The 144,179-nt window shown below is 34.9% G+C and overlaps 10 protein-coding genes and 3 long non-coding RNA genes across 13 annotated transcripts; 8 read left to right on the top strand and 5 right to left on the bottom strand.

The window, feature by feature from the left end:
* Nucleotides 1–24,782: 24,782 nt before the first annotated feature.
* Nucleotides 24,783–28,189, top strand: LOC141664538 (uncharacterized). Its single transcript, XM_074470495.1, has 6 exons — nucleotides 24,783–24,793; nucleotides 24,908–25,186; nucleotides 25,277–26,860; nucleotides 26,990–27,274; nucleotides 27,359–27,464; nucleotides 27,554–28,189. Exons 1-6 carry the CDS (start codon nucleotides 24,783–24,785, stop codon nucleotides 28,187–28,189), a joined length of 2,901 nt encoding a protein of 966 aa, XP_074326596.1.
* Nucleotides 28,190–37,897: 9,708 nt separating this feature from the next.
* Nucleotides 37,898–38,616, bottom strand: LOC141666461 (uncharacterized). Its single transcript, XR_012552209.1, has 3 exons — nucleotides 38,481–38,616; nucleotides 38,047–38,183; nucleotides 37,898–37,943 (listed from the first exon to the last, which is right to left on the bottom strand). It is a non-coding gene; the product is annotated as an uncharacterized LOC141666461 (long non-coding RNA).
* Nucleotides 38,617–42,915: 4,299 nt separating this feature from the next.
* On the top strand, nucleotides 42,916–46,322 carry LOC141664537 (uncharacterized). Its single transcript, XM_074470494.1, has 6 exons — nucleotides 42,916–42,926; nucleotides 43,041–43,319; nucleotides 43,410–44,993; nucleotides 45,123–45,407; nucleotides 45,492–45,597; nucleotides 45,687–46,322. Exons 1-6 carry the CDS (start codon nucleotides 42,916–42,918, stop codon nucleotides 46,320–46,322), a joined length of 2,901 nt encoding a protein of 966 aa, XP_074326595.1.
* An 8,081-nt stretch (nucleotides 46,323–54,403) lies between these two features.
* LOC141664536 (uncharacterized) lies at nucleotides 54,404–57,072 on the top strand. The gene is made up of 5 exons (XM_074470493.1): nucleotides 54,404–54,754; nucleotides 55,273–56,105; nucleotides 56,194–56,280; nucleotides 56,377–56,430; nucleotides 56,634–57,072. The coding sequence occupies exons 1-5, from the start codon at nucleotides 54,404–54,406 to the stop codon at nucleotides 57,070–57,072; spliced, it is 1,764 nt and encodes a 587-aa protein (XP_074326594.1).
* A 2,595-nt stretch (nucleotides 57,073–59,667) lies between these two features.
* On the top strand, nucleotides 59,668–61,958 carry LOC141664535 (uncharacterized). Its single transcript, XM_074470492.1, has 4 exons — nucleotides 59,668–60,310; nucleotides 60,711–61,024; nucleotides 61,126–61,233; nucleotides 61,323–61,958. Exons 1-4 carry the CDS (start codon nucleotides 59,668–59,670, stop codon nucleotides 61,956–61,958), a joined length of 1,701 nt encoding a protein of 566 aa, XP_074326593.1.
* A 27,326-nt stretch (nucleotides 61,959–89,284) lies between these two features.
* LOC141664534 (uncharacterized) lies at nucleotides 89,285–90,007 on the top strand. Its single transcript, XM_074470491.1, has one exon. The coding sequence runs from the start codon at nucleotides 89,285–89,287 to the stop codon at nucleotides 90,005–90,007; it is 723 nt and encodes a 240-aa protein (XP_074326592.1).
* Nucleotides 90,008–96,196: 6,189 nt separating this feature from the next.
* Nucleotides 96,197–96,860, bottom strand: LOC141666607 (uncharacterized). Its single transcript, XR_012552299.1, has 3 exons — nucleotides 96,780–96,860; nucleotides 96,346–96,482; nucleotides 96,197–96,242 (listed from the first exon to the last, which is right to left on the bottom strand). It is a non-coding gene; the product is annotated as an uncharacterized LOC141666607 (long non-coding RNA).
* Nucleotides 96,861–101,665: 4,805 nt separating this feature from the next.
* Nucleotides 101,666–103,282, top strand: LOC141664533 (uncharacterized). The gene has a single exon (XM_074470490.1). It carries the CDS (start codon nucleotides 101,666–101,668, stop codon nucleotides 103,280–103,282), a length of 1,617 nt encoding a protein of 538 aa, XP_074326591.1.
* A 10,975-nt stretch (nucleotides 103,283–114,257) lies between these two features.
* LOC141663644 (histidine-containing phosphotransfer protein 1-like) lies at nucleotides 114,258–120,529 on the bottom strand. Its single transcript, XM_074469435.1, has 7 exons — nucleotides 119,663–120,529; nucleotides 116,623–116,755; nucleotides 116,397–116,524; nucleotides 116,245–116,313; nucleotides 115,225–115,296; nucleotides 114,744–114,816; nucleotides 114,258–114,653 (listed from the first exon to the last, which is right to left on the bottom strand). Exons 2-7 carry the CDS (start codon nucleotides 116,683–116,685, stop codon nucleotides 114,603–114,605), a joined length of 456 nt encoding a protein of 151 aa, XP_074325536.1. The 5' UTR covers nucleotides 116,686–116,755; nucleotides 119,663–120,529; the 3' UTR covers nucleotides 114,258–114,602.
* Nucleotides 119,721–120,293, bottom strand: LOC141664532 (sufE-like protein 2, chloroplastic). Its single transcript, XM_074470489.1, has one exon. The coding sequence runs from the start codon at nucleotides 120,291–120,293 to the stop codon at nucleotides 119,721–119,723; it is 573 nt and encodes a 190-aa protein (XP_074326590.1).
* Nucleotides 120,530–122,468: 1,939 nt separating the features above from the next.
* On the bottom strand, nucleotides 122,469–123,132 carry LOC141666609 (uncharacterized). The gene is made up of 3 exons (XR_012552300.1): nucleotides 123,052–123,132; nucleotides 122,618–122,754; nucleotides 122,469–122,514 (listed from the first exon to the last, which is right to left on the bottom strand). It is a non-coding gene; the product is annotated as an uncharacterized LOC141666609 (long non-coding RNA).
* Nucleotides 123,133–127,484: 4,352 nt separating this feature from the next.
* On the top strand, nucleotides 127,485–130,892 carry LOC141664531 (uncharacterized). The gene is made up of 6 exons (XM_074470488.1): nucleotides 127,485–127,495; nucleotides 127,610–127,888; nucleotides 127,979–129,562; nucleotides 129,693–129,977; nucleotides 130,062–130,167; nucleotides 130,257–130,892. The coding sequence occupies exons 1-6, from the start codon at nucleotides 127,485–127,487 to the stop codon at nucleotides 130,890–130,892; spliced, it is 2,901 nt and encodes a 966-aa protein (XP_074326589.1).
* Nucleotides 130,893–138,956: 8,064 nt separating this feature from the next.
* On the top strand, nucleotides 138,957–141,626 carry LOC141664530 (uncharacterized). The gene is made up of 5 exons (XM_074470486.1): nucleotides 138,957–139,307; nucleotides 139,826–140,658; nucleotides 140,747–140,833; nucleotides 140,931–140,984; nucleotides 141,188–141,626. Exons 1-5 carry the CDS (start codon nucleotides 138,957–138,959, stop codon nucleotides 141,624–141,626), a joined length of 1,764 nt encoding a protein of 587 aa, XP_074326587.1.
* Nucleotides 141,627–144,179: the final 2,553 nt, after the last annotated feature.

The following is a 144,179-nucleotide window of genomic DNA, read 5'->3' as shown; positions in this document are numbered from 1 at the left end:
CGTAGCAGATAGCAGCCAAAAAATTACATAAAACTTTGTAATAAACAATGCTACCAGGAATATTTAAGCAGCAATGCAATTACATGACTAAAAGCACCCTTACATTCAAAATTAATACTGTATTATGTTGATTACAATTCTATGCTATTTACACAACATCGTTAAATGGCTTTCCAAACATGGAGTTCTCCTGTGAATAAACTGTGAATAAACCGCAAATAAAAGAAACTCCAAAGTAAAAAAGACTTTGCGTGTCACAACCAATATATAGACTCCTACATGAGTTCAAAGAAAGCATTAAAACCAATAAAAAAGCACAGCTATATAGAAAGCATAATCTAAAATCATTATTTCCCACTTAGAAGTATCTCCAAACTCCTTAACTGTAAGAAAGAAAATCTATAAAATATACTCTGTGCAAGCCCTTTCAAACCTTTACTTGGTAATTCATATGTCTTATCAAACAATATCTAGCGAAATATAGAGCTAGCAAACAATCAAAAAAACATAAATTTCTAAACTGAATCGACTGTTGTCTCAGCTGTTTTATCTAGTCCACACCAACAAAAGTATTACGAGATAAAATTAACCTGTTGCTGCAGCCAGAAGTAGCTATTGCAGTCCTATTTATACACAAAAGATATGTACCTCTCTTTTTCAATGGACACACACCGACACAACACGTAAACTGAAGAACGGACAAACTTACCAAATCAAACTAGCAAAACAGTTTGCTAATGCTAAGTTCGGTTTTGTATATATTTGCCTTACTGAAGAAACCGAACTAAATTGGTCGTGTTCGGGGCTCATGCCAGCACAGCAGCACCGACCGAATAACCCGAACCGAAATTAATCCTATTAACCTAATAATTTATTATATCATGCACAACACACACAGAACGAAATAAAGGATAATAAAAAACCAAAATCAACCTCTAATACTAGCCCTCTCTCACTCTCCTATCTCTTGCACAGCCTCTTTATCAAGTCATAATTTGCCTTTGCCTTCATTCTCTCAGTAAGATTCTACTAGTAAGGGCATCGGCCGTGGTCTGCATGGAAGTTGAGAGGCGTTGGGGAATCGTGATTTTGGTGGTGAGTGAAATGAAAATAGGAACAACTTTGTTCAATGTTTTCAAGTTTTTGCTGTCACCAATACACAGCGATTAAATTTATATGTTGAAAGACTATTAATTATTTTGGCTTTTGTTACTTTAGTGTTAATGTGATGCTCGCTAGCTAATCTTCAATAAGGGCCGTCCTTAAGATAAGATGGATACTTTTTGTGATGTTCAGTCAGTCTTTGATTATCCGGAGCTAAGAGTAAGGTCAAAACCAAAAACCGAGCATTCCTGCAGTTATTGAGTGGTTAAATTGTTTCTTACACCAACATTATTGCCGTCTGTTTAGTTCTAATGTCCTGAATAACGATCAATTTAGCTTACTTCCTATGCACTATGTTGACGGAGGCGAGGGTCTTTCTCTAATACCTCGACCCTCGACCGGTTCCTTTACATGGTATCAAAGGCGGCCGGAGGAGCAAATGTACATATTTCAATCAGACTACATCCTAATTATGTTTACCCCTAAGATAAATCACCAAAATCTTATTAAGCTATTGCAAATTTGAAACTTGACCGGTATTGGAATATTATCTAAATATATGTTTTAAGTCTCAATATAAAACTTCTGATTAAGTTGAACAATATAGAAATTTACCTCTCAGAGGACTCTCTGAAGGAGACAACGTTTTCTTCAAGTTTCCCATAATCAACCTCCTGTTCCTTGCTGTTAAACACAATTCGAGCCACAAATAAAATTCAGATTATTTAACACATTTCAAACAAGTCCAAAATAAAAGACTACAGACACAAGAAGATAGAACGCAGACAGTAAAATGTCCACTTCATTTAGTCGCGTCTCCACATCTCGAAAGAACACGTCAACAATTTCAAATTACTAGTAACAATTTCAAATTACTAGTAACAATTTCGAAAGAACACCCCACATTAAAATTTACCATAAATCAGTGTTTTAGCCTGCTTCAAGTATGATAAAAAAGCAAATTACTAGTAACAGGGATCCGGTCTAGACAAGTAATTGTTACACCATACCAAACAATGATTGTATACAAGATTTTCAATAACAATTATTTGGCCTAGATTATCTTGAATAATAAAATAAAAAATAGTTGAAGCACTGACCTCGCGATAAAAAAAGGTACAAAGATCTGCATGTTGCTGCAACAACTGAGTCAGTGTGGTCACGGTCTCCATTAGGAAATTTTGCCTGGATATATCCGCTAGATTAGTTGCCCCTTTTTATGTCCGTTGTCATAAAATTCTCTTATATCTACTATACCTTTTTAAGACAAATATTTTGAATGGTAATAATATCTTTGGGCCCGCTAAGCATTAACTCTTATTATTTTTTATTTTCCTTCTTTTCTTCATTGGTGGAATGGGGAAGGGATATACAGTTAAATCTCTATAAATTAATAACCTCGTTAAATTAATAATTTCTTTTAACCCCGAGCCGGGCCCTTTATATTAAATTAATAATTGGCTAAATTTATAAGATTATATTTTTTTTATTAATACATATAAGTCCCATATAATATATAAATTAATAATTACATATTACATCAAAATTATAGATTTCTAGGATGCACTTTTATAATAAGTCTCAATTGTAGCCTGCTTCTTTTTAAAACTGATGTCGTCTTGTACTTCATCTTGAATCTTTCTTAATGTATTATGGAGCTCTGGCGTGTACTATGTTCATGTTACAAGAGGGAATTACGTAATGTAATTACTACTTTAAGGACATCTTTTCGTGGGACTGACTTAGTTAAATAAGGTACCTTTTATTGTTGTGGTAAATAGGACCAAGGCTGGTGTAGAAAAGATAGGGCCCTGACTTGAACCATTTTGACAACTTGAGAACATTACGTAATCTAATTAAATATGTGAATCCTTTTAATTTACTTAAATTCATAAATATTTCTTGATGTTATTTTAAGTATTCAATAGATAAAAATAAATTGTTATTCTGACAATTGTATGCGTAATAAAATTTAAATAATATATTTCGATAAATTAATAAATTATTAATTTATCGATATATTAATATTTCGATTAATTAATATTTTTTCATGGTCCCAAAAGTATTAATTTATCGAGGTTTTATTGTATCAACATTTAAAAGTTATAGACCAATTAAAATTTGTCACATAATTTTTATTACGCAGCTATAAGTGTAAAAGAGAAAAATCGTTCTTTTAAATACTTAATTATTCTTTCGGTTTTGAATTTTTTTAATACAATTCCCATATGTTTCAATTTCTAGAAACGGGTGCATATTAAAAAACTAGGAATACAATAAAAACTAGAATCTAACATGAGCCTTTATATCAATATAATATAATGGTTTCTATAGGCATCACTTAACAAAAATATACATCTACAGCGAATCTCAGTTAGGCCCATCTGATAACAATTGTATATACGATTGTATATAAATTTTCGATAAAAATTATTTGGCCTAGACCATAATAAAATAAAAGAAATAGTTGAAGCACTCATCTCCCGGTACAAAGGTATGCATGTTGCTGCACCAACTGAGTCAGGAGGTGCTGGGGTGCTGCGTGCCCACTTTTAATTTTTCTGGATCCCACTTCGTGCCACGTAATAAAAAACTGGGCTCTTAGAAAAAGTAGCAACTTCTATTAATGGTGTGTTTGGTATTGCTGTTATATAAAATTTAATTTATTTTTTCTTTCACGATACTTCTTATAAAATTATAATATATACTTATAAATATCTTATTATAATATCTTTATAATTAATTTAAATAAATATAAAATTTTATAATTATATTTATAATTAAATATTTTTTATGATTCAATTTTAGTTTAATTAAATAAAATTAAAATACTGTAATTGAAAAATAAAGCAAAGAAATGGAAGAAAACTTGTAAAGTATGATTAAATAATATGAAAGTTATAAAGAAAAGTAATTAGGCTTGCCCCAACTGCGGTGGCCATGGCCACTTTTTTCAAAATCATCCAACGCTAAATTTTGATATTTTCACTTGCCTAGATTATTTCGAGTGTCCCACCGCAGCAAACGGGCACACACACTATAGACACCACACTGAATAAAAATACACATCCACGCCGAATCTCAGTTAATCCCATCTAATAACAATTGTATATAACAATTGTATATAAGATTTTCGATAACAACTATTTAGCCTAAACCATCTCCAATAATAATATAAAAGAAATAGTTGAAGCACTGACCTACCTGTAAAAAAGATACAAAGATCTGTATATTGCTATAGCAACTGAGTCAGTGGCGTCAGAGCGTCTCCAGTGATGTGTACTTGTTAGGTCACACAACACTATAGAAGGGGGTTGAATACAGTGGTATTACAATCAAATCGATTTCGAACACAAGTAACAGTAAATAAATATATATAATAAACTCTGTTACAATGGAACTGTTCTCTCTCAGTGATGAACAAATATCACTAAGAGCTGCTAGGTTACAATGTATGATCTTCTCGATAATGATAACACATATAGTGTAAACCTATGTATGTGTTTATATAGTACACAGTTACAAGATAACTTCTAATTGATATGGAATATAATTCTGTCTCCTAAAATATATCAATCAGATATCTTATACAAGTCTTCGTATCTTCTAACTCTTTTCATGCATAACTTCTTTTATTCTAGTCTCGATCTTCTATCCTGTAAATCAGCTTCCTTCTTTAACTATAAGTCATCCCGTACTTCAGTTCTGATATGACCTTAAGTTCTGAAATCTATCTTTTGACTTCCAGTAAGTACTGATTCCAATAAGTCCTGATATTTCCTCTTTGTTAAGATCTGAAAACTAAACATGAAACATATTAGACATGACTTCTCAAATATATCTAACAATCTCCCCCAACTTGTAAATTATGCAAAAATATACAAGTTAATAGATTTGATGATGTCAAAAACATTTAAATTCAAATGCAATAAGAGTTTAATAAGACTATTAACTACAACTTACAGTCCTTGTAGCTTTACCAACATCACTGGATCAATCTGAATCCATAATGATTCTTAACAAAATCTTTTACCAGCTTATCTTCAGCTTTTCTCAGAACTTCAACTAACTGTGCTTTGACCTGCATCAGTTCTTCATCTTTACTGTCACCAATTTGATAAATGGCTGTTCTGAGAGCTTGAATTGATGTTCTTTCAAGTCCATCACCAAGTCTGATAGCTCTAGGATGTGAAGAGTCTTCATTATAACATAAGCATTTTCCTTTCAAAATAACTTCCACCTTAGCAGAGTTCTTCAGCATAGAAATTTCTCTTCCATCATCTTCAGTAATCATTTGAATGTGTAGAGAAGCCTTTGTACAAGAGATTCTGAGTAGATCTCTTATAACCTTCAAAATTTATTCTGACCATCTTCTTATAATATCATATTTTACTTCCAGAAGATAGTGAATATGCACTACTAGAAATAGTGCCTACGACATCACCCCTTTAACATCGGTTAGAAATGTCACCGATGTTAAAAGCAGTTTTAACATCGGTTGCTTTCAAACCGATGTTAAAGGTGTTGTAAGACATCAATATCTAAACCAACCGAAGTCTATAATCATTTTTAAAAAAAATAAAAAAATGCCCGCTTCTTTCATTCCCCCGTTAATACACCAAAAAATTCCCACTTAACCAAATTTGTTTATTTTCGGTTTCCCCCCATTAAACAAAACTGTTTCCCCCCTTCTCTACTCTCTCTCTCAGCTCTCTCATTCTCTCTTCTCTCTCTCTCTCTCTCTCATTTTCTCTTCTCTCTCAATGTCTTGTCTCTCTTCTCTCTTCTCTTTTATCTCTCATCTTTCACTGTCTCTTTAACCTAAAATTTACTTTTCACTCTCTTTAACCTAAAACCCCTAAATTTTTATGAATTAAACTTGATTAATTCATAAATCGAGGTCGATTGGTGTTGAAAAACCTTGAAGGAAGTGTGGACTACTCGATTAGTGTGTGAAAAGTAAGTTTTTTCGAATTTAATTTCAAATTTTATGTTTTGATTTTAATCTAGTTTGTTTGTACAGGTCGGTCTCTGGAGCTGGGTTTGGAGCTGGGTTTGGTTAAACTTGAAGGGGGTTTGCTCGATTAGGTAAGATTTCACATGCATGTGTATTTTTTGTTACTTTAATAGATGCATGTGTTTAATGCATGTTCTTTTTTTATGTGTTTAATGCATGTTCTTTTTTTATGTGTTTAATGCATGTTCTTGTTTCATGTGTTAGTTTTATATTTTGTTAATATTTAATGCATGTTCTTGTTTAATTTTAATAGATGCATGTGTATGGATCCTGTTTAGTGTATGTTCTTGTTTATATTCTTGTTTAGTTTAGGTGAGGAATTGTATATGTGTAAACATATGTAGTTGTAATAATTAATTTATATGTTTAATTATGCATGTTATAAGCATTCGTATTACAAGCATTCATATTACAAGCATTTGTATGTTTAATATATATGCATAATTAATTTATATGTTTAATTATGTTTAATCCTAAATAAGTAAACAACTAAGCTTTACTTCTTAATGTTTGAAATGACAAACAGGTAAGTTGCTAGGTTGTTGTTTGTCTTATAAATAAATGGACAAGTCTTGGATTTTCAAAGATAGGGATTCTTTAGAATATGAGATATGTGTTGAAAGTTTCTTAATATTTGCAGAGAGAACTCAAAGGATCCTAAGGACATCCTTTGTCCTTGTGGACGTTGCGGTAATTTTAGAAAATATAACATAAAAGTAATACGGGGTCATTTATATGAAAAAGGTTTTAGTTTAGGGTATACTGATTGGATTTGGCATGGAGAAACTAGTTCTAAAAGTGTTAGGTCATCTGCCGGTAGTACATTTCTACCTAAGGAGCAAAATGCTCAATCCGAAACTGTTGACGTTTGTGAAGCTGCTTATAATTCGGACGATCATGATTCGTATGACTTCAATAGGTTGGTAGCTGATGCAGAACAACCTTTGTATAAGGGCAGTGAATGTACAAAGTTAGAGTAAATGTTAAAGCTACATAATTGGAAATCTGGGTTTGGTATTAGCAATAGCGCCTTCACTGATCTTCTCACTTCTGTTGGTTCTTTTCTTCCTCAAGATCATGTGTTACTGGTTAATGCGTATGAGGCAAAGAAAACCTTATCTGACTTGGGCCTCAAGTACATTAAATTTCATGCATGTCCAAACAATTGTATACTCTACAGGGGTATAAATCTTAATGCATCTGAGTGTCCTAAATGTCGTTTATCTCACTGGAAGGTTGCGAAAGATGGTAAACTTAGGGTAAATAGTCCATCCAAGGTTATGTGGTATTTTCCTATCATTCCTAGGTTTAAAAGAATGTTTAAATCTCCTGATACCGCTGAACAGTTGATTTGGGATTCAAAACAACTGTCAAATGATGGTCAGATGCGGCATCCGGACGACTCTCCTTCATGGAGGAATATTGATTATCGGTGGCCTTCGTTTGCTAGTGATCCAAGAAACCTTCGATTAGCTTTAGGAGCAGATGGTATAAACCCGTTTAATAATGTCCTAAGTAATAGGTATAGCTGCTGGCCGGTAGTATTGGTAGCTTATAATCTTCCTCCATGGTTATGCATGAAGAGGAAGTTTATAATGTTATCAATATTAATTCCTGGTCCGCACGAGCCGGGAAATGATATTGACATATACTTAGAGTCGTTGATCGATGATTTGAAGAAGCTTTGGGTAGAAGGTGAACCAAATGTCTATGACGCTTATAGTAAATCCTATTTTACTTTAAAAGCGGTTTTGATGTGGACCATAAATGACTTTCCTGGATATACAAATTTGTCCGGTTGTGTTAATAAGGGTTACAAGAGCTATCCCATATGTGGTGACGACACCGTTGCCAAATATTTATGTCATAGTAAAAATATGTGTTATCAAGGCCATCATCGTTATTTGGATGACCATCACCCCTATAGCAGACAAAAGTTGGCTTTTAACGGCGAACAAGAGCTTCGGCGACCACGTCCACCCCTTTTTGTTAAAGAAGTGTTAGCACAACAGGAACAGATTAAATTTTCTTATGGCAAGGAAGTAAAGAAGTCCAAAAAGGTTGATTGTCCGTGGAAGAAAAAGTCTATTTTTTTCGAGTTAGAATATTGGAAGTTTCACCACGTTCGTCACTGTCTCGATGTTATTCACATCGAGAAGAATGTGTATAATAATATGATGGGGACATTGTTAAATATGCGGCACAAGTCAAAAGATAGCGAGGCATCTCATCATGATATGCTTGACATGGGTGTTAGGGTTGATTTAGCTCCATAAGTAGGAGAAAAGAAAACCTACGTGCCTCCTTCTGCTTTTACTTTATCAAAGGCTGAAAAAAGAACAATGTTATCATCATTCTTGAATATGAAACTTCCGTATGGACATGCATCGAACATTAAAAGCTTCATGTCCATGGCTGATTTAAAGATTTATGGGCTAAAGTCCCATGACTGCCACATCCTCCTCCAACAGTTGCTCCTGGTTGCAATTCGATCCGTTCTTCCGAAACATGTTAGGGTCACAATAATACGATTGTGTTTCTTTTTCAACTCCTTGTGCAGCAAAGTAGTCGATATTTCGAAACTAGATAAACTGCAGTCAGATTTGATATTGGCCTTGTGTGAGCTTGAAAAAAAAATTCATGCCTCATTTTTTGATGTTATGATACATCTCATAGTCCACTTGGTTTGGGAATTGCGTTTATATGGACCAGTGTGCTATAGGTGGATGTATGCGTTTGAACGGTTTAATAAAGTGATGAAGAGTTATATTAGAAACCGTTATCATCCGGAAGGTTGTATCGCCGAAAGTTATCTTGGTGAGGAATCGGTAGAATTCTGCACCGAGTTTCTTAAAGAGAGTTGCAAAATAGCTGGTGTTCCCAAAGATCAAGTCAGGCTTTCTGGTCCCTTATCCTTTATGAAGATGAAGGAAGTCGAAGAGAAAGAGCGAGATGAGGCACATTTAACTGTCCTGTTAAACAATTCTGAAGTATTTCCTTATATAATGTAAGTTCAGTTTTTGTTCTTGTAAAACCATATCTTTTCGGTAAGTATTCTTGTGAGTGAATATAATAGATGTTTTTTTATCAGAAAGCATATGGAGTATCTTGAAGAAATTCATCGAGGAAAGAAAAAGAGTGTTCATTGGCTCATGGGAGAACATAATCGGCTGTTTGCTGATTGGTTCGAAAGAAAAGTTGGTTTCTCTTATTCTGACTTTTATTGTGAGTTTTATTTAATATAATTAATAAGTGGCTTATATGTAATTAATGACAATGTGTGCAGGTTAGGAGTGAACTTAAGGAAAACTGCGCCGCTGTTTCAGAAATGATAAGATGGTTGGCTGCCAAACCATCTTATTCTGTTTTGACTTATGAAGGATATCTAGTTGACGGAGTTATGTACTTCATAAAAGATCGTGATAAATCAAGGGTTATTCAGAACAGCGGTGTTTATTTAGTTGCTAAGATGATTCAAGTTTGTAGTGCTAGGGATTTAAATCCGATCGAGAGTGATATGACGTTCTATGGCATCATTCTAGAAATATGGGAGTTGGACTACCACGATTTCAAAGCCCCTTTATTCTTGTGTAAATGGGCATCGAATGACAGAGGTATCAAAGTGGATGATCTTGGCTTCACGCTTGTGGACTTTAGTCGACAGGTCCAGAAGAAGGATAAATATGTTTTCGTTGATCAAGTGAAGCAAGTGTTTTATGTCGAAGATCCGGTTGATGCTACCTGGTCCATTGTATTAAAATCCACGACTCGAGACTATCACGATATCAACAATGAATATGACCTAGGAGACACGACAATGGAGCATCAGCCATTTTGCTCTAATATCCCGACATGTGATGTTGCTGATGATATGGAGCAAAGGGTTAGAGAAAATATTGAGGGAATTTGGGTTAAAAACTGAACAATATATTTATATATTATAAAACTATGTACTATGTTGTGTGTATTCTCTTTCTAGAGTTAATACGTTTCACTTAATGTACTATGTTACTATTTTATATGAATGCACTTATACTTTACACGTTTCGCTTAATGCACATATTTATATCAGTTGATTATTTAATTATTCATGTTCTATCTGCATATTTAATTATCTGCATATTTAATTATCTGCATATTTAATAATCTGCATATCTAATTATCTGCATATTTAATTATCTGCATATTTAATAACCATTGTGTAAACCAGATTCATACAACGGTTTTATGAACCGTTGTGAAAAAAATCACCAAAAAAAGGAGTTTGCACAACAGTTTTAAAGAACTATTGTCTTCATATATTTCATACAACCGAAAAAGTAACCGTTGTAAAACATGAGACAATGGTTTTAGAAAATTATTGTTGGTAGACATTTCACACAATAGTTCAGAAAACTGTTGTTAAACAATGCACAACAGTTTGTAAAACCTATTGTTTTAATATGGTTCATACAACGGAAATATAAAACCATTATAAAATATGAGACAATGGTTTTATATTTCCGTTGTTGTATTCCGTTTCACACAATTGGTTGTGTTTGCATTGTGTGTTTAACATATCACACAACAGTCCCGGAAGTGTTGTCTTCAATCACACAACTGTTTCTGCCTTGTTGTCTATGAAATATTAAGACAAGATTTTGTATATAAAACTCTTGTCTATACCACTGTATTTTTTTAAAAAAAAATTGATAGAAAGAGTGCATCCCTTTCATTGCCAAACAACTAATGGACAGGAAAACAAACATATTATCCATTTGGAGCAAACATAACAACTACCATGAACAACAAACATCACCAAACCAAAATTTTAAAGTAATACATAGCAATAATGAAATATAAAAAAGAAAATCAATCTAGTTGAATTTGTTCATCTACATCCCTGATGTAACTAGCATCATTTTCAAAATCATCATCTGGTAAGTTGGGCATAAAAAACTCAGACTCAAGCTCTACTTCCACGGATCCCTCATTTTCATCTTCACTATCATCATAGTGTTTTCTTTCGGGAAATTTCAACACCACGGACCATAATTTTTTAAGAGGATCGTCGATATAACAGACCTGCTTAACATGTGTTGCCAACACAAATGGATCATTAAAAAAAACCAGTCCTATTTAAATTAACTAATGTATATCCTAATTCATCGACCTTGATTCCTCTATTCATATCCACCCACTTACAGAGAAAAAGAGGGATCCTAAAGATGTTATAGTCCAACTCCCATATAAAATTTATAACACCGTAGTATGTATGTGATGTATGCTGAATATTTTTGTCCGTACCCTGCACAACCATTGTATCAGCATCTACAGACACTCCACTACACTGAACTTGACGCGTATCATCACGAGACTTGGTGCTAAATGTAACCCCATGCACCTTGTAGCCACTGAATGTAGGCACATCGTTATTAGGCCCGTCTGCGACCCACCTTATATGTTGCGGTACCTCCTCTCCATCTAGTAAATTTGATGCAATCTGTGAAAAATTAAATTACACATAATTTGCAAGGTTTCCAATAATAACAATGGAGGTAAATGACTGAATATTAACAATTAAGCAAACGTAAAACCTTTTCTTTAAACCATTTTGGGAAAGTTTCATTTTGCTTATTCTTTAGCCAGATTTCGTCATTTCCACGTTCCGGAAATTGGTCCATCAAAAATGAAAAGTGTTCCCTACAATTAAAATGGCAGATATAAAGAATTATGATATAGGTATGGTTATAACTAAACTGCGCACGAAGGATAATAAAAATACTTACTCAAAATATGGCACAACATCCGTACTATTTTGTAGGACACACAAATGTGCAAGGTGCAAATCTTTGGTGCTCGGGGTGATCATTATTGCACCAGATAGTGGTCTGCATATTGCATCCTTTGTACGTCTGCCATTTTCTGGAACTCTGACAGTCGATTCCTCAAAGTTAACCAAACACTCAACTGCCTCCTCAGCAATATATGCCTCAGCAATACAACCCTCCGCGCGAGCCCTGTTCCTTACATATCCTTTATATATTTTCATGTACCTTTCGAACGGATACATCCACCTAAGGAAAATTGGTCGGCATAGCTCAACCTCTCGCACAAGATGAATCGAAAGGTGAATCATTATGTCAAACAAGGAAGGGGGAAATATTTTCAAGTTGGCATATTGTTATAATTAGTTGAGACTGCATTTTTTCCAATTTATCGGCTTCAATAACTTTGCTACAAATAGCCTTAAAGAACAGACAAAATCTAATAACGGTGTCCCTGACCTTTTTATGCAGTGACGATCGAATTGTAATTGGGAGTAGGTGATGCAAAATCATATGGCAGTCATGGGATTTCATTCTGGTAAGTCGGAGAGTTTCCATCGATACCAAGCTCCTAATATTAGAACAAAATCCATCAGGCAACTTCATTCCCAAAAATGATGAGCAAATAGTTTTTTTAGAATGTGTCGAATTCCAAGATGCCAATATTTGTTTTTACTCTGTGTGGAAGGCCTATCACTCTCTCTTAAATCAGCTTCAGAAAATGGCTCAATATCTGGATGTCGCATAAATCGTTCAGCCCCGGCAATCACCCATCTTCTTTTTGCTGATGATAGCTTCCTTTTCTTCAAAGCTACAACTCTAGAAACAAAGGCAATTCAAGAGATTCTGAGCTCGTATAAAAGATTCTCGGGTCAAGCTGTCAATTTTCAGAAATCAGCCATTTTCTTCAATGCAAATGTCCATAGAGACAAACAAATGGAGATCAAACAAACCTTGGGAGTATTCAATGATATTGGGAACAGCAAGTATCTCGGCTTACCATCGCTGATAGGTAGGTCCAAGAAGACAGTCTTCAGATATCTGAAAGACAGAGTGTTTCAAAAAATCCAAAGTTGGAGCTCAAAATTACTATCTCGGGCGGGGAAAGCAATCATGATCAGGAATGTGGCCCAGATGATTCCTACATACACAATGTCATGCTTTATGGTTCCAAAGACTCTTTGCCAAGAAATCGAAAGGTTAATGAACGCGTTCTGGTGGAAGTCAAATGTTTCGACTGGCAAGGGAATACGATGGTGTGCCTGGGACAAAATAAGCATGTCAAAAAAAAGTGGCGGCCTTGGAATCAAAAAACCCCCAAAACGTTTTCTAAGTGCTTCAAGGAATCCCACCTCGAACTGATGTCAAATGACTAGCCAAGCCAACCCCGGAGTCACATCCCCATTTGACCCCGGGGTTAGGGGCAGCAAATCAAATAACCCCCAAAAAAATTCAAAGACGTCGCGGCACAATGGTAATTACTCTACTCCCCCATCCGGGTAAACCCGCATAAGGGAGTGGGGGCAAATGATAGCCTATAATAATTCAGGCCCAATAACAAAGGCCCAGGGCCCAATTACAAGAGCCCAGGGAGTACTCAGCATTGACCTTGGGAAGCCCAGGACATGTGGCAACATCACCACCGTCCAGGTACCCGGGATCTAGAACGTTCCTACGGTCCGGATCAGATAGTACCCTGACGCATTCAGCTTTGACCTTGAGGAGAATAGGACACGTGGCGACATCCCCACCGTCCAGGTACCCGGGATCCAGAATACTCCTACGGTCCGGATCTGACAGTACTCTGACGCATCCCAGACGTCCAGATGCCCTATAGTCCAAAAGGCCAACCTACGGTCCAGATTAAAGGAGATAAACCCCTAAACCCTAGTAGGAGGCCTATAAAAGGTAGAACAGAAGGAAGGTTACATGGGACAATCTTACATACTCTCTCTCTCACCTATACTTACATGCACACACGTACACCCCATAAATATATTCGCATAATCCCCACTTTGCCCTTCTTCTCCTTAAAAAACCTTTTTCATTCTCATGCCGGAGGTACCGCAGGGACGCCACCCCCCTCCGGTTCTGTTTTGTAGGTTCCCACCCTACAGCTACACAGCACGCCGCCGTCGCCGTCCAAAAGGAGTTTGAGTCCGGGCTCGGCATGGAGAAGGCCCCGGGGTGATTTAGGATTATCAATAAACACTGATTTCCATTCAAAAAATTACACATCAGGACTTTGATTTTCTGTAATTAAGACAAGATATGTAGCCATTTGCATGAAAAGATACACCGTTGCTTAGCATCAATATAAGCATACATCAACAACAAACATCGATTTGCAGACAGCAATGGAAGTGCAGTTCAAATCTCTGTCAGCCCCGAAAGACTATGCCACATTTGAGGAATCGTAATCCTGACATTATCTGGAGTTCTGCTTCTGATGATTACCGGAGTTCTAATGCTGACGAACTCCAACCTTTTAATTTTTTCCCCAGACTTCTGACATCAACAAAAGAAGTGTAGTAATACCTAAACCGTACATTTTATCCCAGGATATATGTCAAAGTTTTAAAATCACAAGACCTGTCTAAAAAGTTTTAAAATCAAAACACCTGTTCAAAAGAAGTGCTTCAAGAAGATTTAAACCTGATTGAAAATTTAAATTTCAAAAGAATTATAACTAGAAATCACTAATCATAATAACTGATATCAAAATATAGATTATTAAAACTAAATGCCCCATGTCCATATTGGTGAATTCAGAATAAGAACCCGGACTCAGAAAATGCCGTTAATAAGAAAATACAACAAGTAAATAGTAGGTCACTGTTAGCCTTAAGGTTCAATAATTCCTTTCCTTTAGATGTCTACAATGTACCACTGCAGTACTGCCAAGATGAAAACATTGCATATAGTTTGGCGGAGGCTCCTGGATTAATTCGGGCCATCTAATCTTCTTTCCATTCTAAAATATGAGCATCAAAGCATGGAGCTACCTTCATAGCCAGAGCCCAGAGACAAGCATCACTCATCAGTGTTATTTGATCTTTGCTTTTGCACCTGCCTTTCCTGTCACTGATGGCATGCCGCTTATTCTGTCCATGCTAACTTGAATACCAATGGTTCAAGAAGTTCTCAGTCCTAGAAGGCCACTTTTGAGATATGTGTCTTTTGTTTCAAGAAGTTCATGATACTCGGTTTGTCAAATAGGAGTGCTATCTGTGATATAAAAACCATACTTATAAAGCCAAGGGTACACATTACAACATTATCATACTGAAACTGGGGCATGATTGGTTACAAACTGATATACCTATTAATAACACCAGATGACCAGATACGCTACTGCCAATAGATCTATCTAATCCAGAATCACAACAAAGTAGGGAATCAAAGTGGTCAATGTACAAAACCTTAATATCATGATGCTAAGCAAGCAGCCTCTAGATCTTGTAGCATAGTGAAATATCTGCAGAAGGAACCAAAAGACTCCTATCACCTAGTTAAATTTCATCTTTTACTTCCTTATTAGATGTCATAAGTAGGAGCGAGCCTCGTTTGGTTTTGGCGCTTTAGAGGGTCCAAACCGAAATTCTCTGTATTTCTAAATTTCAATCCGAAACCAACCGCTATATCAGAAGATCTCAATGTAATCAAAGTAGAGATACATTATATCAGAAGATTGGATTAAGGAAAAATACATTATATCAGATGATATCAATTTTAACTAAGATAAGATTTCATATTGGAGAACCATTTGGATGATCACATCATGCACACAAACCTATGCAAAGGGTGTCAAAATTTGGCCAACCCAAATGACAGAATGGACCAGTCTTAGAAAATTTTCATATATTAGAATGGACGCATTGGTAAATTAGAAAATTGAACTGAAAAAACATTCAACACCATCTATACCATCACAATTAAATGCCCCATTTCTAATGCTGCTGAGATGGTATTTTGGTCCCATACATTAAACTACCATATGCTTGTATCAAAGAAGATAATGTCAATTAAGCAAAAAGAAAAGAAAAAGATCTTGTCTAGCCTGGTAATAATTTAAGAACCAAAGTTTCTTTGCCTAATATTATCTTAATCAGGTGGGATAACCACATCCTGTTGGGGGAATTAATCTGGTCCTAGTCTTCTTAACCAACAACTTCCTCAGGTGTAGCTCCATCTAAGAACCAAATCAAACAAGACGCAAACCCTTTAGTAAATTCAGAATCACTGTCAACTCAAAACCTCATAAACCCTTCAAATTCCATTTTCACTTCTAACCATACTTGAGCTGTGCACCCCGGAACTTTATTTTCCTCGGACCTTATAGACTCGTCTATGAAAGGTAACAAAGTTGTGTAATGTAACAATGCCTTGACTCTATCAATAGGCTCTTTTAATGACTTGAACTCCGCGATTAAACACTAATCGCACTGAACTTTACGTGCAACATTATCCGAAGAATTAATAGTTCATAGGCTTACAACTAACTGAATCAACTCAGGAAAACATCTCAAAATTGTGGTGACTTGCGAAAGGCGACTTGCAGAGAGGTCTTGCCTTGACAGTTAATAGTTTAAAGGCGATAATAACATTATTGTCACCGCAAAAGTTGAAACAATCCTCAAGCTAAATAAGAAAAGGGTTCAGCACAATAGTCTGAAAGTACACCACCAAATAAACAACTCCCCTAGCTAGAATATTCAAGAATTCTAAATTTCACTGCTCAGCTCTGAAGATCTACATGGGGCTTCTCAACCAAATCCCTGAACACTAACAGACGATAGAAGTCAATCCCCGTAAACTCTCTGACGTTTAGGAATTAAAGTCCTCTTCGTTTTTTCACGGGGATACTCGATGATTGGATATGTTCCCCCAGCAGCTAGAATTTGATCCTCCAGCTGCATATAACACACAAGGTTTTTTTTAGAAAGAGAAGTAGATAATGAAAAGTGAGAGGCAAATATTAAATACAGACAATACTAGAAATGTTGCAATCCCAAATACATATGATTTAGTAAAAGCATATTGGTTCATAAGAAATTCACATAGTTGTAATACTGCCTAGCTTTTAATGTTCTGATTTAGAGGATCCAATAGACCTTTGAAAGACGAATAAAGATACTTACGCAATTAAGATTCACATGATGCCGTGAGAACTTTAGTCACAAAACTATCACTGGTGCTAAATATTGAATAGGAATTTAACTTAATTAGCAAAAAAAAAGAATTTAACTTGATTCAAAACTAGTCAAATTACAAATTTAAATGTCTCAAAGTGATGAGCTGTATACAAGTACAATAGTTGATCTTAGAATCTGAAAAGGATGTAGATGTTGGCTCAAATTGCTAATGGTTAAAGAATGAAAACTATGCGTAAAGGAATGGAGTGTACTCACCTGAAGCAATGTTCCAAGCTTCCTTTTAATGACATAATAGTCATCTTTTAGATGTCTCAGGCATCGCACACACCTGCACCAGACACCTTTTGAGTGTCATCTTTATAATCAAAGTAGGTTGCAACCGCTAATGGAAACACCAAAACTAATGGATGACTCCAGGGAAACACTGTGTTTTGAACAATAACATGTGTACGAACTTTTTTTAAGAAAATTTCCTCATGTTAATATTAGAAACGCAATCTCGTCTATCAGAAATACACTAATAAAAGTTGATGGTTTGGAATTTTTGGAAACCTAATATGAGTTTACAGAAGTCATCTGCAGTACAAGCGATTTTTAAATAGCGACTCAGAAAAAAACTGATATTGGTGTAAGTGGAAAGATATACTAACCCTTCAAAGTTAGCAGCATGGTAGCAGGTTATGAATGCATCACAAGTGATGACCAAGGTACGAAGACCAATGCTGTTACTCAAGAATAAGAAAAATTAGTCAAAATCTTACTAAATAACCAATAAACAAGATAATCTCTAAAGTTTCTGTCCATTTTCTTGTATTAGTCAATTCAAATGCACAAGGGGTTTTATCGATAAAGCACACACAAAGTTGGATAGAAGACAGGCATGTTCGCAGCAAACGTAGCAGATAGCAGCCAAAAAATTACATAAAACTTTGTAATAAACAATGCTACCAGGAATATTTAAGCAGCAATGCAATTACATGACTAAAAGCACCCTTACATTCAAAATTAATACTGTATTATGTTGATTACAATTCTATGCTATTTACACAACATCGTTAAATGGCTTTCCAAACATGGAGTTCTCCTGTGAATAAACTGTGAATAAACCGCAAATAAAAGAAACTCCAAAGTAAAAAAGACTTTGCGTGTCACAACCAATATATAGACTCCTACATGAGTTCAAAGAAAGCATTAAAACCAATAAAAAAGCACAGCTATATAGAAAGCATAATCTAAAATCATTATTTCCCACTTAGAAGTATCTCCAAACTCCTTAACTGTAAGAAAGAAAATCTATAAAATATACTCTGTGCAAGCCCTTTCAAACCTTTACTTGGTAATTCATATGTCTTATCAAACAATATCTAGCGAAATATAGAGCTAGCAAACAATCAAAAAAACATAAATTTCTAAACTGAATCGACTGTTGTCTCAGCTGTTTTATCTAGTCCACACCAACAAAAGTATTACGAGATAAAATTAACCTGTTGCTGCAGCCAGAAGTAGCTATTGCAGTCCTATTTATACACAAAAGATATGTACCTCTCTTTTTCAATGGACACACACCGACACAACACGTAAACTGAAGAACGGACAAACTTACCAAATCAAACTAGCAAAACAGTTTGCTAATGCTAAGTTCGGTTTTGTATATATTTGCCTTACTGAAGAAACCGAACTAAATTGGTCGTGTTCGGGGCTCATGCCAGCACAGCAGCACCGACCGAATAACCCGAACCGAAATTAATCCTATTAACCTAATAATTTATTATATCATGCACGTTAACGTAGCACTTAATACTCCCTCTCTCTCTCTCTCACAAACACACACAGAACGAAATAAAGGATAATAAAAAACCAAAATCAACCTCTAATACTAGCCCTCTCTCACTCTCCTATCTCTTGCACAGCCTCTTTATCAAGTCATAATTTGCCTTTGCCTTCATTCTCTCAATAAGATTCTACTAGTAAGGGCATCGGCCGTGGTCTGCATGGAAGTTGAGAGGCGTTGGGGAATCGTGATTTTGGTGGTGAGTGAAATGAAAATAGGAACAACTTTGTTCAATGTTTTCAAGTTTTTGCTGTCACCAATACACAGCGATTAAATTTATATGTTGAAAGTCTATTAATTATTTTGGCTTTTGTTACTTTAGTGTTAATGTGATGCTCGCTAGCTAATCTTCAATAAGGGCCGTCCTTAAGATAAGATGGATACTTTTTGTGATGTTCAGTCAGTCTTTGATTATCCGGAGCTAAGAGTAAGGTCAAAACCAAAAACCGAGCATTCCTGCAGTTATTTAGTGGTTAAATTGTTTCTTACACCAACATTATTGCCGTCTGTTTAGTTCTAATGTCCTGAATAACGATCAATTTAGTTTACTTCCTATGCACTATGTTGACGGAGGCGAGGGTCTTTCTCTAATACCTCGACCCTCGACCGGTTCCTTGACATGGTATCAAAGGCGGCCGGAGGAGCAAATGTACATATTTCAATCAGACTACATCCTAATTATGTTTACCCCTAAGATAAATCACCAAAATCTTATTAAGCTATTGCAAATTTGAAACTTGACCGGTATTGGAATATTATCTAAATATATGTTTTAAGTCTCAATATAAAACTTCTGATTAAGTTGAACAATATAGAAATTTACCTCTCAGAGGACTCTCTGAAGGAGACAACGTTTTCTTCAAGTTTCCCATAATCAACCTCCTGTTCCTTGCTGTTAAACACAATTCGAGCCACAAATAAAATTCAGATTATTTAACACATTTCAAACAAGTCCAAAATAAAAGACTACAGACACAAGAAGATAGAACGCAGACAGTAAAATGTCCACTTCATTTAGTCGCGTCTCCACATCTCGAAAGAACACGTCAACAATTTCTTTTAAATATTCAGGATCAGGATCGTCCGGATCTTGCATCCTGTGCAAGTCTATAAAGTCCTCGGTGAAAATCCCCTATTTTAAAATCAAGAAAGTAACAACTCATTATAAAAAAATTCAAAAGGGAACATTAAAATTACATTAAAACAAATCAAGTGAAATTACTAACACCCCACATTAAAATTTACCATAAATCAGTGTTTTAGCCTGCTTTAAGTATGATAAAAAAGCAAATTACTAGTAACAGGGATCCGGTCTAGACAAGTAATTGTTACACCATACCAAACAATGATTGTATACAAGATTTTCAATAACAATTATTTGGCCTAGATTATCTTGAATAATAAAATAAAAAATAGTTGAAGCACTGACCTCGCGATAAAAAAAGGTACAAAGATCTGCATGTTGCTGCAACAACTGAGTCAGTGTGGTCACGGTCTCCATTAGGAAATTTTGCCTGGATATATCCGCTAGATTAGTTGCCCCTTTTTATGTCAGCTGTCATAAAATTCTCTTATATCTACTATACCTTTTTAAGACAAATATTTTGAATGGTAATAATATCTCTGGGCCCGCTAAGCATTAACTCTTATTATTTTTTATTTTCCTTCTTTTCTTCATTGGTGGAATGGGGAAGGGATATACAGTTAAATCTCTATAAATTAATAACCTCGTTAAATTAATAATTTCTTTTAACCCCGAGTCGGACCCTTTATATTAAATTAATAATTGGCTAAATTTATAAGATTATATTTTTTTATTAATACATATAAGTCCCATATAATATATAAACTAATAATTACATATTACATCAAAATTATAGATTTCTAGGATGCACTTTTATAATAAGTCTCAATTGTAGCCTGCTTCTTTTTAAAACTGATGTCGTCTTGTACTTTATCTTGAATCTTTCTTAATGTATTATGGAGCTCTGGCGTGTACTATGTTCATGTTACAAGAGGGAATTACGTAATGTAATTACTGCTTTAAGGACATCTTTTCGTGGGACTGACTTAGTTAAATAAGGTACCTTTTATTGTTGTGGTAAATAGGACCAAGGCTGGTGTAGAAAAGATAGGGCCCTGACTTGAACCATTTTGACAACTTGAGAACATTACGTAATCTAATTAAATATGTGAATCCTTTTAATTTACTTAAATTCATAAATATTTCTTGATGTTATTTTAAGTATTCAATAGATAAAAATAAATTGTTATTCTGACAATTGTATGCGTAATAAAATTTAAATAATATATTTCGATAAATTAATAAATTATTAATATATCGATAAATTAATAAATTATTAATTTATCGATATATTAATATTTCGATTAATTAATATTTTTTCATGGTCCCAAAAGTATTAATTTATCGAGGTTTTATTGTATCAACATTTAAAAGTTATAGACCAATTAAAATTTGTCACATAATTTTTATTACGCAGCTATAAGTGTAAAAGAGAAAAATCGTTCTTTTAAATACTTAATTATTCTTTCGGTTTTGAATCTTTTTAATACAATTCCCATATATTTCAATTTCTAGAAACGGGTGCATATTAAAAAACTAGGAATACAATAAAAACTAGAATCTAACATGAGCCTTTATATCAATATAATATAATGGTTTCTATAGGCATCACTTAACAAAAATATACATCTACAGCGAATCTCAGTTAGGCCCATCTGATAACAATTGTATATACGATTGTATATAAATTTTCGATAAAAATTATTTGGCCTAGACCATAATAAAATAAAAGAAATAGTTGAAGCACTCATCTCCGGGTACAAAGGTATGCATGTTGCTGCACCAACTGAGTCAGTGGCGTCTGAGCACCGGAGGTGCTGCGTGCCCACTTTTAATTTTTCTGGATCCCACTTCGTGCCACGTAAAAAAAATTGGGCTCTTAGAAGAAGTAGCAACTTCTATTAATGGTGTGTCTGGTATTGCTGTTATATAAAATTTAATTTATTTTTTCTTTCACGATACTTCTTATAAAATTATAATATATACTTATAAATATCTTATTATAATATCTTTATAATTAATTTAAATAAATATAAAATTTTATAATTATATTTATAATTAAATATTTTTTATGATTCAATTTTAGTTTAATTAAATAAAATTAAAATACTGTAATTGAAAAATAAAGCAAAGAAATGGAAGAAAACTTGTAAAGTATGATTAAATAATATGAAAGTTATAAAGAAAAGTAATTAGGCTTGCCCCAACTGCGGTGGCCATGGCCACTTTTTTCAAAATCATCCAACGCTAAATTTTGATATTTTCACTTGCCTAGATTATTTCGAGTGTCCCACCGCAGCAAACGGGCACACACACTATAGACACCGCACTGAATAAAAATACACATCCACGCCGAATCTCAGTTAATCCCATCTGATAACAATTGTATATAACGATTGTATATAAGATTTTCGATAACAACTATTTAGCCTAAACCATCTCCAATAATAATATAAAAGAAATAGTTGAAGCACTGACCTACCTGTAAAAAAGATACAAAGATCTGTATATTGCTATATCAACTGAGTCAGTGGCGTCAGAACGTCTCCAGTGATGTGTACTTGTTAGGTCACACAACACTATAGAAGGGGGTTGAATACAGTGGTATTACAATCAAATCGATTTCGAACACAAGTAACAGTAAACAAATATATATAATAAACTCTGTTACAATGGAACTGTTCTCTCTCAGTGATGAACAAATATCACTAAGAGCTGCTAGGTTACAATGTATGATCTACTCGATAATGATAACACATATAGTGTAAACCTATGTATGTGTTTATATAGTACACAGTTACAAGATAACTTCTAATTGATATGGAATATAATTCTGTCTCCTAAAATATATCAATCAGATATCTTATACAAGTCTTCGTATCTTCTAACTCTTTTCATGCATATCTTCTTTTGTTCTAGTCTCGATCTTTTATCCTGTAAATCAGCTTCCTTCTTTAACTATAAGTCATCCCGTACTTCAGTTCTGATATGACCTTAAGTTCTGATATCTATCTTTTGACTTCCAGTAAGTACTGATTCCAATAAGTCCTGATATTTCCTGTTTGTTAAGATCTGAAAACTAAACATGAAACATATTAGACATGACATCTCAAATATATCTAACAATCTCCCCCAACTTGTAAATTATGCAAAAATATACAAGTTAATAGATTTGATGATGTCAAAAACATTTAAATTCAAATGCAATAAGAGTTTAATAAGACTATTAACTACAACTTACAGTCCTTGTAGCTTTACCAACATCACTGGATCAATCTGAATCCATAATGACTCTTAACAAAATCTTTTACCAGCTTATCTTCATCTTTTCTCAGAACTTCAACTAACTGTGCTTTGACCTGCATCAGTTCTTCATCTTTACTGTCACCAATTTGATAAATGGCTGTTCTGAGAGCTTGAATTGATGTTCTTTCAAGTCCATCACCAAGTCTGATAGCTCTAGGATGTGAAGAGTCTTCATTATAACATAAGCACTTTCCTTTCAAAATAACTTCCACCTTAGCAGAGTTCTTCAGCATAGAAATTTCTCTTCCATCATCTTCAGTAATCATTTGAATGTGTAGAGAAGCCTTTGTACAAGAGATTCTGAGTAGATCTCTTATAATCTTCAAAATTTATTCTGACCATCTTCTTATAATATCAGATTTTACTTCCAGAAGATAGTGAATATGCACTACTAGAAATAGTGCCTACGACATCACTCCTTTAACATCGGTTAGAAATGTCACCGATGTTAAAAGCAGTTTTAACATCGGTTGCTTTCAAACCGATGTTAAAGGTGTTGTAAGACATCAATATCTAAACCAACCGATGTCTATAATCATTTTTAAAAAAAATAAAAAATGCCCGCTTCTTTCTTTCCCCCGTTAATACACCAAAAAATTCCCACTTAACCAAATTTGTTTATTTTCGGTTTCCCCCCATTAAACAAAACCGTTTCCCCCCTTCTCTACTCTCTCTCTCTCAGCTCTCTCATTCTCTCTTCTCTCTCTCTCTCTCTCATTTTCTCTTCTCTCTCAATGTCTTGTCTCTCTTCTCTCTTCTCTTTTCTCTCTCATCTTTCACTGTCTCTTTAACCTAAAACTTACTTTTCACTCTCTTTAACCTAAAACCCCTAAATTTTTATGAATTAAACTTGATTAATTCATAAATCGAGGTCGATTGGTGTTGAAAAACCTTGAAGGAAGTGTGGACTACTCGATTAGTGTGTGAAAAGTAAGTTTTTTCGAATTTAATTTCAAATTTTATGTTTTGATTTTAATCGAGTTTGTTTGTACAGGTCGGTCTCTGGAGCTGGGTTTGTAGCTGGGTTTGGTTAAACTTGAAGGGGGTTTGCTCGATTAGGTAAGATTTCACATGCATGTGTATTTTTTGTTACTTTAATAGATGCATGTGTTTAATTCATGTTCTTTTTTTATGTGTTTAATGCATGTTCTTGTTTCATGTGTTAATTTTATATTTTGTTAATATTTAATGCATGTTCTTGTTTAATTTTAATAGATGCATGTGTATGGATCCTGTTTAGTGTATGTTCTTGTTTATATTCTTGTTTAGTTTAGGTGTGGAATTGTATATGTGTAAACATATGTAGTTGTAATAATTAATTTATATGTTTAATTATGCATGTTATAAGCATTCGTATTACAAGCATTCATATTACAAGCATTTGTATGTTTAATATATATGCATAATTAATTTATATGTTTAATTATGTTTAATCCTAAATAAGTAAACAACTAAGCTTTACTTCTTAATGTTTGAAATGACAAACAGGTAAGTTGCTAGGTTGTTGTTTGTCTTATAAATAAATGGACAAGTCTTGGATTTTCAAAGATAGGGATTCTTTAGAATATGAGATATGTGTTGAAAGTTTCTTAATATTTACAGAGAGAACTCAAAGGATCCTAAGGACATCCTTTGTCCTTGTGGGCGTTGCGGTAATTTTAGAAAATATAACGTAAAAGTAATACGGGGTCATTTATATGAAAAAGGTTTTAGTTTAGGGTATACTGATTGGATTTGGCATGGAGAAACTAGTTCTAAAAGTGTTAGGTCATCTGCCGGTAGTACATTTCTACCTAAGGAGCAAAATGCTCAATCCGAAACTGTTGACGTTTGTGAAGCTGCTTATAATTCGGACGATCATGATTCGTATGACTTCAATAGGTTGGTAGCTGATGCAGAACAACCTTTGTATAAGGGCAGTAAATGTACAAAGTTAGAGTAAATGTTAAAGCTACATAATTGGAAATCTAGGTTTGGTATTAGCAATAGCGCCTTCACTGATCTTCTCACTTCTGTTGGTTCTTTTCTTCCTCAAGATCATGTGTTACCGGTTAATGCGTATGAGGCAAAGAAAACCTTATCTGACTTGGGCCTCAAGTACATTAAATTTCATGCATGTCCAAATAATTGTATACTCTACAGGGGTATAAATCTTAATGCATCTGAGTGTCCTAAATGTCGTTTATCTCGCTGGAAGGTTGCGAAAGATGGTAAACTTAGGGTAAATAGTCCAGCCAAGGTTATGTGGTATTTTCCTATCATTCCTAGGTTTAAAAGAATGTTTAAATCTCCTGATACCGCTGAACAGTTGATTTGGGATTCAAAACAACTGTCAAATGATGGTCAGATGCGGCATCCGGACGACTCTCCTTCATGGAGGAATATTGATTATCGGTGGCCTTCGTTTGCTAGTGATCCAAGAAACCTTCGATTAGCTTTAGGAGCAGATGGTATAAACCCGTTTAATAATGTCCTAAGTAATAGGTATAGCTGCTGGCCGGTAGTATTGGTAGCTTATAATCTTCCTCCATGGTTATGCATGAAGAGGAAGTTTATAATGTTATCAATATTAATTCCAGGTCCGCACGAGCCGGGAAATGATATTGACGTATACTTAGAGCCGTTGATCGATGATTTGAAGAAGCTTTGGGTAGAAGGTGAACCAAATGTCTATGACGCTTATAGTAAATCCTATTTTACTTTAAAAGCGGTTTTGATGTGGACCATAAATGACTTTCCTGGATATACAAATTTGTCCGGTTGTGTTAATAAGGGTTACAAGAGCTATCCCATATGTGGTGACGACACCGTTGCCAAATATTTAAGTCATAGTAAAAATATGTGTTATCAAGGCCATCGTCGTTATTTGGCTGACCATCACCCCTATAGCAGACAAAAGTTGGCTTTTAACGGCGAACAAGAGCTTCGGCGACCACGTCCACCCCTTTTTGTTAAAGAAGTGTTAGCACAACAGGAACAGATTAAATTTTCTTATGGCAAGGAAGTAAAGAAGTCCAAAAAGGTTGATTGTCCGTGGAAGAAAAAGTCTATTTTTTTCGAGTTAGAATATTGGAAGTTTCACCACGTTCGTCACTGTCTCGATGTTATGCACATCGAGAAGAATGTGTATAATAATATGATGGGGACATTGTTAAATATGCGGCACAAGTCAAAAGATAGCGAGGCATCTCATCATGATATGCTTGACATGGGTGTTAGGGTTGATTTAGCTCCACAAGTAGGAGAAAAGAAAACCTACGTGCCTCCTTCTGCTTTTACTTTATCAAAGGCTGAAAAAAGAACAATGTTGTCATCATTCTTGAATATGAAACTTCCGTATGGACATGCATCGAACATTAAAAGCTTCATGTCCATGGCTGATTTAAAGATTTATGGGCTAAAGTCCCATGACTGCCACATCCTCCTCCAACAGTTGCTCCTGGTTGCAATTCGATCCGTTCTTCCGAAACATGTTAGGGTCACAATAATACGATTGTGTTTCTTTTTCAACTCCTTGTGCAGCAAAGTAGTTGATATTTCGAAACTAGATAAACTGTAGTCAGATTTGATATTGGCCTTGTGTGAGCTTGAAAAAAAAATTCATGCCTCATTTTTTGATGTTATGATACATCTCGTAGCCCACTTGGTTTGAGAATTGCGTTTGTATGGACCAGTGTGCTATAGGTGGATGTATGCGTTTGAATGGTTTAATAAAGTGATGAAGAGTTATATTAGAAACCATTATCATCCGGAAGGTTGTATCGCCGAAAGTTATCTTGGTGAGGAATCGGTAGAATTTTGCACCGAGTTTCTTAAAGAGAGTTGCAAAACAGCTGGTGTTCCCAAAGATCAAGTCAGGCTTTCTGGTCCCTTATCCTTTATGAAGATGAAGGAAGTCGAAGAGAAAGAGCGAGATGAGGCACATTTAACTGTCCTGTTAAACAATTCTGAAGTATTTCCTTATATAATGTAAGTTCAGTTTTTGTTCTTGTAAAACCATATCTTTTCGGTAAGTATTCTTGTGAGTGAATATAATAGATGTTTTTTTATCAGAAAGCATATGGAGTATCTTGAAGAAATTCATCAAGGAAAGAAAAAGAGTGTTCATTGGCTCATGGGAGAACATAATCGGCTGTTTGCTGATTGGTTCGAAAGAAAAGTTGGTTTCTCTTATTCTGACTTTTATTGTGAGTTTTATTTAATATAATTAATAAGTGGCTTATATGTAATTAATGACAATGTGTGCAGGTTAGGAGTGAACTTAAGGAAAACTGCGCCGCTGTTTCAGAAATGATAAGATGGTTGGCTGCCAAACCATCTTATTCTGTTTTGACTTATGAAGGATATCTAGTTAACGGAGTTATGTACTTCATAAAAGATCGTGATAAATCAAGGGTTGTTCAGAACAGCGGTGTTTATTTAGTTGCTAAGACGGTTCAAGTTTGTAGTGCTAGGGATTTAAATCCGATAGAGAGTGATATGACGTTCTATGGCATCATTCTAGAAATATGGGAGTTGGACTACCATGATTTCAAAGCCCCTTTATTCTTGTATAAATGGGCATCGAATGACAGAGGTATCAAAGTGGATGATCTTGGCTTCACGCTTGTGGACTTTAGTCGACAGGTCCGGAAGAAGGATAAATATGTTTTCATTGATGAAGTGAAGCAAGTGTTTTATGTCGAAGATCCGGTTGATGATACCTGGTCCATTATATTAAAATCCACGACTCGAGACTATCACGATATCAACAATGAAGATAACCTAGGAGACACGACAATGGAGCATCAGCCATTTTGCTCTAATATCCCGGCATGTGATGTTGCTGATGATATGGAGCATAGGGTTAGAGAAAATGTTGAGGGAATTTGGGTTAAAAACTGAACAATATATTTATATATTATAAAACTATGTACTATGTTGTGTGTATTCTCTTTCTAGAGTTAATACGTTTCGCTTAATGTACTATGTTACTATTTTATATGAATGCACTTATACTTTACATGTTTCGCTTAATGCACATATTTATATCAGTTGATTATTTAATTATTCATGTTCTATCTGCATATTTAATTATCTGCATATTTAATTATCTGCATATTTAATTATCTGTATATCTAATTATCTGCATATTTAATTATCTGCATATTTAATAACCATTGTGTAAACCAGATTCATACAACGGTTTTATGAACCGTTGTGAAAAAAATCACCAAAAAAAGGAGTTTGCACAACAGTTTTAAAGAACTATTGTCTTCATATGTTTCATACAACCGAAAAAGTAACCGTTGTAAAACATGAGACAATGGTTTTAGAAAATTATTGTTGGTAGACATTTCACACAATAGTTCAGAAAACTGTTGTTAAACAATGCACAACAGTTTGTAAAACCTATTGTTTTAATATGGTTCATATAACGGAAATATAAAACCATTGTAAAATATGAGACAATGGTTTTATATTTTCGTTGTTGTATTCCGTTTCGCACAATTGGTTGTGTTTGCATTGTGTGTTTAACATATCACACAACAGTCCCGGAAGTGTTGTCTTTAATCACACAACTGTTTCTGCCTTGTTGTCTATGAAATATTAAGACAAGATTTTGTATATAAAACTCTTGTCTATACCACTGTATTTTTTAAAAAAAAATTGATAGAAAGAGTGCATCTCTTTCATTGCCAAACAACTAATGGACAGGAAAACAAACATATTATCCATTTGGAGCAAACATAACAACCACCATGAACAACAAACATCACCAAACCAAAATTTTAAAGTTATACATAGCAATAATGAAATATAAAAAAAAAATCAATCTAGTTGAATTTGTTCATCTACATCCCTGATATAACTAGCATCATTTTCAAAATCATCATCTGGTAAGTTGGGCATAAAAAACTCAGACTCAAGCTCTACTTCCACGGATCCCTCATTTTCATCTTCGCTATCATCATAGTGTTTTCTTTCGGGAAATTTCAACACCACGGACCATAATTTTTTAAGAGGATCGTCGATATAACAGACCTGCTTAACATGTGTTGCCAACACAAATGGATCATTAAAAAAACCAGGCCTATTCAAATTAACTAATGTATATCCTAATTCATCAACCTTAATTCCTCTGTTCATATCCACCCACTTAAAGAGAAAAAGAGGGATCCTAAAGATGTTATAGTCCAACTCCCATATAAAATTTATAACACCGTAGTATGTATGTGATGTATGCTGAATATTTTTGTCCGTACCCTGCACAACCATTGTATCAGCATCTACACACACTCCACTACACTGAACTTGACGCGTATCATCACGAGACTTGGTGCTAAATGTAACCCCATGCACCTTGTAGCCACTGAATGTAGGCACATCATTATTAGGCCCGTCTGCGACCCACCTTATATGTTGCGGTACCTCCTCTCCATCTAGTAAATTTGATGCAATCTGTGAAAAATTAAATTACACATAATTTGCAAGGTTTCCAATAATAACAATGGAGGTAAATGACTGAATATTAACAATTAAGCAAACGTAAAACCTTTTCTTTAAACCATTTTGGGAAAGTTTCATTTTGCTTATTCTTTAGCCAGATTTCGTCATTTCCACGTTCCGGAAATTGGTCCATCAAAAATGACAAGTGTTCCCTACAATTAAAATGGCAGATATAAAGAATTTTGATATAGGTATGGTTATAACTAAACTGCGCACGAAGGATAATAAAAATACTTACTCAAAATATGGCACAACATCCGTACTATTTTGTAGGACACACAAATGTGCAAGGTGCAAATCTTTGGTGCTCGGGGTGATCATTGTTGCACCAGATAGTGGTCTGCATATTGCATCCTTTGTACGTCTGCCATTTTCTGGAACTCTGACAGTTGATTCCTCAAAGTTAACCAAACACTCAACTGCCTCCACAGCAATATATGCCTCAGCAATACAACCCTCCGCGCGAGCCCTGTTCCTTACATATCCTTTAAATATTTTCATGTACCTTTCGAACGGATACATCCACCTAAGGAAAATTGGTCGGCATAGCTCAACCTCTCGCACAAGATGAATCGAAAGGTGAATCATTATGTCAAACAAGGAAGGGGGGAAATATTTTCAAGTTGGCATATTGTTATAATTAGTTGAGACTGCATTTTTTCCAATTTATCGGCTTCAATAACTTTGCTACAAATAGCCTTAAAGAACAGACAAAATCTAATAACGGTGTCCCTGACCTTTTTATGCAGTGACGATCGAATTGTAATTGGGAGTAGGTGATGCAAAATCATATGGCAGTCATGGGATTTCATTCTGGTAACTCGGAGAGTTTCCATCGATACCAAGCTCCTAATATTAGAACAAAATCCATCAGGCAACTTCATTCCCAAAAATGATGAGCAAATAGTTTTTTTCAGAATGTGTCGAATTCCAAGATGCCAATATTTGTTTTTACTCTGTGTGGAAGGCCTATCACTCTCTCTTAAATCAGCTTCAGAAAATGGCTCAATATCTGGATGTCGCATAAATCGTTCAGCCCCGGCAATCACCCATCTTCTTTTTGCTGATGATAGCTTCCTTTTCTTCAAAGCTACAACTCTAGAAACAAAGGCAATTCAAGAGATTCTGAGCTCGTATAAAAGATTCTCGGGTCAAGCTGTCAATTTTCAGAAATCAGCCATTTTCTTCAATGCAAATGTCCATAGAGACAAACAAATGGAGATCAAACAAACCTTGGGAGTATTCAATGATATTGGGAACAGCAAGTATCTCGGCTTACCATCGCTGATAGGTAGGTCCAAGAAGACAGTCTTCAGATATCTGAAAGACAGAGTGTTTCAAAAAATCCAAAGTTGGAGCTCAAAATTACTATCTCGGGCGGGGAAAGCAATCATGATCAGGAATGTGGCCCAGATGATTCCTACATACACAATGTCATGCTTTATGGTTCCAAAGACTCTTTGCCAAGAAATCGAAAGGTTAATGAACGCGTTCTGGTGGAAGTCAAATGTTTCGACTGGCAAGGGAATACGATGGTGTGCCTGGGACAAAATAAGCATGTCAAAAAAAAGTGGCGGCCTTGGAATCAAAAAACCCCCAAAACTTTTTCTAAGTGCTTCAAGGAATCCCACCTCGAACTGATGTCAAATGACTAGCCAAGCCAACCCCGGAGTCACATCCCCATTTGACCCCGGGGTTAGGGGCAGCAAATCAAATAACCCCCAAAAAATTTCAAAGACGTCGCGGCACAATGGTAATTACTCTACTCCCCCATCCGGGTAAACCCGCATAAGGGAGTGGGGGCAAATGATAGCCTATAATAATTCAGGCCCAATAACAAAGGCCCAGGGCCCAATTACAAGAGCCCAGGGAGTACTCAGCATTGACCTTGGGAAGCCCAGGACATGTGGCAACATCACCACCGTCCAGGTACCCGGGATCTAGAACGTTCCTACGGTCCGGATCAGATAGTACCCTGACGCATTCAGCTTTGACCTTGAGGAGAATAGGACACGTGGCGACATCCCCACCGTCCAGGTAACCGGGATCCAGAATACTCCTACGGTCCGGATCTGACAGTACTCTGACGCATCCCAGACGTCCAGATGCCCTATAGTCCAAAAGGCCAACCTACGGTCCAGATTAAAGGAGATAAACCCCTAAACCCTAGTAGGAGGCCTATAAAAGGTAGAACAGAAGGAAGGTTACATGGGACAATCTTACATACTCTCTCTCTCACCTATACTTACATGCACACACGTACACCCCATAAATATATTCGCATAATCCCCACTTTGCCCTTCTTCTCCTTAAAAAACCTTTTTCATTCTCATGCCGGAGGTACCGCAGGGACGCCACCCCCCTCCGGTTCTGTTTTGTAGGTTCCCACCCTACAGCTACACAGCACGCCGCCGTCGCCGTCCAAAAGGAGTTTGAGTCCGGGCTCGGCATGGAGAAGGCCCCGGGGTGATTTAGGATTATCAATAAACACTGATTTCCATTCAAAAAATTACACATCAGGACTTTGATTTTCTGTAATTAAGACAAGATATGTAGCCATTTGCATGAAAAGATACACCGTTGCTTAGCATCAATATAAGCATACATCAACAACAAACATCGATTTGCAGACAGCAATGGAAGTGCAGTTCAAATCTCTGTCAGCCCCGAAAGACTATGCCACATTTGAGGAATCGTAATCCTGACATTATCTGGAGTTCTGCTTCTGATGATTACCGGAGTTCTAATGCTGACGAACTCCAGCCTTTTAATTTTTTCCCCAGACTTCTGACATCAACAAAAGAAGTGTAGTAATACCTAAACCGTACATTTTATCCCAGGATATATGTCAAAGTTTTAAAATCACAAGACCTGTCTAAAAAGTTTTAAAATCAAAACACCTGTTCAAAAGAAGTGCTTCAAGAAGATTTAAACCTGATTGAAAATTTAAATTTCAAAAGAATTATAACTAGAAATCACTAATCATAATAACTGATATCAAAATATAGATTATTAAAACTAAATGCCCCATGTCCATATTGGTGAATTCAGAATAAGAACCCGGACTCAGAAAATGCCGTTAATAAGAAAATACAACAAGTAAATAGTAGGTCACTGTTAGCCTTAAGGTTCAATAATTCCTTTCCTTTAGATGTCTACAATGTACCACTGCAGTACTGCCAAGATGAAAACATTGCATATAGTTTGGCGGAGGCTCCTGGATTAATTCGGGCCATCTAATCTTCTTTCCATTCTAAAATATGAGCATCAAAGCATGGAGCTACCTTCATAGCCAGAGCCCAGAGACAAGCATCACTCATCAGTGTTATTTGATCTTTGCTTTTGCACCTGCCTTTCCTGTCACTGATGGCATGCCGCTTATTCTGTCCATGCTAACTTGAATACCAATGGTTCAAGAAGTTCTCAGTCCTAGAAGGCCACTTTTGAGATATGTGTCTTTTGTTTCAAGAAGTTCATGATACTCGGTTTGTCAAATAGGAGTGCTATCTGTGATATAAAAACCATACTTATAAAGCCAAGGGTACACATTACAACATTATCATACTGAAACTGGGGCATGATTGGTTACAAACTGATATACCTATTAATAACACCAGATGACCAGATACGCTACTGCCAATAGATCTATCTAATCCAGAATCACAACAAAGTAGGGAATCAAAGTGGTCAATGTACAAAACCTTAATATCATGATGCTAAGCAAGCAGCCTCTAGATCTTGTAGCATAGTGAAATATCTGCAGAAGGAACCAAAAGACTCCTATCACCTAGTTAAATTTCATCTTTTACTTCCTTATTAGATGTCATAAGTAGGAGCGAGCCTCGTTTGGTTTTGGCGCTTTAGAGGGTCCAAACCGAAATTCTCTGTATTTCTAAATTTCAATCCGAAACCAACCGCTATATCAGAAGATCTCAATGTAATCAAAGTAGAGATACATTATATCAGAAGATTGGATTAAGGAAAAATACATTATATCAGATGATATCAATTTTAACTAAGATAAGATTTCATATTGGAGAACCATTTGGATGATCACATCATGCACACAAACCTATGCAAAGGGTGTCAAAATTTGGCCAACCCAAATGACAGAATGGACCAGTCTTAGAAAATTTTCATATATTAGAATGGACGCATTGGTAAATTAGAAAATTGAACTGAAAAAACATTCAACACCATCTATACCATCACAATTAAATGCCCCATTTCTAATGCTGCTGAGATGGTATTTTGGTCCCATACATTAAACTACCATATGCTTGTATCAAAGAAGATAATGTCAATTAAGCAAAAAGAAAAGAAAAAGATCTTGTCTAGCCTGGTAATAATTTAAGAACCAAAGTTTCTTTGCCTAATATTATCTTAATCAGGTGGGATAACCACATCCTGTTGGGGGAATTAATCTGGTCCTAGTCTTCTTAACCAACAACTTCCTCAGGTGTAGCTCCATCTAAGAACCAAATCAAACAAGACGCAAACCCTTTAGTAAATTCAGAATCACTGTCAACTCAAAACCTCATAAACCCTTCAAATTCCATTTTCACTTCTAACCATACTTGAGCTGTGCACCCCGGAACTTTATTTTCCTCGGACCTTATAGACTCGTCTATGAAAGGTAACAAAGTTGTGTAATGTAACAATGCCTTGACTCTATCAATAGGCTCTTTTAATGACTTGAACTCCGCGATTAAACACTAATCGCACTGAACTTTACGTGCAACATTATCCGAAGAATTAATAGTTCATAGGCTTACAACTAACTGAATCAACTCAGGAAAACATCTCAAAATTGTGGTGACTTGCGAAAGGCGACTTGCAGAGAGGTCTTGCCTTGACAGTTAATAGTTTAAAGGCGATAATAACATTATTGTCACCGCAAAAGTTGAAACAATCCTCAAGCTAAATAAGAAAAGGGTTCAGCACAATAGTCTGAAAGTACACCACCAAATAAACAACTCCCCTAGCTAGAATATTCAAGAATTCTAAATTTCACTGCTCAGCTCTGAAGATCTACATGGGGCTTCTCAACCAAATCCCTGAACACTAACAGACGATAGAAGTCAATCCCCGTAAACTCTCTGACGTTTAGGAATTAAAGTCCTCTTCGTTTTTTCACGGGGATACTCGATGATTGGATATGTTCCCCCAGCAGCTAGAATTTGATCCTCCAGCTGCATATAACACACAAGGTTTTTTTTAGAAAGAGAAGTAGATAATGAAAAGTGAGAGGCAAATATTAAATACAGACAATACTAGAAATGTTGCAATCCCAAATACATATGATTTAGTAAAAGCATATTGGTTCATAAGAAATTCACATAGTTGTAATACTGCCTAGCTTTTAATGTTCTGATTTAGAGGATCCAATAGACCTTTGAAAGACGAATAAAGATACTTACGCAATTAAGATTCACATGATGTCGTGAGAACTTTAGTCACAAAACTATCAGTACTGGTGCTAAATATTGAATAGGAATTTAACTTAATTAGCAAAAAAAAGAATTTAACTTGATTCAAAACTAGTCAAATTACAAATTTAAATGTCTCAAAGTGATGAGCTGTATACAAGTACAATAGTTGATCTTAGAATCTGAAAAGGATGTAGATGTTGGCTCAAATTGCTAATGGTTAAAGAATGAAAACTATGCGTAAAGGAATGGAGTGTACTCACCTGAAGCAATGTTCCAAGCTTCCTTTTAATGACATAATAGTCATCTTTTAGATGTCTCAGGCATCGCACACACCTGCACCAGACACCTTTTGAGTGTCATCTTTATAATCAAAGTAGGTTGCAACCGCTAATGGAAACACCAAAACTAATGGATGACTCCAGGGAAACACTGTGTTTTGAACAATAACATGTGTACGAACTTTTTTTAAGAAAATTTCCTCATGTTAATATTAGAAACGCAATCTCGTCTATCAGCAATACACTAATAAAAGTTGATGGTTTGGAATTTTTGGAAACCTAATATGAGTTTACAGAAGTCATCTGCAGTACAAGCGATTTTTAAATAGCGACTCAGAAAAAAACTGATATTGGTGTAAGTGGAAAGATATACTAACCCTTCAAAGTTAGCAGCATGGTAGCAGGTTATGAATGCATCACAAGTGATGACCAAGGTACGAAGACCAATGCTGTTACTCAAGAATAAGAAAAATTAGTCAAAATCTTACTAAATAACCAATAAACAAGATAATCTCTAAAGTTTCTGTCCATTTTCTTGTATTAGTCAATTCAAATGCATAAGGGGTTTTATCGATAAAGCACACACAAAGTTGGATAGAAGACAGGCATGTTCGCAGCAAACGTAGCAGATAGCAGCCAAAAAATTACATAAAACTTTGTAATAAACAATGCTACCAGGAATATTTAAGCAGCAATGCAATTACATGACTAAAAGCACCCTTACATTCAAAATTAATACTGTATTATGTTGATTACAATTCTATGCTATTTACACAACATCGTTAAATGGCTTTCCAAACATGGAGTTCTCCTGTGAATAAACCGCAAATAAAAGAAACTCCAAAGTAAAAAAGACTTTGCGTGTCACAACCAATATATAGACTCCTACATGAGTTCAAAGAAAGCATTAAAACCAATAAAAAAGCACAGCTATATAGAAAGCATAATCTAAAATCATTATTTCCCACTTAGAAGTATCTCCAAACTCCTTAACTGTAAGAAAGAAAATCTATAAAATATACTCTGTGCAAGCCCTTTCAAACCTTTACTTGGTAATTCATATGTCTTATCAAACAATATCTAGCGAAATATAGAGCTAGCAAACAATCAAAAAAACATAAATTTCTAAACTGAATCGACTGTTGTCTCAGCTGTTTTATCTAGTCCACACCAACAAAAGTATTACGAGATAAAATTAACCTGTTGCTGCAGCCAGAAGTAGCTATTGCAGTCCTATTTATACACAAAAGATATGTACCTCTCTTTTTCAATGGACACACACCGACACAACACGTAAACTGAAGAACGGACAAACTTACCAAATCAAACTAGCAAAACAGTTTGCTAATGCTAAGTTCGGTTTTGTATATATTTGCCTTACTGAAGAAACCGAACTAAATTGGTCGTGTTCGGGGCTCATGCCAGCACAGCAGCACCGACCGAATAACCCGAACCGAAATTAATCCTATTAACCTAATAATTTATTATATCATGCACGTTAACGTAGCACTTAATACTCCCTCTCTCTCTCTCTCACAAACACACACAGAACGATATAAAGGATAATAAAAAACCAAAATCAACCTCTAATACTAGCCCTCTCTCACTCTCCTATCTCTTGCACAGCCTCTTTATCAAGTCATAATTTGCCTTTGCCTTCATTCTCTCAGTAAGATTCTACTAGTAAGGGCATCGGCCGTGGTCTGCATGGAAGTTGAGAGGCGTTGGGGAATCGTGATTTTGGTGGTGAGTGAAATGAAAATAGGAACAACTTTGTTCAATGTTTTCAAGTTTTTGCTGTCACCAATACACAGCGATTAAATTTATATGTTGAAAGTCTATTAACTATTTTGGCTTTTGTTACTTTAGTGTTAATGTGATGCTCGCTAGCTAATCTTCAATAAGGGCCGTCCTTAAGATAAGATGGATACTTTTTGTGATGTTCAGTCAGTCTTTGATTATCCGGAGCTAAGAGTAAGGTCAAAACCAAAAACCGAGCATTCCTGCAGTTATTTAGTGGTTAAATTGTTTCTTACACCAACATTATTGCCGTCTGTTTAGTTCTAATGTCCTGAATAACGATCAATTTAGTTTACTTCCTATGCACTATGTTGACGGAGGCGAGGGTCTTTCTCTAATACCTCGACCCTCGACCGGTTCCTTGACATGGTATCAAAGGCGGCCGGAGGAGCAAATGTACATATTTCAATCAGACTACATCCTAATTATGTTTACCCCTAAGATAAATCACCAAAATCTTATTAAGCTATTGCAAATTTGAAACTTGACCGGTATTGGAATATTATCTAAATATATGTTTTAAGTCTCAATATAAAACTTCTGATTAAGTTGAACAATATAGAAATTTACCTCTCAGAGGACTCTCTGAAGGAGACAACGTTTTCTTCAAGTTTCCCATAATCAACCTCCTGTTCCTTGCTGTTAAACACAATTCGAGCCACAAATAAAATTCAGATTATTTAACACATTTCAAACAAGTCCAAAATAAAAGACTACAGACACAAGAAGATAGAACGCAGACAGTAAAATGTCCACTTCATTTAGTCGCGTCTCCACATCTCGAAAGAACACGTCAACAATTTCTTTTAAATATTCAGGATCAGGATCGTCCGGATCTTGCATCCTGTGCAAGTCTATAAAGTCCTTGGTGAAAATCCCCTATTTTAAAATCAAGAAAGTAACAACTCATTATAAAAAAATTCAAAAGGGAACATTAAAATTACATTAAAACAAATCAAGTGAAATTACTAACACCCCACATTAAAATTTACCATAAATCAGTGTTTTAGCCTGCTTCAAGTATGATAAAAAAGCAAATTACTAGTAACAGGGATCCGGTCTAGACAAGTAATTGTTACACCATACCAAACAATGATTGTATACAAGATTTTCAATAACAATTATTTGGCCTAGATTATCTTGAATAATAAAATAAAAAATAGTTGAAGCACTGACCTCGCGATAAAAAAAGGTACAAAGATCTGCATGTTGCTGCAACAACTGAGTCAGTGTGGTCACGGTCTCCATTAGGAAATTTTGCCTGGATATATCCGCTAGATTAGTTGCCCCTTTTTATGTCAGCTGTCATAAAATTCTCTTATATCTACTATACCTTTTTAAGACAAATATTTTGAATGGTAATAATATCTCTGGGCCCGCTAAGCATTAACTCTTATTATTTTTTATTTTCCTTCTTTTCTTCATTGGTGGAATGGGGAAGGGATATACAGTTAAATCTCTATAAATTAATAACCTCGTTAAATTAATAATTTCTTTTAACCCCAAGTCGGACCCTTTATATTAAATTAATAATTGGCTAAATTTATAAGATTATATTTTTTTATTAATACATATAAGTCCCATATAATATATAAACTAATAATTACATATTACATCAAAATTATAGATTTCTAGGATGCACTTTTATAATAAGTCTCAATTGTAGCCTGCTTCTTTTTAAAACTGATGTCGTCTTGTACTTCATCTTGAATCTTTCTTAATGTATTATGGAGCTCTGGCGTGTACTATGTTCATGTTACAAGAGGGAATTACGTAATGTAATTACTGCTTTAAGGACATCTTTTCGTGGGACTGACTTAGTTAAATAAGGTACCTTTTATTGTTGTGGTAAATAGGACCAAGGCTGGTGTAGAAAAGATAGGGCCCTGACTTGAACCATTTTGACAACTTGAGAACATTACGTAATCTAATTAAATATGTTAATCCTTTTAATTTACTTAAATTCATAAATATTTCTTGATGTTATTTTAAGTATTCAATAGATAAAATAAATTGTTATTCTGACAATTGTATGCGTAATAAAATTTAAATAATATATTTCGATAAATTAATAAATTATTAATATATCGATAAATTAATAAATTATTAATTTATCGATATATTAATATTTCGATTAATTAATATTTTTTCATGGTCCCAAAAGTATTAATTTATCGAGGTTTTATTGTATCAACATTTAAAAGTTATAGACCAATTAAAATTTGTCACATAATTTTTATTACGCAGCTATAAGTGTAAAAGAGAAAAATCGTTCTTTTAAATACTTAATTATTCTTTCGGTTTTGAATTTTTTTAATACAATTCCCATATATTTCAATTTCTAGAAACGGGTGCATATTAAAAAACTAGGAATACAATAAAAACTAGAATCTAACATGAGCCTTTATATCAATATAATATAATGGTTTCTATAGGCATCACTTAACAAAAATATACATCTACAGCGAATCTCAGTTAGGCCCATCTGATAACAATTGTATATACGATTGTATATAAATTTTCGATAAAAATTATTTGGCCTAGACCATAATAAAATAAAAGAAATAGTTGAAGCACTCATCTCCCGGTACAAAGGTATGCATGTTGCTGCACCAACTGAGTCAGTGGCGTCTGAGCACCGGAGGTGCTGCGTGCCCACTTTTAATTTTTCTGGATCCCACTTCGTGCCACGTAATAAAAAATTGGGCTCTTAGAAGAAGTAGCAACTTCTATTAATGGTGTGTCTGGTATTGCTGTTATATAAAATTTAATTTATTTTTTCTTTCACGATACTTCTTATAAAATTATAATATATACTTATAAATATCTTATTATAATATCTTTATAATTAATTTAAATAAATATAAAATTTTATAATTATATTTATAATTAAATATTTTTTATGATTCAATTTTAGTTTAATTAAATAAAATTAAAATACTGTAATTGAAAAATAAAGCAAAGAAATGGAAGAAAACTTGTAAAGTATGATTAAATAATATGAAAGTTATAAAGAAAAGTAATTAGGCTTGCCCCAACTGCGGTGGCCATGGCCACTTTTTTCAAAATCATCCAACGCTAAATTTTGATATTTTCACTTGCCTAGATTATTTCGAGTGTCCCACCGCAGCAAACGGGCACACACACTATAGACACCGCACTGAATAAAAATACACATCCACGCCGAATCTCAGTTAATCCCATCTGATAACAATTGTATATAACGATTGTATATAAGATTTTCGATAACAACTATTTAGCCTAAACCATCTCCAATAATAATATAAAAGAAATAGTTGAAGCACTGACCTACCTGTAAAAAAGATACAAAGATCTGTATATTGCTATATCAACTGAGTCAGTGGCGTCAGAGCGTCTCCAGTGATGTGTACTTGTTAGGTCACACAACACTATAGAAGGGGGTTGAATACAGTGGTATTACAATCAAATCGATTTCGAACACAAGTAACAGTAAACAAATATATATAATAAACTCTGTTACAATGGAACTGTTCTCTCTCAGTGATGAACAAATATCACTAAGAGCTGCTAGGTTACAATGTATGATCTACTCGATAATGATAACACATATAGTGTAAACCTATGTATGTGTTTATATAGTACACAGTTACAAGATAACTTCTAATTGATATGGAATATAATTCTATCTCCTAAAATATATCAATCAGATATCTTATACAAGTCTTCGTATCTTCTAACTCTTTTCATGCATATCTTCTTTTGTTCTAGTCTCGATCTTTTATCCTGTAAATCAGCTTCCTTCTTTAACTATAAGTCATCCCGTACTTCAGTTCTGATATGACCTTAAGTTCTGATATCTATCTTTTGACTTCCAGTAAGTACTGATTCCAATAAGTCCTGATATTTCCAGTTTGTTAAGATCTGAAAACTAAACATGAAACATATTAGACATGACATCTCAAATATATCTAACAATCTCCCCCAACTTGTAAATTATGCAAAAATATACAAGTTAATAGATTTGATGATGTCAAAAACATTTAAATTCAAATGCAATAAGAGTTTAATAAGACTATTAACTACAACTTACAGTCCTTGTAGCTTTACCAACATCACTGGATCAATCTGAATCCATAATGACTCTTAACAAAATCTTTTACCAGCTTATCTTCATCTTTTCTCAGAACTTCAACTAACTGTGCTTTGACCTGCATCAGTTCTTCATCTTTACTGTCACCAATTTGATAAATGGCTGTTCTGAGAGCTTGAATTGATGTTCTTTCAAGTCCATCACCAAGTCTGATAGCTCTAGGATGTGAAGAGTCTTCATTATAACATAAGCATTTTCCTTTCAAAATAACTTCCACCCTAGCAGAGTTCTTCAGCATAGAAATTTCTCTTCCATCATCTTCAGTAATCATTTGAATGTGTAGAGAAGCCTTTGTACAAGAGATTCTGAGTAGATCTCTTATAATCTTCAAAATTTATTCTGACCATCTTCTTATAATATCAGATTTTACTTCCAGAAGATAGTGAATATGCACTACTAGAAATAGTGCCTACGATATCACCCCTTTAACATCGGTTAGAAATGTCACCGATGTTAAAAGCAGTTTTAACATCGGTTGCTTTCAAACCGATGTTAAAGGTGTTGTAAGACATCAATATCTAAACCAACCGATGTCTATAATCATTTTTAAAAAAAATAAAAAATGCCCGCTTCTTTCTTTCCCCCGTTAATACACCAAAAAATTCCCACTTAACCAAATTTGTTTATTTTCGGTTTCCCCCCATTAAACAAAACCGTTTCCCCCCTTCTCTACTCTCTCTCTCAGCTCTCTCATTCTCTCTTCTCTCTCTCTCTCTCATTTTCTCTTCTCTCTCAATGTCTTGTCTCTCTTCTCTCTTCTCTTTTCTCTCTCATCTTTCACTGTCTCTTTAACCTAAAACTTACTTTTCACTCTCTTTAACCTAAAACCCCTAAATTTTTATGAATTAAACTTGATTAATTCATAAATCGAGGTCGATTGGTGTTGAAAAACCTTGAAGGAAGTGTGGACTACTCGATTAGTGTGTGAAAAGTAAGTTTTTTCGAATTTAATTTCAAATTTTAATATTTTGATTTTAATCGAGTTTGTTTGTACAGGTCGGTCTCTGGAGCTGGGTTTGTAGCTGGGTTTGGTTAAACTTGAAGGGGGTTTGCTCGATTAGGTAAGATTTCACATGCATGTGTATTTTTTGTTACTTTAATAGATGCTTGTGTTTAATGCATGTTCTTTTTTTATGTGTTTAATGCATGTTCTTGTTTCATGTGTTAATTTTATATTTTGTTAATATTTAATGCATGTTCTTGTTTAATTTTAATAGATGCATGTGTATGGATCCTGTTTAGTGTATGTTCTTGTTTATATTCTTGTTTAGTTTAGGTGTGGAATTGTATATGTGTAAACATATGTAGTTGTAATAATTAATTTATATGTTTAATTATGCATGTTATAAGCATTCATATTACAAGCATTCATATTACAAGCATTTGTATGTTTAATATATATGCATAATTAATTTATATGTTTAATTATATTTAATCCTAAATAAGTAAACAACTAAGCTTTACTTCTTAATGTTTGAAATGACAAACAGGTAAGTTGCTAGGTTGTTGTTTGTCTTATAAATAAATGGACAAGTCTTGGATTTTCAAAGATAGGGATTCTTTAGAATATGAGATATGTGTTGAAAGTTTCTTAATATTTGCAGAGAGAACTCAAAGGATCCTAAGGACATCCTTTGTCCTTGTGGGCGTTGCGGTAATTTTAGAAAATATAACGTAAAAGTAATACGGGGTCATTTATATGAAAAAGGTTTTAGTTTAGGGTATACTGATTGGATTTGGCATGGAGAAACTAGTTCTAAAAGTGTTAGGTCATCTGCCGGTAGTACATTTCTACCTAAGGAGCAAAATGCTCAATCCGAAACTGTTGACGTTTGTGAAGCTGCTTATAATTCGGACGATCATGATTCGTATGACTTCAATAGGTTGGTAGCTGATGCAGAACAACCTTTGTATAAGGGCAGTGAATGTACAAAGTTAGAGTAAATGTTAAAGCTACATAATTGGAAATCTAGGTTTGGTATTAGCAATAGCGCCGTCACTGATCTTCTCACTTCTGTTGGTTCTTTTCTTCCTCAAGATCATGTGTTACCGGTTAATGCGTATGAGGCAAAGAAAACCTTATCTGACTTGGGCCTCAAGTACATTAAATTTCATGCATGTCCAAACAATTGTATACTCTACAGGGGTATAAATCTTAATGCATCTGAGTGTCCTAAATGTCGTTTATCTCGCTGGAAGGTTGCGAAAGATGGTAAACTTAGGGTAAATAGTCCAGCCAAGGTTATGTGGTATTTTCCTATCATTCCTAGGTTTAAAAGAATGTTTAAATCTCCTGATACCGCTGAACAGTTGATTTGGGATTCAAAACAACTGTCAAATGATGGTCAGATGCGGCATCCGGACGACTCTCCTTCATGGAGGAATATTGATTATCGGTGGCCTTCGTTTGCTAGTGATCCAAGAAACCTTCGATTAGCTTTAGGAGCAGATGGTATAAACCCGTTTAATAATGTCCTAAGTAATAGGTATAGCTGCTGGCCGGTAGTATTGGTAGCTTATAATCTTCCTCCATGGTTATGCATGAAGAGGAAGTTTATAATGTTATCAATATTAATTCCTGGTCCGCACGAGCCGGGAAATGATATTGACGTATACTTAGAGCCGTTGATCGATGATTTGAAGAAGCTTTGGGTAGAAGGTGAACCAAATGTCTATGACGCTTATAGTAAATCCTATTTTACTTTAAAAGTGGTTTTGATGTGGACCATAAATGACTTTCCTGGATATACAAATTTGTCCGGTTGTGTTAATAAGGGTTACAAGAGCTATCCCATATGTGGTGACGACACCGTTGCCAAATATTTAAGTCATAGTAAAAATATGTGTTATCAAGGCCATCGTCGTTATTTGGCTGACCATCACCCCTATAGCAGACAAAAGTTGGCTTTTAACGGCGAACAAGAGCTTCGGCGACCACGTCCACCCCTTTTTGTTAAAGAAGTGTTAGCACAACAGGAACAGATTAAATTTTCTTATGGCAAGGAAGTAAAGAAGTCCAAAAAGGTTGATTGTCCGTGGAAGAAAAAGTCTATTTTTTTCGAGTTAGAATATTGGAAGTTTCACCACGTTCGTCACTGTCTCGATGTTATGCACATCGAGAAGAATGTGTATAATAATATGATGGGGACATTGTTAAATATGCGGCACAAGTCAAAAGATAGCGAGGCATCTCATCATGATATGCTTGACATGGGTGTTAGGGTTGATTTAGCTCCACAAGTAGGAGAAAAGAAAACCTACGTGCCTCCTTCTGCTTTTACTTTATCAAAGGCTGAAAAAAGAACAATGTTGTCATCATTCTTGAATATGAAACTTCCGTATGGACATGCATCGAACATTAAAAGCTTCATGTCCATGGCTGATTTAAAGATTTATGGGCTAAAGTCCCATGACTGCCACATCCTCCTCCAACAGTTGCTCCTGGTTGCAATTCGATCCGTTCTTCCGAAACATGTTAGGGTCACAATAATACGATTGTGTTTCTTTTTCAACTCCTTGTGCAGCAAAGTAGTTGATATTTCGAAACTAGATAAACTGTAGTCAGATTTGATATTGGCCTTGTGTGAGCTTGAAAAAAAAATTCATGCCTCATTTTTTGATGTTATGATACATCTCGTAGCCCACTTGGTTTGAGAATTGCGTTTGTATGGACCAGTGTGCTATAGGTGGATGTATGCGTTTGAATGGTTTAATAAAGTGATGAAGAGTTATATTAGAAACCATTATCATCCGGAAGGTTGTATCGCCGAAAGTTATCTTGGTGAGGAATCGGTAGAATTTTGCACCGAGTTTCTTAAAGAGAGTTGCAAAACAGCTGGTGTTCCCAAAGATCAAGTCAGGCTTTCTGGTCCCTTATCCTTTATGAAGATGAAGGAAGTCGAAGAGAAAGAGCGAGATGAGGCACATTTAACTGTCCTGTTAAACAATTCTGAAGTATTTCCTTATATAATGTAAGTTCAGTTTTTGTTCTTGTAAAACCATATCTTTTCGGTAAGTATTCTTGTGAGTGAATATAATAGATGTTTTTTTATCAGAAAGCATATGGAGTATCTTGAAGAAATTCATCAAGGAAAGAAAAAGAGTGTTCATTGGCTCATGGGAGAACATAATCGGCTGTTTGCTGATTGGTTCGAAAGAAAAGTTGGTTTCTCTTATTCTGACTTTTATTGTGAGTTTTATTTAATATAATTAATAAGTGGCTTATATGTAATTAATGACAATGTGTGCAGGTTAGGAGTGAACTTAAGGAAAACTGCGCCGCTGTTTCAGAAATGATAAGATGGTTGGCTGCCAAACCATCTTATTCTGTTTTGACTTATGAAGGATATCTAGTTAACGGAGTTATGTACTTCATAAAAGATCGTGATAAATCAAGGGTTGTTCAGAACAGCGGTGTTTATTTAGTTGCTAAGACGGTTCAAGTTTGTAGTGCTAGGGATTTAAATCCGATAGAGAGTGATATGACGTTCTATGGCATCATTCTAGAAATATGGGAGTTGGACTACCATGATTTCAAAGCCCCTTTATTCTTGTATAAATGGGCATCGAATGACAGAGGTATCAAAGTGGATGATCTTGGCTTCACGCTTGTGGACTTTAGTCGACAGGTCCAGAAGAAGGATAAATATGTTTTCATTGATGAAGTGAAACAAGTGTTTTATGTCGAAGATCCGGTTGATGCTACCTGGTCCATTATATTAAAATCCATGACTCGAGACTATCACGATATCAACAATGAAGATAACCTAGGAGACACGACAATGGAGCATCAGCCATTTTGCTCTAATATCCCGGCATGTGATGTTGCTGATGATATGGAGCATAGGGTTAGAGAAAATGTTGAGGGAATTTGGGTTAAAAACTGAACAATATATTTATATATTATAAAACTATGTACTATGTTGTGTGTATTCTCTTTCTAGAGTTAATACGTTTCGCTTAATGTACTATGTTACTATTTTATATGAATGCACTTATACTTTACACGTTTCGCTTAATGCACATATTTATATCAGTTGATTATTTAATTATTCATGTTCTATCTGCATATTTAATTATCTGCATATTTAATTATCTGCATATTTAATTATCTGTATATCTAATTATCTGCATATTTAATTATCTGCATATTTAATAACCATTGTGTAAACCAGATTCATACAACGGTTTTATGAACCGTTGTGAAAAAAATCACCAAAAAAAGGAGTTTGCACAACAGTTTTAAAGAACTATTGTCTTCATATGTTTCATACAACCGAAAAAGTAACCGTTGTAAAACATGAGACAATGGTTTTAGAAAATTATTGTTGGTAGACATTTCACACAATAGTTCAGAAAACTGTTGTTAAACAATGCACAACAGTTTGTAAAACCTATTGTTTTAATATGGTTCATATAACGGAAATATAAAACCATTGTAAAATATGAGACAATGGTTTTATATTTTCGTTGTTGTATTCCGTTTCGCACAATTGGTTGTGTTTGCATTGTGTGTTTAACATATCACACAACAGTCCCGGAAGTGTTGTCTTTAATCACACAACTGTTTCTGCCTTGTTGTCTATGAAATATTAAGACAAGATTTTGTATATAAAACTCTTGTCTATACCACTGTATTTTTTAAAAAAAAATTGATAGAAAGAGTGCATCTCTTTCATTGCCAAACAACTAATGGACAGGAAAACAAACATATTATCCATTTGGAGCAAACATAACAACCACCATGAACAACAAACATCACCAAACCAAAATTTTAAAGTTATACATAGCAATAATGAAATATAAAAAAAAATCAATCTAGTTGAATTTGTTCATCTACATCCCTGATGTAACTAGCATCATTTTCAAAATCATCATCTGGTAAGTTGGGCATAAAAAACTCAGACTCAAGCTCTACTTCCACGGATCCCTCATTTTCATCTTCGCTATCATCATAGTGTTTTCTTTCGGGAAATTTCAACACCACGGACCATAATTTTTTAAGAGGATCGTCGATATAACAGACCTGCTTAACATGTGTTGCCAACACAAATGGATCATTAAAAAAACCAGGCCTATTCAAATTAACTAATGTATATCCTAATTCATCAACCTTAATTCCTCTGTTCATATCCACCCACTTACAGAGAAAAAGAGGGATCCTAAAGATGTTATAGTCCAACTCCCATATAAAATTTATAACACCGTAGTATGTATGTGATGTATGCTGAATATTTTTGTCCGTACCCTGCACAACCATTGTATCAGCATCTACACACACTCCACTACACTGAACTTGACGCGTATCATCACGAGACTTGGTGCTAAATGTAACCCCATGCACCTTGTAGCCACTGAATGTAGGTACATCATTATTAGGCCCGTCTGCGACCCACCTTATATGTTGCGGTACCTCCTCTCCATCTAGTAAATTTGATGTAATCTGTGAAAAATTAAATTACACATAATTTGCAATGTTTCCAATAATAACAATGGAGGTAAATGACTGAATATTAACAATTAAGCAAACGTAAAACCTTTTCTTTAAACCATTTTGGGAAAGTTTCATTTTGCTTATTCTTTAGCCAGATTTCGTCATTTCCACGTTCCGGAAATTGGTCCATCAAAAATGACAAGTGTTCCCTACAATTAAAATGGCAGATATAAAGAATTTTGATATAGGTATGGTTATAACTAAACTGCGCACGAAGGATAATAAAAATACTTACTCAAAATATGGCACAACATCCGTACTATTTTGTAGGACACACAAATGTGCAAGGTGCAAATCTTTGGTGCTCGGGGTGATCATTGTTGCACCAGATAGTGGTCTGCATATTGCATCCTTTGTACGTCTGCCATTTTCTGGAACTCTGACAGTTGATTCCTCAAAGTTAACCAAACACTCAACTGCCTCCACAGCAATATATGCCTCAGCAATACAACCCTCCGCGCGAGCCCTGTTCCTTACATATCCTTTAAATATTTTCATGTACCTTTCGAACGGATACATCCACCTAAGGAAAATTGGTCGGCATAGCTCAACCTCTCGCACAAGATGAATCGAAAGGTGAATCATTATGTCAAACAAGGAAGGGGGGAAATATTTTCAAGTTGGCATATTGTTATAATTAGTTGAGACTGCATTTTTTCCAATTTATCGGCTTCAATAACTTTGCTACAAATAGCCTTAAAGAACAGACAAAATCTAATAACGGTGTCCCTGACCTTTTTATGCAGTGACGATCGAATTGTAATTGGGAGTAGGTGATGCAAAATCATATGGCAGTCATGGGATTTCATTCTGGTAACTCGGAGAGTTTCCATCGATACCAAGCTCCTAATATTAGAATAAAATCCATCAGGCAACTTCATTCCCAAAAATGATGAGCAAATAGTTTTTTTCAGAATGTGTCGAATTCCAAGATGCCAATATTTGTTTTTACTCTGTGTGGAAGGCCTATCACTCTCTCTTAAATCAGCTTCAGAAAATGGCTCAATATCTGGATGTCGCATAAATCGTTCAGCCCCGGCAATCACCCATCTTCTTTTTGCTGATGATAGCTTCCTTTTCTTCAAAGCTACAACTCTAGAAACAAAGGCAATTCAAGAGATTCTGAGCTCGTATAAAAGATTCTCGGGTCAAGCTGTCAATTTTCAGAAATCAGCCATTTTCTTCAATGCAAATGTCCATAGAGACAAACAAATGGAGATCAAACAAACCTTGGGAGTATTCAATGATATTGGGAACAGCAAGTATCTCGGCTTACCATCGCTGATAGGTAGGTCCAAGAAGACAGTCTTCAGATATCTGAAAGACAGAGTGTTTCAAAAAATCCAAAGTTGGAGCTCAAAATTACTATCTCGGGCGGGGAAAGCAATCATGATCAGGAATGTGGCCCAGATGATTCCTACATACACAATGTCATGCTTTATGGTTCCAAAGACTCTTTGCCAAGAAATTGAAAGGTTAATGAACGCGTTCTGGTGGAAGTCAAATGCTTCGACTGGCAAGGGGATACGATGGTGTGCCTGGGACAAAATAAGCATGTCAAAAAAAAGTGGCGGCCTTGGATTTAGAGACCTCCATGGTTTTAACTTGGCACTCTTAGGGAAAAAATGTTGGAATCTTATCAACAAGCCTGATTCTCTGGTAGCTAGAGTTCTAAAAGCTCGATATTATCCTAACTGCCATTTTCTTCAAGCTAGTCGTGTAGGGGGATCGAGTTATACTTGGTCTGGTCTGTGGGAAGCTAAAGAAAACATGAAAAATGGAATGAGATGGATTTTAGGGGATGGTAAATCAATTAATATAAAGTCTGACAGATGGTTAAGGAATAAGGCTGATCTTCGAGTCAATTTGGAGCAAACAGATGATGTTAACAACTTAAAGGTCAGTAATTTTTTTCAGATTAACACAAAGATATGGGACGAGGAAAAAGTGAGATCACAGTTCAACAATGAAGATGCAAATGCCATTCTTAATACCCGAATACCAAATATGTGTATCAAAGACAGACTGGCCTGGTCCCATTCTCCCAATGGGCAATACACGGTGAAGTCGGGGTATCATCAGTGGAATAAGAATCACACTGTGGTAACTGGGATACATCAGTCTAGAGGTTGGTGTAAAATTTGGGTGTTGCAAATCCCTCACAAAGTAAGAATCTTTCTGTGGAGGTTCTGCAGAAATACCATTCCAGTCAGGTACTTAATTATAGGCAAAGGAATCATAGTTCCAATCTATTGCCCGATGTGCACTGGAGATATTGAGCACCTCATGCATTTGTTTTTGGACTGTAGTTTCGCCAAAGAGTGTTGGTGGAATGTGGGCTTGAGTTACGATATGTGGTCAGTAGAAAATGCAGCTGACTGGTTGCTTGAGAAGCTGAGTACTGAATCCAGTGAGGTTTTGACAAAGATTGCAACAGTCCTGTGGGGAGTCTGGTTTGTGAGAAACAAGAAAATATTTGAAGAAAGAACCATGACACCAGTTGTGGTCATGGAATGGAGCAAAAAGCAGGTTCAAGAGTGGAAAAAAGTAAACAAGAAATACCTTGAAACTTCAGGACATAACTCATTTGTTTCACAGCAGGAAAATAAGTGGACACCTCCTAGCCTGGTTTCATTCAAGGTAAATGTGGATGCTGCAGTGAAGGAAGGTCAGGACTCATTTGTAGTTGGTATGGCTCTCAGGAATAATCATGGCCAGTTCTTAGCAGGAAGAGTAATGAGATTTGCAGGCAGCACGCATGTAGTGGAGGCAGAAATGGTAGGGATCGTAGAGGCTCTCTCTTGGATAAACCAACTTCCAGTGACAATAGTGACCATTGAGAGTGATTCTCAACTCTGCGTCAACGCGATAAAAGGGAACAACACAAATCTGCTCGAGTTTGGTAATCTGGTGCATCAATGTAAATTCATGATTTAGAGCAGAGGTGGGGTGTTGGTAGATTTTGTTAGAAAGCAAGCTAACAGGGTGGCACATAAGATTGCCAAAATCCCTTGTGCGCTAAATTGCTTCTTGGATTTTATGTCTCCTCCAGCTTTTTTGTTAGAGACGATTATGTCGGATTGTTTGATGAATTAATGAAGTACTTCTTTTGCTCAAAAAAACCAAAGACCCTAGCAACCAAATTTTCAATGATCCATCCATAAAATAGTATAAATTTAATTTTAGCCCATGTAGCTAATAGAACTAATTATATTTAACTTTTTTTAATTCTGATCAATAATATAACTTTGTTTAAGCCGGAATAAATAACTTGTATTATTATTAATTTCGTTTACACCTGTATGAAGCACTAAAAACTTGTATAAGCCCGTAAGGGTTGGCTTAGTTGGTTAAAAAGAAGAAAACTATCCTCTTGGTCATAGGTTCGAATCCCACGGGAAGAGGATTTATAGGATTATGCAGTCAGAGTCTGTCGCTTAAATGTGGTTTACCAGTGATTTACCTTGGTAGGGAAAAAAATGAAAATACCGATAATTATAGGCAAATACGCCAACGATCATCGCAACTCATGACTTCCGTATGATCACAAAAATATATATATATATATATATATATATATTAGTTAAATAAATTTAATTATAGGGTAGTTAAATAAAGGGATCCCTCGGTGAATGCCACTTTAACTTCTGCATGTCAAGTCTAACGCCCAGTCCTGTACATCGTTAAGTTAAATAACTCATCTTTGGGCCTTTAATCTTTTAAGCGATAACTTGTCTTAAGTTATTTGGGCAGAAGTTTATTATTGTTGATTTAATATTTTTTATTATAAAAATATATAATAAAGTAAGGGTAATTATGGAAATTCAACGAGTACCAAAACATAAGTATTGTACCAAAACTTTTAATATTTCATCATTTATATAATAGTAATAGATAGTATAGATAGATAGATTGTGAATACTAATCTACTTATTTTATTTTAAATATTACCATAATTACAGACTACCGACCAAACTTTTATTATCCCGTCTTTAATACAAATGCGTGACATCTTTGCATAACGGTTTCTATTATTATCATTATTGTTATAGAGTTTACATGTGAAGAACTCGTATAAGTTGTCGATTCTGGAAGACACACCGAGAAGCAGAAGCTGATGTTGAGATAGTAAAACATGAGTTGGATCTAGTGACAGTTAATTGTACTATATATAGAGAGCAAAATCAATACATAGAGCCATGCATGCATGTGCAATATTAAGCCAGGTACACCAATGTAATTTGTAAAGCACCCCCATAAAATATAAAGGAGATTACATATATAAAGTACAAATTTCATCTTAGGTTAGTCTTTTAATTGCCTAACTTAATTCAAGAGTTGTTCGAGCTTCTCTCTGGTAATGGGCCTGCTAAGGAGATGATTCAAACCAGCCTCCATAAACATTCTCTTCTGATACTCATCCTCCAAAGCCGTGGCTCCAATTATGACACACTCAGCCGCTCACATGCTCCTTATAACCCTTGTAGCATCTATGCCATCCATTATCGGCATCTCCATGTCCATAATAACCAGGTCAAACCTTTGGCCAGACCGGTAAAGCTCCACTGCTTCTTGTCCATTGGTTGCGCCTGACGTCTTGAAACCAAGTTTACTTGCAAGCATCATCGCAATTTTTCTCGTAACTGAGTTATCATCAACTACCAATGTTGTTTTGTCCATTGAGCTTCTTGTTATAGTGACTGCAGGTTAGAAAGGTTAGAAACAACATGAAAGAATGATAAGCATACTAGAAAAAGACAAGAAAGTGAGTTACCTAGATATCTTAATACAATTACGAGCAATGAAGATTGAGAAGCGGATTGTGTGTATAAATTTTGAATTATATTCGGCCTTCTTATATCACTACAAGAAAATAGGGTAAAACCGACCAAACAAAACTGACCGACGTCGATTTGGTCACCTTAAAACCGACCGACGTCAGTGGTCGGTTATATGTCAACTAAACGACACTGTATTGATGACATGGCACACATAAAACTGACCATCCACCGGTGGTCGGTTTTACTGGGAAAATAACGACACCGTTTTGCTGATATGTCACTTTTAAAACCGACCACCTATATTTGGTCAGTTATATGCACAAATTCTGCAGGTTAAAACCGACCATATCGGGTGGTCGATTTTGTAGAATAATAAAAAATTAATTTAAAGTACAAAAAAAAGTACCCGTTACAGAGAAAATGGTGTCGTTTTATTCTTTTGCCTAAAACCGGCCGCTGACGGTCAGTTTTAACCTATTTTTCTTAATTTTTTTTGTTATATCCCTCATTTCTTGATTTTGGGCAAAAAATTAAAAAGACACAAGTGATTGAGGATTGAAGTGGAGGAGTTTTAGAAAATTATAAGTTTTTTCCATATTTTGTAATTAGTGTGTGTTTATGTTGGTGTATGTATTAAATGTTGTTGTATGTATTTAATGTTTTTATTTTTTATATATAATGTTTGTTGTGAGAATTGAAGTTTGGTAGTAGATAATTTGTAAGTTAGTTTCATTTATTGTAATTATAGTGTGTGTGTGTGTGTGTGTGTTTTATGAAATACATGAATAATTATGAGATTAATGATAAATTATTTGTTAAATATGTTTTTTTTAATTTTAAAAAATATTATTGTAGATGAAAACCATTGATCGAAGTTAGATTGGTAATCAATTACAAAGCGATAAAATTTCATTGACTCCGGAATATAGAATTGGTGTAGAAATTTTTTTAAAATTTGCTAGCGAAAATGGAATGGAAGATGGTACAATGAAGTGTCTATGTAAACGTTGTAAAAATTTGAATTGGTTAAAGATTGATGATGTTAGATTTCATTTGCTCGCTAAAGGGATGCTTGAGGGTTATACTGTGTGGACGTCGCACGGTGAAAAAATAGGAAGAAAACGTAGTCGAACATCACATCATCGTTATTGTGTTCGGGAACCTTCGAGAGTGGAAGAACCGGTAGATTTGAATACGATGTTACATGATTTAGCCGGTGAAAATTATCAATTTTATGAAACTACGGATACGGGAACTATGAATGTAGAAGAAGCTCCAAATGATAGTGCTAAAAAATTGTACGAGGTTATTGTTGAAAATGGAGCACCTATTTATCCCGGCAATACAAAGTACATAAGATTAAGCTTTACCACCAAATTATTGGAATTCAAAAATAACTCGCATTGTAGTAATAAAGCTTTAGATAGTTTGCTTAAACTCCTTACGGATGTGTTACCAAAAAAATATACATTACCCGAAAGTTATTATGCAATGAAAAAAATTATGAAGGATTTGAGGGTTGAATATGAAAAAATTGATTTATGTAAGAATGATTGTATGTTATTTTATGGAGATGAAAAGAATAAAGTTGTGTGTGATATATATGGTGAAGATCGTTATCGGGATGTTTCTAGGAAAGATGGTAAAAAAATAGCAAAAAAAATAGTAAGACACTTTCCTTTGATCCGATCACATGAGATGGTACAAAAATAGAGATGTGAAAGATGAAGAAATAAGTCATCCCGTGGATGGAGAAGAGTGGAAAAATTTTGACCGTCGGTATCCTTCATTTGCTCAAGAGATTCGTAACATAAGGCTCGCTCTTGCGACCGATGGTTTCAACCCTTTTGGCCCTAATGGGAAAAAAACATATAGTGTGTGGCCCATGGTGATAGTTGTCTACAATCTTCCACCATCGATGTGTATGAAAAAGCCTTATATGTTCATGACTGATATAGTTCCGGGTTTAAATAGTATTGGAAAAGATATTAACATTTGTCTAAGGCCTCTCATCGATAAATTGAAGATATTATGGAATAACGGGGTGAAGACATACGACCAATCTTTGAAATAAAATTTTACAATGCGAGCGGCTATTATGTGGATAATTAGTGACTATCCCGCTATGAGTATGATAAGTGGGTGGTCGGGCAAAGGAAAGATGGGATGTCAAGTGTGTCTTGGAAGCGTGCAAGGGTTCCAATTAAAATATTGTGGAAAATGTAGTTTCTATGGCACGAACCGAATATTCCTTGAATCAAATGATCCACTCCATCAAAAAAGTAATTTATTTGATAACGAAGAAAGAAGATTGTTTCGTGGTCGTTTTTCCGGTGAGGGTGTTAAGGAATTGCTTGATGGTTTAGTTTTTCCACCACCCGGAAAGACTAATTCGAAGGCAAGAAGTGTCGGATACGGGGAAGAGCATCATTGGACTCATGTCCCAATCTTTTACGAACTCCCTTATTGGTCATCACATAGTTTACGATATTCAATTGACATCATGCATACGGAAAAAAATGTTTTTGAAAACATTTTTTTACTATTGTCAATGCGGCAAAGTCAAAAGATCATAAAAAAGCAAGAGCGGATTGCAAGCATTTTGGGGTGTTACCACATTTGTGGATCGATGAGAAAGGAAATTCATCTAGAGCACCTTATTCCCTTACTAGAAAACAACGTAAACTTTTGTGTGAATGGATTAATTCACTAAAACTTCCGGATGGTTATTCCTCAAATATATCACGTTGTTGCAATGTTGAGGAGTGTACATTTTATGGATTCAAATCGCACAATTGTCACCTTTTTCTTCAAAAATTATTGCCTCTCGCAATTCGTGAACTTCTACCGGCGCCTATTGTCGATGCAATCACGATAATTTCTAACTTTTTTCGAGATTTATGTTCATCCGTGGTTACAAAAACCAACTTGGAAATAATGGAAAAATCGGTTATCAAAGTGTTGTGTTTGTTGGAAACAATTTTTCCTCAAAGTTGGTTTGATTCGATGCAACACTTGGTTGTATATTTAGCCGAAGAAATTAGACTTGCTGGACCTGCTTATTGGCATTGGATGTATCCGATTGAACGTCTGTTGGGCAAATTAAAACAAAAAGTCGGTAATAAAGTAAGGGTTGAGGGGTCAATTTCCGAACGATATATGGAAGAGGAGATTCTTAATATTTGTTCTTTTTATTTTGCCTCTAACACGATCCATTATAAGGTACGTCGTAACGAGGTTTTGTTTGATGTGCAAAATTCTGAGAATTTAGAAGTGTTCAAATATCCAATTCAATCTCTTGGAAAGGAAGGAACTCGATACATGAGTGATGATGAACGAGAGTTAGCGGAAGAATATGTTCTTTTAAACTCTTTTGAAGTTCAACCTTATCTAAGGTACCAAAATCTTACTTTAAAAAATATGCGTAATAATTTTTGTTAATGACACATGCATGATTTTTGTTAATTTTTGTTTATATTTTAGGAAGTACCAAGATCGTGTTATGCAACAACGCCCGGAAACAACACCTCAAGATTTATATCGTATTGTCAAAAGTCGATTTAAAACTTGGTTTAAATAAAAGGTATTTATCTATTTTTAATTTGCATGATTTGTTTTTTTAATTTCTTATAATTACAACGTCTCATCGATTTGAATTATTTTTAGGTTGATAAAGATGAGGTGGAAGGACCTCGTTTTAGGGACTTACTTGAAGGGCCGGTATTAAAAGTTATGACTTTTGAGACTTGTCAAGTTAATGGATATAAATTTTTAATAAAATCTGCATCCTGTTCTGGTATTGTTGTTAAAGGAAATTTGCACGGAAATAATCTTGATTATTATGGTCAACTACAAGAAATTATTAGACTTATTTATCAAGGATGCAATCATGTATATTTGTTCAAATGAATATGGTTTGATAGTGTTGGTAATGGTGTGAGGATTGATAAGAATCATGTGATTACAATTAATATGACTTCAAGATTGAAGTCAAATGAGATTTTTATTTTAGCTAGTCAAGCCTCACAAGTATATTATGTTCCTAGTGTATTGGATCCAAAAGCGAAAATATATATGGTGGTCAAATCTAAAAGTCGCCCAATTGATGAATCTATCGTTGCGCAAAATGATATAGAGGACGCTTTTCACGAAGATAGATGTAATGCATCGATCTCGTTTTTGCTCTTTGTCGATTTTGCGCAATATGGACAAATATCATTTATTCGACGTGAAGAAGACGAAGAAGACGATTTGAAGGATGACGAAGATGAAAATGAAGCAGAGGAAGAAATAAGTGAAGGTGACAATGAGAATGATGATGATGACGAAGATGATGATGATGGTTTTGACGATTTTGAATAACGTCATTTGTATTTTAAAGATGATTTTTAGTAAATTTTGTAATGATTAGGATACTTTATTTATAAGTTATTGTAAATTTTTAATGGGTTTGTGAATTTTTTGTTTTAATGCTAAATTTTTATGCGTTTACGTCCGGTTAGGGCCAAAAAATCATAATATTTGACCATAATATTTCCCAGAAAATCGACCGTCTCCTTGCCTAAAACCGACCACCTTCTTGATAAAACCGACCACCTTCTTGATAAAACTCCACCTTAGCAGAGTTTTTCAGCATAGAAATTTCTCTTCCATCATCTTCAGTAATCATTTGAATGTGTAGAGAAGCCTTTGTACAAGAGATTCTGAGTAGATCTCTTATAACCTTTAAAATTTATTCTGACCATCTTCTTATAATATCAGATTTTACTTCCAGAAGATAGTGAATATGCACTACTAGAAATAGTGCCTACGACATCACCCCTTTAACATCGGTTAGAAATGTCACCGATGTTAAAAGCAGTTTTAACATCGGTTGCTTTCAAACCGATGTTAAAGGTGTTGTAAGACATCAATATCTAAACCAATCGATGTCTATAATCATTTTTAAAAAAAAATAAAAAATGCCCGCTTCTTTCTTTCCCCCGTTAATACACCAAAAAATTCCCACTTAACCAAATTTGTTTATTTTCGGTTTCCCCCCATTAAACAAAACCGTTTCCCCCCTTCTCTACTCTCTCTCTCAGCTCTCTCATTCTCTCTTCTCTCTCTCTCTCTCATTTTCTCTTCTCTCTCAATGTCTTGTCTCTCTTCTCTCTTCTCTTTTCTCTCTCATCTTTCACTGTCTCTTTAACCTAAAACTTACTTTTCACTCTCTTTAACCTAAAACCCCTAAATTTTTATGAATTAAACTTGATTAATTCATAAATCGAGGTCGATTGGTGTTGAAAAACCTTGAAGGAAGTGTGGACTACTCGATTAGTGTGTGAAAAGTAAGTTTTTTCGAATTTAATTTCAAATTTTATGTTTTGATTTTAATCGAGTTTGTTTGTACAGGTTGGTCTCTGGAGCTGGGTTTGTAGCTGGGTTTGGTTAAACTTGAAGGGGGTTTGCTCGATTAGGTAAGATTTCACATGCATGTGTATTTTTTGTTACTTTAATAGATGCATGTGTTTAATGCATGTTCTTTTTTTATGTGTTTAATGCATGTTCTTGTTTCATGTGTTAATTTTATATTTTGTTAATATTTAATGTATGTTCTTGTTTAATTTTAATAGATGCATGTGTATGGATCCTGTTTAGTGTATGTTCTTGTTTATATTCTTGTTTAGTTTAGGTGTGGAATTGTATATGTGTAAACATATGTAGTTGTAATAATTAATTTATATGTTTAATTATGCATGTTATAAGCATTCGTATTACAAGCATTCATATTACAAGCATTTGTATGTTTAATATATATGCATAATTAATTTATATATTTAATTATGTTTAATCCTAAATAAGTAAACAACTAAGCTTTACTTCTTAATGTTTGAAATGACAAACAGGTAAGTTGCTAGGTTGTTGTTTGTCTTATAAATAAATGGACAAGTCTTGGATTTTCAAAGATAGGGATTCTTTAGAATATGAGATATGTGTTGAAAGTTTCTTAATATTTGCAGAGAGAACTCAAAGGATCCTAAGGACATCCTTTGTCCTTGTGGGCGTTGCGGTAATTTTAGAAAATATAACGTAAAAGTAATACGGGGTCATTTATATGAAAAAGGTTTTAGTTTAGGGTATACTGATTGGATTTGGCATGGAGAAACTAGTTCTAAAAGTGTTAGGTCATCTGCCGGTAGTACATTTCTACCTAAGGAGCAAAATGCTCAATCCGAAACTGTTGACGTTTGTGAAGCTGCTTATAATTCGGACGATCATGATTCGTATGACTTCAATAGGTTGGTAGCTGATGCAGAACAACCTTTGTATAAGGGCAGTGAATGTACAAAGTTAGAGTAAATGTTAAAGCTACATAATTGGAAATCTAGGTTTGGTATTAGCAATAGCGCCTTCACTGATCTTCTCACTTCTGTTGGTTCTTTTCTTCCTCAAGATCATGTGTTACCGGTTAATGCGTATGAGGCAAAGAAAACCTTATCTGACTTGGGCCTCAAGTACATTAAATTTCATGCATGTCCAAACAATTGTATACTCTACAGGGGTATAAATCTTAATGCATCTGAGTGTCCTAAATGTCGTTTATCTCGCTGGAAGGTTGCGAAAGATGGTAAACTTAGGGTAAATAGTCCAGCCAAGGTTATGTGGTATTTTCCTATCATTCCTAGGTTTAAAAGAATGTTTAAATCTCCTGATACCGCTGAACAGTTGATTTGGGATTCAAAACAACTGTCAAATGATGGTCATATGCGGCATCCGGACGACTCTCCTTCATGGAGGAATATTGATTATCGGTGGCCTTCGTTTGCTAGTGATCCAAGAAACCTTCGATAAGCTTTAGGAGCAGATGGTATAAACCCGTTTAATAATGTCCTAAGTAATAGGTATAGCTGCTGGCCGGTAGTATTGGTAGCTTATAATCTTCCTCCATGGTTATGCATGAAGAGGAAGTTTATAATGTTATCAATATTAATTCCTGGTCCGCACGAGCCGGGAAATGATATTGACGTATACTTAGAGCCGTTGATCGATGATTTGAAGAAGCTTTGGGTAGAAGGTGAACCAAATATCTATGACGCTTATAGTAAATCCTATTTTACTTTAAAAGCGGTTTTGATGTGGACCTTAAATGACTTTCCTGGATATACAAATTTATCCGGTTGTGTTAATAAGGGTTACAAGAGCTATCCCATATGTGGTGACGACACCGTTGCCAAATATTTAAGTCATAGTAAAAATATGTGTTATCAAGGCCATCATCGTTATTTGGCTGACCATCACCCCTATAGCAGACAAAAGTTGGCTTTTAACGGCGAACAAGAGCTTCGGCGACCACGTCCACCCCTTTTTGTTAAAGAAGTGTTAGCACAACAGGAACAGATTAAATTTTCTTATGGCAAGGAAGTAAAGAAGTCCAAAAAGGTTGATTGTCCGTGGAAGAAAAAGTCTATTTTTTTCGAGTTAGAATATTTGAAGTTTCACCACGTTCGTCACTGTCTCGATGTTATGCACATCGAGAAGAATGTGTATAATAATATGATGGGGACATTGTTAAATATGCGGCACAAGTCAAAAGATATGCTTGATATGCTTGACATGGGTGTTAGAAAAGAAAACCTACGTGCCTCCTTCTGCTTTTACTTTATCAAAGGCTGAAAAAAGAACAATGTTGTCATCATTCTTGAATATGAAACTTCCGTATGGACATGCATTGAACATTAAAAGCTTCATGTCCATGGCTGATTTAAAGATTTATGGGCTAAAGTCCCATGACTGCCACATCCTCCTCCAACAGTTGCTCCTGGTTGCAATTCGATCCGTTCTTCCGAAACATGTTAGGGTCACAATAATACGATTGTGTTTCTTTTTCAACTCCTTGTGCAGCAAAGTAGTTGATATTTCGAAACTAGATAAACTGTAGTCAGATTTGATATTGGCCTTGTGTGAGCTTGAAAAAAAAATTCATGCCTCATTTTTTGATGTTATGATACATCTCGTAGCCCACTTGGTTTGGGAATTGCATTTGTATGGACCAGTGTGCTATAGGTGGATGTATGCGTTTGAATGGTTTAATAAAGTGATGAAGAGTTATATTAGAAACCATTATCATCCGGAAGGTTGTATCGCCGAAAGTTATCTTGGTGAGGAATCGGTAGAATTTTGCACCGAGTTTCTTAAAGAGAGTTGCAAAACAGCTGGTGTTCCCAAAGATCAAGTCAGGCTTTCTGGTCCCTTATCCTTTATGAAGATGAAGGAAGTCGAAGAGAAAGAGCGAGATGAGGCACATTTAATTGTCCTGTTAAACAATTCTGAAGTATTTCCTTATATAATGTAAGTTCAGTTTTTGTTCTTGTAAAACCATATCTTTTCGGTAAGTATTCTTGTGAGTGAATATAATAGATGTTTTTTTATCAGAAAGCATATATGGAGTATCTTGAAGAAATTCATCAAGGAAAGAAAAAGAGTGTTCATTGGCTCATGGGAGAACATAATCGGCTGTTTGCTGATTGGTTCGAAAGAAAAGTTGGTTTCTCTTATTCTGACTTTTATTGTGAGTTTTATTTAATATAATTAATAAGTGGCTTATATGTAATTAATGACAATGTGTGCAGGTTAGGAGTGAACTTAAGGAAAACTGCGCCGCTGTTTCAGAAATGATAAGATGGTTGCCTGCCAAACCATCTTATTATGTTTTGACTTATGAAGGATATCTAGTTGACGGAGTTATGTACTTCATAAAAGATCATGATAAATCAAGGGTTGTTCAGAACAGCGGTATTTATTTAGTTGCTAAGACGGTTCAAGTTTGTAGTGCTAGGGATTTAAATCCGATCGAGAGTGATATGACGTTCTATGGCATCATTCTAGAAATATGGGAGTTGGACTACCATGATTTCAAAGCCCCTTTATTCTTGTGTAAATGGGCATCGAATGACAGAGGTATCAAAGTGGATGATCTTGGCTTCACGCTTGTGGACTTTAGTCGACAGGTCCAGAAGAAGGATAAATATGTTTTCATTGATCAAGTGAAGCAAGTGTTTTATGTCGAAGATCCGGTTGATGCTACCTGGTCCATTGTATTAAAATCCACGACTCGAGACTATCACGATATCAACAATGAAGATAACCTAGGAGACACGACAATGGAGCATCAGCCATTTTGCTCTAATATCCCGGCATGTGATGTTGCTGATGATATGGAGCATAGGGTTAGAGAAAATGTTGAGGGAATTTGGGTTAAAAACTGAACAATATATTTATATATTGTAAAACTATGTACTATGTTGTGTGTATTCTCTTTCTAGAGTTAATACGTTTCGCTTAATGTACTATGTTACTATTTTATATGAATGCACTTATACTTTACACGTTTCGCTTAATGCACATATTTATATCAGTTGATTATTTAATTATTCATGTTCTATCTGCATATTTAATTATCTGCATATTTAATTATCTGCATATTTAATTATCTGTATATCTAATTATCTGCATATTTAATTATCTGCATATTTAATAACCATTGTGTAAACCAGATTCATACAACGGTTTTATGAACCGTTGTGAAAAAAATCACCAAAAAAAGGAGTTTGCACAACAGTTTTAAAGAACTATTGTCTTCATATGTTTCATACAACCGAAAAAGTAACCGTTGTAAAACATGAGATAATGGTTTTAGAAAATTATTGTTGGTAGACATTTCACACAATAGTTCAGAAAACTATTGTTAAACAATGCACAACAGTTTGTAAAACCTATTGTTTTAATATGGTTCATATAACGGAAATATAAAACCATTGTAAAATATGAGACAATGGTTTTATATTTTCGTTGTTGTATTCCGTTTCGCACAATTGGTTGTGTTTGCATTGTGTGTTTAACATATCACACAACAGTCCCTGAAGTGTTGTCTTTAATCACACAACTGTTTCTGCCTTGTTGTCTATGAAATATTAAGACAAGATTTTGTATATAAAACTCTTGTCTATACCACTGTATTTTTTAAAAAAAAATTGATAGAAAGAGTGCATCTCTTTCATTGCCAAACAACTAATGGACAGCAAAACAAACATATTATCCATTTGGAGTAAACATAACAACCACCATGAACAACAAACATCACCAAACTAAAATTTTAAAGTTATACATAGCAATAATGAAATATAAAAAAAAATCAATCTAGTTGAATTTGTTCATCTACATCCCTGATGTAACTAGCATCATTTTCAAAATCATCATCTGGTAAGTTGGGCATAAAAAACTCAGACTCAAGCTCTACTTCCACGGATCCCTCATTTTCATCTTCGCTATCATCATAGTGTTTTCTTTCGGGAAATTTCAACACCACGGACCATAATTTTTTAAGAGGATCGTCGATATAACAGACCTGCTTAACATGTGTTGCCAACACAAATGGATCATTAAAAAAACCAGGCCTATTCAAATTAACTAATGTATATCCTAATTCATCGACCTTAATTCCTCTGTTCATATCCACCCACTTACAGAGAAAAAGAGGGATCCTAAAGATGTTATAGTCCAACTCCCATATAAAATTTATAACACCGTAGTATGTATGTGATGTATGCTGAATATTTTTGTCTGTACCCTGCACAACCATTGTATCAGCATCTACACACACTCCACTACACTGAACTTGACGCGTATCATCACGAGACTTGGTGCTAAATGTAACCCCATGCACCTTGTAGCCACTGAATGTAGGCACATCATTATTAGGCCCATCTGCGACCCACCTTATATGTTGCGGTACCTCCTCTCCATCTAGTAAATTTGATGCAATCTGTGAAAAATTAAATTACACATAATTTGCAAGGTTTCCAATAATAACAATGGAGGTAAATGACTGAATATTAACAATTAAGAAAACGTAAAACCTTTTCTTTAAACCATTTTGGGAAAGTTTCATTTTGCTTATTCTTTAGCCAGATTTCGTCATTTCCACGTTCCGGAAATTGGTCCATCAAAAATGACAAGTGTTCCCTACAATTAAAATGGCAGATATAAAGAATTTTGATATAGGTATGGTTATAACTAAACTGCGCACGAAGGATAATAAAAATACTTACTCAAAATATGGCACAACATCCGTACTATTTTGTAGGACACACAAATGTGCAAGGTGCAAATCTTTGGTGCTCGGGGTGATCATTGTTGCACCAGATAGTGGTCTGCATATTGCATCCTTTGTACGTCTGCCATTTTCTGGAACTCTGACAGTTGATTCCTCAAAATTAACCAAACACTCAACTGCCTCCTCAGCAATATATGCCCCAGCAATACAACCCTCCGCGCGAGCCCTGTTCCTTACATATCCTTTAAATATTTTCATGTACCTTTCGAACGGATACATCCACCTAAGGAAAATTGGTCGGCATAGCTCAACCTCTCGCACAAGATGAATCGAAAGGTGAATCATTATGTCAAACAAGGAAGGGGGGAAATATTTTCAAGTTGGCATATTGTTATAATTAGTTGAGACTGCATTTTTTCCAATTTATCGGCTTCAATAACTTTGCTACAAATAGCCTTAAAGAACAGACAAAATCTAATAACGGTGTCCCTGACCTTTTTATGCAGTGACGATCGAATTGTAATTGGGAGTAGGTGATGCAAAATCATATGGCAGTCATGGGATTTCATTCTGGTAAGTCAGAGAGTTTCCATCGATACCAAGCTCCTAATATTAGAACAAAATCCATCAGGCAACTTCATTCCCAAAAATGATGAGCAAATAGTTTTTTTCAGAATGTGTCGAATTCCAAGATGCCAATATTTGTTTTTACTCTGTGTGGAAGGCCTATCACTCTCTCTTAAATCAGCTTCAGAAAATGGCTCAATATCTGGATGTCGCATAAATCGTTCAGCCCCGGCAATCACCCATCTTCTTTTTACTGATTATAGCTTCCTTTTCTTCAAAGCTACAACTCTAGAAACAAAGGCAATTCAAGAGATTCTGAGCTCGTATAAAAGATTCTCGGGTCAAGCTGTCAATTTTCAGAAATCAGCCATTTTCTTCAATGCAAATGTCCATAAAGACAAACAAATGGAGATCAAACAAACCTTGAGAGTATTCAATGATATTGGGAACAGCAAGTATCTCGGCTTACCATCGCTGATAGGTAGGTCCAAGAAGACAGTCTTCAGATATCTGAAAGATAGAGTGTTTCAAAAAATCCAAAGTTGGAGCTCAAAATTACTATCTCGGGCGGGGAAAGCAATCATGATCAGGAATGTGGCCCAGATGATTCCTACATACACAATGTCATGCTTTATGGTTCCAAAGACTCTTTGCCAAGAAATTGAAAGGTTAATGAATGCGTTCTGGTGGAAGTCAAATGCTTCGACTGGCAAGGGGATACGATGGTGTGCCTGGGACAAAATAAGCATGTCAAAAAAAAGTGGCGGCCTTGGATTTAGAGACCTCCATGGTTTTAACTTGGCACTCTTAGGGAAAAAATGTTGGAATCTTATCAACAAGCCTGATTCTCTGGTAGCTAGAGTTCTAAAAGCTCGATATTATCCTAACTGCCATTTTCTTCAAGCTAGTCGTGTAGGGGGATCGAGTTATACTTGGTCTGGTCTGTGGGAAGCTAAAGAAAACATGAAAAATGGAATGAGATGGATTTTAGGGGATGGTAAATCAATTAATATAAAGTCTGACAGATGGTTAAGGAATAAGGCTGATCTTCGAGTCAATTTGGAGCAAACAGATGATGTTAACAACTTAAAGGTCAGTAATTTTTTTCAGATTAACACAAAGATATGGGACGAGGAAAAAGTGAGATCACAGTTCAACAATGAAGATGCAAATGTCATTCTTAATACCCGAATACTAAATATGTGTATCAAAGATAGACTGGCCTGGTCCCATTCTCCTAATGGGCAATACACGGTGAAGTCGGGGTATCATCAGTGGAATAAGAGTCACACTGTGGTAACTGGGATACATCAGTCTAGAGGTTGGTGTAAAATTTGGGTGTTGCAAATCCCTCACAAAGTAAGAATCTTTCTGTGGAGGTTCTGCAGAAATACCATTCCAGTCAGGTACTTAATTAGAGGCAAAGGAATCATAGTTCCAATCTATTGCCCGATGTGCACTGGAGATATTGAGCACCTCATGCATTTGTTTTTGGACTGTAGTTTCGCCAAAGAGTGTTGGTGGAATGTGGGCTTGAGTTACGATATGTGGTCAGTAGAAAATGCAGCTGACTGGTTGCTTGAGAAGCTGAGTACTGAATCCAGTGAGGTTTTGACAAAGATTGCAACAGTCCTGTGGGGAGTCTGGTTTGTGAGAAACAAGAAAATATTTGAAGAAAGAACCATGACACCAGTTGTGGTCATGGAATGGAGCAAAAAGCAGGTTCAAGAGTGGAAAAAAGTAAACAAGAAATACCTTGAAACTTCAGGACATAACTCATTTGTTTCACAGCAGGAAAATAAGTGGACACCTCCTAGCCTGGTTTTATTCAAGGTAAATGTGGATGCTGCAGTGAAGGAAGGTCAGGACTCATTTGTAGTTGGTATGGCTCTCAGGAATAATCATGGCCAGTTCTTAGCAGGAAGAGTAATGAGATTTGCAGGCAGCACGCATGTAGTGGAGGCAGAAATGGTAGGGATCGTAGAGGCTCTCTCATGGATAAACCAACTTCCAGTGACAATAGTGACCATTGAGAGTGATTCTCAACTCTGCGTCAACGCGATAAAAGGGAACAACACAAATCTGCTCGAGTTTGGTAATCTGGTGCATCAATGTAAATTCATGATTTAGAGCAGAGGTGGGGTGTTGGTAGATTTTGTTAGAAAGCAAGCTAACAGGGTGGCACATAAGATTGCCAAAATCCCTTGTGCGCTAAATTGCTTCTTGGATTTTATGTCTCCTCCAGCTTTTTTGTTAGAGACGATTATGTCGGATTGTTTGATGAATTAATGAAGTACTTCTTTTGCTCAAAAAAACCAAAGACCCTAGCAACCAAATTTTCAATGATCCATCCATAAAATAGTATAAATTTAATTTTAGCCCATGTAGCTAATAGAACTAATTATATTTAACTTTTTTTAATTCTGGTCAATAATATAACTTTGTTTAAGCCGGAATAAATAACTTGTATTATTATTAATTTCGTTTACACCTGTATGAAGCACTAAAAACTTGTATAAGCCCGTAAGGGTTGGCTCAGTTGGTTAAAAAGAAGAAAACTATCCTCTTGGTCATAGGTTCGAATCCCACGGGAAGAGGATTTATATGATTATGCAGTCAGAGTCTGTCGCTTAAATGTGGTTTACCAGTGATTTACCTTGGTAGGGAAAAAAATGAAAATACCGATAATTATAGGCAAATACGCCAACGATCATCGCAACTCATGACTTCCGTATGATCACAAATATATATATATATATATATTAGTTAAATAAATTTAATTATAGGGTAGTTAAATAAAGGGATCCCTTGGTGAATGCCACTTTAACTTCTGCATGTCAAGTCTAACGCCCAGTCCTGTACATCGTTAAGTTAAATAACTCATCTTTGGGTCTTTAATCTTTTAAGCGATAACTTGTCTTAAGTTATTTGGGCAGAAGTTTATTATTGTTGATTTAATATTTTTTATTATAAAAATATATAATAAAGTAAGGGTAATTATGGAAATTCAACGAGTACCAAAAAATAAGTATTGTACCAAAACTTTTAATATTTCATCATTTATATAATAGTAATAGATAGTATAGATAGATAGATTGTGAATACTAATCTACTTATTTTATTTTAAATATTACCATAATTACAGACTACCGACCAAACTTTTATTATCCCGTCTTTAATACAAATACGTGACATCTTGGCATAACGGTTTCTATTATTATCATTATTGTTATAGAGTTTATATAATAACCCCAATTTTTGGGAAATTTTTGAAACCCTTATGAATAGTGTTTTTGCTGAATGAGAAAACTTTTCATGCCACACTATGTAGGGGTTCTGATATGGATATTCTGAGATTTTATTAGTACTTTATATGGGATATAAGTGTATGTAAAGATCGTCAGAATCCAAATCCGAACACTTTGATTTTTCCCGGAAATACACTAGATACGGAAAGATTTAAGAAAAAGGTAACAGGATAAAAAGGATTTAAATTAAAGGATTATAGGAGAGGATCATAAAAGGAATATAATATATTGAGAAAGGTTAAGGGAACCTAAGTAATAAGATCCCGGGTATGATCCTTCAAACGATAAACGAAAACGAAAGTTAAGCGAACCGTATAACAGATCAGTGGTCATTAGGCAAACAATTAGGAAGTTAATCAAAGGGATTAGAGAGGATGATGTCACCCAACCAATGAGAAGAGGACAAGGAGGGGAGGATGACATCATGGGGATGACACAAGCATGACATGGGAAGGAAGGAGATGTGGTGGCTTTTTAACCACACAAAATCAAGGGCAACTAGGTAATTTACTAAAACAAACACAAAAATCAAACCAACCAAGCCAAGCAAATCATTTTTTATCAAAATCAAAAAGAAACCAAGGCATTGTTCTTCATGCTCTCGGCCAAAACAGAACCAGAACACTAAAACTGCTGTATCTCCTTCATTTCTCACTCAAATATTGTGTTCTATAGCTCATTGGAAAGGTATTGAGATGGCCTACAACTCTTGTTCACAAGTCTCGTCCAAATAATCATGGTAAGACCCTCATTTTTACAGTTCTTTAAATCGGACTTTTAGAAACTTCAAAGCCTAACTTTGTGTTCTTGATTTCTTTGGAAAGATCAAGCTTGTAGGAGGCTCCCTAAGGCTTCCTAGCAACTTAACACCTCCCAAGGAAGGTATAAACTTCAAACCATAGCCTTTACTTTATTTGTTAGTAAGTTTAATGGTTGGTGTTGTGAAATGAGAAGCATGGATTGTGATTATTAGTAGTTTGGTTTGATTTGGAAGTGTTTTTGGTAATTGAAGCTTGATTATAGTTCATAGGTCGTGATTGTGGTTGTTTGAGTTGAAAACCTTGGAGATTATGGACTGATGTGGTATGGTTTAGGTGAAGTTTTGTTGTATTGATGGTTATGAGTTGGTTGGTGGTTAATTGGAGTAGTTTAAACATTGGTAATCGCGTAAACATAGCCGTCGTAACGTCCGATTTTCTTTGGACTGTTTTTGTGCATAACATTAGGACCCGAGAACCCCCTGCTAGATTATGACCACTGCCATGTTTAGATAGCTCATGTTACGAGCTTCGTTTTGATATGTAGTTCGTTCGATTCCGATGCACGGTTTAGGAGAAACGACCGTTTCAAGTAACGGCGTTTCGCGAACGAAACTTTTCCCCTCGCCTTACTTTGAAACATAGGTTAAAGACCAAAAAGGGTTAATTAATGTATGAAACATTTATGGTAAGTGTGTTGGGCAGTTGGTAAGACACTCGCAAAGGAATCGCCTTAAAACTCGTAAAGGTTAAATTATTAAAAATGGTGGAGCCGAGGGTACTCGAGTGACTTAAGAGAATCAGTAAGCGCAAAACGAGCGTTAGAGTCTGAGTTGGTTAGAGTATAGATTTACAAGTGACTTGGTTTAATTCCAACTTACTTATTGTTTATAGGTTACCAGACTCGTCCCGAGCCATTCGTAATCCCCAGTCGCTCAGGCAAGTTTTCTACCCGATATACTGTTGTTGTGATATAAATATATGTATATGCATTATCTTGTGATAGTGCATGATTGTTATTAGCAAATTTTGCGATATATTGGAGCATGCTGATATGGTATATATGCATGTCTGTTTCGTAATCTGGTTATCTATCTGTTGATTTCAATGCTTATAGTTGCATAATACCTATGCTAGAAATAAGCAAGTAGTTGCGTATACCCTTAGTATAGGGGATAAAAGGTGAACATATTTCTAAACCGGGAGTCGATGTTCCCGAGTATATTATATATATATATATATATATATATTTATATATATGGATATAGTTTTTAAAACTATGGATCGAATAAGGTTTATTCGATACCTTTATTTTACTTAATTGAATATTAATTTGAGTATTCATTCGAGGGCTTATGACTCAGTTTATTTTATTATTTGAATATTATTTGAATATTCATTCGAGGGCTTATGACTCAGTTTATATTATTATTGAATATTACTTGGATATTCATTTGAGGATGTATGACTCCTTTATTTTATGAATATTATTTATAGTATTCATTCGAGGTATTATGACTCCGCTTATTACTTAATAATATTCTTTATTGTATTAAAGAATAAGGTGTCGATAATCAAACTTACTTTTGATTATTCAAATAAAGATATTACTTTCGTATAAGTATATCTTTGATTATTTGCTATTCATTTCAAGTATAAGTTTTAATACTTCTACTTCAATTATTTTATAAAGATTATTCTTTATGGGAATATTATTTAAATAATAATATTCAGACATTTTCTAAATATTCTGGGGACTGATTTACTTCATTAAATCAGCTTCACTCCAAACATTCTTAAAAATGTTTTGCGAGTCTTCAAAATGATTTTTTTAAAAGTTAGAGCAGATCCCAAAACTCTTTTTTTTTAAGATCCTCCTTTCGAAGGGGATTTAAATACTCGCTCAAAACCTGAGGGATCCGGCTCTGTGGTGTGTTTTATATTCGCAACAAGGTTGCTGTTTTGATAAATGAATTGATTACTTACCCAACACTCGGGAAGTAAAATTCTTGGAACAAGTTAATCCATTAACAGGCATCGCCTGGGAAATATCGGTGAGTTCTCCTTTCCAAATAGATACGACTTCTTGGTGGAGCCGTATCAACAAGTTTCTACTTGGGGAAAGTGGGGACAAGCTTTACGTTTCAGAGTTATGGATTTCATCTGAACTAGGAGTGGCGTAAGTGGCCGAGTAGCGCCAGCCCAGCCTTATTATATTGGCCCAAATGGCCTGGAAGTTCCGCTAAGGCGGTCCATTCCTTAGGAGTTCAGTGTTCGGTTGACAAGTAAATCCGACAGGTTCTCCTCTACATGTAGAAAATGGTGGGGTTGTACTACTACGACTGATCATCGTAAGTGGTCTTCCTGGCGCGGCAAACTCCCGTAATGAGTTCATCATCCAATTGGATAATTTCTGCAACACTACCCAGAGCACTTCGATAGAAAGGCTACGGTTGGGCGATTGTTGAGTGTTGGCAGGGTCAAGTTTTCAAAATGATGTTTACATCAAATGAAGTATCTCGTAACTTCATTTTATTTTGATAATATTTTAAAGATTTAATCTATTCAAATCTTGCCTTATAGTCTCATCTATGTGATGAACTTTTGAAGCTAATTATAACTTGAACGGTGGTAGTTCAAGTAGTATTTGGGAAAGATATAAGTATATTGGGGTATCTTGTAACTTCATCTTTTAAACTTATATCTAATTAATAATTATCTTATGAATGACAAAGATTTTCAGAAAAACGTTGAGACAAGGTTAGATATATGAGATCACCTTGCAACGATATTTTTTTTTCATACAGTTATACACTGGGACTTTGTGTATATTGTGCATGGAAGAGGACTTCCAATATTTTGAAAAGTATATATGTATATATATATACTGAATATTTTGCGACTTCATCGCATTAAGATATCAACTTGGTTCATTTCTTTTGACCAAGACTTTCATGAGTACTATGAGAAGGCTCATATATTGTTAATTATTATACATATTATTTTGGTGGGCTTGCTGCTCACCCTTGCTTTTTTCTTTCGTCACACAACATCAGATAGACAAGATGAACTGGACCAAGCTCCCGATTCGCAAGAGGTTAGGAGACGTTCCGCAGTTTTCTAGAAGCACTGATACCGCCATAGCTGAGGTAGGAACTACCAATAGGCTAGGCTTTCAACTTTTGATGTATCAGATTATGTATATTTATGAATTGTAATAATGGCAAAGAAATGTAAATTTATTCAGAAACCTGTTTAAGGTGTATTGGCATATAATTGTGGAATAAAACGACTTGTGATTATTTTTGGATATTCATCTCTGAGACTATAACTTGTGGTGTGTGTGTTTATTGTGGGGTCACAGTACAGAGTAGTTGATTATTTATTAAGATTGGGTGTTGTTAAGGGAAATGGAACTCGTGACAACCCGGATCCCCGACCCCGGATTTGGGGGTGTTACAGAAATGGTATCAGAGCTAAGCGTTATAAACCTCAGAGATGATGGGACGTTAAGATAATAAGTTCACTAAGATAATAAGAACTCTTGCCAAGTTCATAGTCGGACTACCTAATGTAGTACTGACAGTTAAAACCCTTATGGGAACCCTTATAAATGTAGCGATAGAAGCGTAGTTCGTTATCGTATATGGTAGCGGGACTCCGAACCCTGAAGTTGAGTAACATCAACGTGATGATGTTTTATTACTAATTGGAGATCAGATTGTGGATCCAATAGAGCGTCCTAACGCAGGACCGGATGATGTTGATATTGAGGATGTAGCGGTTGAGGATGTTATCCTAGAAGGGATAGTTGCTGAGGAGGATCCCATGGAGGATCCTGACGAGATTGGATAAAGGACCACTGATGAATTGATGACCCTGGTTGGGTCGACTACCAGAGGTAGGATTGGCCGGTCACTACCAGAGGTTCGTTCAAGTTTGTAAAGATAGTAGCCCCTTTAACGCGGCTTACTCATAAGACTGAGAAGTTTGAATGGACAGAGAAATGCGAGAACAACTTTTAAGAACCGAAGCAAAGGTTGGTGACGTTCCCTATGTTGGCGTTGCCGGATGGAAAATGAGATTTTGTGATTTGTAAGTGACGCTTCGCATAAGGAATTAGGGTGCTTCTTATATAGCACAGCAAGATAATCGCGTCTGCGTCAAGACAATTAAGGGAATTTAAAATTCGATATCCCCACCCATGAGCTTGGGCTCGTGGCAATAGTTTTGCCCTAAAGATTTGAGGCACTACTTGTATGGAGAGAAGTGTGAGATTCACAAACCATAGGAGCTCTAGTACATTCTTACGTAGAAAGAGCTCAACATACACCAGAGGAGGCGGTTAGAGCTAATCAAGAATTATGATTGGGAGATTCTTTATCATTCGGGGAAAGCCAATATGGTGGCTGATGCCCTTAGTAAAAAGGAGAGACTCAAGATGATAATGTCTTTTGGAGAGTTTATAAGAGATTTTGAGAAAATGGAAATAGTAGTGAAGGTAACCGGAGCCGGTACCGAAAAGCTGTTTGAGATAGCAATACAGCCCGAAGTATTGGAAAAGAACATATTGTGCCAGTAAAAGTGATGAATGAAGGCAGAGAGCCAACAAATAGGTATGAGATTAATACCGAGAGTGATGATAAGGGAATAATGAGGTATTCCTATAGAATTTGGGTTCCAAAGGTTTAAGAGCTTAAAGATGAAATCTTAGATGAAAGCTAGTTTGAGGAATAAGAGTTAGAGCAAACCCTGAACGTGATAGTCAGGGAGGTTGCCACCAAGACAAAAGGAACCCATAACATGATGAAGTGGAAAATGAGGATTTAAATTATGTAAGATGACCCCAATTATGGGGAGTAGGAAGAAATATTTAGACTGAGGAAACAAAAGTCGAGTAAGGACAGGAGACCCGAGATGGTACCCCTATACGGCAATTCATGGACCTGTCTAAAGAGAACTTAGACTATTATCCCCAACCACCACCCTGAGGAGACAGTGCGGTGGGAAATTCTTTCATGACCTTTAAGTCGCTAAGCTCTCAGAGTTCCAAGGAACAAGCTGACCCAGTCGAGGCAAGAGCCTGGCTAAAGGAAATAGATGAATCATTTGAGATTCTAAATGATTGACGAACCACAAAAGACTATTTTGTCACTTACCCTCCTAAGAGAGAGACCACCCGCTGGTGAAAGGCCAAGGATGGCACGGAGCAAGAGATTATAATAAACTGATTTAAGTTCAGTCAATTGTTTTCAGGAAAGTACTTCCCAAGGTTATGGAGATAGTGTAAAAGCTTAAGAGCCAGAACAAAGGCAGACGAGTATGATGAATTATGAATCTAAGTTATAAAAGTTATCAAGATTCATTCTGAAGACACGAATCCAGAATGACGGGATGTTTGAAATCAATGCTTATGTTGTGTTGGTTCATGAAATAACGATAAGAGAAAGGAATATAAAGGCAAGAGAGTTTGAGGAATGATAAGGGAGTTGGGTATGAGGAAACCCTAAAGACTCGTAGAAATAGAAATAGAAAAGTAGGTAATCGTCCGGATGAGAGTGATTCACCATGAGTTAAATTGATGGTTGAAGGTATAAGAGATACATATATTTTATCCCCTGTAAGTTGGGAAGATTCGAGGAAACCTTGAGATAATTCGAAGGATAAATAATGAGACGCGGATAGACTGAGGAGACAAGAAAGTAAGAAATTAAGAAAATTGGGTGAAGGAAGTGACCTTCAAGAAGGTAAAGTGTAAGACCGGTGGCATGATACCTAGAAAGGGAGACGCCAGATATGAAAGATATCCCAACATTGAGATGACTGTTGAGATAAACAACAAAAGTAAATAAGGAATTATTAAGAAGAAGTTCACGTTGAACATGACCAATATCTTCCAGAACATCCATGTTATCATTACCAAATCAAGAAAGAAAAGTGGATGACCATTGTTATCTTTTGGAGGCCATATGGATTGACCTCAATTTGAATAAGGATGCTATTATGAAGTTAGGTATAGACTATCGAGGTGGGAATGATTGAATAAGACACCCTTATCAGGGATATATGACTTGATTTATCCATGGAAGGATGCAGGTACCTTTTAAAGGTGGAATTAAGGATAGAACATCGGTAACTTAAAATGAATCCTAGGGGAATGCATAAAGGTTGGAATTTCACCCTTAATAGGGACAGTATGAGTTTTGACAGTATGATTTGGAAAGGGTTAATGTAGCAACAACCTTTAAGAATCAGTGGAGAAATTTTTCAGAAGTATATAGACAATGGTTCTAGTAATAGTAAATGGTATTTTAATATGCCCTGTATCTAGGGAATACAGGAGGAACGATTGAAGGATAACCTTAGAGGTTTTACAAGGAGAAAGGTAATATTCAAAATTTTCAAGAATAGAAATGTTGATAAAGGAAATATGACGTAATTATAATGTTGCCAAGTGGGGCACGTGTTAAACCACGAGAAAGTATGGATCGAACCAGTAATGGTCGAAATTATTCAGGGCAATTAGGACTTAAGATAAAAGATGTTCTAATTATAATTGAGAGTTAGTCATGACAGTGATTAACCTCTAAAGACTGAGGCAATAACTTATGGAAAAATGGTGATTTTTTTTTTTACTCATCAGATTTTAAGGAAAGCATTTTCACATAAGCTGTGATTGAAATAAGGTAGAAAATTTATTTGGAGATGGTTAAAGTGACATTGACTGTAAGAAAATTTTACTATCAGGAAAGGCCAAAGAGGTGGCCGACACTTTAAAGGTAAGAGGATAATTATAGGCGCTTGTGCCAAAAGAATACAGTGATGATGGTTAAAACTGTGAAGGTTGTATTATGGTTTGGAAGATTGACATTCCTTCTGATGACTGTGCAATACCCAGCCGTAATAGTAGTTGGTAAAGGTTTAATTCGTGTAATCGCCATGAGCGGGCTATCTATCTTAGAAGGTACTATCTTGAGAATGAGCCTGGACCATATTTCAAAAGGACTAAACGAACCTTTGAGATCAGGAGTGTTCTTCATGAATCAGAAATGGTGATTATGTTACCTCCTTAGAAGGATTTGATACGACATGTATGGACTCCGTATGGTTAGCTATTAAGATTTCATGGAAAGTGAATGATGACAGTGGGTCAGTGGTGGACCATAGTAAGGCAGCAATGATTCTGCGAGTAACGAGCTGATTACAACCGTGAGAGTTGTATTGGAATGGATGTTGAGATTGAGTACCACTAAACGGGTCGTGGTAGTGTATAAGTTATCATTGATAGACTAATTAAGTAGAGTATCTACCTATTGAATATTTATTCCCTCTTATGAAAAGAGAGTCGTATTACTATATGAGGAAGGTTGCGGTGCAAGCATAGAACTCTAGTAACGGTGATGTCTAAAATGAGATCCCAGGTTCGATTTTCGAAATCGAGGGAGTTTCAAAGGTGATTGTGTATAAGCTCGAGGAAGAGCATGGGTCCATAGAATGATGGACGGAATAAAAATATTTAGGCATGGGAAATACGATGCTATAATACTTGATGCTGATATAAATACGTATATGTTTTGTTCTCCTATGACAAACCTCTATAGTTCAGAGGTAGGTTCCAAGCCAGATATTTTGTGGCAGTATATTTTTTTTATATATACAATTCTCTTCAGTTCGTTCTTTTCTCTTCTTTTCATTTCATGTAAGTTGAGAAGAACAACCCTTCCAGAAGGGGAGGTATTGCCGAATGACTGTCTATCTGTGTGATAAAAGCCTAGTAGGATACCAACTATTGTTTAATTGCTTGTCAAGTACTAAAGGCTGGCCACCTTCTGTACTAACTATGCGAGATAACAAGTGCTCATGATCATAGTGATCTCTCAATAAATTCTTTTACTTCTATATGAAGGATTAAGCTTTCGAAAATAGAAACAGCTGAAAAAGGAGTAGTAAAGTTATGGTGGTATTCAGAATAGGAACACATTCGTAATACTAAGGTTGACGTGGTTATTAAAAGGTTATAGAACGCTAACGAGCAAAAGTATAACCAGTATAATATTAGGAACGGAAGGTAGTAGCGATTACAAACTTGAAAAGAATGGGTATTGAGAAGCAAAAGCTCTAATGCTAAACGCTATAATGAGAGTCTGTGTAATAGACTTGAAAAAATTTGGAATGATCACTTAACGCGGATTTAGTTATATCACGACAATAGATCATATGTCATTATCGAGGTGTCACCTTATGAGATCCTTGAGGGAAGATAATGTCGATCTCCCTTATGTTAGGATGAAGTTGTAGAGCGCAAGATGCTCGGACCCGCAGTAGTCCAAAGGACCAGGGATATAATAGATCTAATCAGCGGACGGCTGGTAGTAACCCAAGATGGATATAAGAGGTATGCTGATTTGACTCAAAAAGGACAAAGAGTATGAAATAGGGGGCCTAGTAATGTTATAGGTATCCCCTTGGAAACCCTTGAAAAAGGATTGATGAGGTTCGGAAAGAAAGGAAAGCTAAGTCTACAATTTGTTGGACCCTTGGATATATTAAGACGTTTGGGAAGTTAGCATATGAGCTAGCCCTACCCCCGAACATGTAGCAAGTTCATAACGTGTTCCACGTATCAATATTAAGGAAGTGTAATTCGGATGCCAGACAAATAGGGGCATATGAGCGCATAGACATGCAACCAGACGTAACCTATATGGAGCAACCAGGAAGGGTATAGAGTAAAAAGGAACGAGTGCTTAGGAGAAGGGTTATCAAACTAGTAAGAGTTTGATGGTAGAACCACAATGTGGGAAAATTTACTCGAGAGTTAGAAAGTGCAATGCTAAGAGAGTATCCCTATTCATTTTCTATCTGATTCCGGGACGGAATCCTTTTAAGGAGGGGAGACTATAATAACCCCAATTTTTGGGAAATTTTTGAAACCCTTATGAATAGTGTTTTTGCTGAATGAGAAAACTTTTCATGCCACACTATGTAGGGGTTCTGATATGGATATTCTGAGATTTTATTAGTATTTTATATGGGATATAAGTGTATGTAAAGATCGTCAGAATCCAAATCCGAACACTTTGATTTTTCCCGGAAATACACTAGATACGGAAAGATTTAAGAAAAAGGTAACAGGATAAAAAGGATTTAAATTAAAGGATTATAGGAGAGGATCATAAAAGGAATATAATATATTGAGAAAGGTTAAGGGAACCTAAGTAATAAGATCCCGGGTATGATCCTTCAAACGATAAACGAAAACGAAAGTTAAGCGAACCGTATAACAGATCAGCGGTCATTAGGCAAACAATTAGGAAGTTAATCAAAGGGATTAGAGAGGATGATGTCACCCAACCAATGAGAAGAGGACAAGGAGGGGAGGATGACATCATGAGGATGACACAAGCATGACATGGGAAGGAAGGAGATGTGGTGGCTTTTTAACCACACAAAACCAAGGGCAACTAGGTAATTTACTAAAACAAACACAAAAATTAAACCAACCAAGCCAAGCAAATCATTTTTCATCAAAATCAAAAAGAAACCAAGGCATTGTTCTTCATGCTCTCGGCCAAAACAGAACCAGAACACTAAAACTGCTGTATCTCCTTCATTTCTCACTCAAATATTGTGTTCTATAGCTCATTGGAAAGGTATTGAGATGACCTACAACTCTTGTTCACAAGTCTCGTCCAAATAATCATGGTAAGACCCTCATTTTTACAGTTCTTTAAATCGGACTTTTAGAAACTTCAAAGCCTAACTTTGTGTTCTTGATTTCTTTGGAAAGATCAAGCTTGTAGGAGGCTCCCTAAGGCTTCCTAGCAACTTAACACCTCCCAAGGAAGGTATAAACTTCAAACCATAGCCTTTACTTTATTTGTTAGTAAGTTTAATGGTTGGTGTTGTGAAATGAGAAGCATGGATTGTGATTATTAGTAGTTTGGTTTGATTTGGAAGTGTTTTTGGTAATTGAAGCTTGATTATAGTTCATAGGTCGTGATTGTGGTTGTTTGAGTTGAAAACCTTGGAGATTATGGACTGATGTGGTATGGTTTAGGTGAAGTTTTGTTGTATTGATGGTTATGAGTTGGTTGGTGGTTAATTGGAGTAGTTTAAACATTGGTAATCGCGTAAACATAGCCGTCGTAACGTCCGATTTTCTTTGGACTGTTTTTGTGCATAACATTAGGACCCGAGAACCCCCTGTTTCATTTATTGTAATTATAGTGTGTGTGTGTGTGTGTTTTATGAAATACATGAATAATTATGAGATTAATGATAAATTATTTGTTAAATATGTTTTTTTTAAATTAAATATGTTTTTTTTAATTTTAAAAAATATTATTGTAGATGAAAACCATTGATCGAAGTTAGATTGGTAATCAATTGCAAAGCGATAAAATTTCATTGACTCCGGAATATAGAATTGGTGTAGAAATTTTTTTAAAATTTGCTAGCGAAAATGGAATGGAAGATGGTACAATGAAGTGTCTGTGTAAACGTTGTAAAAATTTGAATTGGTTAAAGATTGATGATGTTAGATTTCATTTGCTCGCTAAAGGGATGCTTGAGGGTTATACTGTGTGGACGTCGCACGGTGAAAAAATAGGAAGAAAACGTAGTCGAAGATCACATCATCGTTATTGTGTTCGGGAACCTTCGAGAGTGGAAGAACCGGTAGATTTGAATACGATGTTACATGATTTAGCCGGTGAAAATTATCAATTTTATGAAACTACAGATACGGGAACTATGAATGTAGAAGAAGCTCCAAATGATAGTGCTAAAAAATTGTACGAGGTTATTGTTGAAAATGGAGCACCTATTTATCCCGGCAATACAAAGTACATAAGATTAAGCTTTACCACCAAATTATTGGAATTCAAAAATAACTCGCATTGTAGTAATAAAGCTTTAGATAGTTTGCTTAAACTCCTTACGGATGTGTTACCAAAAAAATATACATTACCCGAAAGTTATTATGCAATGAAAAAAATTATGAAGGATTTGAGGGTTGAATATAAAAAAATTGATTTATGTAAGAATGATTGTATGTTATTTTATGAAGATGAAAAGAATAAAGTTGTGTGTGATATATATGGTGAAGATCGTTATCGGGATGTTTCTAGGAAAGATGGTAAAAAAATAGCAAAAAAAATCGTAAGACACTTTCCTTTGATCCGATCACATGAGATGGTACAAAAATAGAGATGTGAAAGATGAAGAAATAAGTCATCCCGTGGATGGAGAAGAGTGAAAAAATTTTGACCGTCGGTATCCTTCATTTGCTCAAGAGATTCGTAACATAAGGCTCGCTCTTGCGACCGATGGTTTCAACCCTTTTGGCCCTAATGGGAAATAAACATATAGTGTGTGGCCCATGGTGATAGTTGTCTACAATCTTCCACCATCGATGTGTATGAAAAAGCCTTATATGTTCATGACCGATATAGTTCCGGGTCTAAATAGTATTGGAAAAGATATTAACATTTGTCTAAGGCCTCTCATCGATGAATTGAAGATATTATGGAATAACGGGGTGAAGACATACGACCAATCTTTGAAATAAAATTTTACAATGCGAGCGGCTATTATGTGGATAATTAGTGACTATCCCGCTATGAGTATGATAAGTGGGTGGTCGGGCAAAGGAAAGATGGGATGTCAAGTGTGTCTTGGAAGCGTGCAAGGGTTCCAATTAAAATATTGTGGAAAATGTAGTTTCTATGGCACGAACCGAATATTCCTTGAATCAAATGATCCACTCCATCAAAAAAGTAATTTATTTGATAACGAAGAAAGAAGATTGTTTCGTGGTCGTTTTTCCGGTGAGGGTGTTAAGGAATTGCTTGATGGTTTAGTTTTTCCACCACCCGGAAAGACTAATTCGAAGGCAAGAAGTGTCGGATACGGGGAAGAGCATCATTGGACTCATGTCCCAATCTTTTACGAACTCCCTTATTGGTCATCACATAGTTTACGATATTCAATTGACATCATGCATACGGAAAAAAATGTTTTTGAAAACATTTTTTTACTATTGTCAATGCGGCAAAGTCAAAAGATCATAAAAAAGCAAGAGCGGATTGCAAGCATTTTGGGGTGTTACCACATTTGTGGATCGATGAGAAAGGAAATTCATCTAAAGCACATTATTCCCTTACTAGAAAACAACGTAAACTTTTGTGTGAATGGATTAATTCACTAAAACTTCCGGATGGTTATTCCTCAAATATATCACGTTGTTGCAATGTTGAGGAGTGTACATTTTATGGATTCAAATCGCACAATTGTCACCTTTTTCTTCAAAAATTATTGCCTCTCGCAATTCGTGAACTTCTACCGGCGCCTATTGTCGATGCAATCACGATAATTTCTAACTTTTTTCGAGATTTATGTTCATCCGTGGTTACAAAAACCAACTTGGAAATAATGGAAAAATCGGTTATCAAAGTGTTGTGTTTGTTGGAAACAATTTTTCCTCAAAGTTGGTTTGATTCGATGCAACACTTGGTTGTATATTTAGCCGAAGAAATTAGACTTGCTGGACCTGCTTATTGGCATTGGATGTATCCGACTGAACGTCTGTTGGGCAAATTAAAACAAAAAGTCGGTAATAAAGTAAGGGTTGAGGGGTCAATTTCCGAACGATATATGGAGGAGGAGATTCTTAATATTTATTCTTTTTATTTTGCCTCTGACACGATCCATTATAAGGTACGTCGTAACGAGGTTTTGTTTGATGTGCAAAATTCTGAGAATTTAGAAGTGTTCAAATATCCAATTCAATCTCTTGGAAAGGAAGGAACTCGATACATGAGTGATGATGAACGAGAGTTAGCGGAAGAATATGTTCTTTTAAACTCTTTTGAAGTTCAACCTTATCTAAGGTACCAAAATCTTACTTTAAAAAATATGCGTAATAATTTTTGTTAATGACACATGCATGATTTTTGTTAATTTTTGTTTATATTTTAGGAAGTACCAAGATCGTGTTATGCGACAACGCCCGGAAACAACACCTCAAGATTTATATCGTATTGTCAAAAGTCGATATAAAACTTGGTTTAAATAAAAGGTATTTATCTATTTTTAATTTGCATGATTTGTTTTTTTAATTTCTTATAATTACAACGTCTCATCGATTTGAATTATTTTTAGGTTGATAAAGATGAGGTGGAAGGACCTCGTTTTAGGGACTTACTTGAAGGGCCGGTATTAAAAGTTATGACTTTTGAGACTTGTGAAGTTAATGGATATAAATTTTTAATAAAATCTGCATCCTGTTCTGGTATTGTTGTTAAAGGAAATTTGCACGGAAATAATCTTGATTATTATGGTCAACTACAAGAAATTATTAGACTTATTTATCAAGGATGCAATCATGTATATTTGTTCAAATGAATATGGTTTGATAGTGTTGGTAATGGTGTGAGGATTGATAAGAATCATGTGATTACAATTAATACGACTTCAAGATTGAAGTCAAATGAGATTTTTATTTTAGCTAGTCAAGCCTCACAAGTATATTATGTTCCTAGTGTATTGGATCCAAAAGCGAAAATATATACGGTGGTCAAATCTAAAAGTCGCCCAATTGATGAATCTATCGTTGCGCAAAATGATATAGAGGACGCTTTTCACGAAGATAGATCTAATGCATCGATCTTGTTTTCGCTCTTTGTCGATTTTGCGCAATATGGACAAATATCATTTATTCGACGTGAAGAAGACGAAGAAGACGATTTGAAGGATGACGAAGATGAAAATGAAGCAGAGGAAGAAATAAGTGAAGGTGACAATGAGAATGATGATGATGACGAAGATGATGATGATGGTTTTGACGATTTTGAATAACGTCATTTGTATTTTAAAGATGATTTTTAGTAAATTTTGTAATGATTAGGATACTTTATTTATAAGTTATTGTAAATTTTTAATGGGTTTGTGAATTTTTTGTTTTAATGCTAAATTTTTATGCGTTTACGTCCGGTTAGGGCCAAAAAATCATAATATTTGACCATAATATTTCCCAGAAAATCGACCGTCTCCTTGCCTAAAACCGACCACCTTCTTGATAAAACCGACCATCTCCTTAAAGGGGTGGTCGGTTTTAAGGTGGTCGGTTATAAGAATTAAATTTGCTTCTGAAATAAAACCGACCACTTTGCACATTTGACCTCGGTCGGTTTTAGCAGTCTTGGTTAAAATACATTTTTAATACTTATTTTCAACGATCGAACCGTATGGATGTTAACTTCATGTCAAAATATATTTATGCACAAAAAATTAGCACATTTTAACGAGTACCATTACATTTTTATAGGTAAATTAGCAAATTTAAGTAAAAACTAAAAAAATATAAAATATAAAATACACATGATCGAACCGTATGAATGGACTGACGCGGTGAAAATGAACAAATATACCAAAAATTAGGCTATTTAAAAAATATTATAATCAAAAATTTTATGGAATATAATTATTTCAGTAAGTATGTCGGCATTCTGTAGACAGAATAAGTTGAACTTACCATTCGTTACTATAAGTATAATTTTAAAATTTATTTTTAACAATTGAACCGTACGGATATTAACTTCATGTCAAAATATGTTAATGCACAAAAAATTAGCACATTTGAACGATTACAAATACATTTTTATAAGAAAATTAGTAATTTTGATTAAAAAAGTGAAATAATTAATAAAAAATAAAAATTATGAAATACACATGATCGAACCGTACGGATGGACCGACGCGGTAAAAACGAGCAAATGTACCAAAAATTAGGCTATTTAAATAATAATAATCATGTTTTTATAAGATTTTTTTTAATTTAGGGGTTTTTAACCCCTAAACCCTAAACTCTGAACCCTAAACCCTAAAATTAAAAAAATTAATGGCATAAAACCGACCACTCTATATTAAAATCGACCGACTAGGCGGTCGGTTTTAATCTATTACAAAAATGCGGGTTTTTTTGGTGAAAAATTAAAACCCCACCTTTTACAAAACGACGTCGTTTTGCATGTTGTACAGGGTCCAAGGACAAAACCGACCAACTAGGCGGTCGGTTTTAAGTCTGTTATAAATAAAAAAAACCATTCATTCTTTCTTCTTTCTCTATCTCTCTATTCTCTTTATTCTCTCTCTCTCTCTCAAATATACACTAAAATTATCCTCCAAACTCAAATCAATGGCGTTTAATCCACAAAATACCCGCAAATCATCTCTCTTTGCTTCCGGTTTCACTCTCGATGTAAGATTTTTACTCGATTATGTACTTTTTTTTACTCGATTATATAAGTATCTATGTGTATGTATTTTATGTATGTGTATATATGATTCAAAGTTAGTAATTTGTTTTTTGTGTTTGTTAATGTATGATTCTCACTTAAATTGAATTTTTTCACTTCCAATTGAAGTTCATATGATTTTTCAGTTTTCATGTAAAATTTTGCATGGAAAAGATTCATCAGTTTTGTCAATTTGTTGAATATATGTTTATGTAATGTGATTTAATATGCATTTTATGTGATTTTATATGCATTTTTTATGTGATTTTAAATGTATCGTTAATATGTAAATTTATATGTATTTCTAAATGATTTTAAATGCATTTTTATGTAATGTGATTTACTAATGCAAGTCGTTTCATCGATTTGTTTGTTTTCATATTGGCTAATATATTTTTATTGCTTATTTTAGGATCTTTTTGCTTGGATGTTGACATTGGTTATAATAAGACTTGTGATGTTGGCGATGGCGAAAAAAGGGAAGGGGAAAGACAAGGAGCAGGAAAAAATATAAGGGGAAGTCAAAGGCCAAGGGAAAGGCCAAAGTCGCGAGTAAGAAGGGTGCAAAGGGAAAAGGAGGGAATTTGCATTTGCGGGATGAGCCGACGGATTCGGATTCGGACCCGAATGATCCGACTCGGCACATGACAAATGGGGAGGAGTGAGAATGGCGAGGAAGGCGACCTCGATCACATTCGAGTGGCATATGGAGAGAAACCGCCATTGAAGCCATATCGCATTAATATCTCCGATGGACAGTAAGTTAAAAAGTTTTTAAATTGCATTATTCCTATATGTTTATATTTTTGGTTCATTGTTCAATATTGTTATGTGAATTGTTAATGTTTATTGTTTTCTTTTGTTTAAAATATAGTATTGAAGATGATACGGCTAAGAAAACGCTTTTGGCTATGATTCGGGAGAAGTGGCCTCTTAGGCGTTACAATTATACAGATATCGAAGAACGTCACCCGGGTTGGTTGAATGCAAGAGTTGAGGAGTTTCAAGTAAGTTAAAATTCAATTTTTTTTGTAATTGTCATTTATTTCTTGATTTTATGATGCATTTATCTTTGTTTTCTTTTTTTGCAATTTTAGAAATATTATAGGCATCTTAAGAGGCAAAGCCATTCAAAGGCCCGAAAAATTATGGAAGATCACATTAAAGTGATGATAAAAAGGACTGAACGAGCTTAAGAAGAGGGTGGACCGAAAAACAAGGGAGGAAAGTGTGAGCAAGTTGTCTTTGAAGCCGCCTTATTGGTCCGTTCCTTTTTGGAAGGACCTTTTGGAGTATTGGGAGAAGAACGAAGGTCACTTGCACCGGTCATCGGTTGGATCCGCCAACCGACAACAAGTTGAAAGATTGCATAGTGCCGGTGCAAGATCATTCAATAAAGTTCGGGAGGTAATATTATTATATTCCATCACACACACATACATACACGTTCGCCATATTTAATATAATCAACTAATTATTCAGACGTGCTAATATAAGTTGTTTAATATTTTTAAAGGTTTTGACGAACAAAAATAAGAAAAAGCCGACGAGACTCGAGGTGTGGGGTAAATGTCATAGGAAAGTTGGATCCGATCCGGAAAGTCCCGTCTACACTACACTGGCCACCATGCGTATTGCGGTAATTTTTATGTGATTTTATGATCATTTTATGTTATTTTAAATGCATCTTTAATAAGTGAATTTATATGTATTTTCATGTGATTTTAAATGCATTTTTATGTGATTTTATATGCATTTTTATGTGATTTTAAATGCATCTTTAATATGTGATTTTATATGTATTTATGTGATTTTAAATGCATTTTTATATGTGATTTTATATGTATTTTTATGTGATTTTAAATGCATCTTTAATAAGTGAATTTATATGTATTTTCATGTGATTTTAAATGCATTTTTTTGTGATTTTATATGCATTTCTATGTGATTTTAAATGCATCGTTAATAATTGATTTTATATGTATTTATGTGATTTTAAATGCATTTTTATATGTGATTTTATATGCATTTTATGTGATTTTAAATGCATCGTTAATATGTGATTTTATATGTATTTTCATGTGATTTTAAATGCATTTTTATGTGATTTTAAATACATCGTTAATATGAGATTTTATATGTATTTATGTGATTTTAAATGCATTTTTATATGTGATTTTATATGCATTTTTTTGTGATTTTAAATGTAACGTTAATATGTGATTTTATATGAATTTATGTGATTTTAAATGCATTTTTATATGTGATTTTATATGCATTTTTATTTGATTTTAAATGCATCGTTAATTGTTTTAAATGAATTTGTAGGAACGATATGTCGCCATTCTCGAGCGCATGCCCGTGGAGGTTACACAAACGGGTGATCGGGATGAGTCGTGGGATTGGTGGATGAAGCCTTGGAGGTCCCCCAAGGTACAAGGCCGAAAAAGAATTATGTGGTGGGGTTCCCCAATGCTCGGGCCACCGGTCTCTTGCCTACACTTGCTACCCGGTACCGAGATTCCACACGGAATGAAGCCGGCTCATCCCCATCCGCTCCGAGACAACGTGAAGCCATCCCCAATAATGTATATCTTGCCATCGTGAGGAATGTGCTTACGGAGATCCGTGCTAATCTAAATCGGTTTGCTCGCCAACTTTCCGATGCGGGGATAGCTATATTCGCACGTACTGCTCTCGAGGCCTCGGTGGCGAGATCGTGCATATCGTGGGCTCCTTGATTGAAGATATCGTTCAAAAGACGGAAGCTCGTGTTGCGGAGGTATAATTTTTGACCTTCTTGTTTAATTATTTGTTTCATTCACATGTAAATTTTGTTTCTTCTTTTTAACTAGTTTAATTAAACTTGTGTATCTAGGAAAATAATCGGCGTGCTATGGAAGTCGATAAGGATCACACGTCTGAGGATGAGACCTCCGATGACGAGGACTTTGATGACGGCGGCGGTGATGGCGGTGGATCGTCCGATGTTGATTTGTCGGATTAGTTTACATTGATCGATTTTAAGACTTAATTTGATGGTCATGGGATGGTTTTTAAGACTTAATTTGTCGGATGTAATATAGTACGTTGTGATGGTTTGATACTTTGTCGGTTATTTAGGATTGATTATAATGATGTAATGATACGGTTTAATACTCTGGTTATCGGAGTTTGTGAATGTTTGTGTTGGATTTAATTACTATGGTTTAATTGTGAAATTTACTAGTTTTTGCGAATGATTTTGAGTAGTATAGTTTAATGATTGTCATTGTTGTTTGGTTGTGATTGGATTGGATTTGTGTATTGATTTGGTTTGGTATACAAGGACTGCAGAAAAACCTGTAATTTTTTTTAAAATCAGACCTTAAAACCGACCGAAAACAGGCATAACCGACCACTTTTGACCATTACAAAACCCAGAAAACCGACCGTCAAGGGACATAACCGACCACCTTCTACATAAAACCGACTGTCTCCTTTAGAAAGTGGTCGGTTTTAGGACGGTCGGTTATGATATTTAAGTTAGCTTTTGAAATAAAACCGACCAATGTGCACACTTTGACCACGGTCGGTTATGAGTTCCAGTCAACTTTTTAAAATAGACATAATCGACCACTTACGGTCGGTTATGACCACTTTTGCCCATTACAGATCCCAGAAAATCGACCGTCAATGGACATAACCGACCACCTTCTTCATAAAACCGACCGTCTCCTTTAGAGGGTGGTCGGTTTTAGGACGGTCGGTTATGACATTTGAGTTAGCTTTTGAAATAAAACCGACCGATGTGCACACTTTGACCACGGTCGGTTATGAGTTCCAGTCAACTTTTTAAAAATAGACATAACCGACCACCTTCGGTCGGTTATGACTCAGTGACATGGCAACACGTGTGCACACGTGTTGCCACGTGTACACTGTGACCCCACATCTGAATAAAATGTCCAGGCACTTAACCGACCACTATGTTGGTCGGTTATGAGGGTTAAACCCGACCAAAAGTCATAACCGACCAGGCTAAAATCGACCATGCCCTGTGGTCAGTTATGACTATTTTAACTGACCGTTTTGCCTCTTCACCGACCGTTTTTTACGGTCGGTTTTGTCCTGTTTTCTTGTAGTGTATACAGTGGGTAAGAGGTAACTCTTTCCTATTATATATTCTTAATACAATCATAAATACAAAATGATTATACAAAAAAAACCAGGCCTATTTAAATTAACTAATGTATATCCTAATTCATCGACCTTGATTCCTCTGTTCATATCCACCCACTTACAGAGAAAAAGAGGGATCCTAAAGATGTTATAGTCCAACTCCCATATAAAATTTATAACACCGTAGTATGTATGTGATGTATGCTGAATATTTTTGTCCGTACCCTGCACAACCATTGTATCAGCATCTACACACACTCCACTACACTGAACTTGACGCGTATCATCACGAGACTTGGTGCTAAATGTAACCCCATGCACCTTGTAGCCACTGAATGTAGGCACATCGTTATTAGGCCCGTCTGCGACCCACCTTATATGTTGCGGTACCTCCTCTCCATCTAGTAAATTTGATGCAATCTATGAAAAATTAAATTACACATAATTTGCAAGGTTTCCAATAATAACAATGGAGGTAAATGACTGAATATTAACAATTAAGCAAACGTAAAACCTTTTCTTTAAACCATTTTGGGAAAGTTTCATTTTGCTTATTCTTTAGCCAGATTTCGTCATTTCCACGTTCCGGAAATTGGTCCATCAAAAATGAAAAGTGTTCCCTACAATTAAAATGGCAGATATAAAGAATTATGATATAGGTATGGTTATAACTAAACTGCGCACGAAGGATAATAAAAATACTTACTCAAAATATGGCACAACATCCGTACTATTTTGTAGGACACACAAATGTGCAAGGTGCAAATCTTTGGTGCTCGGGGTGATCATTGTTGCACCAGATAGTGGTCTGCATATTGCATCCTTTGTACGTCTGCCATTTTCTGGAACTCTGACAGTCGATTCCTCAAAGTTAACCAAACACTCAACTGCCTCCTCAGCAATATATGCCTCAGCAATACAACCCTCCGCGCGAGCCCTGTTCCTTACATATCCTTTAAATATTTTCATGTACCTTTCGAACGGATACATCCACCTAAGGAAAATTGGTCGGCATAGCTCAACCTCTCGCACAAGATGAATCGAAAGGTGAATCATTATGTCAAACAAGGAAGGGGGGAAATATTTTCAAGTTGGCATATTGTTATAATTAGTTGAGACTGCATTTTTTCCAATTTATCGGCTTCAATAACTTTGCTACAAATAGCCTTAAAGAACAGACAAAATCTAATAACGGTGTCCCTGACCTTTTTATGCAGTGACGATCGAATTGTAATTGGGAGTAGGTGATGCAAAATCATATGGCAGTCATGGGATTTCATTCTGGTAAGTCGGAGAGTTTCCATCGATACCAAGCTCCTAATATTAGAACAAAATCCATCAGGCAACTTCATTCCCAAAAATGATGAGCAAATAGTTTTTTTCAGAATGTGTCGAATTCCAAGATGCCAATATTTGTTTTTACTCTGTGTGGAAGGCCTATCACTCTCTCTTAAATCAGCTTCAGAAAATGGCTCAATATCTGGATGTCGCATAAATCGTTCAGCCCCGGCAATCACCCATCTTCTTTTTGCTGATGATAGCTTCCTTTTCTTCAAAGCTACAACTCTAGAAACAAAGGCAATTCAAGAGATTCTGAGCTCGTATAAAAGATTCTCGGGTCAAGCTGTCAATTTTCAGAAATCAGCCATTTTCTTCAATGCAAATGTCCATAGAGACAAACAAATGGAGATCAAACAAACCTTGGGAGTATTCAATGATATTGGGAACAGCAAGTATCTCGGCTTACCATCGCTGATAGGTAGGTCCAAGAAGACAGTCTTCAGATATCTGAAAGACAGAGTGTTTCTAAAAATCCAAAGTTGGAGCTCAAAATTACTATCTCGGGCGGGGAAAGCAATCATGATCAGGAATGTGGCCCAGATGATTCCTACATACACAATGTCATGCTTTATGGTTCCAAAGACTCTTTGCCAAGAAATCGAAAGGTTAATGAACGCGTTCTGGTGGAAGTCAAATGTTTCGACTGGCAAGGGAATACGATGGTGTGCCTGGGACAAAATAAGCATGTCAAAAAAAAGTGGCGGCCTTGGAATCAAAAAACCCCCAAAACTTTTTCTAAGTGCTTCAAGGAATCCCACCTCGAACTGATGTCAAATGACTAGCCAAGCCAACCCCGGAGTCACATCCCCATTTGACCCCGGGGTTAGGGGCAGCAAATCAAATAACCCCCAAAAATTTTCAAAGACGTCGCGGCACAATGGTAATTACTCTACTCCCCCATCCGGGTAAACCCGCATAAGGGAGTGGGGGCAAATGATAGCCTATAATAATTCAGGCCCAATAACAAAGGCCCAGGGCCCAATTACAAGAGCCCAGGGAGTACTCAGCATTGACCTTGGGAAGCCCAGGATATGTGGCAACATCACCACCGTCCAGGTACCCGGGATCTAGAACGTTCCTACGGTCCGGATCAGATAGTACCCTGACGCATTCAGCTTTGACCTTGAGGAGACTAGGACACGTGGCGACATCCCCACCGTCCAGGTACCCGGGATCCAGAATACTCCTACGGTCCGGATCTGACAGTACTCTGACGCATCCCAGACGTCCAGATGCCCTATAGTCCAAAAGGCCAACCTACGGTCCAGATTAAAGGAGATAAACCCCTAAACCCTAGTAGGAGGCCTATAAAAGGTAGAACAGAAGGAAGGTTACAGGGGACAATCTTACATACTCTCTCTCACCTATACTTACATGCACACACGTACACCCCATAGATATATTCGCATAATCCCCACTTTGCCCTTCTTCTCCTTAAAAAACCTTTTTCATTCTCATGCCGGAGGTACCGCGGGGACGCCACCCCCCTCCGGTTCTGTTTTGTAGGTTCCCACCCTACAGCTACACCGCACGCCGCCGTCGCCGTCCAAAAGGAGTTTGAGTCCGGGCTCGGCATGGAGAAGGCCTCGGGGTGATTTAGGATTATCAATAAACACTGATTTCCATTCAAAAAATTACACATCAGGACTTTAATTTTCTGTAATTAAGACAAGATATGTAGCCATTTGCATGAAAAGATACACCGTTGCTTAGCATCAATATAAGCATACATCAACAACAAACATCGATTTACAGACAGCAATGGAAGTGCAGTTCAAATCTCTGTCAGCCCCGAAAGACTATGCCACATTTGAGGAATCGTAATCCTGACATTATCTGGAGTTCTGCTTCTGATGATTACCGGAGTTCTAATGCTGACGAACTCCAGCCTTTTAATTTTTTCCCCAGACTTCTGACATCAACAAAAGAAGTGTAGTAATACCTAAACCGTACATTTTATCCCAGGATATATGTCAAAGTTTTAAAATCACAAGACCTGTCTAAAAAGTTTTAAAATCAAAACACCTGTTCAAAAGAAGTGCTTCAAGAAGATTTAAAACTGATTGAAAATTTAAATTTCAAAAGAATTATAACTAGAAATCACTAATCATAATTACTGATATCAAAAAATAGATTATTAAAACTAAATGCCCCATGTCCATGTTGGTGAATTCAGAATAAGAACCCGGACTCAGAAAATGCTTTTGCACCTGCCTTTCCTGTCACTGATGGCATGCCGCTTATTCTGTCCATGCTAACTTGAATACCAATGGTTCAAGAAGTTCTCAGTCCTAGAAGGCCACTTTTGAGATATGAGTCTTTTGTTTCAAGAAGTTCATGATACTCGGTTTGTCAAATAGGAGTGCTATCTGTGATATAAAAACCATACTTATAAAGCCAAGGGTACACATTACAACATTATCATACTGAAACTGGGGCATGATTGGTTACAAACTGATATACCTATTAATAACACCAGATGACCAGATACGCTACTGCCAATAGATCTATCTAATCCAGAATCACAACAAAGTAGGGAATCAAAGTGGTCAATGTACAAAATCTTAATATCATGATGCTAAGCAAGCAGCCTCTAGATCTTGTAGCATAGTGAAATATCTGCAGAAGGAACCAAAAGACTCCTATCACCTAGTTAAATTTCATCTTTTACTTCCTTATTAGATGTCATAAGTAGGAGCGAGTTAGAGGGTCCAAACCGAAATTCTCTGTATTTCTAAATTTCAATCCGAAACCAACCGCTATATCAGAAGATCTCAATGTAATCAAAGTAGAGATACATTATATCAGAAGATTGGATTAAGGAAAAATACATTATATCAGATGATATCAATTTTAACTAAGATAAGATTTCATATTGGAGAACCATTTGGATGATCACATCATGCACACAAACCTATGCAAAGGGTGTCAAAATTTGGCCAACCCAAATGACAGAATGGACCATCTTAGAAAATTTTCATATATTAGAATGGACGCATTGGTAAATTAGAAAATTGAACTGAAAAAACATTCAACACCATCTATACCATCACAATTAAATGCCCCATTTCTAATGCTGCTGAGATGGTATTTTGGTCCCATACATTAAACTACCATATGCTTGTATCAAAGAAGATAATGTCAATTAAGCAAAAAGAAAAGAAAAAGATCTTGTCTAGCCTGGTAATAATTTAAGAACCAAAGTTTCTTTGCCTAATATTATCTTAATCAGGTGGGATAACCACATCCTCTTGGGGGAATTAATCTGGTCCTAGTCTTCTTAACCAACAACTTCCTCAGGTGTAGCTCCATCTAAGAACCAAATCAAACAAGACGCAAACCCTTTAGTAAATTCAGAATCACTGTCAACTCAAAACCTCATAAACCCTTCAAATTCCATTTTCACTTCTAACCATACTTGAGCTGTGCACCCCGGAACTTTATTTTCCTCGGACCTTATAGACTCGTCTATGAAAGGTAACAAAGTTGCGTAATGTAACAATGCCTTGACTCTATCAATAGGCTCTTTTAATGACTTGAACTCCGCGATTAAACACTAATCGCACTGAACTTTACGTGCAACATTATCCGAAGAATTAATAGTTCATAGGCTTACAACTAACTGAATCAACTCAGGAAAACATCTCAAAATTGTGGTGACTTGCGAAAGGCGACTTGCAGAGAGGTCTTGCCTTGACAGTTAATAGTTTAAAGGCGATAATAACATTATTGTCACCCCAAAAGTTGAAACAATCCTCAAGCTAAATAAGAAAAGGGTTCAGCACAATAGTCTGAAAGTACACCACCAAATAAACAACTCCCCTAGCTAGAATATTCAAGAATTCTAAATTTCACTGCTCAGCTCTGAAGATCTACATGGGGCTTCTCAACCAAATCCCTGAACACTAACAGACGATAGAAGTCAATCCCCGTAAACTCTCTGACGTTTAGGAATTAAAGTCCTCTTCGTTTTTTCACGGGGATACTCGATGATTGGATATGTTCCCCCAGCAGCTAGAATTTGATCCTCCAGCTGCATATAACACACAAGGTTTTTTTTAGAAAGAGAAGTAGATAATGAAAAGTGAGAGGCAAATATTAAATACAGACAATACTAGAAATGTTGCAATCCCAAATACATATGATTTAGTAAAAGCATATTGGTTCATAAGAAATTCACATAGTTGTAATACTGCCTAGCTTTTAATGTTCTGATTTAGAGGATCCAATAGACCTTTGAAAGACGAATAAAGATACTTACGCAATTAAGATTCACATGATGTCGTGAGAACTTTAGTCACAAAACTATCACTGGTGCTAAATATTGAATAGGAATTTAACTTAATTAGCAAAAAAAAAGAATTTAACTTGATTCAAAACTAGTCAAATTACAAATTTAAATGTCTCAAAGTGATGAGCTGTATACAAGTACAATAGTTGATCTTAGAATCTGAAAAGGATGTAGATGTTGGCTCAAATTGCTAATGGTTAAAGAATGAAATCTATGCGTAAAGGAAAGATGGAGTGTACTCACCTGAAGCAATGTTCCAAGCTTCCTTTTAATGACATAATAGTCATCTTTTAGATGTCTCAGGCATCGCACACACCTGCACCAGACACCTTTTGAGTGTCATCTTTATAATCAAAGTAGGTTGCAACCGCTAATGGAAACACCAAAACTAATGGATGACTCCAGGGAAACACTGTGTTTTGAACAATAACATGTGTACGAACTTTTTTTAAGAAAATTTCCTCATGTTAATATTAGAAACGCAATCTCGTCTATCAGAAATACACTAATAAAAGTTGATGGTTTGGAATTTTTGGAAACCTAATATGAGTTTACAGAAGTCATCTGCAGTACAAGCGATTTTTAAATAGCGACTCAGAAAAAAACTGATATTGGTGTAAGTGGAAAGATATACTAACCCTTCAAAGTTAGCAGCATGGTAGCAGGTTATGAATGCATCACAAGTGATGACCAAGGTACGAAGACCAATGCTGTTACTCAAGAATAAGAAAAATTAGTCAAAATCTTACTAAATAACCAATAAACAAGATAATCTCTAAAGTTTCTGTCCATTTTCTTGTATTAGTCAATTCAAATGCATAAGGGGTTTTATCGATAAAGCACACACAAAGTTGGATAGAAGACAGGCATGTTCGCAGCAAACGTAGCAGATAGCAGCCAAAAAATTACATAAAACTTTGTAATAAACAATGCTACCAGGAATATTTAAGCAGCAATGCAATTACATGACTAAAAGCACCCTTACATTCAAAATTAATACTGTATTATGTTGATTACAATTCTATGCTATTTACACAACATCGTTAAATGGCTTTCCAAACATGGAGTTCTCCTGTGAATAAACTGTGAATAAACCGCAAATAAAAGAAACTCCAAAGTAAAAAAGACTTTGCGTGTCACAACCAATATATAGACTCCTACATGAGTTCAAAGAAAGCATTAAAACCAATAAAAAAGCACAGCTATATAGAAAGCATAATCTAAAATCATTATTTCCCACTTAGAAGTATCTCCAAACTCCTTAACTGTAAGAAAGAAAATCTATAAAATATACTTTGTGCAAGCCCTTTCAAACCTTTACTTGGTAATTCATATGTCTTATCAAACAATATCTAGCGAAATATAGAGCTAGCAAACAATCAAAAAAACATAAATTTCTAAACTGAATCGACTGTTGTCTCAGCTGTTTTATCTAGTCCACACCAACAAAAGTATTACGAGATAAAATTAACCTGTTGCTGCAGCCAGAAGTAGCTATTGCAGTCCTATTTATACACAAAAGATATGTACCTCTCTTTTTCAATGGACACACACCGACACAACACGTAAACTGAAGAACGGACAAACTTACCAAATCAAACTAGCAAAACAGTTTGCTAATGCTAAGTTCGGTTTTGTATATATTTGCCTTACTGAAGAAACCGAACTAAATTGGTCGTGTTCGGGGCTCATGCCAGCACAGCAGCACCGACCGAATAACCCGAACCGAAATTAATCCTATTAACCTAATAATTTATTATATCATGCACGTTAACGTAGCACTTAATACTCCCTCTCTCTCTCTCTCACAAACACACACAGAACGAAATAAAGGATAATAAAAAAATTAAAATCAACCTCTAATACTAGCCCTCTCTCACTCTCCTATCTCTTGCACAGCCTCTTTATCAAGTCATAATTTGCCTTTGCCTTCATTCTCTCAGTAAGATTCTACTAGTAAGGGCATCGGCCGTGGTCTGCATGGAAGTTGAGAGGCGTTGGGGAATCGTGATATTGGTGGTGAGTGAAATGAAAATAGGAACAACTTTGTTCAATGTTTTCAAGTTTTTGTTGTCACCAATACACAGCGATTAAATTTATATGTTGAAAGACTATTAATTATTTTGGCTTTTGTTACTTTAGTGTTAATGTGATGCTCGCTAGCTAATCTTCAATAAGGGCCGTCCTTAAGATAAGATGGATACTTTTTGTGATGTTCAGTCAGTCTTTGATTATCCGGAGCTAAGAGTAAGGTCAAAACCAAAAACCGAGCATTCCTGCAGTTATTTAGTGGTTAAATTGTTTCTTACACCAACATTATTGCCGTCTGTTTAGTTCTAATGTCCTGAATAACGATCAATTTAGTTTACTTCCTATGCACTATGTTGACGGAGGCGAGGGTCTTTCTCTAATACCTGGACCCTCGACCGGTTCCTTGACAAGGTATCAAAGGCGGCCGGAGGAGCAAATGTACATATTTCAATCAGACTACATCCTAATTATGTTTACCCCTAAGATAAATCACCAAAATCTTATTAAGCTATTGCAAATTTGAAACTTGACCGGTATTGGAATATTATCTAAATATATGTTTTAAGTCTCAATATAAAACTTCTGATTAAGTTGAACAATATAGAAATTTACCTCTCAGAGGACTCTCTGAAGGAGACAACGTTTTCTTCAAGTTTCCCATAATCAACCTCCTGTTCCTTGCTGTTAAACACAATTCGAGCCACAAATAAAATTCAGATTATTTAACACATTTCAAACAAGTCCAAAATAAAAGACTACAGACACAAGAAGATAGAACGCAGACAGTAAAATGTCCACTTCATTTAGTCGCGTCTCCACATCTCGAAAGAACACGTCAACAATTTCTTTTAAATATTCAGGATCAGGATCGTCCGGATCTTGCATCCTGTGCAAGTCTATAAAGTCCTTGGTGAAAATCCCCTATTTTAAAATCAAGAAAGTAACAACTCATTATAAAAAAATTCAAAAGGGAACATTAAAATTACATTAAAACAAATCAAGTGAAATTACAAACACCCCACATTAAAATTTACCATAAATCAGTGTTTTAGCCTGCTTCAAGTATGATAAAAAAGCAAATTACTAGTAACAGGGATCCGGTCTAGACAAGTAATTGTTACACCATACCAAACAATGATTGTATACAAGATTTTCAATAACAATTATTTGGCCTAGATTATCTTGAATAATAAAATAAAAAATAGTTGAAGCACTGACCTCGCGATAAAAAAAGGTACAAAGATCTGCATGTTGCTGCAACAACTGAGTCAGTGTGGTCACGGTCTCCATTAGGAAATTTTGCCCGGATATATCCGCTAGATTAGTTGCCCCTTTTTATGTCCGCTGTTATAAAATTCTCTTATATCTACTATACCTTTTTAAGACAAATATTTTGAATGGTAATAATATCTCTGGGCCCGCTAAGCATTAACTCTTATTATTTTTTATTTTCCTTCTTTTCTTCATTGGTGGAATGGGGAAGGGATATACAGTTAAATCTCTATAAATTAATAACCTCGTTAAATTAATAATTTCTTTTAACCCCGAGTCGGGCCCTTTATATTAAATTAATAATTGGCTAAATTTATAAGATTATATTTTTTTATTAATACATATAAGTCCCATATAATATATAAACTAATAATTACATATTACATCAAAATTATAGATTTCTAGGATGCACTTTTATAATAAGTCTCAATTGTAGCCTGCTTCTTTTTAAAACTGATGTCGTCTTGTACTTCATCTTGAATCTTTCTTAATGTATTATGGAGCTCTGGCGTGTACTATGTTCATGTTACAAGAGGGAATTACTTAATGTAATTACTGCTTTAAAGGCATCTTTTCCTGGGACTGACTTAGTTAAATAAGGTACCTTTTATTGTTGTGGTAAATAGGACCAAGGCTGGTGTAGAAAAGATAGGGCCCTGACTTGAACCATTTTGACAACTTGAGAACATTACGTAATCTAATTAAATATGTGAATCCTTTTAATTTACTTAAATTCATAAATATTTCTTGATGTTATTTTAAGTATTCAATAGATAAAAATAAATTGTTATTCTGACAATTGTATGCGTAATAAAATTTAAATAATATATTTCGATAAATTAATAAATTATTAATATATCGATAAATTAATAAATTATTAATTTATCGATATATTAATATTCCGATTAATTAATATTTTTTCATGGTCTCAAAAGTATTAATTTATCGAGGTTTTATTGTATCAACATTTAAAAGTTATAGACCAATTAAAATTTGTCACATAATTTTTATTACGCAGCTATAAGTGTAAAAGAGAAAAATCGTTCTTTTAAATACTTAATTATTCTTTCGGTTTTGAATTTTTTTAATACAATTCCCATATGTTTCAATTTCTAGAAACGGGTGCATATTAAAAAACTAGGAATACAATAAAAACTAGAATCTAACATGAGCCTTTATATCAATATAATATAATGGTTTCTATAGGCATCACTTAACAAAAATATACATCTACAGCGAATCTCAGTTAGGCCCATCTGATAACAATTGTATATACGATTGTATATAAATTTTCTATAAAAATTATTTGGCCTAGACCATAATAAAATAAAAGAAATAGTTGAAGCACTCATCTCCCGGTACAAAGGTATGCATGTTGCTGCACCAACTGAGTCAGTGGCGTCTGAGCACCGGAGGTGCTGCGTGCCCACTTTTAATTTTTCTGGATCCCACTTCATGCCACGTAATAAAAAACTGGGCTCTTAGAAGAAGTAGCAACTTCTATTAATGGTGTGTTTGGTATTGCTGTTATATAAAATTTAATTTATTTTTTCTTTCACGATACTTCTTATAAAATTATAATATATACTTATAAATATCTTATTATAATATCTTTATAATTAATTTAAATAAATATAAAATTTTATAATTATATTTATAATTAAATATTTTTTATGATTCAATTTTAGTTTAATTAAATAAAATTAAAATACTGTAATTGAAAAATAAAGCAAAGAAATGGAAGAAAACTTGTAAAGTATGATTAAATAATATGAAAGTTATAAAGAAAAGTAATTAGGCTTGCCCCAACTGCGGTGGCCATGGCCACTTTTTTCAAAATCATCCAACGCTAAATTTTGATATTTTCACTTGCCTAGATTATTTCGAGTGTCCCACCGCAGCAAACGGGCACACACACTATAGACACCACACTGAATAAAAATACACATCCACGCTGAATCTCAGTTAATCCCATCTGATAACAATTGTATATAACGATTGTATATAAGATTTTCGATAACAACTATTTAGCCTAAACCATCTCCAATAATAATATAAAAGAAATAGTTGAAGCACTGACCTACCTGTAAAAAAGATACAAAGATCTGTATATTGCTATAGCAACTGAGTCAGTGGCGTCAGAGCGTCTCCAGTGATGTGTACTTGTTAGGTCACACAACACTATAGAAGGGGGTTGAATACAGTGGTATTACAATCAAATCGATTTCGAACACAAGTAACAGTAAACAAATATATATAATAAACTCTGTTACAATGGAACTGTTCTCTCTCAGTGATGAACAAATATCACTAAGAGTTGCTAGGTTACAATGTATGATCTTCTCGATAATGATAACACATATAGTGTAAACCTATGTATGTGTTTATATAGTACACAGTTACAAGATAACTTCTAATTGATATGAAATATAATTCTGTCTCCTAAAATATATCAATCAGATATCTTATACAAGTCTTCGTATCTTCTAACTCTTTTCATGCATATCTTCTTTTGTTCTAGTCTCGATCTTTTATCCTGTAAATCAGCTTCCTTCTTTAACTATAAGTCATCCCGTACTTCAGTTCTGATATGACCTTAAGTTCTGATATCTATCTTTTGACTTCCAGTAAGTACTGATTCCAATAAGTCCTGATATTTCCTGTTTGTTAAGATCTGAAAACTAAACATGAAATATATTAGACATGACATCTCAAATATATCTAACAATCTCCCCCAACTTGTAAATTATGCAAAAATATACAAGTTAATAGATTTGATGATGTCAAAAACATTTAAATTCAAATGCAATAAGAGTTTAATAAGACTATTAACTACAACTTACAGTCCTTGTAGCTTTACCAACATCACTGGATCAATCTGAATCCATAATGATTCTTAACAAAATCTTTTACCAGCTTATCTTCAGCTTTTCTCAGAACTTCAACTAACTGTGCTTTGACCTGCATCAGTTCTTCATCTTTACTGTCACCAATTTGATAAATGGCTGTTCTGAGAGCTTGAATTGATGTTCTTTCAAGTCCATCACCAAGTCTGATAGCTCTAGGATGTGAAGAGTCTTCATTATAATATAAGCATTTTCCTTTCAAAATAACTTCCACCTTAGCAGAGTTTTTCAGCATAGAAATTTCTCTTCCATCATCTTCAGTAATCATTTGAATGTGTAGAGAAGCCTTTGTACAAGAGATTCTGAGTAGATCTCTTATAACCTTCAAAATTTATTCTGACCATCTTCTTATAATATCAGATTTTACTTCCAGAAGATAGTGAATATGCACTACTAGAAATAGTGCCTACGACATCACCCCTTTAACATCGGTTAGAAATGTCACCGATGTTAAAAGCATTTTTAACATCGGTTGCTTTCAAACCGATGTTAAAGGTGTTGTAAGACATCAATATCTAAACCAACCGATGTCTATAATCATTTTTAAAAAATAAAAAATGCCCGCTTCTTTCTTTCCCCCGTTAATACACTAAAAAATTCCCACTTAACCAAATTTATTTATTTTCGGTTTCCCCCCATTAAACAAAACCGTTTCCCCCCTTCTCTACTCTCTCTCTCAGCTCTCTCATTCTCTCTTCTCTCTCTCTCTCTCATTTTCTCTTCTCTCTCAATGTCTTGTCTCTCTTCTCTCTTCTCTTTTCTCTCTCATCTTTCACTGTCTCTTTAACCTAAAACTTACTTTTCACTCTCTTTAACCTAAAACCCCTAAATTTTTATGAATTAAACTTGATTAATTCATAAATCGAGGTCGATTGGTGTTGAAAAACCTTGAAGGAAGTGTGGACTACTCGATTAGTGTGTGAAAAGTAAGTTTTTTCGAATTTAATTTCAAATTTTATGTTTTGATTTTAATCGAGTTTGTTTGTACAGGTCGGTCTCTGGAGCTGGGTTTGGTTAAACTTGAAGGGGGTTTGCTCGATTAGGTAAGATTTCACATGCATGTGTATTTTTTGTTACTTTAATAGATGCATGTGTTTAATGCATGTTCTTTTTTTATGTGTTTAATGCATGTTCTTGTTTCATGTGTTAATTTTATATTTTGTTAATATTTAATGCATGTTCTTGTTTAATTTTAATAGATGCATGTGTATGGATCCTGTTTAGTGTATGTTCTTGTTTATATTCTTGTTTAGTTTAGGTGTGGAATTGTATATGTGTAAACATATGTAGTTGTAATAATTAATTTATATGTTTAATTATGCATGTTATAAGCATTCGTATTACAAGCATTCATATTACAAGCATTTGTATGTTTAATATATATGCATAATTAATTTATATGTTTAATTATGTTTAATCCTAAATAAGTAAACAACTAAGCTTTACTTCTTAATGTTTGAAATGACAAACAGGTAAGTTGCTAGGTTGTTGTTTGTCTTATAAATAAATGGACAAGTCTTGGATTTTCAAAGATAGGGATTCTTTAGAATATGAGATATGTGTTGAAAGTTTCTTAATATTTGCAGAGAGAACTCAAAGGATCCTAAGGACATCCTTTGTCCTTGTGGGCGTTGCGGTAATTTTAGAAAATATAACGTAAAAGTAATACGGGGTCATTTATATGAAAAAGGTTTTAGTTTAGGGTATATTGATTGGATTTGGCATGGAGAAACTAGTTCTAAAAGTGTTAGGTCATCTGCCGGTAGTACATTTCTACCTAAGGAGCAAAATGCTCAATCCGAAACTGTTGACGTTTGTAAAGCTGCTTATAATTCGGACGATCATGATTCGTATGACTTCAATAGGTTGATAGCTGATGCAGAACAACCTTTGTATAAGGGCAGTGAATGTACAAAGTTAGAGTAAATGTTAAAGCTACATAATTGGAAATCTAGGTTTGGTATTAGCAATAGCGCCTTCACTGATCTTCTCACTTCTGTTGGTTCTTTTCTTCCTCAAGATCATGTGTTACCGGTTAATGCGTATGAGGCAAAGAAAACCTTATCTGACTTGGGCCTCAAGTGCATTAAATTTCATGCATGTCCAAACAATTGTATACTCTACAGGGGTATAAATCTTAATGCATCTGAGTGTCCTAAATGTCGTTTATCTCGCTGGAAGGTTGCGAAAGATGGTAAACTTAGGGTAAATAGTCCAGCCAAGGTTATGTGGTATTTTCCTATCATTCCTAGGTTTAAAAGAATGTTTAAATCTCCTGATACCGCTGAACAGTTGATTTGGGATTCAAAACAACTGTCAAATGATGGTCAGATGCGGCATCCGGACGACTCTCCTTCATGGAGGAATATTGATTATCGGTGGCCTTCGTTTGCTAGTGATCCAAGAAACCTTCGATTAGCTTTAGGAGCAGATGGTATAAACCCGTTTAATAATGTCCTAAGTAATAGGTATAGCTGCTGGCCGGTAGTATTGGTAGCTTATAATCTTCCTCCATGGTTATGCATGAAGAGGAAGTTTATAATGTTATCAATATTAATTCCTGGTCCGCACGAGCCGGGAAATGATATTGACGTATACTTAGAGCCGTTGATCGATGATTTGAAGAAGCTTTGGGTAGAAGGTGAACCAAATGTCTATGACGCTTATAGTAAATCCTATTTTACTTTAAAAGCGGTTTTGATGTGGACCATAAATGACTTTCCTGGATATACAAATTTGTCCGGTTGTGTTAATAAAGGTTACAAGAGCTATCCCATATGTGGTGACGACACCGTTGCCAAATATTTAAGTCATAGTAAAAATATGTGTTATCAAGGCCATCGTCGTTATTTGGCTGACCATCACCCCTATAGCAGACAAAAGTTGGCTTTTAACGGCGAACAAGAGCTTCGGCGACCACGTCCACCCCTTTTTGTTAAAGAAGTGTTAGCACAACAGGAACAGATTAAATTTTCTTATGGCAAGGAAGTAAAGAAGTCCAAAAAGGTTGATTGTCCGTGGAAGAAAAAGTCTATTTTTTTCGAGTTAGAATATTGGAAGTTTAACCACGTTCGTCACTGTCTCAATGTTATGCACATCGAGAAGAATGTGTATAATAATATGATGGGGACATTGTTAAATATGCGGCACAAGTCAAAAGATAGCGAGGCATCTCATCATGATATGCTTGACATGGGTGTTAGGGTTGATTTAGCTCCACAAGTAGGAGAAAAGAAAACCTACGTGCCTCCTTCTGCTTTTACTTTATCAAAGGCTGAAAAAAGAACAATGTTATCATCATTCTTGAATATGAAACTTCCGTATGGACATGCATGGAACATTAAAAGCTTCATGTCCATGGCTGATTTAAAGATTTATGGGCTAAAGTCCCATGACTGCCACATCCTCCTCCAACAGTTGCTCCTGGTTGCAATTCGATCCGTTCTTCCGAAACATGTTAGGGTCACAATAATACGATTGTGTTTCTTTTTCAACTCCTTGTGCAGCAAAGTAGTCGATATTTCGAAACTAGATAAACTGTAGTCAGATTTGATATTGGCCTTGTGTGAGCTTGAAAAAAAAATTCATGCCTCATTTTTTGATGTTATGATACATCTCGTAGTCCACTTGGTTTGGGAATTGCGTTTGTATGGACCAGTGTGCTATAGGTGGATGTATGCGTTTGAACGGTTTAATAAAGTGATGAAGAGTTATATTAGAAACCATTATCATCCGGAAGGTTGTATCGCCGAAAGTTATCTTGGTGAGGAATCGGTAGAATTTTGCACCGAGTTTCTTAAAGAGAGTTGCAAAATAGCTGGTGTTCCCAAAGATCAATTCAGGCTTTCTGGTCCCTTATCCTTTATGAAGATGAAGGAAGTCGAAGAGAAAGAGCGAGATGAGGCACATTTAACTGTCCTGTTAAACAATTCTGAAGTATTTCCTTATATAATGTAAGTTCAGTTTTTGTTCTTGTAAAACCATATCTTTTCGGTAAGTATTCTTGTGAGTGAATATAATATATGTTTTTTTATCAGAAAGCATATGGAGTATCTTGAAGAAATTCATCGAGGAAAGAAAAAGAGTGTTCATTGGCTCATGGGAGAACATAATCGGCTGTTTGCTGATTGGTTCGAAAGAAAAGTTGGTTTCTCTTATTCTGACTTTTATTGTGAGTTTTATTTAATATAATTAATAAGTGGCTTATATGTAATTAATGACAATGTGTGCAGGTTAGGAGTGAACTTAAGGAAAACTGCGCCGCTGTTTCAGAAATGATAAGATGGTTGGCTGCCAAACCATCTTATTCTGTTTTGACTTATGAAGGATATGTAGTTGACGGAGTTATGTACTTCATAAAAGATCGTGATAAATCAAGGGTTGTTCAGAACAGCGGTGTTTATTTAGTTGCTAAGACGGTTCAAGTTTATAGTGCTAGGGATTTAAATCCGATCGAGAGTGATATGACGTTCTATGGCATCATTCTAGAAATATGGGAGTTGGACTACCATGATTTCAAAGCCCCTTTATTCTTGTGTAAATGGGCATCGAATGACAGAGGTATCAAAGTGGATGATCTTGGCTTCACGCTTGTGGACTTTAGTCGACAGGTCCAGAAGAAGGATAAATATGTTTTCGTTGATCAAGTGAAGCAAGTGTTTTATGTCGAAGATCCGGTTGATGCTACCTGGTCCATTGTATTAAAATCCACGACTCGAGACTATCACGATATCAACAATGAAGATAACCTAGGAGACACGACAATGGAGCATCAGCCATTTTGCTCTAATATCCCGGCATGTGATGTTGCTGATGATATGGAGCATAGGGTTAGAGAAAATGTTGAGGGAATTTGGGTTAAAAACTGAACAATATACTTATATATTGTAAAACTATGTACTATGTTGTGTGTATTCTCTTTCTAGAGTTAATACGTTTCGCTTAATGTACTATGTTACTATTTTATATGAATGCACTTATACTTTACACGTTTCGCTTAATGCACATATTTATATCAGTTGATTATTTAATTATTCATGTTCTATCTGCATATTTAATTATCTGCATATTTAATTATCTGCATATTTAATTATCTGTATATCTAATTATCTGCATATTTAATTATCTGCATATTTAATAACCATTGTGTAAACCAGATTCATACAACGGTTTTATGAACCGTTGTGAAAAAAATCACCAAAAAAAGGAGTTTGCACAACAGTTTTAAAGAACTATTGTCTTCATATGTTTCATACAACCGAAAAAGTAACCGTTGTAAAACATGATACAATGGTTTTAGAAAATTATTGTTGGTAGACATTTCACACAATAGTTCAGAAAACTGTTGTTAAACAATGCACAATAGTTTGTAAAACCTATTGTTTTAATATGGTTCATATAACGGAAATATAAAACCATTGTAAAATATGAGACAATGGTTTTATATTTTCGTTGTTGTATTCCGTTTCGCACAATTGGTTGTGTTTGCATTGTGTGTTTAACATATCACACAACAGTCCCGGAAGTGTTGTCTTTAATCACACAACTGTTTCTACCTTGTTGTCTATGAAATATTAAGACAAGATTTTGTATATAAAACTCTTGTCTATACCACTGTATTTTTTTAAAAAAAAATTGATAGAAAGAGTGCATCTCTTTCATTGCCAAATAACTAATGGACAGGAAAACAAACATATTATCCATTTGGAGCAAACATAACAACCACCATGAACAACAAACATCACCAAACCAAAATTTTAAAGTTATACATAGCAATAATGAAATATAAAAAAAAATCAATCTAGTTGAATTTGTTCATCTACATCCCTGATGTAACTAGCATCATTTTCAAAATCATCATCTGGTAAGTTGGGCATAAAAAACTCAGACTCAAGCTCTACTTCCACGGATCCCTCATTTTCATCTTCGCTATCATCATAGTGTTTTCTTTCGGGAAATTTCAACACCACGGACCATAATTTTTTAAGAGGATCGTCGATATAACAGACCTGCTTAACATGTGTTGCCAACACAAATGGATCATTAAAAAAACCAGGCCTATTCAAATTAACTAATGTATATCCTAATTCATCGACCTTAATTCCTCTGTTCATATCCACCCACTTACAGAGAAAAAGAGGGATCCTAAAGATGTTATAGTCCAACTCCCATATAAAATTTATAACACCGTAGTATGTATGTGATGTATGCTGAATATTTTTGTCTGTACCCTGCACAACCATTGTATCAGCATCTACACACACTCCACTACACTGAACTTGACGCGTATCATCACGAGACTTGGTGCTAAATGTAACCCCATGCACCTTTAGCCACTGAATGTAGGCACATCATTATTAGGCCCGTCTGCGACCCACCTTATATGTTGCGGTACCTCCTCTCCATCTAGTAAATTTGATGCAATCTGTGAAAAATTAAATTACACTTAATTTGCAAGGTTTCCAATAATAACAATGGAGGTAAATGACTGAATATTAACAATTAAGCAAACGTAAAACCTTTTCTTTAAACCATTTTGGGAAAGTTTCATTTTGCTTATTCTTTAGCCAGATTTCGTCATTTCCACGTTCCGGAAATTGGTCCATCAAAAATGACAAGTGTTCCCTACAATTAAAATGGCAGATATAAAGAATTTTGATATAGGGATGGTTATAACTAAACTGCGCATGAAGGATAATAAAAATACTTACTCAAAATATGGCACAACATCCGTACTATTTTGTAGGACACACAAATGTGCAAGGTGCAAATCTTTGGTGCTCGGGGTGATCATTGTTGCACCAGATAGTGGTCTGCATATTGCATCCTTTGTACGTCTGCCATTTTCTGGAACTCTGACAGTTGATTCCTCAAAGTTAACCAAACACTCAACTGCCTCCTCAGCAATATATGCCTCAGCAATACAACCCTCCGCGCGAGCCCTGTTCCTTACATATCCTTTAAATATTTTCATGTACCTTTCGAACGGATACATCCACCTAAGGAAAATTGGCCAGCATAGCTCAACCTCTCGCACAAGATGAATCGAAAGGTGAATCATTATGTCAAACAAGGAAGGGGGGAAATATTTTCAAGTTGGCATATTGTTATAATTAGTTGAGACTGCATTTTTTCCAATTTATCGGCTTCAATAACTTTGCTACAAATAGCCTTAAAGAACAGACAAAATCTAATAACGGTGTCCCTGACCTTTTTATGCAGTGACGATCGAATTGTAATTGGGAGTAGGTGATGCAAAATCATATGGCAGACATGGGATTTCATTCTGGTAAGTCGGAGAGTTTCCATCGATACCAAGCTCCTAATATTAGAACAAAATCCATCAGGCAACTTCATTCCCAAATATGATGAGCAAATAGTTTTTTTCAGAATGTGTCGAATTCCAAGATGCCAATATTTGTTTTTACTCTGTGTGGAAGGCCTATCACTCTCTCTTAAATCAGTTTCAGAAAATGGCTCAATATCTGGATGTCGCATAAATCGTTCAGCCCCGGCAATCACCCATCTTCTTTTTGCTGATGATAGCTTCCTTTTCTTCAAAGCTACAACTCTAGAAACAAAGGCAATTCAAGAGATTCTGAGCTCGTATAAAAGATTCTCGGGTCAAGCTGTCAATTTTCAGAAATCAGCCATTTTCTTCAATGCAAATGTCCATAAAGACAAACAAATGGAGATCAAACAAACCTTGGGAGTATTCAATGATATTGGGAACAGCAAGTATCTCGGCTTACCATCGCTGATAGGTAGGTCCAAGAAGACAGTCTTCAGATATCTGAAAGACAGAGTGTTTCAAAAAATCCAAAGTTGGAGCTCAAAATTACTATCTCGGGCGGGGAAAGCAATCATGATCAGGAATGTGGCCCAGATGATTCCTACATACACAATGTCATGCTTTATGGTTCCAAAGACTCTTTGCCAAGAAATTGAAAGGTTAATGAACGCGTTCTGGTGGAAGTCAAATGCTTCGACTGGCAAGGGGATACGATGGTGTGCCTGGGACAAAATAAGCATGTCAAAAAAAAGTGGCGGCCTTGGATTTAGAGACCTCCATGGTTTTAACTTGGCACTCTTAGGGAAAAAATGTTGGAATCTTATCAACAAGCCTGATTCTCTGGTAGCTAGAGTTCTAAAAGCTCGATATTATCCTAACTGCCATTTTCTTCAAGCTAGTCGTGTAGGGGGATCGAGTTATACTTGGTCTGGTCTGTGGGAAGCTAAAGAAAACATGAAAAATGGAATGAGATGGATTTTAGGGGATGGTAAATCAATTAATATAAAGTCTGACAGATGGTTAAGGAATAAGGCTGATCTTCGAGTCAATTTAGAGCAAACAGATGATGTTAACAACTTAAAGGTCAGTAATTTTTTTCAGATTAACACAAAGATATGGGACGAGGAAAAAGTGAGATCACAGTTCAACAATGAAGATGCAAATGCCATTCTTAATACCCGAATACCAAATATGTGTATCAAAGACAGACTGGCCTGGTCCCATTCTCCCAATGGGCAATACACGGTGAAGTCGGGGTATCATCAGTGGAATAAGAATCACACTGTGGTAACTGGGATACATCAGTCTAGAGGTTGGTGTAAAATTTGGGTGTTACAAATCCCTCACAAAGTAAGAATCTTTCTGTGGAGGTTCTGCAGAAATACCATTCCAGTCAGGTACTTAATTAGAGGCAAAGGAATCATAGTTCCAATCTATTGCCCGATGTGCACTGGAGATATTGAGCACCTCATGCATTTGTTTTTGGACTGTAGTTTCGCCAAAGAGTGTTGGTGGAATGTGGGCTTGAGTTACGATATGTGGTCAGTAGAAAATGCAGCTGACTGGTTGCTTGAGAAGCTGAGTACTGAATCCAGTGAGGTTTTGACAAAGATTGCAACAGTCCTGTGGGGAGTCTGGTTTGTGAGAAACAAGAAAATATTTGAAGAAAGAACCATGACACCAGTTGTGGTCATGAAATGGAGCAAAAAGCAGGTTCGAGAGTGGAAAAAAGTAAACAAGAAATACCTTGAAACTTCAGGACATAACTCATTTGTTTCACAGCAGGAAAATAAGTGGACACCTCCTAGCCTGGTTTCATTCAAGGTAAATGTGGATGCTGCAGTGAAGGAAGGTCAGGACTCATTTGTAGTTGGTATGGCTCTCAGGAATAATCATGGCCAGTTCTTAGCAGGAAGAGTAATGAGATTTGCAGGCAGCACGCATGTAGTGGAGGCAGAAATGGTAGGGATCGTAGAGGCTCTCTCATGGATAAACCAACTTCCAGTGACAATAGTGACCATTGAGAGTGATTCTCAACTCTGCGTCAACGCGATAAAAGGGAACAACACAAATCTGCTCGAGTTTGGTAATCTGGTGCATCAATGTAAATTCATGATTTAGAGCAGAGGTGGGGTGTTGGTAGATTTTGTTAGAAAGCAAGCTAACAGGGTGGCACATAAGATTGCCAAAATCCCTTGTGCGCTAAATTGCTTCTTGGATTTTATGTCTCCTCCAGCTTTTTTGTTAGAGACGATTATGTCGGATTGTTTGATGAATTAATGAAGTACTTCTTTTGCTCAAAAAAACCAAAGACCCTAGCAACCAAATTTTCAATGATCCATCCATAAAATAGTATAAATTTAATTTTAGCCCATGTAGCTAATAGAACTAATTATATTTAACTTTTTTTAATTCTGATCAATAATATAACTTTGTTTAAGCCGGAATAAATAACTTATATTATTATTAATTTCGTTTACACCTGTATGAAGCACTAAAAACTTGTATAAGCCCGTAAGGGTTGGCTCAGTTGGTTAAAACTTGTATAAACTTTTATATGTATTTATGTGATTTTAAATGCATTTTTATATGTGATTTTATATGCATTTTTATTTGATTTTAAATGCATCGTTAATTGTTTTAAATGAATTTGTAGGAACGATATGTCGCCATTCTCGAGCGCATGCCTGTGGAGGTTACACAAACGGGTGATCGGGATGAGTCGTGGGATTGGTGGATGGAAGCCTTGGAGGTCCCCCAAGGTACAAGGCCGAAAAAGAATTATGTGGTGGGGTTCCCCAATGCTCGGGCCACCGGTCTCTTGCCTACACTTGCTACCCGGTACCGAGATTCCACACGGAATGAAGCCGGCTCATCCCCATCCGCTCCGAGACAACGTGAAGCCATCCCCAATAATGTATATCTTGCCATCGTGAGGAATGTGCTTACGGAGATCCGTGCTAATCTAAATCGGTTTGCTCGCCAACTTTCCGATGCGGGGATAGCTATATTCGCACGTACTGCTCTCGAGGCCTCGGTGGCGAGATCGTGCATATCGTGGGCTCCTTGATTGAAGATATCGTTCAAAAGACGGAAGCTCGTGTTGCGGAGGTATAATTTTTGAACTTCTTGTTTAATTATTTGTTTCATTCACATGTAAATTTTGTTTCTTCTTTTTAACTAGTTTAATTAAACTTGTGTATCTAGGAAAATAATCGGTGTGCTATGGAAGTCGATAAGGATCACACGTCTGAGGATGAGACCTCCGATGACGAGGACTTTGATGACGGCGGCGGTGATGGCGGTGGATCGTCCGATGTTGATTTGTCGGATTAGTTTACATTGATCGATTTTAAGACTTAATTTGATGGTCATGGGATGGTTTTTAAGACTTAATTTGTCGGATGTAATATAGTACGTTGTGATGGTTTGATACTTTGTCGGTTATTTAGGATTGATTATAATGATGTAATGATACGGTTTAATACTCCGGTTATCGGAGTTTGTGAATGTTTGTGTTGGATTTAATTACTATGGTTTAATTGTGAAATTTACTAGTTTTTGCGAATGATTTTGAGTAGTATAGTTTAATGATTGTCATTGTTGTTTGGTTGTGATTGGATTGGATTTGTGTATTGATTTGGTTTGGTATACAAGGACTGCAGAAAAACCTGTAATTTTTTTTAAAATCAGACCTTAAAACCGACCGAAAACAGGCATAACCGACCACTTTTGACCATTACAAAACCCAGAAAACCGACCGTCAAGGGACATAACCGACCACCTTCTACATAAAACCGACTGTCTCCTTTAGAAAGTGGTCGGTTTTAGGACGGTCGGTTATGATATTTAAGTTAGCTTTTGAAATAAAACCGACCAATGTGCACACTTTGACCACGGTCGGTTATGAGTTCCAGTCAACTTTTTAAAATAGACATAATCGACCACTTACGGTCGGTTATGACCACTTTTGCCCATTACAGATCCCAGAAAATCGACCGTCAATGGACATAACCGACCACCTTCTTCATAAAACCGACCGTCTCCTTTAGAGGGTGGTCGGTTTTAGGACGGTCGGTTATGACATTTGAGTTAGCTTTTGAAATAAAACCGACCGATGTGCACACTTTGACCACGGTCGGTTATGAGTTCCAGTCAACTTTTTAAAAATAGACATAACCGACCACCTTCGGTCGGTTATGACTCAGTGACATGGCAACACGTGTGCACACGTGTTGCCACGTGTACACAGTGACCCCACATCTGAATAAAATGTCCAGGCACTTAACCGACCACTATGTTGGTCGGTTATGAGGGTTAAACCCGACCAAAAGTCATAACCGACCAGGCTAAAACCGACCATGCCCTGTGGTCGGTTATGACTATTTTAACCGACCGTTTTGCCTCTTCACCGACCGTTTTTACGGTCGGTTTTGTCCTGTTTTCTTGTAGTGTATACAGTGGGTAAGAGGTAACTCTTTCCTATTATATATTCTTAATACAATCATAAATACAAAATGATTATATTTTTCTAACATTATTCAAACATCAATTACTATATAATGTACTAATACTATCCTAACTAGAGAGATTTAACAAATCAAAAATATAAAAGGATTACATTAGTCTACTAATATTTAAACACCAAAATATGATTCAATGAAGTAGATAAGATATTATTAGATATTTCATTATATATAGCTATAATTCAATTCAAAATCACTATATTTCTTAATATCTGCATATTTGTTGCAACAATATTACGAAAAATTATAAAAAATAAAAATAATATTGGAACAATATTAGATATAACAATATATATGTACATTAAAAATTATTAAAATAAATTTATAAAATCTTAAAAAATAAAAGTAAATTTAAAAAACCGTACTTTGCAGAGGTTATAACTTATAAGCTAGTTATATATAATAAGCTTTGAAAAATTATATGTACCGTCAAAATAATCTCAAAAGTTGATTTTATATAAACTAAAAATAGACATTTAAGATTATATCCTATTAAAATAAATATATTATTAATACAATTATAAATACAAAATAATTATGTTGTTCACTCCAATTCAAGTTGCAATGCTCTAATACAAACCTAAATAGAATAGAATATGATTGATTTAACAAATCATATATATATAAGAATTACATTATTTTACTACTAATTAAACACCAAAATAAACTGCTATTCAAACCCCAGTTGCAATACAAAGTCATCATGCAATTCTAGATAGAAAATAATTAGAGAGATTAAATCAATCATAAATATAATAAAATTATATTGTTTTACTGCTATTTAAACACCAAAACCTGAACAATATTGTTACAACCAAGTAGAATATGATTAGATACGTACACAATCCTGATTCTATAATACAATTTTATCAAATTTGTTGCTAATTTATAATAATAATTCTATTTAAATATAATAAAATATTTAATAATTGAAAATTGAAAAAAAAATTGAATTTAAATTTGATTCTACTGCAAAATATTTTTGGATAAGTATGATTTTACAGTAATTCTACTACAAAATAACTTTAAATTATTTCATCAAATTTCAATTATTTTTTAAATAAAAAAATTTTGTAACTTTATTTTAATTTGATAATTAAAATTTATAATTAAATATGATAGAAAATTAAATAAAATATGTATTTATATGTTTTAAATAGTGGTGCACATGGGTTGACGAAACCGATCAAACCGACCCAAGCCGACCCTATTTTTGACCAATTAAATCGAACCATTACAACCCGATATTAAGTTGGGTTAAAAATACGTTAACCCGACTTTAATGGTTTGGGTATGGATTTTAAGTTAATTTTAACCAACTCAACCCAACCCGATTTTTTAATTTATTCGTATAAATATATATTGTGTACATCTCTATTTTATACTTCTTGTATTAATATGTTGTTCAATTTCAAACTAAATTTGTTGCATATCAATTATAGTCAATTAGATAATTTGTTTTTCATACACCATTAGAGATCCTTTGTACTTTTTTGTATATAAAATATATTTTACTACGAATAAGCCTAAGAGTGTAACATAGAGTCTATACATTCCGAAAGATATCTAAAAAATGTTCTCGAATGACACATAACATGATCTTGTTTGCGGATTCGTATGTCTTCATAAGTAGTCTCATACTCCCTCAGTCCCTTCCGATTGTTTACATTTCTGAGAAAGTGTCTGACACGCATTTTAAGGTACATAAAAAATATAGTTATGTAACTTATTTTTATAATTTTCTTTTTCTGAATAAAAGTTGAATGTTTTAATTTTTATTCAGAAAAACAAAATTGTAAAAAAAAATTACAGAACTACACTTTATATGCACCTTAAAATGCGTGTCAGACACTCTCTAAAAAATGTAAACAATTGAAAGGGACGGAGGGAGTATCATAAATAATGTTATATCAATTATTTATTTTAAATGACTTTGAACAAACCGTTCAACTCAACCCAAACCGAATCAGCCCGATTAATAAAGGATAGGGTTGGGTTGCATTTTTATTTTTTAAGGGTCAGATTGTGAATTTTCAAACTGATTTAATTGGGTCGGGCTGCTAAAATGACTCTGACCCTACCAACCCGACCCATGCGCACACTGTAATTCATTTCCACATCCATAATTTTTCAATATCTGCATATTTGTTGCAAAAATATTGCAACAAATTATAAAAAATAAAAATAATATTGCAAAAATATCGGAAATAACAATGTACGGTACATATATACATTAAAAAATTATGAAAATATTTTTTTTAAAAAGTAAAATTTTAAAAAGCCGTAAAAAAATTAATAAATTTTAAATTTTTAAAAAATATAAAATATAAATTTAAAAAATTATGCATCGCCCGAGTTAGAAGCTAATAATATTAAAAAAAATTATAAATAAATTTCATTATTCAATTTAAAATAAACTTTAAGCTACATAATTGGATTCTAAAATTGGAAAAAAAATTTGATGTATCCAAAAGAAACTGTTATTATTAGAAGAATATAGAAATGTACCGGATTCTGGAGACTAGATCGAATGAAGTACAAAAAATGGAACTTGACTGAGGATAAGAATTCAAAATTGGAAATTGTAAAAAAATAATGTTATTATAATATATATATATATATAATATATGAACTGGATCGGCTTATTAACGGATGGGATCGGCCTAAATCCATATCCGCTTCATTTATAGTCGGATTTTTCTTATCGGATCTGGATCGAATTTTTAATAGGCCGATTCATATCCGCTAAAATAATCTCGAATCGGGTAGTATAAATAATTATCGATCAAACAGCAGTCTCGTGTTAGTACAAATAATTATCATAGTAACAAATAATCCTGAAAAGCATCAAAAATTGAAGATAAAGAAACCAGAGCCCCATAAAATCATAGTTACTCAGCGATTATTGGCGGTAGCATCATAAACTTTATTTTTCTTAAGTCGAACTCTAGAGTCCTTTGACGCTCAAGATGCTTCGAAACATAACCTTGAGTAAAGCCCAACAACAGGGAGCTTTGTTTTTAAAAGAGATGAACTCATTACTCATCTACTTCACAATCGGAACTGATCCCCCAGCAGCTACAATTCGTTGCTCCAGCTGCAGATAACAAAGAACATCATATCTTTTAGCAAAAGTTGGCTAAAATAACTTAGGTTGTAATAAAATGTAATGATGAGCGTGCTTTACCGCGAGCATTGTTTGGAACTTGCTCTTCACAAGGTAGTACTCATCTTTCAATTGTCGCAGACATCTCAAGCACCTGCATTACACATTTTAGCCATCCCATGCCATCATCTTAAAAAAACATATTAGGCCGCAATACTAAAAACAAAAGTGCAACTAACAGATGATACAGGGTACTCCATAACTGACCTGATGATAATCAATAAATGACTCTTTTTAACAAGTTTAGGAAAGAATTCAAGAACTTGTCAATATGCTTTAACTTTTATAGGAACTTGCTGATATGACTTAATAAATCCCTTTCCCTTGCCCAAAGCATGCAGAAATTCCATCAATTTGGCTTGTGCAGGATAGTTATCAATTTTTTTACTTAGAGGTTCAATTTGGCTATCTTCATGGTTCAGTCATCATACATTGACAAACTTCGGTTATGAAATATAGCCTAAACATTAATTATTATGCTAGAGTGAAAAGAAAGACTAACCCTTCTAAGTTCTTAGATTTGTAACAAGATCTGAAGGTAACACAAGCGTTGTTCATTCTTTGAGTACCAAGGCTGTTGCAAAGAAAATTATAAGTCAGCTTTACAAAATAACCAATAACAATAACATTGAGCGAACGAAAGTAATAAAACGTTGCCTACAGAAAGACAAATTTTTTAGCTAACACAATGCGCAGTAGAAAAAGAATATAACAGGGAGAAGTTGTAATAAACAACGCAATTACACAACTATGTCAGTCTAAGTAGGAAAGCAATTCCATGGACAAGAGTCCCACTACATCGTCAAGAATCAGATTGAAATCGTTGCCTGTTAGTATCACACAAATGCTGTAATTAAAAATCGCAATATGTTTTTTTTTCAAATATGGAGAGCTCTTTACGGAACAGGCCAAGAGATAGATGAACTCCTAATATAAATACATCAAACCAAGTACAATAGATTCCAACAGAAGTAAGGGGATGGCATGAAAACCAAATAAAGGACTCCTATGTAGAAAGCATGATACAAAATCATAATTTCCTGCAAATATAGGAAGTTCGCTACTGTCATGAATTGTTACAAAATAAATCTCTACAACGTGCTGAGTTTTTGCAGCATTAATTCATAATCATTGAATTTTCTAGTTTTGCATTTTCTTATTTTGGTGTGGATAAGATGGATATTTTTCTTTCGATGAATGAACTGTGTTCTGGTATATGATTGTGAGCAGCTTAGAAATGGTTCAAAGCAATCAAGCAACCAATTAAACCGTGATTTTGGGTTTTGTGCCACATTACTGGGGTCTGTTGTGGTTCAAATGTCCATTAAAAAAGATGATTTTGGTTCACTTGCTCTCTGCTACACAAAGCTTAGAAAGAGTTTGATATTGTGATCTAAAATGATTCCCAATGAACAGGCTAGTGATGCATAGCCAATATGAATCTCACTTAAAGGCAAATAAATCTGAGTTCAATTGTAACACAAATGGAGCTTTGTCATTAGCTGAGAATATGAGAGGATACCTTAAGCTACCATCGTATAGTGGCACCGCAAAATCATCAACTTTCTCATAATCAACATCCATTTGGTCACTGTTTAATCAAAGAAACCAGAAGCAAGTTAAATTCAAAATTATATATAATAAATTTCAAAGCTATCATAAATAAAAACTTACAGAGCAGTGGCTAAATTCTGCAGATATCTCTCAGAATCTTCGAAGAAAAGAGCAAGCAATTCACTCATAACATGTGGTTCATTTTCAGTCAGCATCTGAACATTTCCGAAATGTTTTTCCAATAGCCCCTATATTTTTATGTAAAAAAAACATGTTAGATCATGTTTCTAGAGTTATATTTATGTTCACATAAAATATATTAAGTAAAAAAAATAGAAGAACTTACCTCACTGTAAAGAGATGACAAGAAATCAACATACTGTTGCTGCAATACATTCACCACTTCCATGGTTCCACTGCTTTTTTAAACTCCAATTCAGTTTGCTCCTTGCTTGCTTTATATACTTGAGCCAGACCGGCTGTAGAAGTAAACGAGTACTTATTTTTCCGGATAGGTTTAACATGAGAAATTATTGTAAATCAGGAATATCCTGATTTTTAGAAGATTCAAAGGGAGGCGTGTGTATCAAGTTGTATTACTGAGACTAATTTTAGGATCTTAATTGAAGACTATAGTGAAATTTCCATAAAAAGAAGTTGTTAATTTGCTCTAAAACTTGGTAACTGAAAATTAATTGCAAAAATTATGCAGAGACACAGCAGAGTCCCTTGTAAACAGAAAGCTGATGCTGTACACCGTGTAAAAGTGTTCTAAGTTCTAACAAAAAATTGGTCCTGTTTTTTCAGTAGATTAAAGAATCGAAACAATATTTGAAAATCATGCTATCCAACACCATAAACACTGATTTCCATTCAAAAAATTACACATCAGGACTTTGATTTTCTGTAATTAAGACAAGATATGTAGCCATTTGCATGAAAAGATACACCGTTGCTTAGCATCAATATAAGCATACATCAACAACAAACATCGATTTGCAGACAGCAATGGAAGTGCAGTTCAAATCTCTGTCAGCCCCGAAAGACTATGCCACATTTGAGGAATCGTAATCCTGACATTATCTGGAGTTCTGCTTCTGATGATTACCAGAGTTCTAATGCTGACGAACTCCAGCCTTTTAATTTTTTCCCCAGACTTCTGACATCAACAAAAGAAGTGTAGTAATACCTAAACCGTACATTTTATCCCAGGATATATGTCAAAGTTTTAAAATCACAAGACCTGTCTAAAAAGTTTTAAAATCAAAACACCTGTTCAAAAGAAGTGCTTCAAGAAGATTTAAACCTGATTGAAAATTTAAATTTCAAAAGAATTATAACTAGAAATCACTAATCATAATAACTGATATCAAAAAATAGATTATTAAAACTAAATGCCCCATGTCCATGTTGGTGAATTCAGAAAAAGAAACCGGACTCAGAAAATGCCGTTAATAAGGAAATACAACAAGTAAATAGTAGGTCACTGTTAGCCTTAAGGTTCAATAATTCCTTTCCTTTAGATGTCTACAATGTACCACTGCAAGTACTGCCAAGATGAAAACATTGCATATAGTTTGGCGGAGGCTCCTGGATTAATTCGGGCCATCTAATCTTCTTTCCATTCTAAAATATGAGCATCAAAGCATGGAGCTACCTTCATAGCCAGAGCCCAGAGACAAGCATCACTCATCAGTGTTATTTGATCTTTGCTTTTGCACCTGCCTTTCCTGTCACTGATGGCATGCCGGTATGACAATCTTATTCTGTCCATGCTAACTTGAATACAAATGGTTCAAGAAGTTCTCAGTCCTAGAAGGCCGCTTTTGAGATACGAGCCTTTTGTTTCAAAAATGTTTCAAGAAGTTCATGATACTCGGTTTGTCAAATAGGAATGCTAAAAACAATACTTATAAATCCAAGGGTACACATTACAACATTATCATACTGAAACTGGGGCATGATTGGTTACAAACTGATATACGTATTACTAACACCAGATGACCAGATACGCTACTGCAAATAGATCTATCTAATCCAGAATCACAACAAAGTAGGGAATCAAAGTGGTCAATTTACAAAATCTCAGAAGATATCAATTTAAACTAAGTAAAGATACATTATATCAGAAGATTGGATTAAGGAAAAATACTTTATATCAGAACAAATAAATTTCATCTTAGTAAAGATAAGGTTTCAAATTTGAGAACCATTTGAATGATCATACCATGCACACAAACCTATGCAATAGTGCCAATGTTTGGCCAATTCAAATGCCAGAATGGACCACTTACAAAATGAATTTAATAAGCATTCAACAGTCAACACCATCTACACCATTACTATTATATACCATTTCTAATGCTAGTTGAGATGGTATTTTTGGTCCCATACATTAAACTACCATATGTTTGTATCAAAGAAGATTATGTTAATTAAGCAAAAGGAAAAGAAAAAGATCTTGTCTAACCTGGTAATAATTTAAGCAACAAAGTTTCGTTCCTTAATATTATTTTAATCAAGTGGAACAACCACTCTTGGGGGTATTAATCTGGTCCTAGTCTTCTTCACCAACCTTAAAATGTTTTGTTAAGTAAATCAAAGGAAAGATATATAAAATGCATGACAAAAACAAGTCTACAAAAAGTATGGCCTTTACTATTATATATGCTTTATTGAGTGGAAATTTCGACACTGACTTTTCTATAGCCTTTCCAGAATTTCGACATTGCCTTTACTATTATGCTTTATTAAGTGGAAACTTAAAATCATCAAGCAGCTTAAATAATTCAATTTTTCACTTGAGAACTTGACTAGAAGTCTAAAAAAGACTGCAGTTACTTGACATGTTTTATATATTTACCATTATCAAGTGGTATAATAATTGCTCAGAAGCTGAATTCCAGAGCAGGATGAAAGGACAATCATATGCTCATTACACTATAGAAAAACAGACCAAATCAAGATTACAAATCAAAACAGTATGTTATATAAACTGCATGACAAAAACAAGTCTACAAAGAGTTAGTAATGTCCCCATTCACAGACTTTTTTGTAGCCTTCCCACAATTTTGACATTGCCTTCACTATTATGCTTTATAAAGTGGGAATTCAAAATTATGAAGCAGCTTAACTAACACAATTCTTTCACTTGAGAACTTAACTAAAAGTCCAAAAAAAGACTGCAATGACATGTTCTAAATATATTCCACTGTCTTGTTTAATCAAGTTGTATAATATTAGCTCAGAAGCTGAATTGCAGAGCAGGATGAATGATCATTCATATGCTCATTACACTACAGAAAAAAAATTAGACGAAATAACATAATCTAGATTACAAATCATAACACAAGTATAGTTCACGAAAATTCAATACAAACACTTACATCAAGTCATGAACTCCTATCAGGTGTTTTAGCTTCATAGACTCTAAATCCTCCAATATCATTTGCAATTTAACAAGGCCAAAGACTTTGCGGAATCACCAAACCTTTGTTCAACCAAAGCAATAGTCCTTTTTTGCATACTAATCAAAACCGTGTTCCAAGTATTAACTCTAGAATTAGCAGGTAAAATTCCAACATTCATTTCAGCCAAATCCTCAGCCTTAACACCAACAACTTCCTCAGGTGTAGCACCATCTAACAACCAAATCAAACACGAAGCAAACCCTTTAGTAATTTCAGAATCACTGTCAACTCGAAACCTCATAAACCCTTCAAAGTCCATTTTCACTTCTAACCATACTTGAGCTGTGCATCCTGGAACTTTATTTTCCTCTGACCTTATAGACTCGTCTAAAAATGGTAACAATGTTGCGTAATGTAACAATGCCTTGACTCTATCAATAGGCTCTTTTAATGACTTGAACTCCGCAATTAAACACTGAACTTTACGTGCAACAGTATTGCAAGAATTCACACTCGGGTTCACAATTCTTGGTGAACAAACGGACTGTTTGCATTTTAAAGAAAAGTGTGTGAGTGTGTGTTTTCTTGAAATTTTATTTCTGGGCATAATATTTACATGTGTGTTGATAAATATCGAAGAGGTTGAAGATGAAGAAGACAAAGATAGAGGTGGTTGTGAAGATGTGGAAATTAAGGAAAACATGTTTGAATAGTTATGGTTGTAAGTATGTGTTTGTGTAATGGACTGGTTGTGTTTGATCGGAAATACAAGATTATATATAGAGATAGATAAGTCGGCGGCGAAGAAGAAGTTGGATATGCTAGAAGTGCGGAGTGATGTAAGAAAAATTAGTCAAAATCTTACTAAATAACCAATAAACAAGATAATCTCTAAAGTTTCTGTCCATTTTCTTGTATTAGTCAATTCAAATGCATAAGGGGTTTTATCGATAAAGCACACACAAAGTTGGATAGAAGACAGGCATGTTCGCAGCAAACGTAGCAGATAGCAGCCAAAAAATTACATAAAACTTTGTAATAAACAATGCTACCAGGAATATTTAAGCAGCAATGCAATTACATGACTAAAAGCACCCTTACATTCAAAATTAATACTGTATTATGTTGATTACAATTCTATGCTATTTACACAACATCGTTAAATGGCTTTCCAAACATGGAGTTCTCCTGTGAATAAACTGTGAATAAACCGCAAATAAAAGAAACTCCAAAGTAAAAAAGACTTTGCGTGTCACAACCAATATATAGACTCCTACATGAGTTCAAAGAAAGCATTAAAACCAATAAAAAAGCACAGCTATATAGAAAGCATAATCTAAAATCATTATTTCCCACTTAGAAGTATCTCCAAACTCCTTAACTGTAAGAAAGAAAATCTATAAAATATACTTTGTGCAAGCCCTTTCAAACCTTTACTTGGTAATTCATATGTCTTATCAAACAATATCTAGCGAAATATAGAGCTAGCAAACAATCAAAAAAACATAAATTTCTAAACTGAATCGACTGTTGTCTCAGCTGTTTTATCTAGTCCACACCAACAAAAGTATTACGAGATAAAATTAACCTGTTGCTGCAGCCAGAAGTAGCTATTGCAGTCCTATTTATACACAAAAGATATGTACCTCTCTTTTTCAATGGACACACACCGACACAACACGTAAACTGAAGAACGAACAAACTTACCAAATCAAACTAGCAAAACAGTTTGCTAATGCTAAGTTCGGTTTTGTATATATTTGCCTTACTGAAGAAACCGAACTAAATTGGTCGTGTTCGGGGCTCATGCCAGCACAGCAGCACCGACCGAATAACCCGAACCGAAATTAATCCTATTAACCTAATAATTTATTATATCATGCACGTTAACGTAGCACTTAATACTCCCTCTCTCTCTCTCTCACAAACACACACAGAACGAAATAAAGGATAATAAAAAAATTAAAATCAACCTCTAATACTAGCCCTCTCTCACTCTCCTATCTCTTGCACAGCCTCTTTATCAAGTCATAATTTGCCTTTGCCTTCATTCTCTCAGTAAGATTCTACTAGTAAGGGCATCGGCCGTGGTCTGCATGGAAGTTGAGAGGCGTTGGGGAATCGTGATTTTGGTGGTGAGTGAAATGAAAATAGGAACAACTTTGTTCAATGTTTTCAAGTTTTTGTTGTCACCAATACACAGCGATTAAATTTATATGTTGAAAGACTATTAATTATTTTGGCTTTTGTTACTTTAGTGTTAATGTGATGCTCGCTAGCTAATCTTCAATAAGGGCCGTCCTTAAGATAAGATGGATACTTTTTGTGATGTTCAGTCAGTCTTTGATTATCCGGAGCTAAGAGTAAGGTCAAAACCAAAAACCGAGCATTCCTGCAGTTATTTAGTGGTTAAATTGTTTCTTACACCAACATTATTGCCGTCTGTTTAGTTCTAATGTCCTGAATAACGATCAATTTAGTTTACTTCCTATGCACTATGTTGACGGAGGCGAGGGTCTTTCTCTAATACCTGGACCCTCGACCGGTTCCTTGACAAGGTATCAAAGGCGGCCGGAGGAGCAAATGTACATATTTCAATCAGACTACATCCTAATTATGTTTACCCCTAAGATAAATCACCAAAATCTTATTAAGCTATTGCAAATTTGAAACTTGACCGGTATTGGAATATTATCTAAATATATGTTTTAAGTCTCAATATAAAACTTCTGATTAAGTTGAACAATATAGAAATTTACCTCTCAGAGGACTCTCTGAAGGAGACAACGTTTTCTTCAAGTTTCCCATAATCAACCTCCTGTTCCTTGCTGTTAAACACAATTCGAGCCACAAATAAAATTCAGATTATTTAACACATTTCAAACAAGTCCAAAATAAAAGACTACAGACACAAGAAGATAGAACGCAGACAGTAAAATGTCCACTTCATTTAGTCGCGTCTCCACATCTCGAAAGAACACGTCAACAATTTCTTTTAAATATTCAGGATCAGGATCGTCCGGATCTTGCATCCTGTGCAAGTCTATAAAGTCCTTGGTGAAAATCCCCTATTTTAAAATCAAGAAAGTAACAACTCATTATAAAAAAATTCAAAAGGGAACATTAAAATTACATTAAAACAAATCAAGTGAAATTACAAACACCCCACATTAAAATTTACCATAAATCAGTGTTTTAGCCTGCTTCAAGTATGATAAAAAAGCAAATTACTAGTAACAGGGATCCGGTCTAGACAAGTAATTGTTACACCATACCAAACAATGATTGTATACAAGATTTTCAATAACAATTATTTGGCCTAGATTATCTTGAATAATAAAATAAAAAATAGTTGAAGCACTGACCTCGCGATAAAAAAAGGTACAAAGATCTGCATGTTGCTGCAACAACTGAGTCAGTGTGGTCACGGTCTCCATTAGGAAATTTTGCCCGGATATATCCGCTAGATTAGTTGCCCCTTTTTATGTCCGCTGTTATAAAATTCTCTTATATCTACTATACCTTTTTAAGACAAATATTTTGAATGGTAATAATATCTCTGGGCCCGCTAAGCATTAACTCTTATTATTTTTTATTTTCCTTCTTTTCTTCATTGGTGGAATGGGGAAGGGATATACAGTTAAATCTCTATAAATTAATAACCTCGTTAAATTAATAATTTCTTTTAACCCCGAGTCGGGCCCTTTATATTAAATTAATAATTGGCTAAATTTATAAGATTATATTTTTTTATTAATACATATAAGTCCCATATAATATATAAACTAATAATTACATATTACATCAAAATTATAGATTTCTAGGATGCACTTTTATAATAAGTCTCAATTGTAGCCTGCTTCTTTTTAAAACTGATGTCGTCTTGTACTTCATCTTGAATCTTTCTTAATGTATTATGGAGCTCTGGCGTGTACTATGTTCATGTTACAAGAGGGAATTACTTAATGTAATTACTGCTTTAAAGGCATCTTTTCGTGGGACTGACTTAGTTAAATAAGGTACCTTTTATTGTTGTGGTAAATAGGACCAAGGCTGGTGTAGAAAAGACAGGGCCCTGACTTGAACCATTTTGACAACTTGAGAACATTACGTAATCTAATTAAATATGTGAATCCTTTTAATTTACTTAAATTCATAAATATTTCTTGATGTTATTTTAAGTATTCAATAGATAAAAATAAATTGTTATTCTGACAATTGTATGCGTAATAAAATTTAAATAATATATTTCGATAAATTAATAAATTATTAATATATCGATAAATTAATAAATTATTAATTTATCGATATATTAATATTTCGATTAATTAATATTTTTTCATGGTCCCAAAAGTATTAATTTATCGAGGTTTTATTGTATCAACATTTAAAAGTTATAGACCAATTAAAATTTGTCACATAATTTTTATTACGCAGCTATAAGTGTAAAAGAGAAAAATCGTTCTTTTAAATACTTAATTATTCTTTCGGTTTTGAATTTTTTTAATACAATTCCCATATGTTTCAATTTCTAGAAACGGGTGCATATTAAAAAACTAGGAATACAATAAAAACTAGAATCTAACATGAGCCTTTATATCAATATAATATAATGGTTTCTATAGGCATCACTTAACAAAAATATACATCTACAGCGAATCTCAGTTAGGCCCATCTGATAACAATTGTATATACGATTGTATATAAATTTTCTATAAAAATTATTTGGCCTAGACCATAATAAAATAAAAGAAATAGTTGAAGCACTCATCTCCCGGTACAAAGGTATGCATGTTGCTGCACCAACTGAGTCAGTGGCGTATGAGCACCGGAGGTGCTGCGTGCCCACTTTTAATTTTTCTGGATCCCACTTCATGCCACGTAATAAAAAACTGGGCTCTTAGAAGAAGTAGCAACTTCTATTAATGGTGTGTTTGGTATTGCTGTTATATAAAATTTAATTTATTTTTTCTTTCACGATACTTCTTATAAAATTATAATATATACTTATAAATATCTTATTATAATATCTTTATAATTAATTTAAATAAATATAAAATTTTATAATTATATTTATAATTAAATATTTTTTATGATTCAATTTTAGTTTAATTAAATAAAATTAAAATACTGTAATTGAAAAATAAAGCAAAGAAATGGAAGAAAACTTGTAAAGTATGATTAAATAATATGAAAGTTATAAAGAAAAGTAATTAGGCTTGCCCCAACTGCGGTGGCCATGGCCACTTTTTTCAAAATCATCCAACGCTAAATTTTGATATTTTCATTTGCCTAGATTATTTCGAGTGTCCCACCGCAGCAAACGGGCACACACACTATAGACACCACACTGAATAAAAATACACATCCACGCTGAATCTCAGTTAATCCCATCTGATAACAATTTTATATAACGATTGTATATAAGATTTTCGATAACAACTATTTAGCCTAAACCATCTCCAATAATAATATAAAAGAAATAGTTGAAGCACTGACCTACCTGTAAAAAAGATACAAAGATCTGTATATTGCTATAGCAACTGAGTCAGTGGCGTCAGAGCGTCTCCAGTGATGTGTACTTGTTAGGTCACACAACACTATAGAAGGGGGTTGAATACAGTGGTATTACAATCAAATCGATTTCGAACACAAGTAACAGTAAACAAATATATATAATAAACTCTGTTACAATGGAACTGTTCTCTCTCAGTGATGAACAAATATCACTAAGAGTTGCTAGGTTACAATGTATGATCTTCTCGATAATGATAACACATATAGTGTAAACCTATGTATGTGTTTATATAGTACACAGTTACAAGATAACTTCTAATTGATATGGAATATAATTCTGTCTCCTAAAATATATCAATCAGATATCTTATACAAGTCTTCGTATCTTCTAACTCTTTTCATGCATATCTTCTTTTGTTCTAGTCTCGATCTTTTATCCTGTAAATCAGCTTCCTTCTTTAACTATAAGTCATCCCGTACTTCAGTTCTAATATGACCTTAAGTTCTGATATCTATCTTTTGACTTCCAGTAAGTACTGATTCCAATAAGTCCTGATATTTCCTGTTTGTTAAGATCTGAAAACTAAACATGAAATATATTAGACATGACATCTTAAATATATCTAACAATCTCCCCCAACTTGTAAATTATGCAAAAATATACAAGTTAATAGATTTGATGATGTCAAAAACATTTAAATTCAAATGCAATAAGAGTTTAATAAGACTATTAACTACAACTTACAGTCCTTGTAGCTTTACCAACATCACTGGATCAATCTGAATCCATAATGATTCTTAACAAAATCTTTTACCAGCTTATCTTCAGCTTTTCTCAGAACTTCAACTAACTGTGCTTTGACCTGCATCAGTTCTTCATCTTTACTGTCACCAATTTGATAAATGGCTGTTCTGAGAGCTTGAATTGATGTTCTTTCAAGTCCATCACCAAGTCTGATAGCTCTAGGATGTGAAGAGTCTTCATTATAATATAAGCATTTTCCTTTCAAAATAACTTCCACCTTAGCAGAGTTTTTCAGCATAGAAATTTCTCTTCCATCATCTTCAGTAATCATTTGAATGTGTAGAGAAGCCTTTGTACAAGAGATTCTGAGTAGATCTCTTATAACCTTCAAAATTTATTCTGACCATCTTCTTATAATATCAGATTTTACTTCCAGAAGATAGTGAATATGCATTACTAGAAATAGTGCCTACGACATCACCCCTTTAACATCGGTTAGAAATGTCACCGATGTTAAAAGCAGTTTTAACATCGGTTGCTTTCAAACCGATGTTAAAGGTGTTGTAAGACATCAATATCTAAACCAACCGATGTCTATAATCATTTTTAAAAAATAAAAAATGCCCGCTTCTTTCTTTCCCCCGTTAATACACTAAAAAATTCCCACTTAACCAAATTTGTTTATTTTCGGTTTCCCCCCATTAAACAAAACCGTTTCCCCCCTTCTCTACTCTCTCTCTCAGCTCTCTCATTCTCTCTTCTCTCTCTCTCTCTCATTTTCTCTTCTCTCTCAATGTCTTGTCTCTCTTCTCTCTTCTCTTTTCTCTCTCATCTTTCACTGTCTCTTTAACCTAAAACTTACTTTTCACTCTCTTTAACCTAAAACCCCTAAATTTTTATGAATTAAACTTGATTAATTCATAAATCGAGGTCGATTGGTGTTGAAAAACCTTGAAGGAAGTGTGGACTACTCGATTAGTGTGTGAAAAGTAAGTTTTTTCGAATTTAATTTCAAATTTTATGTTTTGATTTTAATCGAGTTTGTTTGTACAGGTCGGTCTCTGGAGCTGGGTTTGGAGGTGGGTTTGGTTAAACTTGAAGGGGGTTTGCTCGATTAGGTAAGATTTCACATGCATGTGTATTTTTTGTTACTTTAATAGATGCATGTGTTTAATGCATGTTCTTTTTTTATGTGTTTAATGCATGTTCTTGTTTCATGTGTTAATTTTATATTTTGTTAATATTTAATGCATGTTCTTGTTTAATTTTAATAGATGCATGTGTATGGATCCTGTTTAGTGTATGTTCTTGTTTATATTCTTGTTTAGTTTAGGTGTGGAATTGTATATGTGTAAACATATGTAGTTGTAATAATTAATTTATATGTTTAATTATGCATGTTATAAGCATTCGTATTACAAGCATTCATATTACAAGCATTTGTATGTTTAATATATATGCATAATTAATTTATATGTTTAATTATGTTTAATCCTAAATAAGTAAACAACTAAGCTTTACTTCTTAATGTTTGAAATGACAAACAGGTAAGTTGCTAGGTTGTTGTTTGTCTTATAAATAAATGGACAAGTCTTGGATTTTCAAAGATAGGGATTCTTTAGAATATGAGATATGTGTTGAAAGTTTCTTAATATTTGCAGAGAGAACTCAAAGGATCCTAAGGACATCCTTTGTCCTTGTGGGCGTTGCGGTAATTTTAGAAAATATAACGTAAAAGTAATACGGGGTCATTTATATGAAAAAGGTTTTAGTTTAGGGTATACTGATTGGATTTGGCATGGAGAAACTAGTTCTAAAAGTGTTAGGTCATCTGCCGGTAGTACATTTCTACCTAAGGAGCAAAATGCTCAATCCGAAACTATTGACGTTTGTGAAGCTGCTTATAATTCGGACGATCATGATTCGTATGACTTCAATAGGTTGGTAGCTGATGCAGAACAACCTTTGTATAAGGGCAGTGAATGTACAAAGTTAGAGTAAATGTTAAAGCTACATAATTGGAAATCTAGGTTTGGTATTAGCAATAGCGCCTTCACTGATCTTCTCACTTCTGTTGGTTCTTTTCTTCCTCAAGATCATGTGTTACCGGTTAATGCGTATGAGGCAAAGAAAACCTTATCTGACTTGGGCCTCAAGTGCATTAAATTTCATGCATGTCCAAACAATTGTATACTCTACAGGGGTATAAATCTTAATGCATCTGAGTGTCCTAAATGTCGTTTATCTCGCTGGAAGGTTGCGAAAGATGGTAAACTTAGGGTAAATAGTCCAGCCAAGGTTATGTGGTATTTTCCTATCATTCCTAGGTTTAAAAGAATGTTTAAATCTCCTGATACCGCTGAACAGTTGATTTGGGATTCAAAACAACTGTCAAATGATGGTCAGATGCGGCATCCGGACGACTCTCCTTCATGGAGGAATATTGATTATCGGTGGCCTTCGTTTGCTAGTGATCCAAGAAACCTTCGATTAGCTTTAGGAGCAGATGGTATAAACCCGTTTAATAATGTCCTAAGTAATAGGTATAGCTGCTGGCCGGTAGTATTGGTAGCTTATAATCTTCCTCCATGGTTATGCATGAAGAGGAAGTTTATAATGTTATCAATATTAATTCCTGGTCCGCACGAGCCGGGAAATGATATTGACGTATACTTAGAGCCGTTGATCGATGATTTGAAGAAGCTTTGGGTAGAAGGTGAACCAAATGTCTATGACGCTTATAGTAAATCCTATTTTACTTTAAAAGCGGTTTTGATGTGGACCATAAATGACTTTCCTGGATATACAAATTTGTCCGGTTGTGTTAATAAGGGTTACAAGAGCTATCCCATATGTGGTGACGACACCGTTGCCAAATATTTAAGTCATAGTAAAAATATGTGTTATCAAGGCCATCGTCGTTATTTGGCTGACCATCACCCCTATAGCAGACAAAAGTTGGCTTTTAACGGCGAACAAGAGCTTCGGCGACCACGTCCACCCCTTTTTGTTAAAGAAGTGTTAGCACAACAGGAACAGATTAAATTTTCTTATGGCAAGGAAGTAAAGAAGTCCAAAAAGGTTGATTGTCCGTGGAAGAAAAAGTCTATTTTTTTCGAGTTAGAATATTGGAAGTTTAACCACGTTCGTCACTGTCTCGATGTTATGCACATCGAGAAGAATGTGTATAATAATATGATGGGGACATTGTTAAATATGCGGAACAAGTCAAAAGATAGCGAGGCATCTCATCATGATATGCTTGACATGGGTGTTAGGGTTGATTTAGCTCCACAAGTAGGAGAAAAGAAAACCTACGTGCCTCCTTCTGCTTTTACTTTATCAAAGGCTGAAAAAAGAACAATGTTATCATCATTCTTGAATATGAAACTTCCGTATGGACATGCATGGAACATTAAAAGCTTCATGTCCATGGCTGATTTAAAGATTTATGGGCTAAAGTCCCATGACTGCCACATCCTCCTCCAACAGTTGCTCCTGGTTGCAATTCGATCCGTTCTTCCGAAACATGTTAGGGTCACAATAATACGATTGTGTTTCTTTTTCAACTCCTTGTGCAGCAAAGTAGTCGATATTTCGAAACTAGATAAACTGTAGTCAGATTTGATATTGGCCTTGTGTGAGCTTGAAAAAAAAAATTCATGCCTCATTTTTTGATGTTATGATACATCTCGTAGTCCACTTAGTTTGGGAATTGCGTTTGTATGGACCAGTGTGCTATAGGTGGATGTATGCGTTTGAACGGTTTAATAAAGTGATGAAGAGTTATATTAGAAACCATTATCATCCGGAAGGTTGTATCGCCGAAAGTTATCTTGGTGAGGAATCGGTAGAATTTTGCACCGAGTTTCTTAAAGAGAGTTGCAAAACAGCTGGTGTTCCCAAAGATCAATTCAGGCTTTCTGGTCCCTTATCCTTTATGAAGATGAAGGAAGTCGAAGAGAAAGAGCGAGATGAGGCACATTTAACTGTCCTGTTAAACAATTCTGAAGTATTTCCTTATATAATGTAAGTTCAGTTTTTGTTCTTGTAAAACCATATCTTTTCGGTAAGTATTCTTGTGAGTGAATATAATATATGTTTTTTTATCAGAAAGCATATGGAGTATCTTGAAGAAATTCATCGAGGAAAGAAAAAGAGTGTTCATTGGCTCATGGGAGAACATAATCGGCTGTTTGCTGATTGGTTCGAAAGAAAAGTTGGTTTCTCTTATTCTGACTTTTATTGTGAGTTTTATTTAATATAATTAATAAGTGGCTTATATGTAATTAATGACAATGTGTGCAGGTTAGGAGTGAACTTAAGGAAAACTGCGCCGCTGTTTCAGAAATGATAAGATGGTTGGCTGCCAAACCATCTTATTCTGTTTTGACTTATGAAGGATATCTAGTTGACGGAGTTATGTACTTCATAAAAGATCGTGATAAATCAAGGGTTGTTCAGAACAGCGGTGTTTATTTAGTTGCTAAGACGGTTCAAGTTTATAGTGCTAGGGATTTAAATCCGATCGAGAGTGATATGACGTTCTATGGCATCATTCTAGAAATATGGGAGTTGGACTACCATGATTTCAAAGCCCCTTTATTCTTGTGTAAATGGGCATCGAATGACAGAGGTATCAAAGTGGATGATCTTGGCTTCACGCTTGTGGACTTTAGTCGACAGGTCCAGAAGAAGGATAAATATGTTTTCGTTGATCAAGTGAAGCAAGTGTTTTATGTCGAAGATCCGGTTGATGCTACCTGGTCCATTGTATTAAAATCCACGACTCGAGACTATCATGATATCAACAATGAAGATAACCTAGGAGACACGACAATGGAGCATCAGCCATTTTGCTCTAATATCCCGGCATGTGATGTTGCTGATGATATGGAGCATAGGGTTAGAGAAAATGTTGAGGGAATTTGGGTTAAAAACTGAACAATATACTTATATATTGTAAAACTATGTACTATGTTGTGTGTATTCTCTTTCTAGAGTTAATACGTTTCGCTTAATGTACTATGTTACTATTTTATATGAATGCACTTATACTTTACACGTTTCGCTTAATGCACATATTTATATCAGTTGATTATTTAATTATTCATGTTCTATCTGCATATTTAATTATCTGCATATTTAATTATCTGTATATCTAATTATCTGCATATTTAATTATCTGCATATTTAATAACCATTGTGTAAACCAGATTCATACAACGGTTTTATGAACCGTTGTGAAAAAAATCACCAAAAAAAGGAGTTTGCACAACAGTTTTAAAGAACTATTGTCTTCATATGTTTCATACAACCGAAAAAGTAACCGTTGTAAAACATGAGACAATGGTTTTAGAAAATTATTGTTGGTAGACATTTCACACAATAGTTCAGAAAACTGTTGTTAAACAATGCACAACAGTTTGTAAAACCTATTGTTTTAATATGGTTCATATAACGGAAATATAAAACCATTGTAAAATATGAGACAATGGTTTTATATTTTCGTTGTTGTATTCCGTTTCGCATAATTGGTTGTGTTTGCATTGTGTGTTTAACATATCACACAACAGTCCCGGAAGTGTTGTCTTTAATCACACAACTGTTTCTACCTTGTTGTCTATGAAATATTAAGACAAGATTTTGTATATAAAACTCTTGTCTATACCACTGTATTTTTTTAAAAAAAATTGATAGAAAGAGTGCATCTCTTTCATTGCCAAATAACTAATGGACAGGAAAACAAACATATTATCCATTTGGAGCAAACATAACAACCACCATGAACAACAAACATCACCAAACCAAAATTTTAAAGTTATACATAGCAATAATGAAATATAAAAAAAATCAATCTAGTTGAATTTGTTCATCTACATCCCTGATGTAACTAGCATCATTTTCAAAATCATCATCTGGTAAGTTGGGCATAAAAAACTCAGACTCAAGCTCTACTTCCACGGATCCCTCATTTTCATCTTCGCTATCATCATAGTGTTTTCTTTCGGGAAATTTCAACACCACGGACCATAATTTTTTAAGAGGATCGTCGATATAACAGACCTGCTTAACATGTGTTGCCAACACAAATGGATCATTAAAAAAACCAGGCCTATTCAAATTAACTAATGTATATCCTAATTCATCGACCTTAATTCCTCTGTTCATATCCACCCACTTACAGAGAAAAAGAGGGATCCTAAAGATGTTATAGTCCAACTCCCATATAAAATTTATAACACCGTAGTATGTATGTGATGTATGCTGAATATTTTTGTCTGTACCCTGCACAACCATTGTATCAGCATCTACACACACTCCACTACACTGAACTTGACGCGTATCATCACGAGACTTGGTGCTAAATGTAACCCCATGCACCTTTAGCCACTGAATGTAGGCACATCATTATTAGGCCCGTCTGCGACCCACCTTATATGTTGCGGTACCTCCTCTCCATCTAGTAAATTTGATGCAATCTGTGAAAAATTAAATTACACTTAATTTGCAAGGTTTCCAATAATAACAATGGAGGTAAATGACTGAATATTAACAATTAAGCAAACGTAAAACCTTTTCTTTAAACCATTTTGGGAAAGTTTCATTTTGCTTATTCTTTAGCCAGATTTCGTCATTTCCACGTTCCGGAAATTGGTCCATCAAAAATGACAAGTGTTCCCTACAATTAAAATGGCAGATATAAAGAATTTTGATATAGGGATGGTTATAACTAAACTGCGCATGAAGGATAATAAAAATACTTACTCAAAATATGGCACAACATCCGTACTATTTTGTAGGACACACAAATGTGCAAGGTGCAAATCTTTGGTGCTCGGGGTGATCATTGTTGCACCAGATAGTGGTCTGCATATTGCATCCTTTGTACGTCTGCCATTTTCTGGAACTCTGACAGTTGATTCCTCAAAGTTAACCAAACACTCAACTGCCTCCTCAACAATATATGCCTCAGCAATACAACCCTCCGCGCGAGCCCTGTTCCTTACATATCCTTTAAATATTTTCATGTACCTTTCGAACGGATACATCCACCTAAGGAAAATTGGCCAGCATAGCTCAACCTCTCGCACAAGATGAATCGAAAGGTGAATCATTATGTCAAACAAGGAAGGGGGGAAATATTTTCAAGTTGGCATATTGTTATAATTAGTTGAGACTGCATTTTTTCCAATTTATCGGCTTCAATAACTTTGCTACAAATAGCCTTAAAGAACAGACAAAATCTAATAACGGTGTCCCTGACCTTTTTATGCAGTGACGATCGAATTGTAATTGGGAGTAGGTGATGCAAAATCATATGGCAGACATGGGATTTCATTCTGGTAAGTCGGAGAGTTTCCATCGATACCAAGCTCCTAATATTAGAACAAAATCCATCAGGCAACTTCATTCCCAAATATGATGAGCAAATAGTTTTTTTCAGAATGTGTCGAATTCCAAGATGCCAATATTTGTTTTTACTCTGTGTGGAAGGCCTATCACTCTCTCTTAAATCAGTTTCAGAAAATGGCTCAATATCTGGATGTCGCATAAATCGTTCAGCCCCGGCAATCACCCATCTTCTTTTTGCTGATGATAGCTTCCTTTTCTTCAAAGCTACAACTCTAGAAACAAAGGCAATTCAAGAGATTCTGAGCTCGTATAAAAGATTCTCGGGTCAAGCTGTCAATTTTCAGAAATCAGCCATTTTCTTCAATGTAAATGTCCATAAAGACAAACAAATGGAGATCAAACAAACCTTGGGAGTATTCAATGATATTGGGAACAGCAAGTATCTCGGCTTACCATCGCTGATAGGTAGGTCCAAGAAGACAGTCTTCAGATATCTGAAAGACAGAGTGTTTCAAAAAATCCAAAGTTGGAGCTCAAAATTACTATCTCGGGCGGGGAAAGCAATCATGATCAGGAATGTGGCCCAGATGATTCCTACATACACAATGTCATGCTTTATGGTTCCAAAGACTCTTTGCCAAGAAATTGAAAGGTTAATGAACGCGTTCTGGTGGAAGTCAAATGCTTCGACTGGCAAGGGGATACGATGGTGTGCCTGGGACAAAATAAGCATGTCAAAAAAAAGTGGCGGCCTTGGATTTAGAGACCTCCATGGTTTTAACTTGGCACTCTTAGGGAAAAAATGTTGGAATCTTATCAACAAGCCTGATTCTCTGGTAGCTAGAGTTCTAAAAGCTCGATATTATCCTAACTGCCATTTTCTTCAAGCTAGTCGTGTAGGGGGATCGAGTTATACTTGGTCTGGTCTGTGGGAAGCTAAAGAAAACATGAAAAATGGAATGAGATGGATTTTAGGGGATGGTAAATCAATTAATATAAAGTCTGACAGATGGTTAAGGAATAAGGCTGATCTTCGAGTCAATTTAGAGCAAACAGATGATGTTAACAACTTAAAGGTCAGTAATTTTTTTCAGATTAACACAAAGATATGGGACGAGGAAAAAGTGAGATCACAGTTCAACAATGAAGATGCAAATGCCATTCTTAATACCCGAATACCAAATATGTGTATCAAAGACAGACTGGCCTGGTCCCATTCTCCCAATGGGCAATACACGGTGAAGTCGGGGTATCATCAGTGGAATAAGAATCACACTGTGGTAACTGGGATACATCAGTCTAGAGGTTGGTGTAAAATTTGGGTGTTACAAATCCCTCACAAAGTAAGAATCTTTCTGTGGAGGTTCTGCAGAAATACCATTCCAGTCAGGTACTTAATTAGAGGCAAAGGAATCATAGTTCCAATCTATTGCCCGATGTGCACTGGAGATATTGAGCACCTCATGCATTTGTTTTTGGACTGTAGTTTCGCCAAAGAGTGTTGGTGGAATGTGGGCTTGAGTTACGATATGTGGTCAGTAGAAAATGCAGCTGACTGGTTGCTTGAGAAGCTGAGTACTGAATCCAGTGAGGTTTTGACAAAGATTGCAACAGTCCTGTGGGGAGTCTGGTTTGTGAGAAACAAGAAAATATTTGAAGAAAGAACCATGACACCAGTTGTGGTCATGAAATGGAGCAAAAAGCAGGTTCAAGAGTGGAAAAAAGTAAACAAGAAATACCTTGAAACTTCAGGACATAACTCATTTGTTTCACAGCAGGAAAATAAGTGGACACCTCCTAGCCTGGTTTCATTCAAGGTAAATGTGGATGCTCCAGTGAAGGAAGGTCAGGACTCATTTGTAGTTGGTATGGCTCTCAGGAATAATCATGGCCAGTTCTTAGCAGGAAGAGTAATGAGATTTGCAGGCAGCACGCATGTAGTGGAGGCAGAAATGGTAGGGATCGTAGAGGCTCTCTCATGGATAAACCAACTTCCAGTGACAATAGTGACCATTGAGAGTGATTCTCAACTCTGCGTCAACGCGATAAAAGGGAACAACACAAATCTGCTCGAGTTTGGTAATCTGGTGCATCAATGTAAATTCATGATTTAGAGCAGAGGTGGGGTGTTGGTAGATTTTGTTAGAAAGCAAGCTAACAGGGTGGCACATAAGATTGCCAAAATCCCTTGTGCGCTAAATTGCTTCTTGGATTTTATGTCTCCTCCAGCTTTTTTGTTAGAGACGATTATGTCGGATTGTTTGATGAATTAATGAAGTACTTCTTTTGCTCAAAAAAACCAAAGACCCTAGCAACCAAATTTTCAATGATCCATCCATAAAATAGTATAAATTTAATTTTAGCCCATGTAGCTAATAGAACTAATTATATTTAACTTTTTTTAATTCTGATCAATAATATAACTTTGTTTAAGCCGGAATAAATAACTTATATTATTATTAATTTCGTTTACACCTGTATGAAGCACTAAAAACTTGTATAAGCCCGTAAGGGTTGGCTCAGTTGGTTAAAAAGAAGAAAACTATCCTCTTGGTCATAGGTTCGAATCCCACGGAAAAAGGATTTATATGATTATGCAGTCAGAGTCTGTCGCTTAAATGTGGTTTACCAGTGATTTACCTTGGTAGGGAAAAAAATGAAAATACCGATAATTATAGGCAAATACGCCAACGATCATCGCAACTCATGACTTCCGTATGATCACAAAAATATATATATATATATATATATATATATATATTAGTTAAATAAATTTAATTATAGGGTAGTTAAATAAAGGGATCCCTCGGTGAATGCCACTTTAACTTCTGCATGTCAAGTCTAACGCCCAGTCCTGTACATCGTTAAGTTAAATAAACTCATCTTTGGGCCTTTAATCTTTTAACTGATAACTTGTCTTAAGTTATTTGGGCAGAAGTTTATTATTGTTGATTTAATATTTTTTATTATAAAAATATATAATAAAGTAAGGGTAATTATGGAAATTCAACGAGTACCAAAAAATAAGTATTGTACCAAAACTTTTAATATTTCATCATTTATATAATAGTAATAGATAGTATAGATAGATAGATTGTGAATACTAATCTACTTATTTTATTTTAAATATTACCATAATTACAGACTACCGACCAAACTTTTATTATCCCGTCTTTAATACAAATACGTGACATCTTTGCATAACGGTTTCTATTATTATCATTATTGTTATAGAGTTTACATGTGAAGAACTCGTATAAGTTGTCGATTCTGGAAGACACACCGAGAAGCAGAAGCTGTTGAGATAGTAAAACATGAGTTGGATCTAGTGACAGTTAATTGTACTATATACAGAGAGCAAAATCAATACATAGAGCCATGCATGCATGTGCAATATTAAGCCAGGTACACCAATGTAATTTGTAAAGCACCCCCATAAAATATAAAGGAGATTACATATATAAAGTACAAATTTCATCTTAGGTTAGTCTTTTAATTGCCTAACTTAATTCAAGAGTTGTTCGAGCTTCTCTCTGGTAATGGGCCTGCTAAGGAGATGATTCAAACCAGCCTCCATAAACATTCTCTTCTGATACTCATCCTCCAAAGCCGTGGCTCCAATTATGACACACTCAGCCGCTCACATGCTCCTTATAACCCTTGTAGCATCTATGCCATCCATTATCGGCATCTCCATGTCCATAATAACCAGGTCAAACCTTTGGCCAGACCGGTAAAGCTCCACTGCTTCTTGTCCATTGGTTGCGCCTGACGTCTTGAAACCAAGTTTACTTGCAAGCATCATCGCAATTTTTCTCGTAACTGAGTTATCATCAACTACCAATGTTGTTTTGTCCATTGAGCTTCTTGTTATAGTGACTGCAGGTTAGAAAGGTTAGAAACAACATGAAAGAATGATAAGCATACTAGAAAAAGACAAGAAAGTGGGTTACCAAGATATCTTAATACAATTACGAGCAATGAAGATTGAGAAGTGGATTGTGTGTATAAATTTTGAATTATATTCGGCCTTCTTATATCACTACAAGAAAATAGGGTAAAACCGACCAAACAAAACTGACCGACGTCGATTTGGTCACCTTAAAACCGACCGACGTCAGTGGTCGGTTATATGTCAACTAAACGACACTGTATCGATGACATGGCACACATAAAACTGACCATCCAACGGTGGTCGGTTTTACTGGGAAAATAACGACACCGTTTTGCTGATATGTCACTTTTAAAATCGACCACCTATATTTGGTCGGTTATATGCACAAATTCTGCAGGTTAAAACCGACCATATCGGGTGGTCGATTTTGTAGAATAATAAAAAATTAATTTAAAGTACAAAAAAAATACCCGTTACAGAGAAAATGGTGTCGTTTTATTCTTTTGCCTAAAACCGGCCGCTGACGGTCAGTTTTAACCTATATTTCTTAATTTTTTTTGTTATATCCCTCATTTCTTGATTTTGGGCAAAAAATTAAAAAGACACAAGTGATTGAGGATTGAAGTGGAGGAGTTTTAGAAAATTGTAAGTTTTTTCCATATTTTGTAATTAGTGTGTGTTTATGTTGGTGTATGTATTAAATATTGTTGTATGTATTTAATGTTTTTATTTTTTATATATAATGTTTGTTGTGAGAATTGAAGTTTGGTAGTAGATAATTTGTAAGTTAGTTTCATTTATTGTAATTATAGTGTGTGTGTGTGTGTGTGTGTTTTATGAAATACATGAATAATTATGAGATTAATGATAAATTATTTATTAAATATGTTTTTTTTAATTTTAAAAAATATTATTGTAGATGAAAACCATTGATCGAAGTTAGATTGGTAATCAATTGCAAAGCGATAAAATTTCATTGACTCCGGAATATAGAATTGGTGTAGAAATTTTTTTAAAATTTGCTAGCGAAAATGGAATGGAAGATGGTACAATGAAGTGTCTGTGTAAACGTTGTAAAAATTTGAATTGGTTAAAGATTGATGATGTTAGATTTCATTTGCTCGCTAAAGGGATGGTTGAGGGTTATACCGTGTGGACGTCGCACGGTGAAAAAATAGGAAGAAAACGTAGTCGAACATCACATCATCGTTATTGTGTTCGGGAACCTTCGAGAGTGGAAGAACCGGTAGATTTGAATACGATGTTACATGATTTAGCCGGTGAAAATTATCAATTTTATGAAACTACGGATACGGGAACTATGAATGTAGAAGAAGCTCCAAATGATAGTGCTAAAAAATTGTACGAGGTTATTGTTGAAAATGGAGCACCTATTTATCCCGACAATACAAAGTACATAAGATTAAGCTTTACCACCAAATTATTGGAATTCAAAAATAACTCGCATTGTAGTAATAAAGCTTTAGATAGTTTGCTTAAACTCCTTACGGATGTGTTACCAAAAAAATATACATTACCCGAAAGTTATTATGCAATGAAAAAAATTATGAAGGATTTGAGGGTTGAATATGAAAAAATTGATTTATGTAAGAATGATTGTATGTTATTTTATGGAGATGAAAAGAATAAAGTTATGTGTGATATATATGGTGAAGATCGTTATCGGGATGTTTCTAGGAAAGATGGTAAAAAAATAGCAAAAAAAATCGTAAGACACTTTCCTTTGATCCGATCACATGAGATGGTACAAAAATAGAGATGTGAAAGATGGAGAAATAAGTCATCCCGTGGATGGAGAAGAGTGGAAAAATTTTGACCGTCGGTATCCTTCATTTGCTCAAGAGATTCGTAACATAAGGCTCGCTCTTGCGACCGATGGTTTCAACCCTTTTGGCCCTAATGGGAAAAAAACATATAGTGTGTGGCCCATGGTGATAGTTGTCTACAATCTTCCACCATCGATGTGTATGAAAAAGCCTTATATGTTCATGACCGATATAGTTCCGGGTTCAAATAGTATTGGAAAAGATATTAACATTTATCTAAGGCCTCTCATCGATGAATTGAAGATATTATGGAATAACGGGGTGAAGACATACGACCAATCTTTGAAATAAAATTTTACAATACGAGCGGTTACTATGTGGATAATTAGTGACTATCCCGCTATGAGTATGATAAGTGGGTGGTCGGGCAAAGGAAAGATGGGATGTCAAGTGTGTCTTGGAAGCGTGCAAGGGTTCCAATTAAAATATTGTGGAAAATGTAGTTTCTATGGCACGAACCGAATATTCCTTGAATCAAATGATCCACTCCATCAAAAAAGTAATTTATTTGATAACAAAGAAAGAAAATTGTTTCGTGGTCATTTTTCCGGTGAGGGTGTTAAGGAATTGCTTGATGGTTTAGTTTTTCCACCACCCGGAAAGACTAATTCGAAGGCAAGGAGTGTCGGATACGGGGAAGAGCATCATTGGACTCATGTCCCAATCTTTTACGAACTCCCTTATTGGTCATCACATAGTTTACGATATTCAATTGACATCATGCATACGGAAAAAAATGTTTTTGAAAACATTTTTTTACTATTGTCAATGCGGCAAAGTCAAAAGATCATAAAAAAGCAAGAGCGGATTGCAAGCATTTTGGGGTGTTACCACATTTGTGGATCGATGAGAAAGGAAATTCATCTAAAGCACCTTATTCCCTTACTAGAAAACAACGTAAACTTTTGTGTGAATTGATTAATTCACTAAAACTTCCGGATGGTTATTCCTCAAATATATCACGTTGTTGCAATGTTGAGGAGTGTACATTTTATGGATTCAAATCGCACAATTGTCACCTTTTTCTTCAAAAATTATTGCCTCTCGCAATTCGTGAACTTCTACCGGCGCCTATTGTCGATGCAATCACGATAATTTCTAACTTTTTTCGAGATTTATGTTCATCCGTGGTTACAAAAACCGACTTGGAAATAATGGAAAAATCGGTTATCAAAGTGTTGTGTTTGTTGGAAACAATTTTTCCTCAAAGTTGGTTTGATTCGATGCAACACTTGGTTGTATATTTAGCCGAAGAAATTAGACTTGCTGGACCTGCTTATTGGCATTGGATGTATCCGACTGAACGTCTGTTGGGCAAATTAAAACAAAAAGTCGGTAATAAAGTAAGGGTTGAGGGGTCAATTTCTGAACGATATATGGAGGAGGAGATTCTTAATATTTGTTCTTTTTATTTTGCCTCTGACACGATCCATTATAAGGTACGTCGTAACGAGGTTTTGTTTGATGTGCAAAATTCTGAGAATTTAGAAGTGTTCAAATATCCAATTCAATCTCTTGGAAAGGAAGGAACTCGATACATGAGTGATGATGAACGAGAGTTAGCGGAAGAATATGTTCTTTTAAACTCTTTTGAAGTTCAACCTTATCTAAGGTAGCAAAATCTTACTTTAAAAAATATGCGTAATAATTTTTGTTAATGACACATGCATGATTTTTGTTAATTTTTGTTTATATTTTAGGAAGTACCAAGATCGTGTTATGCGACAACGCCCGGAAACAACACCTCAAGATTTATATCGTATTGTCAAAAGTCGATTTAAAACTTGGTTTAAATAAAAGGTATTTATCTATTTTTTAATTTGCATGATTTGTTTTTTTAATTTCTTATAATTACAACGTCTCATCGATTTGAATTATTTTTAGGTTGATAAAGATGAGGTGGAAGGACCTCGTTTTAGGGACTTACTTGAAGGGCCGGTATTAAAAGTTATGACTTTTGAGACTTGTCAAGTTAATGGATATAAATTTTTAATAAAATCTGCATCCTGTTCTGGTATTGTTGTTAAAGGAAATTTGCACGAAAATAATCTTGATTATTATGGTCAACTACAAGAAATTATTAGACTTATTTATCAAGGATGCAATCATGTATATTTGTTCAAATGTATATGGTTTGATAGTGTTGGTAATGGTGTGAGGATTGATAAGAATCATGTGATTACAATTAATATGACTTCAAGATTGAAGTCAAATGAGATTTTTATTTTAGCTAGTCAAGCCTCACAAGTATATTATGTTCCTAGTGTATTGGATCCAAAAGCGAAAATATATACGGTGGTCAAATCTAAAAGTCTCCCAATTGATAAATCTATCGTTGCGCAAAATGATATAGAGGACGCTTTTCACGAAGATAGATCTAATGCATCGATCTCGTTTTCGCTCTTTGTCGATTTTGCGCAATATGGACAAATATCGTTTATTCGACGTGAAGAAGACGAAGAAGACGATTTGAAGGATGACGAAGATGAAAATGAAGCAGAGGAAGAAATAAGTGAAGGTGACAATGAGAATGATGATGATGACGAAGATGATGATGATGGTTTTGACGATTTTGAATAACGTCATTTGTATTTTAAAGATGATTTTTAGTAAATTTTGTAATGATTAGGATACTTTATTTATAAGTTATTGTAAATTTTTAATGGGTTTGTGAATTTTTTGTTTTAATGCTAAATTTTTATGCGTTTACGTCCGGTTAGGGCCAAAAAATCATAATATTTGACCATAATATTTCCCAGAAAATCGACCGTCTCCTTGCCTAAAACCGACCACCTTCTTGATAAAACCGACCATCTCCTTAAAGGGGTGGTCGGTTTTAAGGTGGTCGGTTATAAGAATTAAATTTGCTTCTGAAATAAAACCGACCACTTTGCACATTTGACCTCGGTCGGTTTTAGCAGTCTTGGTTAAAATATATTTTTAATACTTATTTTCAATGATCGAACCGTACGGATGTTAACTTCATGTCAAAATATATTTATGCACAAAAAATTAGCACATTTTAAAGAGTACCATTACATTTTTATAAGTAAATTAGCAAATTTAAGTAAAAACTAAAAAAATATAAAATATAAAATACACATGATCGAACCGTATGGATGGACTGACGCGGTGAAAACGAACAAATATACCAAAAATTAGGCTATTTAAAAAATATTATAATCAAAATTTTTATCGAATATAATTATTTCAGTAAGTATGTCGGCATTCTGTAGACAGAATAAGTTGAACTTACCATTCGTTACTATAAGTATAATTTTAAAATTTATTTTTAATGATTGAACCGTACGGATATTAACTTCATGTCAAAATATGTTAATGCACAAAAAATTAGCACATTTGAACGATTACAAATACATTTTTATAAGAAAATTAGTAATTTTGATTAAAAAAGTGAAATAATTAATAAAAAATAAAAATTATGAAATACACATGATCGAACCGTACGGATGGACCGACGCGGTAAAAACGAGCAAATGTACCAAAAATTAGGCTATTTAAATAATAATAATCATGTTTTTATAAGATTTTTTTAAATTTAGGGGTTTTTAACCCCTAAACCCTAAACTCTAAACCCTAAACCCTAAAATTAAAAAAATTAATGGCATAAAACCGACCACTCTATATTAAAATCGACCGACTAGGCGGTCGGTTTTAATCTATTACAAAAATGCGGGTTTTTTTGGTGAAAAATTAAAACCCCGCCTTTTACAAAACGACGTCATTTTGCATGTTGCACAGGGTCCAAGGACAAAACCGACCAACTAGGCGGTCGGTTTTAAGTCTTTATAAATAAAAAAACCATTCATTCTTTCTTCTTTCTCTATCTCTCTATTCTCTTTATTCTCTCTCTCTCTCTCAAATATACACTAAAATTATCCTCCAAACTCAAATCAATGGCGTTTAATCCACGAAATACCCGCAAATCATCTCTCTTTGCTTCCGGTTTCACTCTCGATGTAAGATTTTCACTCGATTATGTACTTTTTTTTACTCGATTATATAAGTATCTATGTGTATGTATTTTATGTATGTGTATATATGATTCAAAGTTAGTAATTTGTTTTTTGTGTTTGTTAATGTATGATTCTCACTTAAATTGAATTTTTTCACTTCCAATTGAAGTTCATATGATTTTTCAGTTTTCATGTAAAATTTTGCATGGAAAAGATTCATCGGTTTTGTCAATTTGTTGAATATATGTTTATGTAATGTGATTTAATATGCATTTTATGTGATTTTATATGCATTTTTTATGTGATTTTAAATGTATCGTTAATATGTAAATTTATATATATTTCTAAGTGATTTTAAATGCATTTTTATGTAATGTGATTTACTAATGCAAGTCGTTTCATCGATTTGTTTGTTTTCATATTGGCTAATATATTTTTATTGCTTATTTTAGGATCTTTTTGCTTGGATGTTGACATTGGTTATAATAAGACTTGTGATGTTGGCGATGGCGAAAAAAGGGAAGGGGAAAGACAAGGAGCAGGAAAAAATATAAGGGGAAGGCAAAGGCCAAGGGAAAGGCCAAAGTCGCGAGTAAGAAGGGTGCAAAGGGAAAAGGAGGGAATTTGCATTTGCGGGATGAGCCGACGGATTCGGATTCAGACCCGAATGATCCGACTCGGCACATGACAAATGGGGAGGAGTGAGAATGGCGAGGAAGGCGACCTCGATCACATTCGAGTGGCATATGGAGAGAAACCGCCATTGAAGCCATATCGCATTAATATCTCCGATGGACAGTAAGTTAAAAAGTTTTTAAATTGCATTATTCCTATATGTTTATATTTTTGGTTCATTGTTCAATATTGTTATGTGAATTGTTAATGTTTATTGTTTTCTTTTGTTTAAAATATAGTATTGAAGATGATACGGCTAAGAAAACGCTTTTGGCTATGATTCGGGAGAAGTGGCCTCTTAGGCGTTACAATTATACAGATATCGAAGAACGTCACCCTGGTTGGTTGAATGCAAGAGTTGAGGAGTTTCAAGTAAGTTAAAATTCAATTTTTTTTTGTAATTGTCATTTATTTCTTGATTTTATGATGCATTTATCTTTGTTTTCTTTTTTTGCAATTTTAGAAATATTATAGGCATCTT

This window comes from Apium graveolens, chromosome 6 (genome assembly GCF_009905375.1).
Source record: "Apium graveolens cultivar Ventura chromosome 6, ASM990537v1, whole genome shotgun sequence".
Lineage (NCBI taxonomy): Eukaryota > Viridiplantae > Streptophyta > Magnoliopsida > Apiales > Apiaceae > Apium > Apium graveolens.
The sequence above is the reverse complement of the archived record's forward strand: the minus strand, read 5'-3'. Positions and strand labels throughout refer to the sequence as shown.

Excerpts from the sequence above, each read along its gene's own strand:
- LOC141664531 (XM_074470488.1), top strand. Across the intron at positions 127,889-127,978 it reads GATTCGTATGACTTCAATAG|GTTTGGTATTAGCAATAGCG; the intron begins GTTGGTAGCTGA and ends TTGGAAATCTAG. Across the intron at positions 129,978-130,061 it reads GAAGTATTTCCTTATATAAT|AAAGCATATGGAGTATCTTG; the intron begins GTAAGTTCAGTT and ends TTTTTTTATCAG.
- LOC141663644 (XM_074469435.1), bottom strand. The coding sequence starts at position 116,685 with ATGGAAGTGGTGAATGTATTGCAGCAACAGTATGTTGATTTCTTGTCA. Across the intron at positions 115,297-116,244 it reads CTATACGATGGTAGCTTAAG|CCTTGGTACTCAAAGAATGA; the intron begins GTATCCTCTCAT and ends TCTTTGCAACAG. Across the intron at positions 114,654-114,743 it reads AGTTCCAAACAATGCTCGCG|CTGGAGCAACGAATTGTAGC; the intron begins GTAAAGCACGCT and ends TGTTATCTGCAG.
- LOC141664530 (XM_074470486.1), top strand. The coding sequence starts at position 138,957 with ATGAGATGGTACAAAAATAGAGATGTGAAAGATGGAGAAATAAGTCAT. Across the intron at positions 139,308-139,825 it reads AGATATTATGGAATAACGGG|TCAAAAGATCATAAAAAAGC; the intron begins GTGAAGACATAC and ends AATGCGGCAAAG. Across the intron at positions 140,659-140,746 it reads GAAGTTCAACCTTATCTAAG|GAAGTACCAAGATCGTGTTA; the intron begins GTAGCAAAATCT and ends TTTATATTTTAG.
- LOC141664532 (XM_074470489.1), bottom strand. The coding sequence starts at position 120,293 with ATGCCCAGAAATAAAATTTCAAGAAAACACACACTCACACACTTTTCT.
- LOC141664536 (XM_074470493.1), top strand. The coding sequence starts at position 54,404 with ATGAGATGGTACAAAAATAGAGATGTGAAAGATGAAGAAATAAGTCAT. Across the intron at positions 54,755-55,272 it reads AGATATTATGGAATAACGGG|TCAAAAGATCATAAAAAAGC; the intron begins GTGAAGACATAC and ends AATGCGGCAAAG. Across the intron at positions 56,431-56,633 it reads GGGACTTACTTGAAGGGCCG|TGTTGGTAATGGTGTGAGGA; the intron begins GTATTAAAAGTT and ends ATGGTTTGATAG.
- LOC141664533 (XM_074470490.1), top strand. The coding sequence starts at position 101,666 with ATGTTAAAGCTACATAATTGGAAATCTAGGTTTGGTATTAGCAATAGC.
- LOC141664537 (XM_074470494.1), top strand. Across the intron at positions 43,320-43,409 it reads GATTCGTATGACTTCAATAG|GTTTGGTATTAGCAATAGCG; the intron begins GTTGGTAGCTGA and ends TTGGAAATCTAG. Across the intron at positions 44,994-45,122 it reads ATTTCGAAACTAGATAAACT|GTGGATGTATGCGTTTGAAT; the intron begins GTAGTCAGATTT and ends AGTGTGCTATAG.
- LOC141664534 (XM_074470491.1), top strand. The coding sequence starts at position 89,285 with ATGTGTCGAATTCCAAGATGCCAATATTTGTTTTTACTCTGTGTGGAA.
- LOC141664538 (XM_074470495.1), top strand. Across the intron at positions 26,861-26,989 it reads ATTTCGAAACTAGATAAACT|GTGGATGTATGCGTTTGAAT; the intron begins GTAGTCAGATTT and ends AGTGTGCTATAG. Across the intron at positions 27,275-27,358 it reads GAAGTATTTCCTTATATAAT|AAAGCATATGGAGTATCTTG; the intron begins GTAAGTTCAGTT and ends TTTTTTTATCAG.
- LOC141664535 (XM_074470492.1), top strand. The coding sequence starts at position 59,668 with ATGTTATCAATATTAATTCCTGGTCCGCACGAGCCGGGAAATGATATT. Across the intron at positions 60,311-60,710 it reads GCTTGATATGCTTGACATGG|CCCACTTGGTTTGGGAATTG; the intron begins GTGTTAGAAAAG and ends TACATCTCGTAG. Across the intron at positions 61,025-61,125 it reads TCCTGTTAAACAATTCTGAA|AAAGCATATATGGAGTATCT; the intron begins GTATTTCCTTAT and ends TTTTTTTATCAG.